Raw genomic sequence first — 144,179 nt, forward strand, 5'->3', positions numbered from 1 at the left:
AAGAAACACATGAAGAAGCCAACCGATTGGCTTTCTTGAACAATCAGTTAAAAGAAAAGAACAGTTGGCTTGAAAACAGAGTAAAAACACTGGAAGAGGAATTAGAAAATTCAAAAATAGATTTTGGAAATCTTGAAATCATTTACAAAAACTCCTCGTGCAAGTGTGATACTCTAGTTTGTGAAAATTGCGAAAATCTTGAAAAGAAGGTCCACTATCTTGTTAAAACTGTGGATAAACTTTCTAAAGGCCAATCCAACTTTGAGAGTGTTCTAGCATCTCAAAACTGTGTTTTTGGAAAAACTGGATTGGGTTTTAATCCACAAAACAAACAAGATAGATTTTCAAAATCATTTTCGAAAATGCCAGAAAAACAATCGATTGGACCATCGAAACAACCGATTGTTACATGCTTCTATTGCATGAAAAGAGGCCATTCTGTGAGGTTCTGTAAAATCAGAAAATATGTTGTTCCTAAAGGTCTTATGAAGTGGATTCCTAAGGGTAATAAAGCTTTAATTGATGAGTGTAAACCAAATGGACCCACATTCATAAGGGGACCAAATCTTTGTACTTGAAAATCCTTTTTGTAGGAAATCTTGGAGGAGAGCAAGCAATTGTGGTACTTGGATAGTGGATGCTCCAAGCACATGACAGGGGACAAATCAAAGTTCCTGAGTATCTCCTTTAAGCAAGAGGGTCATGTCACCTATGGAGACAACAACAAAGGAAGGATTCTTGGGAGAGGATCCATAGGAGACAAAGACATCTTGGTAATCCATGATGTGCTTTATGTTGAAGGCCTAAAGCATAATCTGTTGAGCATTAGCCAACTATGTGACAAGGGATATCAAGTGATGTTCAAGTCAAACACATGTGAAATCTGTCTACCCATCACCAAAAAGGTAATGTTGGTAGGTAAGAGAGTTAATAATGTGTATCTTCTAGATATCTCTTCACCATGTTCAATTGGATGTCTTCTATCCAAGCAAGATGAATCTTGGCTTTGACATAGAAGAATTGCTCATATTTCACATGAATCATTTGAACAAGCTAATTTCAAAGGATCTTGTGATTGGGCTGCCAAAACTCAAGTTTGAGAGGGATCACATTTGTAAAGCATGTCAAAAAGGGAAACAAGTGAAAAGTTCTTTCAAAATTAAAAATGTTGTTTCATCTTTGAAACCTCTTGAACTTCTTCACATGGATCTCTTTGGACCCTCAAGAACTATGAGTCTTGGTGGAAATTATTATGCTCTTGTTATTGTTGATGACTATTCTAGGTACACTTGGACTCTTTTCTTGGAATCAAAGAGTGATGCCTTTTCTGCATTCAAAAAGCTAGCAAGAAGGTTGCAAAATACAAAGAACAACAACATAGGTTCTATTAGAAGTGATCATGGAGGAGAATTTCAGAATGAGAAGTTCAGCAAATTCTATGAGAAGATGGGAATTCTGCACAACTTCTTTGCTCCAAGAACACCACAACAGAATGGAGTGGTAAAGAGGAAGAACAGGTCTCTTGAAGAGCTAGCAAGGACAATGCTTAGTGAATCATCACTTCCTAAGTACTTTTGGGCAGATGCAGTGAGCACCTCATGTTATGTGATGAATAGGGTGCTTATAAGGCCTATTTTGAAGAAAACTCCATATGAACTCTTCAATGGAAGGAAGCCTAACATCAGTCATCTCAAAGTCTTTGGCTGCAGCTGTTTTGTTCTCAACAATGGAAAGGAAAACTTGGGAAAGTTTGACGAGAAAGCGGACCTTGGTATCTTCATAGGGTATTCACTCACAAGTCATGCATATAAAGTCTACAATAAGAGGTTGATGACTGTAGAAGAATCAGTTCACGTTGTCTTTGATGAGGTAGATTGTAGAATCAATCAAATCCCAAAGACCAGTGCTGAAGAAGATGAACAGAGCATCAGTTTGGAGAAGCTGGAAATCTGTGCAGAAAAACAACCGATTGATTCGCAGAAACAACCGATTGAAATTCTGTAACAGAGTGAGCTGCCCAAGGAGTGAAGGATTCTTAGAGATCTGTCAGTGGATAACATCATAGGGCAGGTAAAGGAAGGTGTCTCCACACGTAGCTCCATCTCAAACTTCTGCAGGCACACAACTTTTGTCTCTCAAATTGAACCTAAGTCAATTGAGGAAGCTCTCAAGGATGAGAAGTGGGTTGAAGCTATGCATGAAGAGTTGAATCAGTTTGCAAGGAATGAGGTATGGTTTCTTGTTCCTAAAACTAATGAAATGAATATTATTGGTTCGAAATGGGTTTTCAGAAACAAGCTAGATGAGGATGGTGTGATCACAAGGAACAAAGCAAGGCTAGTTGCCAAAGGCTACAATCAAGAAGAGGGCATAGATTATGGTGAAACCTTTGCTCCTGTTGCTAGATTGGAGGCTGTGAGGCTGCTGCTGGCTTTTGCGTGTATGAGTGGTTTCAAACTCTTCCAAATGGATGTCAAGAGTGCCTTCTTGAATGGCTACATCAATGAGGAAGTCTATGTAGATCAACCACCGGGCTTTGAAGATCATAAGTATCCCAACCATGTCTTCAAGTTGAAGAAAGCTTTGTATGGACTGAAGCAAGCTCCAAGACAGTGGTATGAGAGGCTTAGCAACTTCCTGCTATCTCATGGATATGAAAGGGGAATGGTAGACAAGACTCTCTTCATCAAGAAGTCAAATGCAGAAATAATTCTTGTGCAAATCTATGTTGATGATATCATCTTTGGTGCTACACAAGATAGTTTGTGTGAAGAATTTGTGGCTGCAATGAAAGGTGAGTTTGAAATGTCTATGATGGGAGAACTGTCTTTCTTTCTTGGATTGTAGGTTAAGCAAACAAAGGATGGGATCTTCTTAAGTCAATCAAAGTATTGCAAGGAGATTCTCAAGAAATTTAAAATGGAGAGTTGCAAAGAAGCAAACACTCCAATGCCATCAAGCTGTTACATGGATGCGGATGCTGCTGGAAAGGGTGTAGATCAAACAAAACACAGAGGATTGATTGGATCTTTGCTTTATCTAACAGCTAGTAGGCCGGACATCATGTTTGCGGTGTGTCTATGTGCAAGATATCAAACAAATCCTAAAGAGTCACACTTCAAAGTTGCAAAAAGAATTCTGAAATATCTTAAAGGAACATCATTTGTTGGATTATGGTATCCTTCTCACTCTCCAATTCATTTAATTGGTTATTCAGATTCTGACTTTGCAAGTTGCAAGCTAGATAGAAAGAGCACAAGTGGCACTTGCCACCTTCTTGGCTGAAGCCTAATCTCATGGCATAGCAAGAAGCAAGCATGTGTTGCTCTCTCTACTGCTGAGGCTGAATACATTGCTGCTGGAAGCTGTTGTGCACAAATTATGTGGCTCAAACAACAACTTGCAGACTTTGGATTTCAAATCAGCAAGGTTCCTTTGATGTGTGATAACACAAGTGCCATCAATCTTACCAAAAATCAGATTCAGCACTCAAGGACCAAACATATTGAGATAAGGCATCATTTCATCAGGGATCATGTAAACAATGGGAATTGTGAAGTGAAGTTTGTGGAGACCAAACTGCAGTTAGCTGACATCTTCATAAAACCTTTACCAAAAGAGAGGTTTTTCTTCTTAAGAAATGAGTTAGGTATCCTTGATCTTAATAATCTCTCCTAAATATGTTTTGATACATGCTAAAGTCTATTTGTGCAGACAAATAGGGGGAGAATTAATTGGTTCTTGTATATATTTATCTGATATTGTATAATCTGTTAAAATCTCTGATATAAGTGTTTTCTGCTGCTGCTGATAAAAACAACCGATTGTTTCGTGTAAACAACCGTTTGTTTATCATGTTTTATGCTTTGAATATATAAAAATCTAACTTGCTGCTGTAAGAAGCATTGGATAGTATAAATGCTATTTTTGCAGGTACTGCTTCCGATTCAATCAGATCAAACACAAGCACCAGGGATTTATCTTCATCAAATAGGGGGAGATTGTTGAACCAAGTGGTGTTCAAGCTTTGAAGAATCCAAACCCTTTGAAGGATGTTGAAGCCTTGACTGTGCTTGCTGTTGCTGTGCTGGTTTAGTTTAAATCTGGGGTAGTTTGAGTGTTGTAATCCACCTCTTGATCGAATCTAAAGCATAGGCATTCTCAATCTTTGTGAAAGTAAAATGTTTTTCAAACTAAGTTAAAACAACCGATTGTTTTGTCGAAACAACCGATTGTTTATACTTAGATGTTTTGAGAAAAGATTGAAAACTATTTTTCAAATGGTTGAGCTGTTAAAACCAAAACAACCGATTGATTCGAGGAAACAACCGATTGTTTGTTTTGGGACCATAACAGAAAAACTATTTTATCTTTGATTGAGCTTTAAATGATTTAACTGCTTACGCTCCAGTCATTAAATGTTTTGACCAATCATTAAATGCAATTTAAGAGTTTGTTAAGATTTGATAACAAACAACATCTTTGAATAAATTCAGAAAAACAGATTTGAGTAACAATCTTTTACAAGATTTTTGAATAGAGTTTTTGAGTTTTTCAAAGAGCTGAGATTGCTAATAGTTTGTGATTGATCAAAGTGTGTGGAATAAGATTCTGCTTGTATTGATTTTAGATTATCTTCTGTAACAAGTAAAATCCTTGTACTCTGTGAAACAAGTTTCGTTTCTGTGTTTGCTCTGATTGGTTGTGTGTTCTTGAGGGGATCAAGATCAACAATCTTAGTGTTGGTGTGTTGGCCAAGAAGAGTGTGTGTCTTGAGGTGTTCAAGGTCACTTTCTTGGTTGTGGTGTAAGTGATCAAGGTGTGATTGCTTAGTGGATTTCCTCAGGGTTTCTGAGAAGATTGGATGTAACTCTGGATTTGGAGTGAACCAGTATAAACTTCTGTGTGCATTCTCTCTATCCCTAACTCTTTAAATTCAGTTTTGATATTTGTTAACTGGTATAAACAACCGATTGTTTCGGTAAAACAATCGATTGTTTTTACTAGTGTTGTGTCTTTTGCTTTATGTTTTGAAAAACTGATTTCTTAATCAAGGTTTTCTTGAAGTAATTTCATTCAAGGCTGAAAAGTATTCGAAAACTCTGTTTAAAGCGTCAAATGATTACAACAAAGTTATTGCAAAGTGAGATTCGTGGAATTCGAGGAAGAGTTAATTTAAGAAGATGCATAAAGAACTAGTACGTCACTAAGTGAAAAACATAATTTACATTATGGAGAACAAGATTAAAGAAACATCAGATAAATCATATCAACGTTCCCATAAGAGAAAGAAATTGAGAAAACATGTGACACGGAAAATTTCATACTCAACATCCAATGCAATTACGGTGAAATCATATGCGACAAAGATAAGATTCAAGTCATAACCTTTAAAGGGTCAACAAATCACATCAGAAGATCATAAAGGAAACAATTCAAATTGTTTCAAATGAAAGACGCGAAGAATATTATCAAAGCAGAAGTTGCCATATATAGCGTTTGATGAGACAAAGATGATGGACAAGTCGCGAAATTAAAAGATACCCTTGGATCACATCATTAATTGTAACGTTCATAAATGGACAAGAAGGGAAACAAATCAAATCACATTCAATGTCCAAGATGTGGAGGAATTAATGAACAATACATCCGACAAGAAAATTGAAATTGGTGACATCACCCCACATCCAAATATTCTAACATAGGGTTCTATTGAAAATTAAACTAGCTTTCCTTACTTGACTTTGAATAGATGTGCTCACAAAGAGCTCAAATCCTACAAAATCCAATGATAGCTTAACCTGCATCACAGAGTCCTAATCAATGATCTAACTAAACAACTAGGACTCTGAACTATCAAGGACTAATCTTGAAGCTAGAAACACTACATGCAAAACATATGCCTAAAAAAAACCTAAAAAGTGTAAAACTAAATCAAAGGAAAATGAGCAAAATTGAACTTACTCTAACTAAAATTATGATAAAGCAATTTGCTGCCAAGAGTCTAATGGCAGACTGCAATCGTCAATCTGATAACAAATGGGTTCAAAAAGTTAGAGAGAGGGTAGAGGAAGGAAAAAAAGAAAGTTTAAAGAGATGGTGATTCTATTAAAATGAAACCTAAATAACTAATTTTTCTATTTATATACCCTTTCCACTTTAATAATAAAATATTTAGGTGACATTTTAGAACCACTTCTATTCTAAAGCTATTTTCGAGGTCCTTACATAATCTAAATATATAATATAATCAAATATCTTTATATATATATATATATGTGTGTGTGTGTTTTTTTAGTAAAATGCAATTTCAAACATGTTTTAGATGATGTTGATTTTACTTGAGAAACATGTATGATATTGGAACAATGAAGATTGGAATTTATGAAAGAAATGTCAAAATAAACAATTAACCAAAATACAATGATTTCAAAGTAAGAAACAAAATGAGGAAGAAGAAATTGAAGCTATATGAGTATAAAGATGCAAAACATTAAATGGAATGAAGATGCAAAACATTAAATGAAGATGAGTATAAAGATGCAAAACATTAAATGAAGATTCTTCTTTCAATTCACATTATCAAGGGCCCTCAAAGTTCATTTATTCACTTTTCTTTCTTCATAAATCGTCTCCCATCACCGAAAACAAATGAAAACAATCTTCATCTTTTAATTCATTTCAATAGTACATTTATGAAAGCAAACACAACATAAAACAAACTCATTTCAACTAAACTCACAAATATAATTTATTTGAATTTGATCATGTAGATTCAAAGATTATATATATATATATATATATGTGTATTTATGTATATGTATATGTATAAAGGCCATGTGGGGGTGGGGGCAGAAGGAAGTAAGATAGCTAGGGTTGAGTGGTCTAAAGAGTGTCAATATAAATAAAGAAGGGGATTATGTATTAAAGATATAAAACACTTCAATGAGGCTCTAATTGGAAAATGAAAATAACATTTTATTACACATGATACATGGAGACAAATCCTAATATCTAAATATGGTGATTGGAGAAAAATAAATACACCACATAGGCCAAGAGAAGAATAAAATTGGTGGTTAGATATAAAGAAAGTGTGTGGGACTGGCTATAGACAAAACTGGTTTAAAAATAATATAAGTTGGATCTTAGGAAATGGTGAGAAAATCAGGTTCTGAATGTCATGTAGCTCATTTGGAAGATGGAATAACAATAATTGGGTATGGGAGTTCAAGTGAAGGAAATATTGGTTTGAATAAAAAAAGTCCATGGTAGAAGCTTTCAATTTAGACTTAAGAAAATTTATAACAAATAAAAATAGGCTAGATATTTGCAGTGGAAATGGGGAAATTCATAAACTTATTTAGTTAGGTTTGCGTATGACCTCTTGCATAACAGTAATGTAGGTTATTAGGAGAATTTCTTAAGTGGAATATGAAAACATATGTTGTTCCAAATGCTAAAACTCTAGTGTGGAAGATAGGCCTGAATAGAATTCATACTAAGTTGAATCTACAAAATAAGGAAATGGTTATGGGTACAAATATTTCCCCCCTTTGCTAGCAATAGGTAGAGACTACCCAACACTTGTTTTTTGAATGCAAAATTACTTTTCAGTTTGAAATTTATGTTTCAGGTGGATTGGAATTTCAAATATGATGCATAAATATTTTTGGGATTTTTTTATCAATTTAATTGTCAAAGTTTAAGTAATAAGCATAATTTAGTTTGGAAGACTATATGGACAACTGTGATGTCCGAAATTTGGGAAAACAAAAATAGAGTCGTGTTTAAAAATACAATGTGATGGAGAAGAATCACAAATGAAAGGGTGAGTATGAATCACAAATCTGAATAAAAAAGAAAAACTAATTTTAGTTATCCAATATGGTGCTTAAGTCCAATATCATATTTACAAATGACCTTAAACGTGCTCCCTGTCGAGGACTCAAAATTCATCTGGTATTTTTTCATATGTAATTAGAATTGCAAGCAAGTACAAAATATGTTTTATATCATAAACGTGAAGTTGATATAGAGGTAGGTTTTCACTATAGGCAGTGACATATATTAAAGTAAATGAAGATGATGAATATTCCTTACAGTAAAACATATACTCTACTAGCCATTTTTTTTCTCTTGGACAGAAAATCAACTACAAGATTGTGTTAATCATAAAAGTTCAACAAGTACAAAGGGATCCATGTCAACTGAAATTATCTAAGATAAATACGAGGGTGTAGGTTGATGGGATGAGAAAAACAGGCATAATGGTTCTTAGCAATGCACTCTGGGTTGAAAGTCTTTTTTGGGCTTAGCAACAATACAACATGGGGCAGTGCTCATGTTTGAAGATAAAGTTATCCAATATTTTATTCCCTGTCATCTATCATTATGTAATTATGCTCATATTGAGTGTAGAATGTTATATTTTAGTTGAGTCTCTTTGGAGGATTTTTGACCATCATGGAACTATTTTTTTTGCTTTTTACCAAAATGGGGTCCGTTTTAAAAAAATTACAAATTTGGGGCAAGTCGTGCCAATTTGGCACGAATTCATATGCATAACTTGTCCCAATTTGACACGATTCTGCCATGTCATACTAAAGTCGTGCCAACTTGGCACGACTTCTGCCATGTCAAACTGAAATCGTGCCAACTTGGCATGACTTCTGCCACGTCATATTTTTATTTTATTTTTTTAAATTTTATTGTTTATATATTGGGTAGTAAGTTATGTAATGCTAAAAATTAATTTAATATCTTGATCATCACCCTCCACGAAGACCTCAACGACAAATATGAAGACCACATTGTGGCACGTCTTCCCATAAATAATTTACTTCTAGTTCAACTTTATATTTTTATTTTATATCTTGTAATGAATCTTACTAATTTGTTTAGTTCTAATTAATCTTTTCTCATCATTTAGTGTTATGTAAAATCATTCCTTCTCTAGCTATTTATTTTGCAAATTCAAAACAATAATTCTCTATTTATTTTTCAAATACAATAAATTTTCATTTATCTATTTATTTCCAAATTCAATAACAATTTTCTTCATTTTTTAATTAATCAAATAATCAAGTTATTGTATTACATTACCGTCAAACATGATCCATACACGATTATCCAATTTTTTGTTCCTTAAAACTAACACTTTTAGAAAATTATGCATCAAATTAATTTTTAACATTACATAACTTACTACCCAATATATAAACAATAAAATTAAAAAAAATAAAAAATAATGAGGTGGCAGAATATGACATGGCAGAGTCGTGTCAAATTGGGACGAGTTGTGCATATGAAGTCGTATCAAATTGGCACGACTTGTCCAAATTTGTAATTTTTTTTAAAACGGATCATATTTTGGTAAAAAACAAAAAAAAATAACCCCATGATGGTCAAAAAACCCTCTTTGGGAGAACAATATAGCCGATCTATGGTGACATGTGGTTAAGTTTTTTGTGAAGTTATCCTTTTGTAGAGGTTGGTTGGTCTTTTGCATATTACAATACATTCCCTCTTTATGTAGAAGTTTATGTATATGGGTTGAAATACCCATGTATCTTTTTATTTATATATTCCTTTTGCTGATTAAACAAAATTTCAGAAGAATGATCCTATAATCTTATACATTACTTTCTTAAAAATAATATTGTGAATTATATCACTAGTTCACACTTCTAGTTTGAATCTTGTAAGAGAGAATAACCATATAATCTTATATGTTACTTTCTTAAAAATAATCTTGTGAATCATATTAATATTAATAGTTCAAACTTCTAGTTTGAATCCAGTTTATATAAGAGAGATTAAGTTATTTTAGGAGCAACTCTTAATGATAATTATTTTCCATCTTTGTTTTTTTTTTTCATAATCTAAAGAGTAACTTACTTTTAATTGTTAGATTAAAAAAAAATGAAAATTCTTAAAAAGTAATATATAACATCAAGTTAAATTATATAGTAGGGCAAAAGAAAATTAAGTGTAGCATTGAAAACAAAACTCATCTTGATTAGTTTTGTAAAGAAAAGTTAAAAGTTAAAAGGTAAAGTTGTTTGTGCAACATATTTCAATTTGTTGGAATAAAATTTGTTGGACACATGTGGGTTCTTATGTCAATATGGAGATGAATTGTAGATATTATGATTATGCCACAAACTAGGCGTTGAAATGGTGTAGTACGGATCCTCAAGCAATGACATAAAATATTTTTACATAAGATTTTCAGATTAGATACTTCATCAATCAAGCAAGTAACAACCCTTCCTCCACTCAAAATTATTCTTTACTTTTTTTTTCCCTCCACAAAGAAAGAGAAATTTATTCTATTGAAATTCACATATATTTAAAACATGATTTGTTTAACTTTGAAGGGATCAGAAATATGAAAAAGACAAAGATAAAAAATAATAATAAAAATTATTTAACAAGATATTCTTTGATGTCATGTATTCATGGTTAGATTTTTGCATTAAACTTTTGGCTGGAGTTTCTTTTATTAGTAAGAGGTATAGGGTAAACACAATTGAAAAGTTTTGTGGTTAATGAGCATGTGAAAGAGATGTAACACCATACTTTTGTGGCTTGACAATGAGTTATAGAATAGGTTACGGAAGTCACTAAGTTTAACTTGTAATCACAAAATTTTCTATTAGGTGCCAAACAAGCCCTTAATGCTAGAGGACCTAGACTGTTATTTAATAGTCATTGGGTATAACCACAGTGCTAATTACGCTAAGTTACCCAATAATGACACCTTTGATGATGGGAGCATAATAATTATAAAAAAAATAAGAGGAAACAAAATTATAAAGTATGGTTAATGCTAATAGTACCATTAAAGCAAGATAATGTAGGGAAGGAAGAAAAAGAAGGATAAAGCACTTTCATTGGTCCCATTCCATGTCTCCTCACTAGCCCCCTGTGATGTGATCCTCCAAAACAAAATTTGTCATTTTCTTCCACTTCTATTCTATTGTCTTCTCCATTCAAAAAACAAAACCTTCCCTTTCTTCCTTCTTCCTTCATCCTTGCTTCAGAAAAACAAATACTAAATGAATTGCAATCACCACTGACTCAGATATGTCAACCAAAGGAAAAGACATAGCAGAAGGATCATCAAGATCTTCTGCTTCTGCTGCTTCTGATCAGCATCAGCATCAGCATCAACAACAACAGCAACAGCAGCAGCACCCTCTGAGTAGATATGAATCTCAGAAGAGGAGGGATTGGAACACTTTTGGGCAGTACTTGAGGAACCAGAGGCCTCCTGTGGCACTTTCACAGTGCAATTCAAACCAAGTGCTGGATTTCCTAAGGTACTTGGACCAGTTTGGGAAAACTAAGGTGCATGCTCAAGGTTGTCTCTTCTTTGGTCAAGTGGAGCCACCTGGTCCTTGCACTTGCCCTCTTAAACAAGCTTGGGGGAGCCTTGATGCTCTCATTGGAAGGCTGAGAGCTGCATATGAAGAAAATGGAGGCTTGCCTGAGACTAATCCATTTGCTAGTGGTGCCATAAGAGTTTATCTTCGTGAGGTTCGAGACTCTCAAGCTAAGGCAAGAGGGATCCCTTATAAGAAGAAAAAGAAGAAGAGGAATCTCATCAAGGCCAACGGGGACAGCTCAAACTTACCTTTGCACCAGTAAAATTTTGAGTCTCTCTTTTTGGTTTGGCTTCTTCTTCAGCGTAATAATAAGAATGGTAAATTATTTTTTCCTCACTTACTGTTATAGATTTGCTGCTATTTTCAGAAGTTGACACGGAAAAGACTTGCTGCTGTTTGAATCATTGACATTATTATGTGCATAATAAAAGCATATAATTCAACAATTAACAAGATCATTAATTTCTACAATAACTTCTTTGGGTCAGTGTTCACAGTTGGTTGAATTTTCTAAACCAAGATTGCTACAAAAGGCAATCGCATCAAACACATAAGGGGTCCATTGAAGGTGTTATAGGGTCAATTTTTATCTCACCTTATGTTTCATTCATATAGCAAACCCTAGTTCACTGGCTTTTCTAAACCCTAAATACCATATATAATTTTGATAAATGACATAATAACAGTGCTCAATGACTTTACCTTCATTTTTATTTTGTTTTCACACTGTATTGATTTAATGAGCATTTAATAGGGAGTATGGAGTACTCTCCCATCCATTCTCAATTTGTCCTTTCTCACATGCAAGATGACGATGTTATTGTGGATTTTGAATTTCATAACATTTCTATGCTGCTTATTATATAAATGTACATGTTTTGCTTTTCCACACAATCTTACTTCTTTTGGATTCCCACTATCTTCCACAAATGGGATAACTCCTTTGATAATATAACATAAGAGTTAAGCAATATTTATGGCTAAGAGATAGGGATTCTTGTTAACAGTATTTATTTTTTGAAAAAAAGAGGATTCAATTCAAAAATCTTATGAGATTGAAATAGATGTTGTTTGGATTCTTGTCTGCAACTGCTGGTATTGTGCTTTTTTATACATTATACATTAGTGTACCAGAACTGCGGATCTCTAGTGTATATAAAGCTTTGTCTTATGCTAATAGTTTTGATTTTTCTCTTCTTATTCGTATTAAACATCTATATGGAAGTCCTTTTTCTTTGGTGGTTGCAATATTTTTTTTATCAACAAATAAAAAATTAATAAATAGAAATATTTTTTTATAAAAACCCTCATATTAAACTCATATAAAGCTACATGAAGTACTTCACAAAATTTCTATCTAAAATTCAATAGGATTGAAAGAAACAAATACTCAAAACTAGATACACAAGATTCATAACTCATAACTGTGTACCAGACATAACAATCATTGTAATTTGGTGCTGCAATATGTATATCTGACCTCCGTACATGAATTACACTGTACTCTTCCCCACTACCAAACACTGTGCATGAAAAGGCATCATCATGACCATACAATATCTTGAATTCTTGTCTTTTTTTTTGTTTATAAATCCTAGCTTAATATAACTAGGACCAATTGTAACTACAATTTAACAGTGCCTTGGATGTTTGATCTTATAGAGGGTTTGAAGGCATATATTATACATATTATTAGTATATATTTACTTGAATTGTTGGCATTACAAGCTTTAAATGCATTTGATTTTTTATGTTCTTCTTGGATTGTTTCAGGTCTGCCAATGATTTCAAAGTCCTGAGTCTGTTACTGAGCCTTGTATATGTGTTAAAACCTTAGCTGAAGTCCTTCAATTGGAGATATATAATTCACAATATCATTGTCCTTGGGTCAAAGTTAAACCTTTCTCTGTGTGTTTTGTTATTTGAATGAGAATTTAGACTGAAGTTCATGAAGAGTTAATATTGGGTAAGTCCTATTGTATTCACCCTTATGCCTCAGTGATACATCAAGCATAGTGGGGTGAAAATAGCTTCGAATTATCTTCCAAGCAGTGTGTATGATGGATGGTATGTTCAGCTTTCATTGAAATACTTTTGCTTTGCTTCTGATATTCCAGTGTATGATTATTATGCTTTACACTCATGGTATGAATGGTTTTGATCAATAATTACTTTTCTTGATCATATATACGTGACAACTATATATATACATTACGCCTTGCTAGTACCATAGCACATGCATAATACATAATTTCATCATGCAGATCATAGTACATACATATTTATGCAAAGAGTGTGTATAAGTTTCTGTATATATATATGTGCATTCATTGATGAATTAGTGAGATAGATCTCAGATAAGTTAGAACTTCCAAGTGACTGAATTGGGCTAAAGAAGAAAATCTGATGTTGGACTGAAAACTTTTCCATAATCAGTGCAAGATTAACCCCACAAATAAGAAAGATGATGACCCACATAAGTGCATAATGCAAGTGAGTTAACACAAAAATCATCGGATACCTCTGCTGTCTCTTCAATAAAATTTAAACCAATATATTGCACCTGATTCCTATTGTTCATGATTAAATCAACAGACCCATCTTTCAAATACTGACAAAAGGGACAAGGATTTGATACTAAACCTCGTCCTTTCAAGAATTGAGCTATATTGGCTACTTTTTTTCTTTTGTGGGGAGGGTGTTTTGGATCATTTGATCAGAAGCTGTCACTTCTGTCTAAAACCTGTGACTCCTCTAGTTTCACCTCATGTCTCCAAACAAATTCATCACAATTTTTGCCATAGAAGGAAACAATCAATCAATTACATGCTTTTAGGAGAAGTTATAGGATGAAGCCTTTGACTTTTAGGAGAAAATATGTCCACTGAGGATCATTCTGAGCTCTTAAGGATGGACTGATATTATTAAGCAATATGGGGACACATGTCTCCACTTAATTTCAAATTCTTTTATGATTATCATAGTGTTGATATTCAAGTTTCATTGTCTTTATATCCAAAGCTTTTTTCTGATGTGAATTAAGAAGTTGTTATCTTATGAAGCTTTTTTCATATTAGTCTTTTTTCTTCTTTTCTCTCTATACTTAGCTTCACTATAGCATTACTTATTACGTTTCTGAATTTGTCTCTTAACATTTCATGAAGAAATGATGTGATATAAGTAAAAAAAAGACAAGAAAAAAATGAAATAGGTGTAGATGGAGTGTCTATTTAGGATTGTCCAAAAATTACTACCCTTCCTTTCTCCTTCTATCTCTCAAGTTCACTTCAAAATGAAATAAACATATATATTTTTCTCATTCTTATTCCTACTGCTTGAAATTTCTGGGTCAGTCACTGTGGTTTAAGAATAGGAACTTACAAGGTGTTTGTGAATGATAACAGCACAAAAACTATTAAAAAAAAATAATTATCAAATTATATATAACTATTATATGATATTGTACATAATTATATGTAATTAATTTAATAATGATAGAATTTCATGATCCGTTGATCTATCTAATTAGTTTATAATTTAAAAAGAAAAAATATTTATATCTTATATATTTAAGTACACATAGAGAATAAATAAATCTTATTTTTTCTTACCATATTCTTATATACAATTTTCTTATAAAAACATTGAATTATTTATTGTATTGAAAACCAATATATAGATCACCATTACATGGGTATTCTTTGAGAAAAATAAATATAAATGTGTCTACAGTTTAATTATTTTTCAGTGGTTCCAAAATTTTGGATTAGAATAAAGAAAATAATTCTATATAGGGCAGGTGTCTGATTGAATGAATTAGTTCTTATATAAAACTGATTGGCATGTTGAATTATTGCATTGAAATCAGAGGTTGCACTGTATGGTTTGTGATAAGTTTATTGGTTATTTATTGGCATTTGTGTGATTTCTCAGGCAATAAGAGCCAAAATCAATTATAGATAACTTTATGATTTTTTTTTTCTAAATGGTGTAATTATATTTGATATTTTTTAAAATCGATAAAATAAAATTTAGAATTGACAAGTATTGCAGGTAGAGTACGACTTAAGTACAATTTTGATATAACTGATATCGTACTGGTCAAATATAAATTTAATTTAATATAAAAATTAAAATCGTACATGGATACGACTTATTTAATTTTAAAATAATTTTTTGTTTCATTATACCATTTTGTGGTTAAGTTAGATTTTCTTTTTCCTTTTTATTTTATAGTAATTAGATTTTGTAGGTGAAATTTGTTAGTAAGTTAAAGTGCGTTATACATTCCATTAATTGTTAACCTATATATGGGAACTGTGAGATTGTGGTAATGTAATTGCTACAAATTTATTTGTGGTTCTATAAACATAACAATATTATTATTACAATATGTAGTGAAATCACTAAATTTAAGTCTTGTATAAAAATTAAAACCTTTTTCATGAGAAGTATTTTGATTTAGACACGTAGGAAATACTTACACATGTTTTTGTAGGTTTACTAATGCAAGAAGATGATTAATTACGATAACTAATTTTTGATGATTAAATCATTCTAATTTTTTGGAAAGTTGGAAATTTAATAATGTCCAAAAATAAGTAACAACAAGAAAAGGAATACAAATATCATCGGTCAAACTCACATTCCAAAATTTAAAAAAAATGCATCGATTTCGATTTGTGGGATGCAAAAAATAATAACTTTTTAAAGTTTTGGAGTTTACGAAAATTTGACAAATTTTGAAATATCATTGAAATGAAATAAACATGCGATGATAAGTATATAATTAAAATAAATAATTATAACTTTGCGAATGATATATAAAGTACTATACCCATTTTAGAGTTCTTAATTTGACATTAATTGTTTAATGTCAACAATTAATTTTAAAACTTAAATAAGGAATGTATTATTGTGGAAATATTTAAAATAAATGTTGGAAAAGAAAGAGGCAAAGGTAAAACCTTCTTTGTAATAATTTTTAATATGAAAGGTGTAATTAAATTCAAATTTAAAACTGAAAGTATAAAGTGATATTTAAATTTGTCATGTTGTTGGAAATTTATAGAATTTGTTAAGTTAATTTGTTTAATTTTGTTATATAATAATGAGTACAATTTGTTGATATAAACATTTAAATTTGTCTCTTATAATTTTAGTATAATCGTAGTTTGTATTTTGTATGAAAATATTTTGAAACATCTACCACATTATTAATTTATTAATTTTTGTAGTTAATATTATTGTATATTATCATTAAAAAAATAAATTCGTTTTATAGTTTATATTTATTTTTTTACTTTATTATTATCATAAATATAGAGTCAACACATATTTTTGTTATATTTCTAAGTTTATGTTATTAGTCTTTTTTTTAATGGCTGAATTTATGTTAATATAATATATAAAATAACATTTTCATTAAAAATAAATTAATCCTTACAAGAATAGCATATTACCTTTACGAATTTTTTTTATATTTAAAACAATCGAAGATTTAAAACCTGTTCTTTCCCCACGGTTTGTACTCAGCCTAGTTATTGTTAGTTTTAAAAGCGAACAACAAGACTTGCTCAATTAACAACCCACTTGACCCTTCTAGAATTATCTCAGCTTCACTCCCCTGTTGGTTAGAGGACCCATCCATCGAAAGGACCCACTATAAGTCATTAGGATCAGATTGGGAACCTTCATATGACAGCTCTACCATGAAATCAGCATACACCAGGCCCTTATCAGTCTTCGGGGTTCGTACAGCACATCGAACTCAGACAACTCAACTGCCCAACGAACCATCCAACTTGCTATGTCAAGCTTCTGAAGGACCTTGTGGATGGGCAGATCATTCATCACAATCATAGTAAAGCTCTAAAAGTAGTGGCGGAGCCGCCGAGCTATGAATACCACCACTAAAGCGGCCTTCTCAATGGCTTGGTACCGCGTTTCTAGTCCCTACAATAACCTTGCTCACAAAGTAAACCGGCTTCTGGACCTTATCTTGATCTTGCACAATGACCGAGCTGATTGCCCGATCTGTGATCACAAAATAAAGACGAATGGGGGTACCTGGAAGCGACTTACAAAGGACAGGAGGACTGGCCAAGTACTTCTTCAACCTGATGAAGGCTTCTTTACACTCACGAGTCCAAACAAACTGGTTATTCTTCTTCAAGCACTGAAAATATGGATACCCCTTATCTCCACTAGCTAACAAGAATCGAGACAGGGCAGCCATACGTCCCATTAACCATTGAACCTCCTTTACGCTGACATGGCTCCTTGTAAGGATCTAGAAAATAACCTTAGAGTAGAAGTGATATATTTTAAATGATACCTGAATATTTTATTATTAAAAATGAAAATGACATATAAATAGAAAATTCAGTTATTCAGGTTTCATTTTAAAAGAACCACCATCTCTCTAAAAGTTTCCCTTTTCCTTTCTCTCCCTTCTCTCTATGATTCTGATCTCCTCGCTTATCAGTTTGGCGATCGGAGTCTGCCATTGGACTCCTGGCAACGAAGACTACAAGACTGCCCGATCAGAATCTCTTAAAGAGTAAGTTCAATTTTGTTCCTCTTTTTCCTTTTCTCTCCCTTCTCTCTAAGATTCCGATCTCCTTGCTTATCAGTTTGGCGATCGGAGTTTGCCATTGGACTCTTGGCAGTGAATCCTATAAGATTGCCCAATCAGAATCTCTGATAGAGTAAGTTCAATTTTTACCCTTCTCCGAGTCAAATTTCGAACTTGTAGGTCTATCTTAATCTAAGTGAATGCATGTGCCTCTTTTAGTTTTAGGATTAGTCTTTAGTAGATCAGAGTCTTAGAGATATAGTTAGATTTTTTATCAGGACTCTGTGGTGCAGGTTAAGCTACTTTTGAAGATTTTGGTAGGTTTGGAACTCTTCGTGAGCATATGCTCAAGTAAAGGTAAGGGAAGCTAGTTTAAAATCTTCAATAGAACCCTAGGTTAGAAGATTTGAATATGAGTGTGACGGGGTCACCAATTCCAGATTTTGTTGCAAGATTTCTTGTTCTGAGTAGATTGTAGTTTGATTGAAATTGAAAGTGTTGTGATTGAGAATTGGTTGTTTGATTTAAATGGTTTCAGAATTAGAAATCATATATATGTATAAATGGACATAATAACTCAATGATTCAATGAGAGTGATTGTATCATGCTGAACAGGAACTGTCAATGTAATGTGTAGATTTATAATTTATGAATTGAATGAGATATTGATTTATAATCTAATAGGTATATTAAGTTATGCAGAATTTTTCTGCATATTTCGCTCAAGCTAGCAAGTGCTAGCTCAAGCTAAAAATTCTGGGTGCTCTCTGGAGGATTTTAGCCCAAGCTAAAAAATTCTGGGTGCTCTCTGGAGGATTTTAGCCCAAGCTAAAAATTCTGGGTGCTCTCTGGAGGATTTTAGCTCAAGCTAAAATTCTGGGTGCTCTTTGGAGGATTTTAGCTCAAGCTAAAATTTTGGGTGCTCTCTGGTGGATTTTAGCTCAAGTTAGCGAATTCTAGCTCAAGCTAAAGTAAAATAAAAATAAAAATAAAAAATAAAATAAAATAAAAATATTAAACAAATTTTTATTTGCTTTTAAAAGATTTATTTATTTATTTCTATATAGTTTTTCTTATAAAGTATGTAAACTTATATTTCATGTATAGTTAATTGAAAATCTCTTTAATTAGACATATATATGATTAGTCAATGAATTGTTGTGTATTTTGGAAATTCTAAACATTGGTATGATTTGATTGTTTGATGGTGGATATTATGAGGTTCAAAACATGAATTCTAATCGAGACATAGTATTTTCAGGAAAGAAAATACCGTGTTAAGATTGTTTAGGATGTGCATTGACTAGGGATTCGTCTAGAAGGAGATATCCTGACTCTCCTGAGATAATGGAATCATATAGATGAAGTTATTCAGGTGGTGAGAGTCGAAGGAGGTTGATATGAATGGGTAAGTTGTTTGAAAGATAATTAACTTGACCTGTTATATGAATTAACCTTGTCATACTAGGAGAGAGATGATATTGAGATTAATTATGCGCATAGTTGTGTGGATTTCACAGTGATGTAGTATGACAGGTGCAGATCTCTGAGTCTAAGTCAACACACGAGTCTTCCGGAAGTAGAGTCAAGTGTCTATGTGTTATGAGTCAGTAGAAGTCTAACATGTGAAAAGATGAATTATGAAATTTTAATAGACACTTGATGATTTGAGAAATTGTATGGGACTTAATGAATTATGTTGATTAATTTGACATGAAATTATATAGAAATTTTTACATAGCTAGCTTACCCTGTTATTTGTTTGTGTTTGTTTGTTTATCTGTGATGATCGTGTTTTACACGGGAGCAGATGAGATTGCAGGTAATAGAGCTCCTCAGTGAGCAACTGGAGTAATGGATAGATTTACCTTTGAATGCTTTGTTCCTTTTGTTTTTTTTTTAAACTTTTGATGTATATATTAACTCCCTATGAAGAGGGATATCTTTTTAAGATACAAATATGATAACCTAATATATGTTTACATGTTAATTAGATATTGCATGCATAATATATTAACAAATATGGGGAAAAAAATAGGGATGTTACACTCCTCATCCCTATGATTGCAACACATTTGTCAGGGTTCGCCACTATACCCCTTTCAGTGAGCAAAAACCCAAGGAACTTCCCTACTTCTACCCCAAACACACACTTCTCTAGGTCCAACTTCAAATTGTACTTAGCTATTGTCGTGAATAGCTCGTCTAAATTAGCAATGTGCTGATTTTTCTCTTCTGATGTGATGACCATGTCGTCTAAATATGCCTGCACGTTTTTCCCAATCATTGGGGCAAGAATCCTATCCATCAACCTCTGGTAAGTGGTGTCAGCATTCTTGAGGCCAAAGGGCATGACCTTATAACAGTAGCTGGCAAACTCGGCCATGAAGGCAGTCTTGCTCTCGTCTCTAGGGTGCATACGGATTTGGTTGTACCCCGAGAACGCCTTCAGGAAGCTCAATTCGACAACCCGAGGCACTGTCCACCAAGGAATCTATACTTGGAAGCGGGTAAGAATCCTTGGGACAGGCCTTGTTCAGGTTGGTAAAGTCAACGCACATCCTCCACTTCCCGTTAGCCTTCTGCACCAACACCACATTTGCCAACCACTCAGGGTATTGGATTTCCTTTATGTGGCCAGCATTCAAAAGCTTCTAAGTTTCTTCTCTGGTGATTAGGCATCTTTCTTCATTGAACTTCCTCCGCTTCTGGACTACCGACCTAACCTTCTCATCCATGGTAAGCCTATGACATAAAAAATCTGGGTCTATCCCGGCCATGTCTGCGGATGACCAAGCGAAAGCATCCATGTGCTTTGATATCACCTCAGCTATCTTCTCCTGCAACTCTTGACATATTGATGTGCCAAGCTTGAACTTCTTCCCTCCTATTTCTTTTTCATGAACCTCACCATTAGATCTAGGTCGTCTCTCACTGGCAATTCCAACTTCCACAATCTCTTTTGGCTCTCCCGCCTGAACAGTGATTGAGTATGTTCCCCTTTTGCTCTTCAAGCTACTTTCGTAGCATTTCCTCGCCTTCTTCTGATCAGGCTTGATGGTGATCACTCCTCCATCAAGAGAAGGAAACTTCATCTTCATGTGCCTCGTTGAGACCACCGCACCCAACTTGTTCAAAGAAGGTCTCCTCAAAAGCAAATTATAAGATGAAGAGGCATTAACTACAATGTACCTGACGTTCATCGTCCGAGCTGAGGTGCCATCAGAAAAATTCATCCTCAGCTCGATGTATCATCGCACTTCCACCTGATCTTTCGTCGTACGACCTTAGCTAGTCGGGAGATAACTACAAACTGTTGAATGTTGACCAAAACATCACATTAGTTGAGCTCCCCTGGTTAATGAGAACTCGGTGTACCTTCCTTCCCACGGTGACATCAAATATCACCACTGGATCATCCTTATGAGGAACCATGTTCTCCAGGTCAGAGCTTGTAAAACAGAGAGCGGGCTCTGGTGGATGGTCGGGTCTCCTCACCTCCACGGTCATCACTGCTCTCGTGTATCACTTACGCTTGGAAGTAGAGCTCCCTCCTCCATAAAATCCTCCTGGGATGGTGTTCAGCTTTCCATGGACTGGTATCTCATGTGCTTGGTCCCTAGGAGCAACCTCTCCCTGTCGTTCTTCCTGGTGCGCCTCAAGTTATTCTTTCAAGAATCCATCCTTCACCAAGCTCGCAAGTTGGTGACCTAGAGCTATATATCGCTCAATGTCGTGCTCAAATCCCTTGTGGAATTCGCACCAGACCTTTTTTTGTGGCCCTAGATTCCTATCAGTCTTCTGAGAGAACCTCAGAATTTCCACGATTCCTGGCATGCCCAACAATTTCTTGTAGGATACTTGGAACTTGGGTCGAATCCAAAACTCCTCTTTGGCCTTCACCTTGGGCACGTTCCTCCTGGCCGCATATGGTAAGTACCTTGAATTCATTCTCTTCCCAGTCAAGATCTCGTTAACCCTCAGAGGTTAGGCTTGGCTGCTCTCCTTAGGTTTTGGCTGCCTTGAGAACGAGTTGTCGTGCTTCGTGGCCATGACCTCCTTCGCATTGATGTGAGAAACAACCCGCTGTCACACCTCGGAGAACGTCTTCGTCAGATTCTGATTAGCGAATCACTAAATGGTCCTGCCACAATCCCTTGCTCGAAAGTGGTAACCATCACAACCTCTTCATGGGTCTGGAGCCTTACCGTAAGCGCCCAGAATCTGTTCAAGTAGTTCTTCAAAGACACCCTTCCCTCTGCCTCACGTTGAAAAGGTCATACAATACTAAAGGCTTCACCTGGTTGATGCAGAACTGTTCTGTAAAAAGTTTGGTGAATTGATCAAATGAAGTGATGTGGCCATGGGAAGCCCACTGAACCATTATAGGGTTGTACCTGCGAATGTGCTCATAAGCATCTTGCACTGAACAACATTCGTTCCTTCGAAAACAACCATATGGGCATTGAATGCCATGAAATGGTTTTCAGGATCTTCCACGCCTGTGAAAATAATCTTGGGCTTGATGTAGTTCTGTGGCACAAGCTCATCCATTATCGCTTGCAAAAATGGCTTTGAACGACTCCTCAAGGGCAAACTCGACCCTCGTCGGTCACATTGTTGTAGACTCTTGCGTAAGTCCTCAATGGTCTTATGCAATTCCTCATTTGCTGCTCGAGAAGCCTCTATGTCTACCATCAGTTGATCCTGCAGAAGCACTTGCTCAGCTCGGGCCTCTGCTCGCAGCTTCTCCTGCTTGGCTTTAGCTTCTTGCTAAATTCGTTCCTGCTCCTACTGCTCATTGGCTTCCTGGAAAGCCCTCATGGTCTCCATGAGTTGCTGTAAAGTGGGGGCATCTCCTCCAGATCCCAATGGTCCTTGTCAAGTGTTCCTCATCACGTTGCAAAGCTTCAAACACAAATGTGGGTGGGATCAGGTTTTATCGAGCCCCACGGTGGGTGCCAAATGTTCTTGCCGATTGACTTTCTTGCCGATTGACTCTAGTGAGAAGCTCCACTTCTGATCTGTCTCCTTTGGAATTTGTTCTACGTCCTCTTGTTGCACTGGAACGTAGCTCTGTTGAAACAGAGGGGGCTCTACCTATTTATCACACTCCGACAATCAAGTCAGTGAGAGTTTACTAAAATCAAATAAGTATTCAGTCTCAGTGTAAAAAACAAGTACATTTACCAGAGGACTCAAGCCCCTTTTATAACTACTCTTATAACAACTTTCTCTCATGAGAATCTTATCTCTACTGAAAGCATAAAATAATAATAGAAAAATTACCTGCTAACGGGGCACCACTTCAGGTGCTAACAGTAGGAAAATATTTTGTTTACGTGGACACCCTTACTCACGGTGCTTCTCTTATTTAACAACTTTAGTTTTTCAACCAACAATTGTATGCATATATTTATGTATCTTAACAACCACGCACACTTATCTGTTAGGTTAAAAACATATTTTGCTAATAACCTTATTTTAATATATAACAAAAATATTATTTTAATTAGTATCTAGCGGGTTTACCAATATAACTGGACCAAACTCATGACCCACCATTTGATTCCAACAATCGAGCTGACATACTCACGTCCGTGCATCGATGTCCGAGCATCCGAGCACTTTGTCTAGTACAAAACCCTTTATCACTCTTGTTGATTTAAATCCTTTTGTGAAAAATATTTCAATTTTAATCAACAATAATTAATTATTGATTAAAAAATATTAAAAGAAACTAGAAGTGAAATCTCTTAATTAAAAACATGTTTCCTAAATTTATTAAAACTTCAGAAAATTTTAAGAAAACATATAGGAAAAGGTTTACTCCAAAGATAGTTCTCAACTCATTCTCTTTAACCTAAACACTCCTTAATCAAAGAGAAGAGTCTAGTTTTCATACATATCCTCGTTTTAAATTATTATAACATGATAAATTTATTTAGTATTTTATTATGAAATTTATATAAGTATAAGTTCTTCATTTTATTTGCTATGGAAGAGAATAAATGTGTGTTATTTTATTAAATTATTAATAACATGATTATTTCTTTGACAGCTATTTCAAGTTGGATATATTTAATTTCAATGCTATTTCTTTCTCATGCATGATTTTGCAATTCTTCCACTTGTTATAGACATCATAGTCAACCTTCTAGATGAAACTCGTGTTCTCAAGGTTTCTTTTGTTTACTACGAGGAGGGAATAAGGAGAAAAGGCTTACTAATTTACTAGTCTAGTTTGGTTATGTTTTTTTGCATTAGTTATTTCAACAAACTCATGTGCTTTCTTATGCTTTTCATAGGTATGTTCACTACATTATTCTTCGTGTTATACTTTATCCCTTGTAAACTCATACCAGAAGAAGAAATAAAACCAATAGAAAAAAAAGAACAACATAAACTTACCAGAGCACATAGGAAGCTACAGTGGAGAGGAAGAACATGTTTGCAGAGTTAAATTAAACATCTACTTTTAAGGTAAATACCAACTTTCGCACTTTAGATTGTGTTTTCTTACGTTTTAATAGATTTAGTACTTACTCTATGTTTTAATGTTATTTTAACATTTATCTCAATTTTTTATATATATCATGTATGTTAAGTGCAATCAATTTGGGGACACCTAACCCACCAGTGCCCAGTGTATTTTCAGGCCTAAATAATCCATCCCAACCCTTAAAAGGCCACATACACACATTTTTTTCAAAATAATAAAAAACAATTTCACAATATTTTTTTTTTAAATAATAAGTTAATAAAATATTTTTTAATTCTCATAAACTAAAATAAAAGAAAAATAGGTTGTCATTTGTGCTATAAAATAGCATTATATAATTTATATGTAGTCCAGTATGTTTTAATATTATTTTAATATTAATCTTACTTTTCAGATACTTCTAGATTGTGTTTTCTTATTTTTGACTATATTTTTTAATACTATTTTATTTTTTATTTCACTTAATAGATACTTCTAGATTATTATTTTTTTTTTAAATTCGAATGTGTGATACTATTATAATATTTACACTAACAAGAAAATGATTTAATAATAATTAATTTAAAAAAAAATAATTTCTATTGTAACTAATTTATATGCTATTTTATAAACTAAAAATGGTTACACACAAAAAAAATATCTATTATTGATAAAAAAAATTATAATATAATTAGATACCGTATTTTTAGTAGTTAATAATAAAAATAAAATAAAAAATTAGAGATTTTTTTTTTATCTCTTGTTAAGACGTAATTCGAAACATTTTTTTAAATCACTTTTAATTTATTTAGAGACTAACTTTTGGTCTATAAAAATAATAAAATTAGAAACTAATTTTTTAGTTTCTAATCATCATATAATTAGATACTTAAATTTGTTATTTGAATTTATATATTAATTTTGAAGTAATTAAATTTTATAAAATTAATTTTTAATTTATAATTTATAAAATATTTTAAATTAATATCAACAAATTTACTAATTTATTAATTTTAGTACAATATTAAAATAATTAATATCAAATTAAAAATTACATTTAAAATAGTATTTAAATCTTTTTATTTGATTTAAACATAAAATTAAATTCAAAATATTATTTAAATTAAAAGTTTTATTAATTAATTTAAATAGATATGCACAAATACTTTCCTAACATACTTTTCAAAAACTTATTTAATTTTCTTAAATCTGAGCAAATAGTCTCTAGGAGTTGAATTTCTAAGTTTATCTCTCTTTAACCTTTTCTACTTATCTATCTTGGCAACGGCCAATGCACTCTGCGACGACAACGCACTCCGTAACAATGACGTTTCTCTGCTCCGAAGGAGACCAACCTCTTTAAGCTTATCATCGTAAGTTTTGATTTGTGCTCGATTCTCTCCCTTTACCTTTTATTTTTGTGTTTGCTCATTTAAGCTCCGTGCAACTGTATTCACTATGTATCTTCCCCATCTTAAAACTTTAGATTATGTTCTCATGTTGTATTGCCTCATTTACAATTTTTAGGAATCTACGAGAACTTTAAACCTTTTTCAAATGTCTCTGTGATTTCTAATTTCGATATGTATACTCCATTTTTTGTTTGTTTGTAAGTTTCGTTGAAGTTTTTTCATGTTTAGAAAAAAATTAGTTGTAAGTACGCACTTGTAATATATATTTTTAGCTTAGTCATAATTTGTTTTTTGTTCTGCTCAATTAGGGGTTTCTTAAATTTTTTTATTGAAGTTTTTGTTGTAAAATTTGAAAGAATGCAAAATCATCGTCCTCTGGAATTGAACAAAGATGATTATGACAGAGTTTGTCGGATTCCCCAAAAGAAGGTTCCATAACTTGACATTATGTTTTGTTAGAAAATTTATTTTGGTTTATTCTAATTTTGTTGGTCCTTGGTAACTTTTATAGGTACAAACTTCAGAGATCTACTTGGAGTACTTGTTAAGATCAATAAAGTTTAATGGGATCCATCGGTTGAAAGAATGAAGCTAGACTCTCGGAAGCCTTTGGTACTAGGCTATTGTCTTCTTTTTTGTAGGAACTTTTACATTGTTTCTTTGTTGAATACCTATCTCTAATTCATATTTATTTTATGTTCATGCATAGGTTCCGGATTATGCAATGACATTCGTCCGTGGGACCTCTTCTAAGTAAGTATATGCAAATAAGGTGATTGATTCTATTACGCTTTTAGTTGTTTGTATCAGAATTCCTAATATAACTTGCTGGCAAACACACATCCCATTTGGTTGTTTGTGGTGGGACGATATTGTGTTAACAGTGGTTCCAAGGGTTGAGCCTCACAATCAGGTTATTACTTTCATTCTGTACATTATTTGACTTGATTTGGTAAACAAATGCAGAAAAAATTCTTTTGATTAATTATATTTCATTTGAAGTAATAATCAAAATCATGGTTCCATCTTAGCTATTTGGAATGGTTATGTGAATAGTAGTTTTTTCAATTCTTTTGTATGCATTGTTGAATTTGAATGTTACTTTATTGTCAGGTCATTCTTCACCCAACACAAAATTGAGTACTAACTATCAGAAAGAATGCAAGATTACAAGGATTTCCCGATTGTTATAAACTTTGTGGATCTATTAAAGAGAGGTAGGATTTAGCAAAGTTCAAAAACCCCTTTGATATATTCCTGATTTAGCCATATATTAGTCCATTGAGTATTCTTTCTCTTTCATTACCATAAGTTATAACTAACTTGGTTGCAATATTATTATGGTTCTACAGGTACACACAAGTTGGAAATGTTATTGTTGTTCTTGTAGCTCTTGCAATGGGATACACGTTTGGTTTGTCCTGTCAGGGATTGTCTGATGATAAACCTTTGGCAACCCTTCCCTTTATGTATCCAAGTTATCTTGCCCGTTCATCTTTTGTCAAAACTGAGGATGATGAAGACAAATCAAATTGAGATTGTTTCTTTTCTCCAATGTAAGTGCGAGTGTACACTAGAAGATCCAGAGGAAAGTTGTATCACTTTGTATGTACACTTATAATTATATATTCAAAATCAAAATGTTTTTAAATTAATGAAACTTGACATCATTTAATCAACATTGTTATTATCTACCTTACTTCCAGTGAGCACCTTTTGCATAAATCTTTTTTCATTCTTTCATTCCTTTATCCATTGTTGTGTGTTTTGTTACCTAATGATTTGTAACAATCCTTCCATTCTAGCTTCCAAGATAGTCATTGATTTGTTCCCCAGATAGCCCAAAAGCTTGTAGACAGTTTAATGGATAGAGAGGAACACTCGCGCTTCCTAGGTCTTTCTCTTACTTTTTTCAACAGCCCTGGGAGTTGCAAGTAGGCACAAAAAATATAAATTCAAACAAGATATAAATAGACTAAACTTTCTAGTACATATAACTCATGGACATTAATAGAAGTTGAAAGTAGATTTCAAACAACTGCAACAATAAAATAATTTCAACTTGGGTTTATGTGATTATCTTCTAGTTTCTACCACAATCTTAGTTTACATTCATATTTCATAAAAAAAATTGTAAAATTTGAAAAAAAGGCTCACTTCTAACCATATTTGGATTCTGAACATATATAATTGCTTTGAGTTGACAAATTCTATAAATTTATTTTAAAATTAGTGAACTTAAGTCTACAAATAAATATAAAATATGAAAGATTAAGTAGGTAAATAAAATAATATTTTATAATAAATTATATTATTTAGTTACCAATATAGTGATCATTTTTTGGTATTTATATATTTGGTCACTAAATGAGTTTTTACATATTTTGGTCACTAAATTGGTTTCAATGAAATTGGTTGTTAAATTGGTTTATATATAATTGGTCACTAAATTAGTTTCTATATATTTGGTCACTAAATTGATTTTTATTTAATGGTAACTAAATTGATTCCTAAATTAGAATCTAAATTGGTATCTAAAATTAGTGACCATGATTTTAGTCATTTATTACTATTAGATTCTAAATTAGTTTATAATTAAGTTAGTAACTAATTTTATCATTTTAGAGCAAAATTTTAGTTTCTAAAAGCAATTTTTCTTGTAGTGTTTTCACACTTTATAGATAATTTTAGATTGTATTTTTCACTTTTAAAATAAGTAGATGCATTATCTTGTACGTTTTTTATGCAACATTAACCATTTTTTAGTGATTCTTTTGTTTTTTATTTAAATCATTTTAAAATATATTTTTGTATTTTTTATTTTTTTTATATAAAATTATTTAAGTTTATGTTTATGTTATTTTTAATATAAAATTATTTAAGTAGTTGTTTTACTTTATTGTATAAGATTATTTAAGTATATGTTTATATAATTTTTTTTTATTTTTTTATATAGAATTGTTCTTGTATTTGTTATTATATTTTTTTTTTCTTTTTTTTTTCTACAAAAGTGATTTTTTTAAGGATTTTGTTTATTTTGTTATTTTAGGAGAAAAAAAATCAATTGTTGTTTGTTTGACTTTGTTGGTAGAAACAATGAGTCAGACCAGCGAAAGAAAGAAATAGATATTACATGAAATTATTGTGAAAGCATTCCTTTTTATAAATTTCTAGTCAATTATAAGTATGTTACTTGTTGGAGTCGTGTTGTAAGAATGAAACATCATCTGGTTGGAACAATGAAAATTCCATTTGCATGTACATATGTTCTTGACAATATCAAAAACTTGTTTATGAAGTTATTAGAAGATAAAAACAAATTAAAGAAGCAAATCCTCATGATTGTTTTGAAGAAGTGGAGATCCAATATAGTAATAAACAAAGAATTATAAAGTAAAAAATCATTAAGAGTGGTCATGGATTGAATTTTGTAAAATTTAATCCAAATCGAATCCAAATCCAAATATTTGGATCAAATTTAAAATCCAAATCCATATTTTTTTATAAAAACAATTTGAATTTTTGTAAATCCAAATCCAAATATTTGGATTGAATTTTAAATACAAAACCATATTTTAATAAAAAAAGAAATTGAATTGGATTTTAAAATTAAATCTATTTAAAAAAATTAACATAATAATATATAAAAAAGTTTAATATTATATAAATATTAAGAAAATATAATAATATTATAATTTAATAATACTAAACATTAACATTACAAATAATCATTATTCAAAGAAAAAGTAATTGTATACCATTACAAACTATACATAAAATTTGTGATTTTTTTAATATTCTTACTAAAGTAATGAGTGTAAAAAATCAATCATTGAATTTATATCTTACTGTATAGAATATTCTCTAAATATAAATATATTTTTTCATAAAATTTCTTGGTGATATTATTGTTTGCATGACATGTCCTTCCCACGTATATATAATTGAAGACAACTAAAAATCTGTACAGTATTTTAGTGAAGGAAATAAAAAATTTGTTTGTGAAAAAAAAGAAATAGTACAAATAAAAAAAAGTAAAAAAATCCAAACAAAATTTTTAAATTTTAATATATGATTTTGTGACAGTTAAGTTTTTTTTATAGAACGAGTTTTAGTTTTAACAAAAGAAAATAAAAATAATAGAAATAAATTATTCTAAGAATTAAAAAAGAGGATAATAAAGTAAAAAAAGAAAAAGGAAGAAGAATGGAGAAATATATGAAGGTGAAAAGAAGTGAGAAGTTGTAAGAGTTAGTGTATGATATTCATGAAATCATCTTGCTTGTTAACAAAATTATATTTAAATAAATGGATGTTTAATGGATTGGATTAGTCCAAAAATGAAAGAGTTGTCTCAATTGGATTTTTGTCCACCCCTAAAAATCATGAATGAAATGTTTAAAAACATATAACTGGTGATTCTAGACATTTTAACGCATATATAGTAATGTTTTACCATTTAATTTAGTAAGAAGTTTCTTATTTGTTCAAATGTTATAATTTATTGTTGAATATGGAAAGAATTTAAAGCTTCTTATTTGTTCAAATGTTATAATTTGTCAACTCCCAGTATTTTATAATATCATTACAAATGTCAAAAAGGTCACAACTTTCATTTATAAGCACACATGAGTCCTAAACTTGTATAGAAAGTATTCCAAAAAAGAAAATAATTAGCTCTACCAGCAGTCACAAGATTTGTAACTGCTTTTATTATCCTACCATGCATAGCATAATAGAAAAATATTATTTGAAATATATTTGTTTCACAAAAATTGACCAACAGTAATCATGCTAGTAAAAATGAAGGTAAACAAGTGGTGAAAATTGTTTTATGTGATGATAGATTATGGAAATCCATTTAATATTGTTTCAGGTGTGTAATTCCACTTAAAAAAGTATTAAGACTTGTAGATGGAGACCCAAAACTTATTATATCACATATTTATGAAACTATGGATATAGATAAAAAAACAAATAACTACAAATTTCAAGAATCTAAAACTCTTGATACAACAAAACTTGAAAAATAATTTATACTAGCTAGATTTTGCAATTACACAAGCCTCTTCATGTTTTTTATTCCTACCTCCTAAATAAGTAACTATTATTAATATTATACCTTTATCATTATTGAAAATTAACAACGAGGGGAAGAGACTTTGTTCTTTGTATCAAATGTAAACAATTTTCTTCTTTAAACAAGAAATATATTATCATAAGAAGATAAAACGAGTGACAAGATAATATTATAATATAATATAATATTTACTTATAATCAATTCACTAAATATATAATAGTACATAATGTCTACTTTTTTATAAAAAAAAGTCTTTCCCAAAAGAAGATCTTCTGAATTATTCAAAAAAGATAAAAACAAAAAACAAAACAAATTCTCTGTACAAGTGAAAACATCATTTGTCACCAACTTGTTCTTTTTAGCATCAGATTCTAATCCTTGTCAGCATCTGTCTTTCGGTGTTATGTTCCTCTATCCTCAACCTAATCCATCAATCATAATTTCCATTTACTTTGCTTACAATCTTAATTCATAACCATTTTATTTTTTAAATATACTTAGCTTTTTTCTTTTCATCAATGTTCTTTATGCATTCACACTCATAATTCAACTCTCATGACCTTAGTGTTATCTAATTTTTTCTCCTTTATTTGTTTCTCAAACAGATTGGACCCACATATATTTCATCATGCCCACATCATTTTCTATTTATTCTATTCCATTTTGTCACTCTCTCATCTCTATCTTCTTGTGTGCATCCATTATTGATGATCAAGGTTTCTCTATAAACTAAAAGATCACAGAAGAACCTCTTCTGAAGTAACTCTGAACTAGCATGTCCAATAATGATAATGGCAGCAACAACAACCCTTATGTTCATATGTCTCCTATTCAGACCAACCGTGAGTGGTTAATGTTCCAAGATATTGTGTTCTGTCAGTAAGTCCCTTTCTGTTTGATTAATGACAGTTTAGGTTTTCAGGTCCAAACCCAATGGATACAGTATGTGATGCACTAAACCACTGCAGCAGGAAGGTTGGAGATGCAACTAAAAGAGCTGAGATTTTGGCAGATAATCTCTGGAATCATAGTGAGCTTACTTCAACTGTCACTTTTATTGTTTTTTTCTTTTCTCCATTGATAATCTGATTATTTGAGGACAGACACTAAATTTGTTTAAGATAGATACAATTCTGGTATATCTAATAGTCCAACACATTGTTCTTTCTCTTTTATAGTTAAGATTAAAAGTAATTTTAAACATCTCAAATTGAAACCTTGATGCTCTCAACAAAACTAGGTTCTAAAGATTTTGAAGACAATAAGTTATCTTAATAAAGACTCTTTTTCAACAATTTTATGAATTATGAGAGTCAATAATTTTAGAGGTTGTAAAAAAGTATTACACTCTGTCAAACATTGTAATTGAAAAATTGTTGATTTTGATTTGGAACAATGTTAATTATTAGGTTGTTCCATTCTCTCTGCTGAGATGATACAGATTCCATGTAGGACAAACTTTGACCATCTTAACCCCAAATGTAATACTGTTATAACTTTGACAAATGAAAGGAACTAATTTGCAATCATCTTTTCATATAAAGAACAACACCTGATTTTTTTAAGGTGAGACTGAAACGAAAATTAATGTCAAGTAATAAATAGACAAATTTTCTTGCATTGGAAGCCAAATTCTCAAACTTCCTTGCCAATCATGCAAGAATTAAAGTTCTTGCATTTCTATCTATCTATAACTTGTACATCTATAGACTTAATTTCTAAAGTATTTTATACTCAAGTTTCTTACAAATCTATAGACATAAATTCTAATGTATTATATATTATATATATATACTGCAGTCAGAATTGGTTCTAGTCTTGCTGATGCAGCAGTGGCTAGAATTGTTCAGGGAACAAAGGTGCTTACACTAGGAGGGTCTGATGCATTATTTCAACAATCATTTGGAGTTTTCCCAGGAGAGAAGCTAATAAAGTCCTTTGCATGCTACTTATCAACATCCACTGGACCTGTAATTGGGACTCTTCATATATCAAATTTAAGATTAGCCTTTTGCAGTGACTATCCACTGTGTCATTATCCATTCTCCCAGCAACAAAACCAGACTCTGCATTACAAGGTACTTTGACTAGTTTCCTTGCAACAAGTAGTTGTTTGAAATTTACTATATATGCTGGCCTAATTGGTTGCTAGTAAAATCTTCTAACACAAGAAACTCAGGACAAACTGATGAGTTAAATTTTAGTGTTGTCTCAAGACTCACTCTCAATTCTCTTACTACTTTCAACATGAATTTACTTATTAATAGTAGTTTTTGTTAAATAAAGTCTTAGCAGTAGTAATATGAGTGCATCAATGACATCACAGATTCACAAGCAAGCACATACGTAAATTTCAACAATGCATTCTGATAAATCAATACACTTTGCTGAAACCTTGTTGATTTTTATGTTCTGGTGGTGTATAAAGTCTGTTAAGTTTTAAAAATGTGTAACCATAGTACTCTCATTCACACATTTTTCATATCATCTTCCAAATACACTAAAAAGTTAACCCCTCCCCTGCTTTTTGGGAGATATACTCAACTATTTCAGATCCCTTGATCAAGGATGAAAATTGAAAACCCTTTTGAATTTCTGAACTGCAACATTAGGTAAGTTTCTTGTTATAATCAAATACTGATATTTTAGAAGGGTCTTATGAATAGGTTGTGGTGCAAGTGGATCAGTTAAGCACAGTTAGTCCTTCCTCAAACAGATTTAACCCTGCAGAAAAATACATCGAGCTTGTGACAGTGGATGGTTATGAATTTTACTTGATGGGGTTTATAGCATATGACAAAGCTCTCAAGACTATAAGAGAGGTTTTACAGCAATATCACAACCATTCCAGAGAAGCTTGAATGATCAAGAAGCGTGAAATATTTTCCACATATGTGATAGAGACACCTTAGAATTGAGGTTAGAACATTTATAAAACAACTATGTACCAATATCACTATGCTACCTGCAATTATATGTAACATTTTTAGACATTATGGAATCAAACAAAACCCATCAACAAAACAAACTAAAAAAAAGTAAATGATATTTGTCTATAAGGAAATCAATACTAAGAAAGGATGAAAAGATTATCTGTGGTGCATGCACGACACGGTGTCGGACGTAGCTATATGGGCCAGATACGGCCTTCTTCCAGGACACGTCGGAGGAGACGCGGTCCACTCCTTGGACACGTAGGAGGGACACGGTTCACTCTGTACAAACCCTTATTTCACATAAAATCTTAACTAAAATCTCAAATAAAACTCTTATTTCACACAAGATCTTAATTAAAATCTCAAATAAAACTCTTATTTCACATAAAATCTTAACTAAAATCTCAAATAAAATCATAAAATTTTAAACAAATAATTTAAATAAAAATATATATATAAAAATCTTAAGAAAATCCAGAAATAAAAAATGAAATAGTTTATAAATAGCCGTGTCCCTTGTCCTATAATTTTCAATTTAGTCGTATTTCCGTGTCCGTATCGTATCCGTACCCGTATCCGTGTCTGGGCTTCATAGGAGATCACCATCTTTTAAGAAACCTCGTTTCTTTTAAGAAAGTCATACAATTCAACCATCTACTCAAGTCTCTCGATCCACAAATTTAACCACTTTTTCAATTAGCCATTTCAATAGCATTCAGTTAACAAAACTCAACTTCAAAAGTTGTGTATCTACCAAGAGAAATAGAGAAACAAGCTATCATAACAACTTTATAATCACAAAAAAAATCGCCAAAAGGTGCTCTCTAGGAATCATCATTCATTGTTGTTCCATCTTTATCCTATCCACACTCAAGAGTTTCCCAAATAACTTGTGCTACGATATTTGCCTTCTTCAGATGATAATCAATTGAAAAAGCTTTGATAATGCTAAATTTCCTAATTGAAAAATTCATACGACTAGTACAACGGTTACCAATTATATTACCACAAGTATAAACGATATTTTTAATTCTATCATAAGATTTTTCAAGTTTTCTCAAAACATACCAAATTATGAGTATACCATATTTCTAAGGTAGTAAGTAAAATAGTTTCAACCAAGACAACCAAGACAACTCTAGCTTGATAAGTCCAATGATTTTGTCAAATAAAAAAGATAGAATCAATTGAAGAATATTCAATAGTAATTTGTGTAGCAGTATAAGATGGATATTCATATAGATGAATCCTGGTGTGTTTGAGCACTTGTAAGGAACATGTTATATATAGATTGTGTAATATATTACGTAAAGATGTAAGTAGGCTCATATGTTGAAAATACATTTAATATTCCTCTCAAATTGGCACATATAAATAATATGTATCAAGTTTGTTATAAATATAATTTTTATAAGACTTTATAATAATTAAATAAAAATATATGTCATTTGATCATTGATATTAACAAACTTACTAGTAATATCTCCATTTCCAAGAACTTATAGAAGTTGAGTTACCTTGGGAGAACCTTCTCGTATTTCTCCTTTTATTTTGTCTTCCTACTTAGGTGGTTTCATACACCACTTTGTTCATTGATATTAACAAAATAAGTGGTAATATCTCCATATCCAAAAGCTTATAAGAGTTGAGTTATCTTGGAAGAAGCTTCTCGTATTTTACCTTCTTTTAAGTTGTCTTTCTACTTTGGTAGTTTCATACACCAATTGTTTCAAGGAGTAGTAGTCTTGTAGCTCTACATCTTAAATTTCTCCATGAAAACCATTTATGAATCTAGCCATGGTGGCCTCCATGCTCTCTACTATTTCTACCTTGATCTTGGTGGTTTCCAAATAGTTCTCTACGCTCATTTCCCCTTTGACAAGTCTTTGAAGATTTAAGTACAATTTTTTTTTCTATAAAAAGAAGGCATAAATTTATCTCTATACACATTTGAAGTTCGTGACATGTAGTAATGACTAGCCTTGTGCCATTAAGCACTTTTTCTTTTTTATTTATTCCACCACACCAAAGCATAATTTTCAAATTCAAGAGTAACGAGTTTAACTTTAGTAATGTTCTTAAAATATATGCATTCAAAATTTGCTCTACTTTGGTTCCCACTCAAAATATAGTCCAAGATCACTCTCCTAAAAACGTTGAGAATTACATGACTTTTACAGTTTGTCTCTTAATACAAGTCATGCCCTCCACTCATTGGTTTATGCATTTAATAAGATTCATCGCTATCTTTATAAGGAGTTCTTCTTTTATGTTGTCTCCCTTCATATCTTTGTAAGGTGGTTTGTGTTAGGTTTAGTTGTTTTAAGAGCTCTTTCACCTTCGTATACAGTTTATCTTGTCTAGAATAAATAAGAGGAGAATTATCTTGGCTAAACATGTTCTTACACAAGATGTTAGCACAACACAAACACTTTATAAGAGAAAGGTTAGTAGAAAATTAAAAAAAAAAAAAACAAATGGTCTTGGCTTATAGAAACAAACTAATTACTATCTCTCATAAATCCTCTTAGCCAAAGTGATTAAAATTTGTAGGGATCATTCAATTTTTTAAAGCTAATTCAACATGTCAAAGAATCAGTAATCTAAGTAATTAATTCAAGTGAAAGACAAAATGTTTTCCTAAATGCACGTCTAAGAATATTGTGACAACTTCAAGGAAAAAGTAAGAGAACTTAAGAAGGACAAACTAAAAATGGTAAAATAAGAATAATTATAGCAGAAGAGTAACAAAATGTAAGACAAATACTAAGAAGTGAGACAAAAGGAAAAGTACCAAAGAATTAAGAAGATTACTCAACTAAGAAATGGTAAAAATTCTAATCAAAATCACTTAAGAAAAGAAAATAAAGACAATTAGTGAACATTACCAAATGAAAAATTTATGACAAATTTAGAGACCAATCTGTTGGACTTGAAGAGTACACCAAGCCTCACGTAAAGGTGTTTTGATGATGATAATGATTGAAGATGTTTAGAAAATTTTAGATTTCATTATATGTTATTGAGTATTTCACACAATATATTCACAAGGTTATAGTCAGCACACAACCATATTAAAATGAGTTAAAAAAACTAAGTTTTCAAAAGTGAAAAATTGTTTTAAAAGGTTTTATGACCATGTTAATCAATTACATTTTTAAATAATTGATTAAATTGTTCTTTAATGAGGTTCATAATAGAATAATAAAATATCTTTTTTAATCGAGTAAACTAGAAAGTTCGAAAACCAAGTCTCAAGATTTTAATTGATTAACATATTTCATAATCGATTAAGTATCTTTTCTGCATTTATTTCAAAGAGAAAATAATCGATTAACACATTCCATAATCCACTAAAACAAAAAGCGTTGTAACTATTTTTCAAAATCTAACTAAGAATAATTGATTAACACCTTAAATAACCGATTAAATGTGTCAGTATCAATTTTAAATCAACATTTTCTGAATTCTATAAATAAAGCTTATGACTTAATCTTTTCAATCAATTATGACTACAATCAAAAGAAACTTAAATCAATATTTTCTAAGCAACTTTCATTCTCTTAACTATACAAGATTTCAAATACAAGATTGTCTTATGTTGAGATTTAAACCTTGTTGATTGCTTCTACTATTACAAGTTAATAAATTATTTTTGTGTTTTTTTTTGTGTACCAGTGTACATCCTCTTGATTGTCAAGAGTCAATTAGGATTATATCCTTTTGAGTGTGTTCAAAAGTTGATTAGTTTGTTTGCTAGTTATCTTAAGGTTTGTAATAACTTGTGAGAGCTTTGTACAAACTCTTTGAAGATAGTGGAACCAACTATTCTAAGGTTTAATATTTGAGACTAAATGTAGGATTTTGTTTATTTTTACCAATATAAACTATCTTGTGCAATCTTTCTTTTCTTATCTTCTTAATTGTTTTGTGAAACCTATCCCTCTTGAAAAATCAAACATTTACATAAGGTGTTGCTACCAATAAACCTTCACTTTTTTGTGTGGTGAAAACTATCCCCTTTGGAAGATAAAAATGCAAATATTCTTTAAATTAGTTGATATAGGCATTTGGAAAAAAGAAGAAGAAGAAAGAAGTATAAAGGGTTTTAAGAAAAAGGCATAAATTGCATTTGAAGATAATGAATTTTCTTTAAGTGAATCTAGTAGTAATGGAAAAGAATTGAAGAAGCAAACTTATGTTTGCCGTCTGGTCGAATTTCTAAGGAAAATAGTGTAAGTGGTTCTAACCTTTATGAAAATATAAGTAGAGATCAACTTCTTGATGCTTTCAATGAAATGCATGAAGAAGTCAAGAGACTGTCTTTTTCAAACAATAAAATTAATGGAGAGAATAGATGGATGTAAAATAGAGTCAAACAATTAGAAAAGGAGAATACATATTTTAAAACTGATTTAGAAGGTTTAAAAATGATTTGTAAATCCTCCCTTAATTGTGAAACGTGTTTGAAAGAGAAATTTTCTGACTGTGAATCTTGCAACAATTTGGTCATGGCTTTATTTCCAACTAGAGAAAATAAAGATTTCAAAAAATTTAGAAAACCATCAAACACATCTTAAGTAAGTTGTTTGTATTGTATGAAAAGTCATCATATGGAATAGAAATGTCATTTCATAAAAGTTGAAGTAGATAAGGGAAAATATACATTAATTCCCAAAGGTAGAAGGTTTGACACTAACTATAGAGGACCCAAATTTGTTTTAGAGACCTAATTAGAAATTGGTATGTTATTGTGAAAATAGAGAAAAAAACACAAGAAGAGATGGTTGAATTGTGTTTTTAATCAAAAAAAATTTGCAAATATCGTCTTATTGAAAATACTCAAACAATGGTTTAGTTCATCAAGTAATTAGATTGCTACTCTTTTGTATGATAGATCTTATCAAACGAAACTCACCAACTTAACTAAATCACTTGACTTATTTTAAAGTTTGTTTTATCAAATCATTAAACAACATTTCTTGCATCTATAAAAGATGAAGTATAAAACCTTAGTAAAAAACCCTCAAATAAAGGTAATTTTAAAATAAATGTATTCATAATAAATTATCCTTTCTTTGTAAGTGTGGACGATAATAACATATAATGTAAAGAGAATAAGAAAGAAAGAAATGCACACAATAATTTATATTAAGTATTCTTTTCCAAGCCACTCTTGACTCAACGAGTATTCTTTTGGATTGCAACCATTCATGATGACCCCGTCAAGAAGTATTCCTTCCCAAGTCACTCCTCACTCAACGAGTATTCTTTACCAAGTCACTTCTAGCTTAACCAATTATTCTTTAGGCACCTAGCCACTCTTGGCTACTCTCTTAAGTATTCTTTACCAAGTCAATCGTACCTTAATGGATATTGTTTTCCAATTAGCCACTTCTGGCTAAGGTAGGAAGGTTGAGGCTTTTAATGATAAACGCAACATTAGGGCTGACTACTAAGGAAGATTGTGTCTTTCGACGGGTTCAAGGTTTAAGTTTTCTCTCCTAGTTCAAATCATTGTCTTTGCTTTCATATTCAGTATCTCACTCGTCTCCAAGTGGTCTACTCGTGAAATGATTATCTTTTAACTCTTGAACTAAATGAATAAGAGATTGATTAGAACTAAGTGAACTAACCAAGAACTCCAATTAAAGAAAAGAACTGAATTCTCGACAAGTGTTCAAAAAAAATTCCTCAACAAAAACCAAAACTTAAAAAGATTAGACCTTCTAACACAAACTCTTATAGAGAATTTAAGAACAAAATTGTATTGAAACAAAACCTCAAAATTCATTGCTAAATCACAAGACAATAAAGGTGTGTGTCTGTGTGTAATTTTGTTATCATTACATGAAAATAAAATAATTTTATTTGATTCTTTTATAATTAATCTAGATATCATTATATAAAAAAAATAATTTTATTTTTATATTATAATTGTTTTACATATATGAAAACAAAATAATTTTATATTATTCTATTATAATTATTTAAGTTGTGTGGAAACAAAATATTTATTGATTTTATTGTAATTGTTATGATTGTTTCAACAGTTATATATTATGAATGTTTTTTGAATTGTTTTCTTAAATAGATTCAAACCAAGAATGCTTTGAAAGATTGAAATTCAAAATCTTTATTATAAATATCTATCATAAAAAATGAAGATATGTTATTAGAAATATGAAAAATCCAAGCTTACCTTTTTCGATCCTTAAAGGTCATATTCAAGAAGCTATATGAAAGGCTGAAGTTGAAGATAAAAATACAAGGAAAGACAAGTAATACAAGCAATACAAGAAAGCTTGTTGCAAATACAAGTGCTAAAATGTTATCAAGCTTTTGAGTATCTAATGTGTTTTGGGTCGAGTGTTAAACCTTGTAATTTTTCACTTTATGAAGTTATATTCTTGTGAGCTTTGTATGTGTTCTCTTAGAGATTGTTTTTTATTTTTTTAGAGTTCTTAATCTTAAGGGGAGATTAAAAACGTGTAACCTATAGAGGTTTGTTAACTTGTTCTAGTGAAGTGATTTGATTAATATAACCTCTTATGCAGTTGCTTAAGGGACAACTGGACATAGCATTGTGTTTGGAGTGAACAAAATATGCTTGCTAGAGAATCTTTTAAATTTTCTATTAGATAGTCCAAGCGAGAGTCATTCAAGTACAAGAAAGTCTAAACTTTCTTAGTCATAGCTTAGATCTAATCCAAAGCGAAAAAGGTTTCTTCAAAAGTAGAAAAGGTTCAAATCACTTGAGTTTCACTTGGAATGGATTCAAAAGCCAAAAAAATTATTAATGCTTAAGAAAGATGATTTCGTTTGAGTCAGGCTTGAAGGAAAGCCAAGAAGAATACTTCAAGGTTAAGAAACCTAAGATTTCACTAAGTCTAGCATGGTCTTTGAGCCAAATAGGTTTCTTTAAGGTGAAGAAAACCAATTCACTAACAGATTGACTTTGAGCGAATGAAAACTATGAAGGAATTCCTTACTAAAATATATAAAGAGAAAAGTCCTAGTTCATAATTAACATGTTCAAATGTAGGTGGATTCAAGGCAGAAGAGAATAACCTGAGTTGGCAAGCAACACTCAAGACTCCATGTACTTTGTTGCAAGTTGCTCATACATGAGTTTTTGTGTAAGTTTTATCATGAGTAGCTAAATTTATCTTGTTGAGATTTGAGAAAAATGTAATATGTCTTAAGTTGTTATTTATGAACGCTTGTTTGAATTCAATTCATATGATTTGATTGAATGTTTAATACTTGATATGTGAGAAATCACCATTCATGCATTTAGAATTTGAATGATGTTGGGAAACACATTCCTTTTCAAAACTTTTTCAAATCAACAATGTATGTCAATGTCTAGAACGGAATTGAGTATTTGACTTGAATTGTTCTATCTTAATGTAAAAATGGACTAATTGTAAGTCAAGAAATTGATTATGATAGTTTGATGTTCTAGAGAACCATAAGATATTAACTTGGTTTTGCCATAAAAAAAAATAAACTTAAAAGAACAAACCATCTTTAACTAAAGACAAAAGAGATTTATATTTCTTATATCTATTATATATCTTACATGGACCAAAAAAATCATCATATTCTTACTTCACTTTAAACGATATTTCTACCTTGATTATCTCTGGTCCATATATATACGACAAACCTTTTATCAACTATATTACAATTGATTTGGTCTTCTTGCCGAGATAAACCTTTTCAATTGTCATTTTTGTTTCCTCAAAAGGTAAAAACCGATTATACACCCTTAACCTCACTATTCACAAACAGTCTGATCAAACTCCTTGCACATGAGCCTCAACTTGTTCATCACAGAGCCTCTAGGATACAGCTTTATCACTTGATTTACTGACACCATCCTTTCCATTATCTTCAACTTTATCCTTAGGTTCCACCTGCATCATGTAACACTTTCGAGCTTCAACCATTTCTATTCACTAGTTTATTGACAATTTGTAGACTTGATGGTAGACAGTAGTTTTTTCATGAACTCTCATATGATGCAGATTTAAATTCTTAACATGCATACTCAAATGACAGCATGCACTCCACTATCCAATTTATGTTCATCCTGATCCCTTTTCCTTGGAAGAACATTGCACATAAAACAGAACAGTCAAAAGAGAGTTTACAAACAATGTGTTGATCCCTTTTCTTTTTTCCCTTGAAAAGACAAAAGCTCATACTTAAAATTAACTAACATTATCAGTACTCTGATCAACCCCTTGTGTTGGCTCCTCAACTCGAACATCACCATGCTCCAAAGTCACAGCTTTATCATCTGATTCGTAGCCCTGTGAACCATCTTTTCCATCACCATCATTAACAGCATTATTCAAATTAGGCTCACCCTGCAATGTTGCAACTCCACACCAACCCAATTAAAAAGTCATGAATTTGAGAATTCTCTCATGTTGGTAAATAACATGACAGTGTGAAGTTAACAGAGAAGATACAAAAAGGAAAATTAATTAAACCCACAAATAATGCCATGTCATGATATAATTGTTTTGTTGCTCTCTCTCATTAGGACAAAACAAACAAAAAGGGATCCTAATTCAACAAAATCATATAATTGTTTCACTTTAGTTATCCTTATAACAAAGGTCTGCATTAAATCTCAACATAAGTTATCAAATCAACAGTAAAACACCTTAATAAGTACATCTAAGCTTTGTCAAAAAAAACACTCCAAATTCACCTCAAACTTCACAAAAACTCTATTCATAGAACATCATCAAAAACACCCCAAATTCATCTCAAATCTTGATTAAAACTCTATACGTTTAGTCCTAAATAAAACACCCCAAATTCACTACAAAATCTTGACTAAAACACTGATAGGTCTTGGGAGAACACAACATCAATGAAGAAAACACCTTCAAAACTGCTTCTATGTTTTGCCCTAAACAAAATCTTGACCAAACTATTACCTCTGCCTCAGCAGGCGTCATCATCTCCAGCCCAAGAGGCTTCCCTTTCATCACAATTGTAGGAAGCCGATCAGCATCCCAACCCAAAACCTTACACAGGGCCATACCAAAGCCCCTGTGCACCCTTCTCTTCAACGTCCTCAAAATCGACATGGAATGCTGAAGAAGCGCAAGACATTCCTTAAACCTCTTCCCTTGATTCTTCTTCCCAATTGCCCCACACACCAAGCAGCAAAACTCTCCACTTTCGAAACACCTCTGGTAGTAGCCTCTGAGTTCATCGTCCTCCAAGAACAATCCCACAAAGAACTCCTGAATCTCTTCCCATTCCCCATCGTCATCGTCATCACCATCATCATCACCGTCACCATCACCATCACCATCATCACCATCACCACGGTTAGAAAGAAACTCCTTCAGAGCTTTGCACGCTTTCTTCTGCATTTGCACTGCCGCAAGCCTCTCCTTTTCTTGCCGAGACACAGCAGAGGGAGGGGCAGGATCGATCTTTTGCTTGGCCCAACCGACGGATGGAACCGGGTCGTGTTGAACAGGACACGGCCATTCCAGGTCGGGTCGTGCGGAGTTCTCCCTATCACGACGCTTTTGCTTCTTCTTCTTCTTCTTCTTGAAGGAGGTGGATGGGACCCGGAGGGATGATATGGTGCGGCCAGGTGCAAGATAGTGACGACGGAGAACGTGGCACGTGTGTTGGGGTTGGGGAAGGTGAGTGGTGGTGGTGGTGGCGGTGGTGGTGGTTTGTGGAGGACCTTGGTGCCAGAGAGAGTGGAGGTAGATCACTTCGTCTCTTAGCCTCTCTACGTCGTAATAAGGATTCATCGTGTTCTTTTGGTTTGGAACTATTTGCGGATTCAGAATTTTTGAAAGAAAAATGTTGGTTGAACAATCGCTTATCTCATTGCTACAAGCTCCAGTGTGTCCAGGTGGAAGAAAACAAATATTAAATTATTGTTGTTGCGGGACCCACAATTTTTTTTGAAAAGGTTTAATATTTGGTTTAAATTTTCATTAGGGTTACGAAACTCTCCCTCTTTCAATTTCTTTTTCTTTTGGTGGCTGAACTCTCCCTCTTTCAATTTCTTCTTCATTTGGTCTCGTGGTTCACCAGTGCACCGTTCCCTCTTTGAATTTCTTCTTCGCAAAGGTCTCGTGGTTCTCCAGTGCACCGTTCCCTCTTGCAGTTTGTTGTTGTATTGGTTTCCTGTGTCGTGGTTCCATGGTCTTGTTCTTCATCGTCGTCGTCGGCTAGTGTTTGCTCGGTTGACGCCCTCCATCTCTTTTCACGGTGGTTAGGTGATAAAGGTAATATATTTTTTATTCAATGGATTATGAAGTGAAACATTGTTGTTGTGTGATTTTGATGATGTTGTGTGATTTTGATGTTGTTGTAGAGCCTATTTTGATTCAATTTTAGTTTGAGTTTCGTGTTGAAGGAAGTTTGAAGCTTTTCTTCCTTGAATGTTGAACTGTTGGTATTGTTGTTATTATTAGACACATTGATATAAAATTGATAATTTTTTTCACAGTGATTGATGTGATTCCACTAGCACAATTAGAATGATTCTTGACATTCTTAGGAATCATCTTGAGTTGGTTAAGAGATAAGCACTTTATCATAAAAATGGATCAAGGTTCTATGAACAAGAACTCACCAAAACTAGTGCCAAAACACAAACTCATATAGAAGATCCAATTATTGTCAAATTGAACCGAACAAAAAGGCACAAAAGCTAAGCAAACTGAATTTGAATGCTGGAAATTAAATTGAACCGAACAAAAAGCTGGAAAATGAAGAAGAAAGATGAAGAACAGCAAAGCATAATGAAAGAACCGAAGCAACACAAAATAAGCTGAAACTGTCGAACCAAAAATCAACAAGGAAACAAGCTAATACAAGGAAATAACAAAAGAAGAAAGGAAGGAGAAGAGAGTGCTCATGAAGATGGAAGAATGGTTGGATGATCACGCCACTAGAAGGATGGTTGCTCCTAGATGAGTGTGCTGCCACCACTTGAGGGCACCATGGATCCTTCAAGATGAGACTAGAGAAGAAGGCTCAAAAGCTCTCCAATGATCACTCAAAATTTGAGTATAGTTTCTTTTCTCTAAAATTCAAATCTGAAATTTACAAAGGAAGCACCTCTATTTATAGCCTAAGGTGCTGAAAATGCAAGCTAAACAATTTCAAATTTCCCCCCTAAAACAATCTAGAACCGGCGCCTATTTACAAGGCATGAGGAAGGTGTGACCTCTTCCTTCACTTTGGCACCTCCTATTCTACTCCTACACCTATCTACTAATACACCCCCCTTCCTAAAGCTCCTAACTAAAGCCTAAAAGATGCTATAACAAAAGAGGTTTCTAATGTTTCCCTCTAAGCACCTTCAACCAAAGAAATTACAAAAAGAGAAAATAAATGTCCCCTAGCTCCTAAAGCTTTGAACATGCTTCTTGTAAGCCTTTGAGGTGGGCTTTGACCTCCATGGGCGTCCTCCATTTGTGCCTCTACCTCTTCTTGATCTTGTTGATTGGCCTCCATGTCCTCTTGAGCTTGATCTCCATCATACTCCCCGAGTTGGAGAGAATTCGACCACGAATTCTGGAGACCTACAGAAAAAGGAGTTAGATCGCTGACATTAAAAGTATGACTACCTAAGAATGTATCAGGCATATCTAACTCATAAGCATTGTCATTAATCCTCTTGAGGATTTGGAAAGGTCCATCCCCTCGAGGCATTAGTTTGGACTTCCTTTGAGTAGGAAAGCGATCCTTCCTCAAGTGAAGCCAAACCCAATCGCCCTCATCAAACAACAATGCTTTTCTCCTCTTATTGGCAAGTTCAGCATACTTGCCAACCTTCTTCTCAATTCTCTTCTTGATGTCTTTATGCAAAGTTTAGCCTTTTCATCCCCATCTTTGCACAAGACATCTTCAAGAAGGGGAATAGGAAGAAGATAAAGAGGTGTTAGGGGATTAAACCCATAGACCACCTCAAAAGGAGAATGTGAGGTGGTAGAATTTACTACACGATTATATGCAAACTCAACATGGGGTAGTAAATTCTCCCACACTCTAGGATTCCCCGAAATAAAACATCTCAATAGTTGTCCCAAAGTTCTATTCACCACCTCGGTTTGACCATCAGTTTGTGGGTGGCAAGTGGTAGAAAATAAAAGCTTAGTCCCAAGCTTGCCCCACAAGGTCTTCCAAAAGTGACTCAAGAACTTGGGATCTCTATCGGACACTATAGACCTAGGAATCCCATGTAGGCGAACCACTTCTTGGAAGAAGAGGTTTGCAATGTGGCATGCATCATCCACTTTGTGGCAAGGAATAAAGTGAGCCATCTTTGAAAAACGATCCACTACCACAAAAATGGAGTCCTTTCCCTTTGATGTCTTGGGTAAGCCTAAGATGAAATCCATAGATATATCTACCCAAGGCATTGAAGGGATAGGAAGAGGAGTATATAGACCATGGGGATGCATTTTAGACTTAGCTTTGCGGCAAGCTATGCATTTATCACACAAACTATGAACATGTTTATGCATATGAGGCCAAAAGAAATGTTCATGCAACACATCCAAAGTTTTAGCAACCCCAAAATGTCCCATTAAACCCCCCTCATGAGCTTCTCTAACAAAAGATAATCTAATAGAGCATTGAGGAACACAAAGACGTTTTCCTTTAAAAAGAAAGCCATCTTGAATAAAAAAGTCTTTGTGTCCTCCCTTAAGACACTCTTGATAGATGAGAGAAAAATCAAGGTCATCATGATAAAGTTCCTTAATGTGATCAAAACCAAGATATTGAGAGGTTAAAAGATTTAGCAAAGTGTATCTTCTAGAAAGAGCATCCGCCACAATATTTTCTTTGCCTTGCTTGTGTTTGATCACATAAGGAAATTGCTCAATGAATTCCACCCACTTAGCATGCCTCTTGTTAAGTTTGTTTTGGCTTTTCAAATATTTAAGAGATTCATGATCACTATGTATCACAAACTCTTTGGGAAAAAGATAGTGTTGCCAAGTAAACAAAGCCCTAACAAGTGCATATAATTCCTTATCATAGGTGGAATAATTGAGATGACTTCCCTTCAATTTCTCACTAAAATAGGCTATGGGGTGGCCCTCTTGAAGGAGAACAGCCCCAATACCTATGCTTGAAGCATCACACTCAATCTCAAATGTCTTAGTGAAATTAGGAAGGGCCAAGATGGGAGCATTAGTCAATTTTTCTTTCAAAGTGTCAAAAGCATTTTGTTGTGCTTCTCCCCAATGAAAGACCACATCCTTTTTCACTATGTCATTGAGTGGTGCGGCAATGGTACCAAAGTTTGGGACAAATCTTCTATAGAAAGAAGCAAGTCCATGAAAACTTCGGACCTCATTTAAAGATTTCGGTGTAGGCCAATTTTGAATGGCCACCACCTTTGTTTTGTCCACATGGACCCCTTTACAACTCACAACAAACCCTAGGAATTCTATATGATCAAGAGCAAACATACATTTAGCAAGGTTAGCATACAAATGTTCCTTCCTAAGGGTTTCTAAAACTTGCCTAACATGCAATCTATGGTCATTCAAAGATAAGCTATAAATGAGAATGTCATCAAAGTAAACAACAACAAACTTACCAATGAAAGGTCTAAGAACATGATGCATGAGGCGCATGAAAGTACTTGGTGCATTAGTTAGACCAAAAGGCATAACTAACCACTCATATAAACCAAAGTTGGTCTTAAAAGCCGTCTTCCATTCATCACCCGGTTTGATACGGATTTGATTGTAGCCGCTTTTAAGATCAATCTTTGAAAAGATTTTTGAACCATGTAATTCATCCAACAAATCATCTAGTCCAGGGATGGGATGCCTATACTTAATGGTAATGTTATTGATGGCCCTACAATCCGAACACATTCGCCATGTGCCATCCTTTTTTGGCACTAAGATGATAGGCATAGCACAAGGACTCATGCTATCTTGCACCCACCCTTTCTCAATCAAAGCCTCAACTTGTTGGCGAATTTCCTTGGTTTCACTTGGATTGGTCGTATATGCTGGACGGTTTGGTAAAGAAGAGCCCGGTATCAAATCAATTTGGTGCTCAATCCCTCTCAAAGGTGGAAGTCCATTTGGAGGATCTTGAAACACATCTTGGAACTCTTCTACCAAATTTTCCACGCAATGAGGACTATCAACAAGTGATTCTACTCTAAGAGTTCTAGGGATGGCTAAGAAAAGAGGATGATGAGCCACTATTTCCCTTTCAATGTCACGCCTAGACACAAGGAGTGTAGGCTTAGAACTCTTATCTTTTTTTATCTTTTTTATCTTTTTCACTCTCCCTCTTTTTCTTCATGATAACTTGGTCCTCATGGACTTCTCTTGGAGAGAGAGATTTTAAAGTAACCTTGAGACCATGGAATTCAAAAGATAGTTTGTTGGTAAAGCCATCATGTAAAACTTTTCTATCAAATTGTCAAGGCCTTCCCAAAAGAACATAAGTGGCTTCCATGGGCACAACATCACATAATACCTCATCTTTGTATTTTCCAATGGAGAAATGGATGAGGACTTGTTTATTGACAATTATTTCTCCTACTTCACTAAGCCATTGTAATTTGTAGGGCTTTGTATGAGAGATAGTAGGCAATCCAAGCTTATCTACTACTCTTGTAATAGCCACATTTGCATAATTACCCCCATCCATTATCAAGGAACAAATGTTGTTTTGAATAAGACATCTTGTATGGAAAATATTTTCCCTTTGACTTTCATCAAAAGGTTGTGAAACTTGTCCAAGAAGTCTTCTCACAACTAACAAGTCCCCTTCAAGTGGACATTCGCTCTCTTCCTCACTAGATGCATGAGAATGCAATGAATGCTTAGGAGAATCCGAATCATGCTCACTAACTACAATGCCCTCATGCATGTACATACTTCGTTTGGAAGGACAATTTGCAGCTATATGACCATAACCCATACATTTAAAGCATTTAGTATTGGATGTTCTAGTGGGAGACTTAGGTCTAGAAGTAGATGGCTTAGTTTCCTTGGGTTTGAAAGAAGAATCTTTGGAAGGATGTTTAGAAAAGGAATTTTTGTTTCTCCAAGACTTGGAGTAGTATCCATCATTGGAAGCATTTTTGAAAGAGTTTTTCTTAGCAAGTTGGGCTTCCACCTTCATTGCAAGATGAACTAAAGAGCCCAATGATGAATACTCTTGTAACTCAACAATGTCTTGAATATCCTTCCTAAGACCACTCACAAACCTAGCAATCATAGCTTCCTCACTTTCTTCTAATTCAATTTTAAGCACAAGCGTCTCAAGCTCCTTATAATATTCATCCACATTTAGCGTGCCTTGTTGAAACCGTTGGAGTCTCAACATGAGGTCTTTCCTAAAATGTGGGGGCACAAACCTAGCGCGCATATGATCCTTTAAAGAGTTCCAAGAGTCCACGGGAGGACCCTTGTGATAGATAATGCCCTTTACAATTCCATGCCACCATTTCATGGCATAATCACTAAACTCTAGGGTGGCTAGCTTAAGCTTATGCTCATCTTGGATCTCATGGATTTCAAATATTTGTTCACACTTAGCCTCCCAATCTAAATATACATTAGGACCACTAGAGCCATTAAAACAAGGAAGCTTGACCGAAGGAAGCCTAGACTTTGCATCATGATAGAAGCCATTGCCGTAGTGAGTTCTTTCCCCTTGGTGATGATGTCTTTGTCCATGGACTTGGGGTGGAGTTCTCCTTCTCCTATGCTCATCTTCACGGCCAAAATCATTGGAAGAAGCTCTTGTTGAAGGTCTATGATGCTCATCATGAATTGAAGGAGATGGTCTAGCTTGTTGCACCTCCATCTTTTGCAATTTCTCCTCCAAGCGTCTAATGGTTCTTTGAGCTTCATGTAATTCACCAAGGATTGAAGCTTTGGAAGGAGAATTCTGCTTGTATGATGCATCACTTGAAAATCCAGCCATTTTGGAAATAAAAAACAGCAAACACACAAAAACAGCAAACAAGTTAAGAAACAAAAATTAGCAAAAACAGTGAGTGTTTGAAGCAAAAATGCCGAAGTGAATTGAGGCAGAAAAATAGGTCACTCTCAAAGAAATAATGTCCTTGCACCAATCTGATCTTAGGCCTTAGGATCCTCAAATGAAAGATGTCAAAGCAAGCACACCAATCTCAAAGGCAACCACCACAAAACCAATGAAACAATAAAGACAAACAAGAAAAGGTATAAGCAAGGAAAGGTAATTGCAAAAGGAAAACTATATGTAAGACAAACTCAAAGAGTAAAGAATGAAAGACAATCAAGAAAATAAAGAACTCAATGAGAAAGTAGGCACACAAGAGAAAACTTAAGGAAAAGCACTAGAGTAGATGAAGAAAACAAAAATTTAGCTACTGGAAATTTTATTTTATTTTTTTTAATGCAAACTGTGCTTGATATTCACTGATTTAACTGGAATGATGTAGAGCGAACTGGATTATGAAATTTAAACCACAGAAACTTCAAGATGTTAACTCAATAATGGCACTGGAATCAATTAAAAAAAGTAAGCCAATTAATTGAGATAAATTTTTTAAAATCGCTGCCAGATTACGGTATTCTTTTCGGCAGAATTGTACACTTTTTTTATTTTATTTATCATTTTTTGTGTACTTTTAATTTTTGAATGATTCTTTTTTCTACTATTTTCTAACACTTTGAATATCACAAATCCAGAATTTCAGAATTTTCCAGTGAGTAAATCAATTGCAATAAGGAAAAACAGTAAGCACTTTTTTTCAGAAACAGAGGAATCCTAATAGGAATAAAAAACAGAATTATGAACTAGCAAAGACATAATGGAAAATGATGTATTGGAACTTGTATAGGTCTAGAATACAAGTATGAACTCAATTCTAAAAAGAAAAATGCACAAAGAATCAATATCAATTCAGAAAAATATATGACAATAAAGCAAGAAACAATAAAAAACAATAAAAGTACTACTAGAAGTAATGACAATTATGGAATAACATGACTAAGACAAAACTTGACATGATTCAAAAAGGAAAATACTCAAACATATGATAGGCAAAAGAATTAAAACAGCAAGTAAACTCAAAATAAGCCTAAAACAGAAACTTAAATTGCAAGAAATTAAAAGAGCTCTTGAAAATAAAGTGCTACACAACTCAACAATTAAACAAGAACACACCTAAACTCATGATACCACATGATGTGATTCCACTAGCACAATTAGAATGATTCTTGACATTCTTAGGAATCATCTTGAGTTGGTTAAGAGCTAGGCACTTTTTCATAGAAATGGATCAAGGTTCTATGAACAAGAACTCACCAAAACTAGTGCCAAAACACAAACTCATATAGAAGATCCAATTATTGTCAAATTGAACCGAACAAAAAGGCACAAAAGCTAAGCAAACTGAATTTGAATGCTGGAAATTAAATTGAACCGAACAAAAAGCTGGAAAATGAAGAAGAAAGATGAAGAACAGCAAAGCATAATGAAAGAACCGAAGCAACACAAAATAAGCTGAAACTGCCGAACCAAAAATCAACAAGGAAACAAGCTAAGACAAGGAAATAACAAAAGAAGAAAGGAAGGAGAAGAGAGTGCTCATGAAGATGGAAGAATGGTTGGATGATCACGCCACTAGAAGGATGGTTGCTCCTAGATGAGTGTGCTGCCACCACTTGAGGACACCATGGATCCTTCAATATGAGACTAGAGAAGAAGGCTCAAAAGCTCTCCAATGATCACTCAAAATTTGAGTATAGTTTCTTTTCTCTAAAATTCAAATCTGAAATTTACAAAGGAAGCACCTCTATTTATAGCCTAAGGTGCTGAAAATGCAAGCTAAACAATTTCAAATTTCCCCCCTAAAACAATCTAGAATCGGCGCCTATTTACAAGGCATGAGGAAGGTGTGACCTCTTCCTTCACTTTGGCACCTCCTATTCTACTCCTACACCTATCTACTAATACACCCCCCTTCCTAAAGCTCCTAACTAAAGCCTAAAAGATGCTATAACAAAAGAGGTTTCTAATGTTTCCCTCTAAGCACCTTCAACCAAAGAAATTACAAAAAGAGAAAATAAATGTCCCCTAGCTCCTAAAGCTTTGAACATGCTTCTTGTAAGCCTTTGAGGTGGGCTTTGACCTCCATGGGTGTCCTCCATTTGTGCCTCTACCTCTTCTTGATCTTGTTGATTGACCTCCATGTCCTCTTTTGCTTGATCTCCATCAGTGACGAAGTTAGAGCATATAAATTGTATGGTATAATCGTTGAACAAACATGTTTGGTAATTGTTGGTTTAGGGTTTAGTAGGAATATGTGGTTGGGGTGGGCATGAAGTGGGCAGAAAGTGCGTTAGATAAGATTTTTAGAGTCCATAAGCTTATTGAGTGTGATTGTATAAGTTGGAAGACCATGAACATTTGGCATGTGCTCTATTTCCTGCATCTATTGCCTGTTAAGCTTTGAGGCTGTTGTTAGTATAGGATAATTGTTTGAAACACTTTGCAGGCACGGCCAATGTCCAATGTAAGAATATAATTCCAAAAGCCCAAATTAAAACAGCTTCGTACAACTACATTAATTGAAAATAGAACACGATAGGGTAACCTCATCATAAAAACTACACGCAAATTACTTATTACCCCAACTCTGTGTTGTGCACAAATATGTATTAGGTCTTTCATGCTGTTGACAACCTCCGAAATTTGTCAAGCATTGTAGCATGTAATATATTGGTTGAGAAAATACAAAGCATAGCAAATCAAAGGTTTTCTTTATAGTACTCAACATTTGACATACACTTTCAGGTAGAATTTAATACCATACCTGCAAACATCTCACATATGTTTCAGAAAAACCCAAGTCATTAAGCGATTGCAACTCCAAAATCTGTGGAAGCTAGCGCCATGCTGTCAATACCCTGATGCAAAATAAACATTACATTAAGCTTTGAAGCTTGAGTCCAGTGTCATTGTAATTGTTTGTTACCTAGATGTGACATAGACTGTTCTAAGCAACAAATACTTTTTAACCAATCACTGTTATAAAATGCTCAAAAACAAAGTGTGGTTGACAAAAGGGAATGAGAATCTGAATTTGTAATCTATATTTAAGAAATTACCATGAGATGATCTTAATTTTGTATAGCATGATTGTAAAAATATGAATGTGTGACTTTGCATATCTATATGTATAAAACATGTTATTTCTGTGAAGCAGGACAGCAGAATGCAACCAAACATGACTATGGGGTAAAATGTCATATTACAATAAGATCTTTTTGTTTCCAATTTTACGGTTAATGATTTCCAACAATACTTTTTTTCCTGTGATTTTGGCCCTGGTTATATATAGTTGGATATCCATTCAATAAACCTAATAAATATGAAGAAACATAGTTTGCACCATATCCTTTCTATTGAGCTGTTGTTATTCATCTATATACCGAAATCACAGTATCCAGCATGAGTGTAGGGCAGTGTCCAGTGATCACAAATTCACTCAATTTAGAGGTTTGTTGTATGTGGTGACCCTAGTAGGAATATGTGGTGACCACATTAGACTTCCTGCACAGTCCCTTTGCAAACTTATTCTGGAAATGTGAAGTGCATGTTGGTGTTGGTTTGGGTGGGCATGATGTTGGCAGAAAATGCGTTAGATCTTATTTTAGAGTCCATGAGTGTAAGGCAGTGTCGAATGATCACAAATTCACTCAACTTAGGGCATTGTTGTATGTGATGACCTTAGTAAGAATATGTGGTGACCACATTATAGTTCATGCACAGTCCCTGCGCAAACTTATTATGTAAATGTGAAGAGCATGTTAGTGTTGGTTGAGTTGGGCATGATGTGGGCAGAAAGTGTGTTATATCAGGTTTTGAGAGTCCATGAGTGTAGGGCAGTGTCCAGTGATCATAAATTCACTCAACTTAGAGGATTGCAGTATGTGGTGACCCCAGTACGAACATGTGGTGACCCGCATTAGACTTCTTGTACACACCCAGTGAAAACTTAATTCGTGGGAATCTGTTTTTAGGTGATGTTCTTTGCAACGGGGTTGTTCATGGTTGATCAACTTCAAAAGAATGGAAGGGTCTAACGTTTTTCATTTAACCCTTTTTTTGCTGTGAGTGGATTGTGGAATTTAAGTTTTTGTTTTCATATGTATACTTTCTATTAATAACACTACATTTTTTGTTGCATAAAGGATCGTGTTATTGAAGAAATGAAAACAACTTTGGAAAAGAAAGAGTGGGACACGAAGGATTACTGTTCGTTTGCAAAAGATTTGATTCCATTTGAATCACTATCATATTGCAATTTTGTAAGTTTGTATTATATAATTTTCTATAATGATTTTGGAGCATAATTTTTTATGTGTTTAATTAAGTTACATTATTCACTTTTAGGTATTCATCCCAACGGTGCACAATGATCATTGGTGGGTCTACGCGTTTAATTTTCATAGTAGGGAATTGCATGTCTTGGACCCCCTCGGCCATAGAAGGGGAAAATGCAACAAAATTGATAAAGCCATGGTAAAGAGTAAAAGATGATGTTTAGTAAAGAATGAAGCGATGAATTTGGTATTTGATTTCTGATTTCTTGTATTGTACGGTGCAGGCTGTGCAAGTTGACCATGTGTACAAAATTCTTGACAAGTTCAGTGGAGTGAATAGTCCCCCCATCAAAGTAGTCAATAAAAAATTTCCTATACAGCCAAACGGGTTAGTATTGAAATGAAAACTTTTGTTATTTTTATGCATATTCATATGTAAATATTTTTATGTGCTTTCTTGTATGTAGTTATGATTGTGGAGTATTGGTTTTGAAATATATTGAGCCGTGGAATGGTATGATTGACTATGACGGGAAGACGATGCATGAATACAACAACATATGTATTTGTTCCCTTCACTAGTAGAGTACAAGTTATAAGTTTTATTCTGCACTGAAAATTGATTTTCAAAATTAATTTCAGGACGAGCTTCAAGCATTCCGTCAGGAAATGATTTGTAATTGGGTCCTTGATGCACGTAATGCAAAACGAGAAAATTTGTTGAGGGAGTTCAACTTTCGTGGAACTTCAGAATGATGGTGGTTGAGAGTGCGTTGCATGTGAATCTGCATGTTCTGCAATTGTGTAGTTATTCATTACATGTTTTAGTGTATCCTAGGAGCATTCATAACTGTAGAAACATAATGGATTACATACACTTCCATTGAGTTGAACAATGTGTGAACTTTTTAATGCTAAGAATTGAAGACGAATATTGTTGTACCATATGATGCAACAAACCTTCTAATTACACTTAAAATTAGTTTCCATCATTTGTAATTATGATGACAAGTTTTTCCAGAAATGATTTTATTTGTATTCAAACCCAAAGGATCCATTAGCAGGTGTCACATACTGTGCAAGGTTAATTTAACGGTCGTTCGTGGTTAAGTATGACTTCGTTCTTAGTTCGTTGGACTCAATCAAAAAAAAGTTATAAATATTTACATTTGTCCATTTTGCTACACTAAAATAAGTTTAAAGTTAACAATATTAAGTTAAAGTTCAAAATTTGGCAACCTTTTTACCAAGTCTTTGGGTAAATCATAAACAACTACGATCAAAGCGAGGAAGACAAAATTTCATGATACTATGCTTAAGCAACATTCCATCCAAAAATTTTCGTGCAAGCTCAAATGGACCCCCCTTCAGCACTGGCCTATTTTCGCTCAATCCAAAAAAATTTCGTGTAAGCTAAAATGGACCCCTTCATCACTGAACTATTTTCGCTCAATCCAAAAAATTTCGTGCAAGCTAAAATGGACCCCTTTAGCACTGTCCTATTTTCGCTCAATCCAAATTATTTTTGCGCAAGCTAAAATGGACCCCTTAACCACTGCTCGTTTTCGCTCAATCCAAAAATTTTCGTGCAAGCTAAAATGGACTCCTTCAGCATTGGACTATTTTCGCTTAAACCAAAAAATTTCGTGCAAGCTAAAATGGACCCCTTCAGCACTGCCCCGTTTTCGCTCAATCCAAAAATTTTCGTGCAAGCTAAAATGGGCCCCTTCAGCACTGACCTATTTTCGCTCAATCCAAAATATTTCGTGTAAGCTAAAATGGACCCCTTCAGCACTGGACTATTTTCACTCAATCCAAAAAAAATTGTGTAAGCTAAAATGGTCCCCTTCAGCACTGCCCTATTTTCGCTCAATCCAGATTATTTTCGCGCAAGCTAAAATGGACCCCTTTAGCACTGCCCCGTTTTGGCTCAATCCAAAAAAATTTCGTGCAAACTAAAATGAACCCCTTCAGCACTGCCCTATTTTCGATCAATCCAAATTATTTTCGTGCAAGCTAAAATGGACCCCTTCAGCACTGCCCCGTTTTCGCTCAATCCAAAAATTTTCGTACAAGCTAAAATGGCTTTCTACCTTAATATAACCATAAACAACATTGTTAAGGTATGTGGCTTTCATTATAACTATAGTACAAACAATTGTGCCTTTTGTTACAATATTCATGCCTATAGGTTTTAAAATTTAACACATGTACACCATCTGATTCATGCCTATAGGCTTTCAAATTTGACATATGTCCACCATCTGATGAGGAAGTTCGTTGTTCTCATCCAGTAATACGCGATCCACCGACTCTAGGTACAGTTTCAAAAATTGTCTATACTTAAAAAAAATGTCCTATATCCAATATTCTAATTCACATTTCAATATCCAAAATATATTCAGATGCAAAGCAATTGGAGTTATTGAATAAGATGAAGGAAGATAGAATCCGACGTTCAAGGATGGTTTAAACTTCCACATCTTACAAACATGGCTACATGCACAATGAAGACTATTATTGTATAGTTGAGGATACAAAATTGTATTTATAATTTATAAGCACATGTTTGAACAATGCTTATTACATGTGTTAAGTGAATTTTTTGGTTACTCGTCCTTCTTAGCTTCTATGAACTTAGTTTATGTGTGTTAACACTGCCATACATTCAAATTTAAAAAATATGTTCACTTCAATCACATAAATGGAAGACAATTAAAATTAAATAAAACTTCAAAAAGTCCAACCAAATTAGAGTTACTAAAATTACAACGCAGTTGCTAAATACATGTCTTAAATTCTCTAACCACATTACACCCAATGAAATAAACATGTATCATTTCTAACAACTACTTCGTAATAAACATACTTAAGTACTAAACTCGTCATGTACGATCCCTTTCAATTATGACTAACAAAATCATTTTTTCCCCTTCCATACCTAGTCAATGGTGATTTCATCACAACCGACTTCACACGTTTCCTTGCTCTATGCTTCACTCGGGTGAATATGTTACTTTTTTCTTCTCCCCCATCTTGGTCTTCGGGTACGTCTTGCTCTTGGGGTACATCTTGGTCTTCGAGTACGTCTTGTTGTTCAGGTACATGTTGCTCTTCGGGTAAGCCTTGCTCATCGGGCAGACCTTGCTCTTCTGGTAAGCCTTGCCGTTCAAGTATGCCTTGCTCATCGAGTTCGTCTTTATCATCAATGCAAGACATCTGCAGATGTTCGTCATCATCTACAGAAGGACTATCACGCACAAAAGATTTTGCACGTGCACTTACAAATTCTTGTAACTCTTTCAACTCCTTCTCCAAATTGCTGATGACAACTTGTTGTTCCTTTGCTTGGCGAAGCATATCAACTACTTTCACCTTCATTTTACCATAGTCCTTTTTTTTTTTACATGTCACTTGTAAATCCACGTCGAACTATCTCAAATGCTTGTACAAAGAATTCTTTTTGCAACTCTTCATTGGACGCAGATAAGTCCACAATAACCTGTTCAGGCAGACAACAAATACCAACATAAATAAATAAATAAATAAATAAAACTAAGTATTGTACATTAAATAAAAAAATTTAATGTACTCTACACACCACATTCTGTTGCAGTCCAGATGCAATTTCAATGTCACCCAGCCTAACATCCATCCAATGTGTGATACAAGGATATCTATTTCCAATCCTCGGCATTTGTCGCTTATAAAAGAACAAATGTTCAAGAGCCCATATCTACACAATTAATGTCAAATTAATGCCAGTAACCACAATTTGTATGGGAAGTCAAAACACATACGAAGTAAATATTTTAAATTACCTGCATCAAGTACACACAACCACGAACATGGATATATGTAGCATTAGTTTTCCTCCTTATACACATTGAAGTTGAACACAAACTCTGAACCAAAAAGTCATAAACTAAACCTCCCCAATTAAACCTACCCAATTCGCCTAGATCATCCACAACCCTAAACAACCCACCAGAAACTAAACCCATTCTACTTGGAAATAAAAACTCTGACATTCGTAACAAGATATACAGCCTGCAAAAGTCATGTATGGAACATTCGTTGCGACGTTTAACAATTTCATCATAAATCATTTTGATAGATACATGACTACTTTTGAAAAAAACTCATACTCTTACAATTGTTTTTTGTAAGTCAAATTTGTCTCCCACAACTCTAAGACCTATACCTAAACAAACATCTAACAAAGTAAATGAGACAGCTCTAGAGCTGACTACAAAACCATGACTTCTCTCCACCCACCTAGTACATAACTCCCTTAAAAGGCAGCGACTCAATTTCAGGTTCCCATCCAACACAATTAGCCAACCAAAGGGGGTTGACTGAATAATAAACTTTTCTTTATCACTTAAGGTTTTGTTCAAACTTCCCAAAAATTTAGGCCTGCAATAATGCCTAAAGACCTGCATTTATAAAAGTGTGTACACTTTACTAAGAATGTGAAGTCATCATATGCCCAACAAAATTAAGCATATTTGAAATCAAACTTTATCATCCACAAAAGATTTTGCATGACTACTTTCTTCACTTGTCATTATATCCTACAAAACATAAAAAAAAGCAACATTGAATACGTTATTCAAAACCAAACAATAATCAAAGAACATCAATTTTTAAAAAATCAAATAATCCATAGTTAATGTATTCTGTAAATGTGCTTTTGCAATAAACTGACTTTGGGTCAACACAAGGAACATATGAAGGGCAAAAACCTTACATTATTCCCCACCCCACACTAACTAATAACACAAAAAACCTAACATTTTAAGATGAAATTACCCTGCCTCTGTCATAGAACTATAATGTGGGTCACCACATATTCCCTCTAGGGTCACCACATTCTACAACTGTCTAAGTTGAGTGAATTTTGTGGTTAGTTTGCACTTTCCTACACTCATGGGTTCTAAAGAACCCATTTAACCCACTTTCTCTCCACCTCATGGCCCACCCTTCACCAACACGGACACTCACTTCCCATATCTAGGAAAAATTTTCACTGGGGTTGTGCACAAAGTGTAATGTGGGTCACCACATATTCCCTATAGGGTCACCATTTGATGATATTCTTAGTTGAGTGAATTTTGTGCCCACTTCATAGTGCTCTAAACTCATGGCCTCTAAATACCTCAATTAAACCACTTTGTCCCCAGCTCATACCCCATTACAACCAACACGAACACTCACTTCCCATTTCCAGAAAAAGTTTCCCTGGGTATGTGCAGGAACTAAAGTGTGGATCACCACATATTCCCTATAGGGTCACCATTTCATTATATTCTCTTAGTTAAGTGAATTTTGTGCCCACTTCACACTACTCTACACTCATGGCCTCTAAACACTTCAATTAAACTACTTTGTCCCCAGCTCATGCCCCACTATAACCAACATGAACACTCACTTCCCATTTTCAGAAAAAGTTTCCCCACATCATGCTCATCCCAACAAACATGAACACTCACTTCATATTTCCATAACAAGTTTCACTGGGTTTGTGCAGGAAGTAAGAGGTGGGTCACCACATATTCCCTGAAGGGTCACCACATACTGTCAGTCTCTAACTTTACTAAATTTTGGGGTTAATTCACAGGGTCCTACTCTCACACCCTCTAAACCCTAAACCCTAAACCTTAAACCCTCTAAATAACTCATTTAATCCACTTTCTCCCCACCTCGTGTCCCTCCCTAACCAACACGAACACAATTGAGATTTCAAGAAAAAGTTCCCCTGTTAGGTTTGTGCAGGAACTGTAATGTGGATCACCACATACTGCAACCGTCTAAGTTGACTTGATTTCTGCTCACTTGCCACTGCCTTACACTCATGCCCTCTAAAGTCTTGATCTAACACACTTTCTCCCCACATCATGCCCATCCCAACAAACATGAACATTCACTTCATATTTCCATAACAAGTTTCACTGGGTTTGTGCAGGAAGTAAGAAGTGGGTCACCACATATTCCCTAAAGGGTCACCACATACTATCAGTCTCTAACTTTACTAAATTTTGGGATTAATTCACAGGGTCCTACTCTCAGAGCCTCTAAATAACTCATTTAATCCACTTTCTCCCCACCTCCTGTCACTCCCTAACCAACACGAACACAATTCACATTTCAAGAAAAACTTCCCTTGTTAAGTCTGTGCAGGAAGTCTCATGTGGGTCACCACATACTCCTACTAGGGTCACCACACACTACAACCCTCTAAATTCAGTGAACATTGTGGTTACTTGACACTATCATACTTTGATGGCCTATATAAAAAACTGATTTAACCCACTTTCTCCCCACCTAGTGTCCCTCCCCAACCAACATCAACACTAACACTACCACAAACACTAACACTCTCTTTTTAACTTTCTTATCCACGTCAACATTACAAAATTTCCTTAAAAATTTTGGTACATCATCAACCTAACATTCTAAACAAACACTCTGCACTAATTATATACCAACACACATATTTCCAACAACAATATTTTCCACAAAACATCAAGTCATACTCCACAAAAATGGGTCTCGATTTTTGGACAACTCTAAATGAGTTGCTCCACCAATCCCTTTTCTTTGTGTACCCTAACATGCTACTATGAAATCAAACTACAATAATAGTGAAATACAGACCCACAAAGACCCACAAAGTAAACCCAACATCAAATGCAAATATACATTTATCTTAACAGTCTGTGTGAAAAATCAGCTTTGGCTCATACAAGCATCACCACAGGACAAATAACAAGAATGGCCCAACAACAAAAATCACACAACATCAAGGTTTCACTTAATAAACAAATGAAAAAAATAAATGTATTACCTTTGAAAACAGGATGTCCAAGAGGAGAACGCCACCCAACCACCATGAAAATAGGATGTCCAAGACGACACCGCCACCCAACCACCGTCAAAGGAGGATGTCGAAGACGACACCACCGCCAAACCACCCTGAAAATAGATGCACCTACGATGACCATGAACGTCGTTGCACATAAAGGTTGCAGAGAACTCCAAACAAATACCTTGCAAAGAAGGCGATGTTGGTGGAGAAGACGATGTGGTGGAGAAGACGAGTTCGTGGAGAAGAAACCTAATTCAACCTTTCTAAAAACCTAATTTCACATTCTACTGCACCCTAAACACTCAATTTCAGATTTTGCCTGAACCCCACAATTCAAATAAAATAATATTTTCTTGTGCCACGTTGGCAGTTGTATGGTGGAGCAACAAATTTAGGGTTGTCCAAAAATCGGGACTCTTTTTGAATTTTTTTTTTCTTGAGAAACTTGGTGATGATGATGGTGTTTATGATGCCACAGTGTTTCAGTTCTTCTAGACATGATGATGATGTCACTTCCTATTACGTGGCAATGTTACAAAATTGTTTCTTAATAACTCTTATTTTTTATCGGAAAATTCAAAATGTTCATTAACTTAAATTTTTCCGTTTTATTTAATTGAACTACCTAAGGGACTTTGACTTATGGGTTCCTAATTTTATTTTTTCACGTTAGTTTTTAAATATTTTTTCTATTGGGTAAATTAATTATTTATGTTTTAGTCAATTTGTTGTTACATATATTCAAATCTACTATTTCTATTATTTTCATGTAAACCACTTAAAATTTTCTTTATTTTCTGCATCTACAATATCATTTATGAAGAAAAAAAAAGTCAAATATTATAAAAAGAGTTAAATTATGTATTAATTTTTTTCAAAATAATCCATAGAAGTAATGCTTTAAAATAAAATTTTAAATCAAGTTAAAAACACTTAATTATAAGAGAAAGTGATCAAAATATAACTACAAGAAAGTTAGCATAGATAAATATGATGTTTAGATTCACTCTTTTACATTGTTGATAAACTTTGAAGTGTGTTATCAATTAGGTTAGATTGCAATCTTTTTTACTTAAAGAACTTTTTTATTTCTGTATTGTTGTTAGATTAATTTTTAGCAAAGGTTATTTCTTCTTCCAAATGTTACTTTTATTTATTGAGATCTTGGAAGATAGTGTCATTGCAAATTACTCGTTGTGACTCTTGAGATGTTCTTGTTAGGAAAAATATGATCATGTTTTGTTGGTAAGATGGTAGTCTTTGTTTAACAACAAATCATGTAAGGTACAAGTGTTTCGTTTGTTAAACAATATAGTATTGTGTACTTTTGTTTTTACATATGATAAAAATTGATATGATCAAACGATACACGCATAATCTTAATTTAATGTGGTACTACGTGCATATTTGTATGTTTTTTTATATTGTGGGAAATGTTTGTTCGTTTAGAAAAACATATTGAGTTTAAGAGGGGGTGAATTGAACTTTTAAAACATTTTTTAGAACTTAAGAAGAATGAGATTGAATCAGTTATAGAATTAATTGATTAAAGTGAATTTGATACAAAATTTAATAGATTAAAAAACTCAGTTGCAACAAGAACAATTTACATTCAAACTTAGAAATAAAGAAATAGGAAAAGAAGATTACACAATAATTTTTATACTGGTTCACTATTAAACAAGAATTACATCCAGACACTCAGCTAAACAAGTCAAGCTTAACACTGTAACAATTGTTTACAAGAGCAAGATATACCAAGAACACATTTCTTGAACCCTACAAGAGTGTTCTTTAATCCCTGTAACACTCTCTTACAGAACCACAACAAACCTATATAGTCAAGATCAAACACCACAAAGTAAAACTAAACAAAAGAACAATATCACATGATTATAGAAAGATCATACTGAATCTAAAAAACTCAAGTGAAAATCCTCTTAACCGAAAAATATTGATATAAAAAACACATAAAAAATGCTCCAAGAAAACACTATTTTGACTTAGAAGAATAACTCTCTCAAATGCAATGTGTTTTTAATTCGTAGACTTCAAAAAAAACGTGTTTATAAAGATCTATAAAAGAAAGATATAGAATTTATCTTGTTAGTTTTAATGTATTGAAACTTTAGTTTTAATTTGTTGATTTCACTTTCTAGTAAAAATAATGAATTAAATCATTATTTCAATAGGTTAAAATAGATTGATAAAGACCCTTCTAAAGACTTGGGGAAATTTCAATCTATTAAAAACTTGTTTTAACACATTAAATATCATTCCATAACTACTTATAGATTTAAGTAATATTAATTGATTAAATCAATAATGTAATTGATTAAAATATCCACTACAGTCTTTAAGGACTTCATATAAAAACATTTTGTTAAGACTCAAAATGATTCAATGAGTCTTAGAAGATCTCATGATAAAAGACTCCAAGCATGTTTTGATGATAACATAAATCTATAATGATACAATGTAGAAGTTACTGACACACGTTAAACGATGTAATCAATACATATACTAGACAATTAACTCAACAAAAAGTGAAAGATAATGTTACACAAAGTATCAGACAATGTCAAACACTACTGTAACAAGCGTTAACAAGATGAACAAGTACTAGCTGGAAACACCAAACAATGGCTCCTACTCTTGGCCATCAATACTAACGTTAGACGTTGTCTACAAAAGAATTCAATGGACCAAGATAATAAGTGTTACATCTGATAGATGATGAAAACATCATTAATAAGTCAGACGATGATCAAGTCATACATATGACAAATAATGATCAAGCATACATATGAGAAACGATGATGCACGATTTGACAAGAAAGTTTCCAAACTTGATATTTATATTTTATATGTATTCAAATGATTTTTATATGTTTTCCATACTCTTTTTGATATTATTGAAAAAAAATTAAATCAAAATGAATAGCTGAAACTGAGAATAGAATGTGTTTACAAAAATGATACCCAGACAACTATTTTCATGAATATATTGTGCTTAAATGTTTCAGAAAGAAATATATATTTTCCCAAGTGATTACAAATTGATTTCGGGTACACCTATTGATTAATTTGAAGTCTTGATGAGAAAGATTTCGAAAAACAAAGTATGAGATTAATAAAGATTTTTTTTGAAATATATTCCACAAGAATATAAAACCAGATTAAATCCAATTATGATCTAACTTTTTAATATATGAAAATAGAAAGACTTGATAATTAAAAAATATTGTAAGATATTATTTCTAGCAACACCATGCTTTAATATTGAGATTATATTGATTGTTGAGTTTAGCAAAAGGTTTCTATATGTGCTTTAGAAACATCAAGACACACACAAATCAATATCGAAAGTTTCCATACTCAGCATCTGACTAAAGAAATCAAGAAGACTGATGAACGAGAATTGTGCAAATTAGGTATTAAAGAGTCATCCATTCATTGCTTAGAGAAAGCATGTGCAACAAATTAATTCCAAGAGTAACCATATGACAAAGAAGTATTCATAACTCCTATTAGGACACTCCTAATTTAGCATATGATACAATGAAGATTTAGTACCACGTTCTTATTCAGTTGGTTAAGGAAACCTTTCAAAAGAACAAGTACCTGATGAAGAGGTGGAGAACGTGATTCAAGCCTCGTCAGATATATCTTCAACATTCGCACAACCACAAGTATAAAAAGAAATCCAAAGGGTAAAGACGTGAAAATATCCACAAAGCTAAAGTTCCTTTATCAAACTGCATTTAAGGAAACACAACATGATGGCGATATAATCGAAGGATTAAAGGATTACATTCACATCAAAAGTTAAAAAGATCAAATTGTTCACACACTCAAAGAAATTTTTATTAATAATAGAAACTACTTTAGATACTAATAATTTTTTAAATCTCTAAAATAGTATCTAATCTAATCAATATAGTGACTAATTATTTTTTGTTTCTAAAATTGATTTCTATTTAATAATTTTCTTGTAGTGATTAAATTGACTAATCAATAGATTAAAAATTGATTAATAAATAAAACAATTGATCATGTATATTGGTAAAGTCATGCAATAGTGTTTAATCAATTGATTCGATAAATTAATCAATTAAAAAATGTTTTGAAAAGAAACCAATTTAAATTGATTGTTTAACACATTAACCAACTAAATAGAAACTTTACTAAATCTGAGAGTGTAATATGATACTTGAATAGTCCAAAATTCCCTATCCAGTTCTTAAGAAATTAAATCTATCTCTTGCTAAAGGTTTTGTAAACAGATAAGCTAATTGATTCACTGTTTTTATGAAATTAATTTCAAAATCTACCTTAGTGATATGATCCCTAACGAAATGATGTCTTATTTCAATTGTTTAGCTCATGATTTAAGGATGGAATTTTTAGTAAGATTTATAACACTAGTATTATCACACATAAAAGGTACCTTGCCTCGTAGAAGACCATAGTTTTGCAATTGTTGTTTTAACCACAGAACTTGAGCACAACAGTTCCCTACAACAATGTACTTTACTACTTTACTTCAATTATTGAAAGTGCTACACAAGCCTGCTTTTTGGTATGCCAAGGTACCAAGCTCGATCCAAGAAGATGAAAAGTACCACTTGTACTTTTCCTATCTAACTTGCATCCTGCAAAATTATATTAAAAAAAACCTACTAAACTTAAAATAACACAACTAGGATACCAAATCCAACATTGATTGTTCCCTCCAACTATTTAAGAATTATTTTTGCAACATTGTAATGAGATTACTTGGGATTTGATTAATGGAGATGGATAGGACTTAACTAATGATACGATAATGTCGAGTTTCAGGAAAGTCAACCAGTACAGGATATCGATTGAGCTTCCTTGCTCGATTAGGAGTTTTCATACTTGGCAATTGGCAATAAGCGACAATGACAGTTACTAGGTCATCATGATCGGGGTCGTTGATGCAAAACTTGTAGTTTGTAAATGTAATTGTAGGCAGTGATCGGGGAGGTAAGGAGCTAACTGAGTTAATACTCCGAACATGCTTTTTTTTGTGACGATTTCAAGCTTTCTCCCTAGCGAATCCCTCTACAATGGTGTTAATGGTCCCTTAAACTTCATTGGGATTCTATTGAGGTTATTCCCTCTGCTCTTATTCAAGTTGAGGAGGGGTAGCTACCTCTACTTGAGAATGTCCTCGACCTCGATCTTGATATCTTCCTCTGAAGTTGATCTACCTCGCCATCCCCTACGTCCTCGATCACAACCGGGTTGACCATTTTGAACAAAATGCCCCAATTCCCAAACCATATAAGCTCATCGATTAGGTCGCGCACTTTGTGGCATTCTTTTGTAGTGTACCATTGATTCTAATGGTAGTTGCACCTTTTGGTTGGATTAGCAAAGGTATAAGATGTCATCAATTAGGGAACTCGGACTAGCTCAAGATTGAAGGCTTCCTGTAACATTGTATCTCGTTTAGCATTAAGAGGCGTGTATGTTTTAAATTTGTTGATACACCTTTTCTTAAAGGTTTGAGTATGAGAGGGTGGAGCACTAGTTGGAGCTTTAACTCACTTTTTCGCCTCTGAGCTTTATTCAACACTAATGTATCTAGTTGTCCATGCTCAGAGAATGTCCATATTGACCGGAGGACATATAAAGAGTTAGGAAAGAACCTGGTCAGAGTCCTAACTTCATTGAATGCATGGACATGACAAGATGCAACTCGTAGATACTCATGGATTCCTTGGCAAATCAAGTCATATATATTCGTGTGGCTTGACATCTCCCTGAATAACACTTTTAAGAGAAGTTGAGTCTATGACAATGGGTATGTCGTCTGCAAACCGAGTAGTTAACCTGACCCATAAGGTTTCAAAGGAACCAATTAAGTGTCGAGGTAACGAATAATACCAGTCGAGAGTTAGTCCTTTCAAGGTGGTTAGAACAATTGACAATGTATCCAAATATCTCTTGAAAATAGATTAGCCTGGGTGAGGTAAGCCTTGACATGTGTGACCCTGAGGAACAATTATACTTCTCAAAGTTCGACCACCTCAATGTTTCTTGTAATTAGGCTTGCACGAACTTAGAGATGAAAGAATGGAATGAGGCTAACGATTTCATTTCCTTATCCTCAGGGGGAGGCGATAGTGCTTTAAAGGGTAATTGTTATGGGCATGGTTGAGCTTATAGGGTTTGTGACCAACTTGTCGGATGAACTGCCTCAACCATCCTTGTTAGGTCTTCAAGACTAGCTATAATTTGACATTTGTTGAATGTTCGCATCTGATCTTTCTCACATAGTGTGCAACGCTTTGCAGACATCATCAATTGGTTTGGGAGGAATTGGAGGGTGAGATTCAACTTCTTATTTTGTATGTTGCTATATATGTTGCTCGGATTGGTGGGTCGCCTAATCCTGCTAGAGTATGGCTATTTGTTGATGGAGGGTTAATATCTCATTGTGATGTTGTTTTTGTAAGGTTTACATCTCATCTTGATGTTGTTTCGTAATTACTCCATGTCCTGATCAAATTTGTGTTGCATTCTAGTGATTACATGTTGTAGACTATTCCATTGCTTTGGAGGACAATGTCTATGTGTGCCTTAAGTGCTTCTAGGGTAGAGGAATCCATCTTAGAGTATGTTGACGTAACTATTTGACTTCTGGTGAGTATCATAAGATTTTTGGTTTTAGCGGAACTCCCACAATGGGTGACAAATGTTCTTAACAAAGATGATTTGGAGTCCAAGGTGGATGTTCAAGCTGAATGATCTCTTCGTTGAGGAATTGTTGAGTTTTGATAATAAAGATCGAGTAGTGATCCACCTGAAAAAAAATTCTCCGCCATTCATAACTTAGAAATATGATAGTAATTTAGTAAATAAGAAAGTAATAAGTAAGTATTCCATGAAAAATGAAGTTATATTCATATATTTTTGGATATAATGAAATATTCAATTAGGTAACAATTAAATAATCAATTGTCATATGGTATCTAAAATTAATTTTTAATGTTGTTCGAGTTGTTCATGTATATAGATATATACCTATTATCTCAAATTGGTAGTACAATTATAAATATTATATTTAAATAAATTTATAAATTAATATAAATATTAAGTTTTTAACTTATTAAAATAAAATATATTTTATAATTATAGAGAAGATTTTTTTATAATTGCTCTCTTTTTTTATGTATACATTTTGTTTCGAATTATAGTCTGATTAGTATAATTTATTTTATTATTTTATCCTTTACATTTTATAATTGTTTTTTTAATTCTATTAATTATTTACAAATAAAATGTTACCTATCATAAAATTATTAAAATTATTTATTTTATAATTATTTTTGTTCTGGTACGTTAATATAGTTTCACATTGTTCAGGAGTGGAGGTTAATGACAGTTTATATACTCCCTCCCCTCCAACCCACCGAAGTGTCTTTTAAGAACAAATCTGTGACGGAACACTTATCTCCAAACTAGTCAATACCTCAAATGCAATGATTGATCTTAGCGATGTTATCTCTCCGACTTAAGGTCAGAACAATTTTTATGAACATATTCTTTAAATAAATTTAATAAATTATTTATTTTAATAATTACTATAAATTTTTGTTTGTTCGTAATAAGGTAGACGCACGCAATATAGAGGTGAAGCTATGCTAGTTTATAATAGAAATGATATTTCGAATATGTTTATCCTAATTTAGATGTTACTTCTAATTCGGAAAAGAATTATTTCCGTTCCTCTTTGCGACATTCTTCAATTATTAAGCTTTTGAGAAAATAAAAATGAAAATTAAGCTACTTAACACAAACACTGATACAAACACTGATACAGAAAGGTCTATAATCTCTAAAATGTAGGACATGGGACACAAATCTATATATTATATAATTATAAATTATATAAATTGACAATAAATATTTATGTTCACAAATATGATTCAAATTATTTTTTTGGAGGAGAAAAGTGTTTTTCATGACTGGTTCAAAATGATTTCTTTATTGTTTTTATAATTATAATAAAAATTTATACAATAAGTTTGAGATTTTAGAGAATTAATGTATTTTTTCTTTTTGAGATTGTGTTATACAATAAGTTTGAGATTTTATAAAATTAATGTATTTTTTCTTTTTCAATTAGAACCGTACTAGAATTATCAGAAATTCAATAAATACTTATCCGTGTCATACGAGTGTAGTATCCCATATGAGTATCATCACTATCACGTCATTTAAGAGGATTGTTTTAGTATAAATTAAGAGGATTTTTTTTTAATTGGGTATTAATTACCCTAATTGCAAACAATAACGTGAACCTAATGTGGCGCGAAACTTGTTACCCTTTGCTGTTCATGTTTTCTCCCAATTTCTCACTCAAACTCTGCTCCGTCAGCGTCGTAACTGCAATGGAACCATTCCATGCTGCGATTCCCTAATTTCTTCTTCGCCGTCAACGTCGGTCGCCCTAACCTCCCTCCACTTCTTCTAACCGTTTCAGCCGTCGCGTCTCCGTTGAGGAACAGAAACCCGCCGCCGCTCCAGATGGCGCCGCGCGATTGGATGATGGCGGAGTACGCCAAATCGAACCGGTCGTCGTGCAGGGCGTGCTCCAAAGCCATTGAAGCCAAGACCCTGAGGTTGGCTTTGGTCTCCAAGGGCAGTGGTCCATTCGACGCCGTCAAATGGCACCACCTCAATTGCTTCCCTCTCTCCTCTCATTCTCCTCCCTCTCCTCAGGCAATAAAAGGCTTTTCCTCCTTGGAGGTTTCCCATCTCTTCTCTCGCTTTTCCACTTTCAAACACTGCCCTCTACTTTCCTTTTCTTTGTTTAGTAATTAAGTTACATAAACACCTTTTAGGAGTCCCATGATGAGTACAATGAACTACTTCACGAGATACTCTTCCACTTAATGGATTTGGATTTTTGGGTTGCACTCTCCTCTTGTATATAAGGCCTAATAATTGTTGTTTTCATTGAGATTTTGTTGACAACAAAACTGATTAAGGGGGAAACAGTATACACATAGGTAAGTGAAGCCGTCAAAGAAACAAAGACTATAACTGGGTGAGTGTGGAGTTCCTTCTTTAAAAGGGAGTAACAATGTTAGGAGTCCTACATTGAGTATAATGTACTACTTGATGTAGTACTCTCCCAAGTAATATACTAATCTTTTGGGTTATACTCTTTTCTGTAGTTAAATCGTAACAACACCCCTCACATTTCATGACAATGAACAAACTTCTTGTATTTTTTAATCCTAACCTAACTCTTTTTTATTAGAATTTGCAAATTTAAGTTTGTTAAAGCAAATGCAATTCAATTCTTGCATGTCCAAAACTTAGGGTGCAAATGTACTTTTGAGAATAACCAAACACACTTTTGGGAATAAACCAAACATGTCTTGAGATTGAGGTTACTTTTCAAAATGAGTTCGTATTATCCCGAACTGAAAACCAAACATAGTCTTGATTGTTTGAAAATGTTACACTATACTAATTTCCTTAATTTTTGAAAACTATTACCCCATTTCTCTTGTAAGAGAAGATGCCGAGTTTGTGTAATCCTGTGAAACTTTAGTGACGTTATTGTAGTTTACTCTTTTTCTTTAAATAATAAGAAAAGAATGAAGATTGTTATGATAAATGTTAATTCCACATATTGGAGGGATAAGTTTCCTTTTTAATAGTAGTTGTATTGGGTCCTAGCATGATTATTACTACGAGAGATGTGGGTGATCTCATAAAAAATGTTAATTATACATTTTCAAATATGTATTGTTTTTGTAAGAAAAATGAGAAAGGCTCTACTGAAGAGACACCCTTTGTTATTGGCTATTAAAAGACACCCTTTGTTATTGGTTATTAAAAGACACCCTTTGTTATTGGCTATTAAAAGACATCCTTTGTTAAAGGCTATTAAAAGACACCCTTTGTTGGGGTTGATGATTTTTATCTTTTGAAGAAATTTTGACATTTTAGATTAGGGAAATAGATGGTAGTATAACCAGTGGACTTGTAATCTGTTTAATGTTTTCACTGCATGTTGTAGCTTTGGCGGAGTTTTTCATGACTTCCTTTTTTAAAAGTTATGCTTATTTGTTTCTCTTATTTTATCTATGCAGAGTAGTGACCAAGAAGCTCTGAAAAAATTATTTTCTGAAAATGGAAAGTCTGAAGAGAAGGTGATAACTCAATTTGATTGAAGTGTTTCTCTTTTAATTTTGAATTTTGGTTCTGTATTGTTTTAACTAGTCTGTAGTAGTAGTAGTTTTATGAATAAAAAAAATCTTCTGAATTTGACCTAATTTAATTACACTCTCTGGTTGTGTTTTTGCTTTTTTAATAGGTTCATAAAGCAACAGAAGATATAGAAAATGAACTTCAAGAGACTGAGGAACATGATTCAAAGAGAACAAAGGTAAGCACACACATCATGAAAAAATTGTGGAGTATAAAATGCTAAATGTTAGATAAAAATAGTGGAGGGTGGTTTTCATACTTCCTGTTAAGAAGGATTTCAAAATTTAGCCTAACATATGTATCTTTGTGTCTTTTTTGTGCCATTCTCGATCTCTTGATCTTGGATAAACATACTATAACAAATATTAGAATTGAGGATTTGATGAAGAAATATGTTGCAGATTTCTTTTTTGTAATTATACAAAAATGAGTGTTTCTTGATATTCTTAATTGTGCCTGTCAAGAATGTATGCAGTTGAACTTAAAAGCATTCAGTGTATATTTAGGTTATTTTACGGGATTTATTTATGGTTCTCCATGAAGGAAAAATGAACCGGTGACCCAAGTTGTTAGATGTATATTATTAGTTTAATTAGTTTAATGGATAGCTGGGATGTGGAACTTGTAGCTTGAAAGAATGGCTTAATTTACTGATATATTGTCAGAATTGTTTAACTTAGTTGAATAGGTTAACTTGTTAGAATAGGTTACTTATGCATTGTATTACCTATTTGACCTATGTGTAGGTTGATCGTTACTTTTCTGCTTAACTTTGATGTAAGAGTTCCTATAAATGAATGAAGTAGTTAAGAGATGAAATAATCTCTCTTAAGAACTTTTTCCATGTGTTTTAACTTGTCTACAGTAGTAGTAGTAGTATTATGAATAAAAAGAAGTAAGAATTCTCCTAAAACACTTTTCTGTGTCTAGTCTATCTTAAAAGCAATTAATTGGGATTTTATAAGTGCTGAAAAGATCTGGGGTTTACAAGTTTTTGGAATTGTTGCTGGCATGTTTGATGTGATTGTCTTCACTACTGTCATTTAGGAAAGAGCACAAACTCATGGTGCAAGAGAAGCTTATAGGGTTTCTTCTAGATTCTGTAGAATAACTAATCAAGGACTAATTTGTAACGTTAAAGCATTCTTAATAAATATTTAAATATTAAAATAATAATGTTACCTGCTACATCTGGTTAATACAAGTATCTCACCTGTGATCATAAATTCACTGGGATCACTGCCTTATGATCCTGTTTTCCAATTTCTATTTTCTCCTTCAAATGCCTTATCTCTGCTAAGATCGTATTGTTAATTCTCTTTGTTCTTAATGTTTATTGCTTGCAGTTGTGGACACCTGATGTTAAAGCTGTTGTGAGCATTAAATTTTCAGTTTCCGATGTCAACAGCAAATACAAGGTTAGATTGTACCCTTTTCTGTCTTTTTTTTCGTGATGGCTCTAATATTGGATTATCAGTGTTATGCTTACAGTTTTCTTTACTATTTATATCTATTTTAATGTCTTTTTCTCATCTTGTGATTGATCAAATTATTTTCTGATTCAGGATGCTACCCTTTTACCAAAATGGAAGGCATTCCAAACAGTCATATTTCTGGAACGGGTGGGATTAGAAATTCATTCAGAACATACACACAAATCCATTCTGATATGCTTAGTTTACATGTTTCCTATGTTCAATGTATGATAATTTACAGGATGATGGTCTGCGTGATTCAAGTAAAATTGCTGCATTTGATTTTGATGGATGTCTTGCAAAAACTGACGTGAAGAGGTATTTTTTCATATGAAGTCATGACGTCGTGATTAATAATGCTGTTGGCTTTTGTGGTTCTATGGATTTGATATATTTTACCAGAACTATTCTTTCAAAATGATATTATTGTTGTTGTTGTGGTTGTTGATGTTGTCACTTGACATACATAATGTGTTTCTGATTATTAAGAAATTTATCCTTTTCTTTTAGAGTGGGTGCAAATGAATGGACCCTCATGCATCCGTCAATTCCTGATAAACTTCAAAGCCTATACAATGATGGCTACAAATTGGTGTGTCCCCTATTTTGGTGAAGACAGTTGATATTTACTGTCAATATCTGCGGACTTTAGAGCTTCTCTATGAAACCTTACATGTTGCATGCTCTTTTGTTTTTGTTTACTGTAGGTAATTTTCACCAATGAATCCAATATTGAACGTTGGAAGAATAAGAGGCAAGTGGCTGTGGACTCAAAAGTTGGACGTCTGAATAATTTTATTGAGAAAGTGAAGGTTCCAGTTCAGGTGAGTTTTTGGCACGACAGATGTATCATGTATCTGCTGGTATCAACAATTCAATTATGAATTATTTGTTCTGCTTGATGCCTCACAATGCAACTGCCATACTCTTCTTCATTTACAGTGTTTTCTTTTCTAGACTTAGGATTACTTGATTGAGAATGTTCTTACTAGTGAAACAAAAGCGAGTTGATGTTAAAATTACAGTGTTTTCCATATGAGGACTTAGGATTGCGTGATTGAGATTGATTTTACCAGTGAAATAGAAGCGAGGTGATTTTAAAATTAGAGATGCTATCTTTTGCATAATAGGTAAATATTGTTTTTCTTTTTCCACCTGGTAGGAATAGGCAATCAGGTTTATTATAGTATGAATGTATTTTTCTGAAAAATAAGAAGCAGCACACTGAGCACAAAAAAATGTAACCTTTTAGTTTTAAAAATACTCTAAAGTAGAGGACAAAACACAGGTCAAGGGAATAAACCGGTGAATATTTTCATGCACTAATCCTGGTGAGAAAATTATGTCAGCAAAGCAAAAGAGAAAAAGACCAATAACCTCCGTCACTTCATTTCCCCTGCGCTAGTGCATTTGCAACAATGCACAGCATAAGGGGTATTACAATAAATTGTGCGTTGTTTTATCTTTACTTCTACTTATCTAAACATAATGGCATATATACAGTTGTGTAGTCCTGTGTGCATGGGTATTAAACAAATAATGACACAACAATTATTCATACTTGATTGTGCTACTTTTGTGTTTTGTCTCCCTCACTATACATCAAAAGCATCCTTAAAGTTTACAGTTCTTCAAACTTTGAAATATTCAATCTGTCTTGTGACATCTTTTCTTATCTTTAAACAGTAAAATATCTTTATCATTGGAAACAGAGAAATTTCTCTTAAATTGTATTGTTTAGTGGAATTTGAAAATTATTTTTTGAGTATTCTATCATCATATTTTAATTTTTCAGGTTAAATAGTAATCAGATTTGATGATTTTATCAACTCTTACACCAGTATTACGATCCTCTTTTGGGAAATTTTATTCTAACTTAGTTGGTTTCGTGTTATTTAAAGTGAAACATTTGTACTATGTAAATCATACTTTCTGTCAGTACCAATATCTTCCTAGTGACCTTGTTTTTCGTTTCTTCCTCCAACAGTCAAGTAAAGAAAATTCTACTTCCACTTTTAAGGTGATATACTTTTAAATTAAAGTGGTTATCCATAAAGAAGTTAAACTGGTATCTTTGACATTTTTACTGCCTTTTACTGTTTGCCATTCAAGAGATTTCTTTATCAATCATTTTAAATAAGTCCCAATCATGTTCATGCTGAATGCAGTCTTTCTGTTAGTAATTTGCATTTCCTTTTGTCCCGATTCGGGAACAAACATATTCAGTACTAGTTCTATTCATAGTCAGAGATATTAAAATTGAAATTTGAACCTTTTGCATCTTTGCATTACTACTGCACAATGACTTTTTTGACCTATGAAAATTTAAGTCAAAGGTCTCACTGTCATTGGGTGGTCGTGGTTGGGCGGTTGCAAATTGCAGGTTTCATTTCTTATTTAACAGGAGTAATTATGGCATGTAACTCTTTTAAGCTAGGTGTATCCATAAACCTTGTACAAGTTATCATTGGATCAGAACAAATAGATACACATCATTTATAGTCCAGATCATGTAAGGTGCATGATGTATTTTGGAGTTCTTCTATGTAACACATAATCAAGGGGTAAAATAAAGACTTTGTAGCCCATTCGTTTTCAATAATATTTAGGCAATGCACAACAAGCCGATTCAGTATTTGTATTTTATCTGTACAGGTTTTTATAGCTTGTGGGGTTGGTCTTAAATCAGGAGCAGTCAAAACGAATGATGATGCTTTTCGCAAACCCAAACCAGGGATGTGGCATCTTATGGAGCAACACTTCAACTCTGGCATTGTCATTGATATGGATCAGTTAGTTTTTCTTCCATTCAATAGTTCAATTGATGCTATGCTTTTTTTTATTCCTTTTGTTTCGAATATTACCATATTTTATCCATGAAGTGATGAAAATCTTAAAGATGGATTTTCAATGTTGTAGATCCTTTTATGTTGGTGATGCAGCCGGGAGACGATCAGATCACAGTGATGCAGATATTAAATTTGCAGAGGTAGTCCAACTATCTTAGCCAACAAAGTCAACTATCTCACTTTTTTATTTGCCCGACGCTTAAGCACCCTTTTTCTTGACTGATTCATGCACCATTTAGAAAATGATCGGTTTTTATGAGTAAATCTTATGTGAGCGCATTTCTCTCAATGAATAGTTTTAAAATTTATGGGTGGTTACTGCATCCAATTGTGAATATTATTTATTACCTTAAGCATCATGTCCACTCTGAATAGTATTTTACGTCTGAGTTTGTACTTACTCCTTATTTTACTGTTTGATTTAGAAATTGCTTTTCAAACTTTGCATGTTCTTTGTCTAATCTATTTATTCATTTTCACTGATTTCAGGCCATTGGTTTAAAATTTTATCTCCCCGAAGAGTACTTCGCTTGAGTATCTAATTTTGTCATTGGTTCATCTGAAGGTTAAGGTATTGTAGACTTAAGGTCCTTTTTGTATGAAAGTTACATTACCAACTGGAAGTGTGTGCAATAGAAAGGATGTAAATGGATTTTTGCCAATCCTAGACCCTGAAGCTTTAAGGATCATGGACTAATTTGTGGGCAATCGCATCTTTTTGTTGCTTCAATTTCACTATTTTATGATTGAGTACCTTTATTCATTTTAAAATAGATATAACTTTATTTTGGGGGATAAAAAGAAGTATAAGAAGAATTAAAGTAAACAAGGATAGGGTAAATTATTGTGATTCAATCCGTGTATTGTAATCCTTTTATGTTTTAATATGAATGTGAATCTTAATTCGTCAAAATCAAAGTTTTTTTTTTATTGGAATGATATTCAAAAGTAAACATGTTCAAATCATAGTAGTTAGTATCTTACGATTCACGATATGTATCTTACGAAACGATACGGTTTCACTCTCCAACGATACGAATCGTGTGAAGAATCTTTTTCGTCCCTGAATCTTAGTTGTATCATGCGATTCGCACAAAGAATCGCTGAATCCCGAAACGAAACGATTCCGTATTGTGTGAATCAGTGTAGATTTTAAAAAATGAGTAAATAAAAAAAGATAGACATAATTTGTTTAATAACATGTATGCACTATAGAGGTTGTTTTGGTGAAATTGTGTGATATATATATATATATACATATCTTATATATTTAAGTATATATTAAATGTTTTAATGTTTATGAATCTTATGATTCACGATACGAAACGATTTACGATTCATAATATCAGCTCTCCAATATACTACTTGTATCTCGATTCTACTACCATGGTTCAAATACCTAAAGTGTATGTTTAATTTTTGACTTTCTTCCCACTTCATAACCTTTCTTCCACCCATCGTGCATGTTGCAAACGAACCAATGCTTCTCCATTCTACAGTTTTTTGTGACTCAGCGGTACTCAGGTACTCTTTATTGGTCTTTGGTAAATAAAATATAGCATTTTATCATTGTAAGCAAATGGCTTACTGCAGTATAATATGTATTTTTTCCTAGTTCTCTTTTGTTCTTGTAACTCTACAAGTTTCGGATTGCAAGGGCAGTCTATGTAGATTCGTGAGAGGTGTGTAAACTCGAATCTAAATTCAACTAGTAGACTTGTAAGTCTATTTTATATAAAAATTCAAAAAAATATATATACCAATTCCAAAATATTAAAATAAATTAGTTATTATAATTAAATAATTAAAATAACACAAATGTTATAGTGATGTAGAGTACCAACACTGCCTTCACATCTTAATTTGTTGAACACATGCAAACAATAAAAAAAAAATATTTCAACTACACCAGACTCCAAATAAAAAAAAAGAAAACACCAAATAAAATTAACATAATCTTAAAATCTCAATGGCTTTTTTAATTACAAATTCGAGCTAATCCTAAATATATATTTTTTAAAATTTTAGATTCAACCCATTCCAATTGCAAAACCTACCTAAAAATGAAAGTAGAGTAGAACGTGACGGCAAGGCAGGGCGAGGCTAGGTGACAACAAGGTGAGGTGACTCTCGAGTTTTACCGATTCTATTGAATTTGTTTGATTTTGCTAAAAAACGAATATACACAAGTTAACTTGTGACCCATCAATAGATTCTTGAACGCATGCAGATTTACGGGTTAACCCTAGATTTTGATAAGCATGTATCAATGTACTCTTTATATGTTGGAATATCTCTTTCCTATTATGTTGAAGTTCTTTTATGGGAACTTGACCAATGAGTGAAGGTATCTTGAAATATACTTTATGCTGAAGTTAGATGATATATAAATGAGGTAATAAATGTATAATTAATGAATAATGTATGTATGAAGATATTTATACTACTTTGATGAGATTTGTTTATTTGTGTGACTGTTTAAAATATGACCTTAATTAGTGTTTCATTGCTTGATTACTTATCTAAATGTGCACTTAACATAAAAGTTGTTATATGTAAGTGAGTGAAATCATCTTAGGTGATTGTGCATCACTAACTCTTAAGCTTGACAAGAGTTGAGTGATAAAGTGTTTTAGAAAATAAAAATTTATGTACACTGGTGTGGAAAGACAGGAATACAATAACATTTTGAATTTTTTGAAAAACTTGTGTATGGTAAAAGTGGTTAGACAAAGTTTTAATTTGAAAGACATGTTGTCAAGGAGTTTTATAAGAAAATCGTTTGATGAAGATGCATATGCAATTTTAAGCTAACATACGCATTATAAAAAAGTTGTATAACATGATTTAGAAAAAAATTCTCTTAGTTACAAATCAATAATATCTAATAGAAAGAGATTAAGGTAAAGAGAGATTTACATTTGTTGTCTTTATACTAGATTTTTTAAAATTCAAACTATGTCTAATTCTTGATCAACACAGTCAAGTTCTACTACCAAACTATAACTACAATGTACAAGACAAGTATTATTTGGGCTTGGTCACTTTTGGATAATAAATGAGTATTATTTAGACTGTAGTCATTCCTGTCTAAGACGAAGTATTATTTAGAATGTAGTCACTTTTGACTAAGATCGAGTATTGCTTGGAATGCAAGATTGAGTTTTGTTTATAATACAACCACTCTCGGCTAAGACCATAGGTTATAAAGAAAATGATATAAAAGATCACAAGTTCACTCTCTAAAAGAGGGGTAACGTCACGAATACAAAATCAAGAATACTCATTTAGGTTGCTAGTGAACACAACATTGATCTTTTTATTGTTAGGGAACAAGAATTTTAAGGATTTCAAGCATATTAAAACATTATGGTTGTTAACCTTTCTTCTACAAGAGATTTTTTTATATTTAGAATTTTTAGAGAAAGTGCTTGAGAATCCTTTTCTAGCCATTGTGAGAGATAGAGAAGTTCTTCCTCTCCAAGTTGTGTTTGTTCATGTACAAACATAGAGATGCATTAAGTGTTCTTCATGAAGCATTACTTACATATCTATTCTTCAAACAACATTCTGATAAGTGACATAACTTATCAAACCTAGGTGATATATCTTTTTCCCCAAACTGGAGTAAAGTATAGGACCTTACAAGGTTGATGGTCTTCACAAAGCTAACATTTCACCTTTTCTAAAATGTTGTTGATGTGGAGAAACTTTAGCGTGTTTTTCAAGAGGTCTTTAATGTAGACATATCTTTGTGAGATCCTCTTGTAAGAAAGAAGAAACAAACATTCTTTGCATACATAGAATAAATGTTTATAATATTGACATCTATCATGAAATGTTTCAGACTATGTATCTTAATCATCTTCCCAAACATTGGTTTATTAAACGAAGATATGTGTGCAAGGTGCGCTATATCTATTTGAAACACTTGCATATGTCAAGATCTGATGATGTTCTATAAAGTCTTGTTTTATACTTTGTTACAAAGCACTTAATCAAAATCAAATGAGATTTGTTTCACTTTACTCTAACAATCTCCTCCCTTTTTTCATGGTGCTTAAAATAATACAATTTAAACATGCATATTTTGAAAAAGAATAAAGTTTCACAATAATAAACATGTTAGCACAAGTTTGATGGGAATTAAAAGTCTTTTGTATGATTACAAATTAGATTGAATAAAGAATCAAAGAATGAATAAAATTCGACTTTATAATTTAGTTTGTTACACTTTATTGGAGTGAAAAGAATGAATAGGAAACAAAATAAAAAGAAAAAATCTTATTTCTTCATCTTCATCTTCAAAGCTCGACTCACTCTTTAACAAACATCGTCTTTTGAGCTCTAACTTCTCTATCTAAGCTCCCCCTTAGCTTGATACTTCTTTCATTTCCTTTTTAGTTTTATCTCCTTATATTTTTCTTTCCCATATAACTACTTTTAAGCTTTATCCCCTTAAGCTTTATCTTCCTTTTATCCTCATTCTTCATTCCTCCAACTTCTTTAAAATTACCTTAGTCCAACAGAGGATCACTTGTTCTACTTTTCCACCAAAGTAGTGCATAGATGCGACTCTCTTAGGTTTGACACAAATGACACAATAAGTGCGTCGAACGACTATTAAATGATAGTCTCACTTGTAGAGACTCAATAGAAATATTAGTACTACACAAACGATCACATCGTCTAATCAATTAGCATATGTAAAATCTACCATATTTAGATAATCTTTAATGAAACTGAAAAATAAATATGTTTGGTTTGTTAGTGTTCAATTTGATTTTTTTGTCAAATTTATAACACCAATATTATCACACATTAGAGGTACCTTGTTTCAGTCAGAGAATTTGCGCACAATAACTCCCAACAATAATATATTTAGTTTCAACTATTGAAAAAGCAACACATAATTGCTTCTTATTGTGCTAAAAGACCAAAATACCTTCAAGATTGTCACAAGTACCACTTTACTTTTCTTGTCAAGCTTACAACTTACAAAGTCAAACCAACTAAAGTTAAAGGAACATCACCTAGATACCACAATCCAACATTGATATTTCCTTTTAGGAATTCTGTAATTCTTTTTGCAGCACTGTTGTGTGACTCTTGAAGTTGGATTGATATCTTACACACATGAAAACACTAAACATGATATGAGGTCTATTGGTTGTCAGGTATAGCATTGACCCAATCAACCCTTTGAATTTAGTTGTGTCAACAACTATCCTTCTTTCATCAAAGTCTAAATAGCAGTTTCTAGACATAGTTGTAGCAACTTCTTTGCAATATCCATTTTAAACTTTTTCAACAAGTTTGTGTAGTACTTAGCACAAATTCATATGCTTGAGTTGAATTCATAAAAATTAAGTCAACTCGTCCATCACGAGCATCTCAAATTCTCCCTACATATTTGATACAAATTCTTCACACAAGCAACCATTGGTTGCACTGAACATTATGTCATTTACATAAACTTGTACAAGAACAAGTTATCATCCTAAGAACTTGCGAAATTTATTCATTTTTAGTAGACAACCATTAGTAATTGCCCTTGTTGACATCTCTACCATCTTTCCATTTTTTTCTCCAAAGAACACATCTTGCTAATGGGGACAAATTTAAAATTATTTTCTCGGCAAATGAACTAAGTCAACTATAGTATATATTAGAGTTGTCGTATCCATAAGGAATTAAAGTTTACCAAAGCAGTAATAACTTTCAAAATAAAGATAAAAGTTGGTTTCATATTTTTGTAAATAAATACACCAATCTTAATATAATATTTAGTGAAAGCGAAACTTTGACAAATGAATGAAGTAGAAGGATGGCAATATGACACAAGTGTTAGGACTAAAAGAACTTTGTGAATCTTTTTTTATTATTGTTACTTAGAAATGGTATGTTTGTTCAAGTTCATTGTTTCATATGGCCAAACTAATTCAATTCCTTGCACGGGGTTATCTAGAACCATAAACTATCATAATAAATTTCTTGCATCATAATAACTTATTGTTGCATTAAGATGGAATAGTTCAAGCCATATGCTCAACTCCATTCCTGACAATTGACATATATGGTTGATTTGATAGGATTTAGATACATTAAATTGCCTTTCGGTCTCATTCATGGTCCAAAGGAATCAACAATCGTTCCTCACCATTAAGCATTAAGCATACTATCAAACTAATAGAACTTGAAACTCAAATAAAAACATCATCCATAAACAAAAATAACTTTAGAAATATCACATTGCTTTTCAATCCCAACAGGATAAGTTTAGCAACTCATAACTTACAATGAGGCACAAGAATGAGAATTTAAGAACAACAAACATGGATTCCTGGATGTTGTTGGTCAACTTAGGATTTTTATCCTCTCCTTCAGAGTTTATATTTGTTTCAGCCTTGAGGCTTGGTCTTATGACCTTAATTGACTCTATGATTCAACCTCTTCTAAGCCTAGGTACTTTGAACCCTTGATATGAGCTTTGAGCCTTTTATTCTCTTTAACCCTTGATGCTTTAGAATGAGGCACAAAGGCCCTCTATTTATATATTTTAGTGAAGGGTTTTAGTAGATTCCACTTCTGTTTTGTGCAAGCCGATCTCAGTATATTGGCTTTCTTCATGTTGAAGATTTTTTTTTTGGCTTCAAGCTCTTTTTTGGGCTTCCTTAGACTTAGATGTCCAGAGATTAGGTAGGGATTCACTTCAAGTTGAGTCCAGTGCAATCCTTTCTTCCTTGAAGTCTTCTTGGGCTTAAGATTGGCTTTAAGCCAAGCCTAAGCGAATCTCAAACCTCGCTCTTTTGGTTCAAGTTGGCTCCAAACCTTCCCTAACCGAAGATGAACTTTCTTTATGGTGAATTACTCTTTTTGCTCTACCCATTTGAATTGTTTATAATTTTCACCAATGTTCATAATTCTTGAAGGACCAAATAAATCCATGTGAAGCAGCTCAAGAGGTCTTGATGTTGAAAGAATTTTTAACTTGTTTTCCCTTGATCCTTTTCAAACTTGATTTGTGGTAGACCATCAACAAGATTTTTGAAATTACCTTATTTAAATGATGCATGTGAATATGAGTTATCCTTCTATGCCATAACCAAGATTCCTCATGTTTGGTTAAAAGAAAACCAATATTAAATGCAAAATCAAATATATTAAGCAAATAAACACTGTTAAACCTTTTACCAACCTACTTAACATTATGTGAATTTGGCATGCATATCACAGAACAATTTGATTTAAATGTAACGTGATAACCCTTGTCACACAATTGGCTTATGCTTAGAAGATTGTCTTTTAGCCCTTCCACATACAACACTTCTTTGAAAAAAACATGTTCTAATGATTTATTGTGCCTCTGCCAAGGATTCTCCCTCGGTTATTGTCACCATATGTAACATAGTCTTTATGCTTGAGGTGTAAATCCACAAATTTATTCTTGTCCCCAATAATGTGCTTTGAGCAACCATTGTGAAAATACCAGAGATGTTTTCTGACTATCAAAGATTCTTGCAAAACAATTTAAGGAACAAGTTTTGGTCCCTTATTAATTTGGGTCCAGTACTATTAATTAAACTTTTAAGCATTAACTTTACAAGACCCTTTGGTAAATCATATTTTCTAACTCTACAAGATCTAATAGTACATCCTCTTTTTAAACAATAAAAATAGTTTACTACAGGTTTAGACAATGGTTCTTCTTTTCCAAAAAAGCTTATGAAAGATTTGTTTATGGTGTTTGGATTATAGCCCAAACCAACTTTCCCAAAAAACAGTTCTGATATCCAAGAACTGCTTCCAGATTTGACTGCCCACTTGAAAACTTGTCCATGGTTTTTATAAGATATTAGACCTTCTTTTAGAGGGAGTCATAGTTTTCGCAACCTTTTCTGTCAGCACATTTACAAGAAGAGTTTTTATAAATGATTTTTAGATTTTCAAAATTAATTTTAAAGTTGTTTAACTTTTCTTCTAAAGACTTGACTTTATTTTCTAACCAGTTGTTTAAACCTTTAAACCGATTGTTTAACAAAGCCAACTTGTTAGCTTCCTCATGTGTTTCCTTAAAAGCATCAAGCAATTAACTATAATTTTCAAAGTTTTTATAGGAGTTAGAGCTTACACTACTTGTGTCAAAATCATCCTTCACCATCAAACGCAGATTTTCCTCTTCCTCATCCCTTGATGTTGAGTTAGAGGAAGAGTCATCATTGTTTAGCCATGCAATGTATCTTCTTCTTGCTTTCCCTTTTTTTCTCCTTTTATCTTTCAAAAGCTTTTTCTTTGTTTACAACATTTGGACATTCAATTTTGATATGTCCTTGCTTCCCATAGCCAAAACAAGTGTAATTAGAAGAATTAAAATCAGTTGATTTCTTTGGATTATACTTGTTTGATGATTGTGATTTGTCCTTGTTATTCTTTTTCAAGAACTTACCAAAATTTCTTGTGAGCGGGTTGAGTGTCTCAGTATCACTGCAGTCACTAGATTCCAGATTTGTTTGTTGGACAACTAATTTGAAGGCAATCCCTTTGACTTGTTTTCTCCAGTTTCTTCCTCATTCACCCTGTTCATTTCTTGCTCATGTTCTCTGAGTTTTCCAAACAAGGAGGTAGTGGTCAAGGTGGTTAGATCCTTTGAGTGAGAGATGGCAATGACCTTTGGTTGCCATGACCTGTCCAAGTATTTGAGAATCTTGGTGTTCAACTCCTTTTTATCAAAGATTTTGCCAAGACCTATGAGGTGATTTACTATGTGAGTAAATATTTTATGCACATATGCTATTGTTTCCCCTTTTAGCATTTTGAACAACTTGTATTCTTGAATCAAGACATGCTTCTTTGCTCTCTTTACGTCAATTGTTCCTTCATGGGTTACCTCCAGGATGTCCCACATTTCCTTTGTTGAAGAACATTGAGAAACTCTATAAAACTCATCAGAACTTAATGCAAAGGTTATAATGTTTCCAGCTATGCAGTCATATTGAACTTTCTTTCCTTCAGTCTCAGTCCACTGTGACCAAGGTTTTTCAACAAACATTTTACCAATTTCATGTTTCAGTATAAAGGGCCCATTTATAATAACATCCCAGATCCCTCTATCAATTGATGCAACAAAAAATTTCAGTATGACTTTCTAGAACTGGTAGTTTACTCCATAAAGCATTGGCAGTTTTTTTATGGAAACCCCACAACCAAAAGGAAGTTTTTCAGCCATTTAAAAATACAGTTTAGGATCGAATCTTGAATAACACATAAGAACTTAACTCTGATGCCAATTGTTAGAATTTTTGGCCAAAACAAGAAGGGGTTAATTATTTTCAAAAGATTTTCGCAAAAGATGGAGTCAAATTGAAAACTTAATAAAATCAACAGATTGATTTCTCCATTCAATCACATATAAAAGAACAACAAGCATATACACAAACTATAAACCAATTTTTATGTTTATTTAACTCATTGAACTAAAGGTAGAAAACTGGAAAACAACAGATAAAGCAATTATGAGAGAGAAAGATTTGCACAAATGATTTATACTGGTCCACTCTTACATAAGGAACTACATCCAGTTTTTAGCAAAATCATTGAGAATTCACTAAACCAAACACAAAGTTTTCAAAAGATACAACCAAGAGTATTGATCTTGAACCCTACAAGAACGCACACTCTTAACCACTCAACATAAATTCTGAAACCCTTTCTGAATCTGCTACGACAGAATACAAAGAAAGAATAAAGATTTGAGAACACTTGGATTTTTACAGATGAAGCAGAGAAAAAAATGCAAACCTATAAAACCTTCTTTACAATACAAGAATGAATACAAAGAAAGAATAAAGGTTTGAGAACACCTGAATTTTTACAGATGAAGTAGAGAAAATAATGCAAACCTATAAAACCTTCTTTACAACACAAGAATGATCGAAGAAGCAAAAAATAATCTCCAAGAGTGATTTCAAAAATGAAGTTTTTCTCTCTTACGAAATTCTTAGGTTTTAAATGATCATATATCTCCATATATATGATATTAATGTTTGCAAATACGGTTTGACCATTTAATGAGAATAAATGTATCAAATGAAATCTTTTTAGTTAAAGTAACAGAAATATGTTAAAAACATTTAATTGAATTTTTTAAATAACTAATTGTTTTCTTTTAACAAAAGAAATCAACAGATTTAAATCGGTTCTTTTATCGAAATATCTTGTTGATTTGACTAAACAGAAAAGACAAAATAGAAATAAAGAAGTTTTCAAATCTTTAAAAAATTTAAGTATTTTCAACCTGTTAATACAATAAATCAATTTGTTAAAAATACTTACTATAGTCAGAAGACTTTAATAGAATTAATTTTAACAAATTTAAATCTTGAATCAACTGATTAAAAAATATAGCAGATTTAGAAATAAAACTTTTTTCAAGGAGATAGCTTTTGAAATGACTTGGACCATAATGTATTGCAAAGAGATACATCAAAATCTACCTAGACACATACAACTTCAAATCTTCATGACAAATTGGATTCATCAAAGCAAGATCTTCTTGGTCAACACTATTAATCGAACAAGAAAGATTTTTTATGATCTCAATATCTACTCTCTCAATGGGAGGGAGCAAATACTCGACCTTAGACTTAAAATTATCCACCCCTTGCCAATCTAAAGGAAATCTATGGGTGAAATTTGGATAAAAGAAAAGGCGTTTCTATTTTTCGTATGACACACATTTCAGTTTGAAGAATTTATTTTTAAAGTTCTTAAAAGAAGAATAGTAAACTGTAAAAAGAGGACTATATTGGACTCGATTTAGAAAAACCTAACCAACCTTTGCACCATGTTTTAGTTGGTAAAAATACATAAAAGCATTTATAGTGAGACGTATTTGAAGGTAGGTTCAAAGTACCTAGAAAGCCTTGAAGAAGGCCCTATTATTGGGATGTAACTAACTCAGTGCCACATTCATGGCGATCAACATACGATACTCAAAAGGTGAGAAGGGAAACATAATATTAAGTTCTATGAGAAAGTACTTGTTGACATAGGTGAAGTCCCCAACATCAGGCTGGAGCTTCATGAATACTCGGTCACCCTTAGTGAAAGGTTTGGCCGCAATGAACTCAACCATTCTTGTCATAACATACACTAAAGGAGGATATAAACTCCTCCACCTTATCCCTATAAGTAAACTCAAAGGCATAAGAAGTGACTTCCCCAAGTATCCAAGAGAACTCCGAAGGTTCAATTGAATCTAGAAAGGGGTTTAATGGAGTCGAATTGTACAATCCAGTATGCATTCTCCGGATCCGATGATACATACCGGATTGTACAATTCAGTATGTATATCCAAATCAAGTTATGCATACCGGATTGTCCAATCCGACATGCTATTAAAAAAATGAAAACTAGACTGTATAATAAATGCAAAAGAGGAAAAATAAAATATGCAAAAATGGTGTGATGATTCACAAAACAAAAAAAATTAAACTTACCTTTACAACAATGGAAGTCCTTCTATCCGCTTCAACCACTCATTTCTCAAACAATTGCAATGACAAAAGTTTTGGAAACCAATGAAGGTGTTGTCACTTTGAAGAAATAAAGGGGGTATGCCGACTACAAGTGTACTGGTCGAAAGTGCTCGGATCCTCAGCTCAAGCACTTGAGTGTAGTAGCTCAGTTAGACAGGCCATGTGATAAATATCCAACTCGACCTGGGGCAAGTATGTGCCCAATGACGTGTCACGAGGTTGGCCTAGATATTTGGTAATCCATATGGAAAAGATAATTAAAAGTAAAATCATACGGAAATAACTGAATTAATTGAAGTGTATATATATTTTAAATACAAATAAAATTCGTTAGGAATGATGTGACATTGTACCTGAAAAATAAAGGTACACATTAACATAATGTTTTTACTGTTGAAATTATATTTTTGTTGTTGAAATAATATTCTTGTTGATGAAAATCGTTGAAGGAATGTCTGTAAAAGGGGTTTAAGACCTCAAGTAAAGGTAAACTTTCTGAACCTTACATTGATATCAATTTATAGTTTAAATGCCCTCACTGACTTGATCGTTGGGTGTGATCAATAGGTGGAACCCCTTCATCACAAGACGTTTTCATCTCGGTTCAACAACCAAGTAAAGTCGCTTGAACCTGGAGCTCACTTCCTAGTCTGACTAAGACCAGCAAACGAGAACAACAAGAATAAAAAAAATGAAAGGATGTGGTATGAGGTTAGGAGAAAATTAAGATATTTAAATTTTTAAGAAAGAGAAAAAAAAATTCATATTATTTTATTATTGAGGTGAAGGTAGAATTTGCCAAATAATATGAGAGCGTGAATTTTCCCAAAATCGATAAAACCAAAAGATATACGAAGTCTCACCTTCTTAGAGAACCCGACCCGAATAATTGTTTGAGCTTTACGTAAGTTGTGCCTTGTATAACTGAGTCTGTTAAAATCCATTATTCGTTTGGGTTTGTGTAGAAGAAACAATTCGTGGGCGAGAAGAAGAATCTCAGAAGCGATGGCGAAGCGATCGTACAAGACGGAGTTGGGGTGCATAGCATGCGATGAACTGGGCGAGCTCGGAGCGGGAAAACCTCACTGGCTGGTCGAAACCCCTCACGTCCTCTGCGCCATCGACAACCACTCCATCCTCCTCGCCAACCGCTCCACCATCCTCCTCCTCTCCTGGTCCTCCAACTCCGCCGTCGCCCCTCCCCTCAAGATCCGACCTGACCTCTCCCCCATCGACGCCGAGTCAATCACCGCCCTCGAGTGGCTCGCCTTCCGAGACCACCGCGTCATCGTCGCCGGCACCTCCTCCGGCTACCTCCTGCTCTATTCCCTGCGGGGAGATTTGATTCATCGCCAGGTAATGTTTTTGCTGCCATTTCGGCGTCTTGTTCACTGTGTGATGATTTTTAGGGAGAATTTTTCTATTTGAGAACTGGAAGACGTCTGTGTGTTGTTCAGTTGGAACGATGTGATTGTTTGAATACAACGAGGCGTGATGAATTGCAGTTGTAATCGTTGAGATTTATGTCGTAGTTTGTTATGCATGTGTTTGTAATTTGCACGAATCTCAATAATTGATTTTCTTATCAATGGATATTTTTTGAGATCCATATTGATTAGTAATATGATATCACTAAATTAAAGCATACAAGTAGAGGTAATTTCCACCTCACACCCCGTGTCTGTCCTATGCTCAAATTAAAGTAATAGAGTTATGTCCTAAGCACAAATACTAGGATCAAATCAGAGTTTAACGTAGTTATTGGTACTGGGTCTAGTGGGTCACTTTATCGGACCATCCACAAATGTCAAAGTCTTGAAAATTTCACGTTTGAGATGTGCAGTAGTAGTGTGTTGTAGATTCACATTGACTACTCATGTGGTCGAATTGAAGTATGTAGTGAGGATAATCCTCACCTTATAAGTTGGCTTTTACAAATTAGTTTTGTGGGATTGATTTAGGTCTTAAGCTAGAGTTATATATCCTTTATTCTTTGAAGTTTCCCATGCTTCAGAGCCTCCCTCTAAAGTGAGGAGGTTCACTTTAGAGGAGTGCACTCACAATGGTTGATTACAAAATCGGTGGTTGTGAGTTGTGATGGAATCAAGTTTATATATGATAAATTTGTAGTTAATTACAATATCAACCGTTTCTACTTTCTAATTAATGTACTTTATTCTCTAAAGTACATTTCCTAACCTCAACGGAGTCAAATCCTTAGTTCAGACAGAGGACCAAATTTGGCTTCTCTAAAGTGAAGAGATGCATTTCACGAGATAAAGTGTAAGGACAACCATTTATTAGAAAATTAGTGCTTTAAGTGTGATAAAATCATACACGTGTATGTATGACAAACTCTAAAGTTATTTACAATTTTGACTGTTAATTTTTCAATAACTAATGTGCTGGTTACTCTGCCTTACTAGGACGCCGGATCAGTCTGCCTTCATCCATCCTCCTCTGTATAGAAGTAAAAAGTATTTTAATAATGGTATTTTAAGAATGACTTGTTAACCATTTATGACAGGAGTTGGTGAGTCACAAGTGAGTGAAGAGAGAAATAGTTGCTCTAAGATAGAGAAAAAATTTATACTTTTGTGTGTTTCAGAAATTCTGTTTTTTACCTTCTATCATTTTCCATTTCTGTTCTTTACCTTCTAGCATTTTCCAAAATATTTACCGCTTGAAACATAAGAGTTTCATTGACCAATAACGTATGGGAAAAATACCAAAAAAAACTGTTTAAAATAGAAATTTGTGGTACAAATTTAAGATTTTGCAAATAGGTAAGGTATAAAAAACAGGTAATATGAAAGTCTGCATGCATATTTGTCCCCTTTTTGGCATTATGTTAATCATAGGTTTTATATCAATTTTCTTCCCTGTAGATGATTTATCCTGGACGAGTTTTAAAGTTAAGAGTTCGTGGAACAAAGAAAGATTTGATTCAAGATACCTCTTCAGAAGAGTTTTGTCTCATTATGCCAGGTGTAATTGCCCGTTTTGATGGTTCTGATGTTCAGGTAAACACTGGTTGGTTTCTGTATCTTGCCTATTACAACTTCCCTGAAATATAGTCTGTTGGAAAAGTTTTGTTTCTTCCTTTCTGGGTATTGGAATAGTCCATTTTATTTGGATGTCAATATTGCTGTCTGAATTTTTGGATTGTGGTAGCTGATTATGGGTCTAATTGTAGGCTTTGCTATTTTGAAATGCAGAATATGCTGCAGCAATGGTTTGAAGAAGCACACTCTCGATTTTGGGACCAAAAACCAAAGAGCCAAGATTCAGAGGACTTTGGAAATACTGATGTAAAAATACCTTATCAGTTGTGGAATATTGGTAAGAATGGTACCTGTTCTGATGCAGCAATTACTGGCATAATGCCACCTCCACTTATGGAACAACAGGTAAATTCTCTTAACTGATTGCTTTTTGTCTGCCATGGTAATGGTGATCATTTGAATTTATTTTCATGAAATCCAGACAATAGAGGTACACAAGAGTGATTGGAGGAAACTATCATCAAATCATTTAGTATCTCTTAGCATCATGTAAGATTAGTGAAACCGCATTTTTTGTGTCTTTTATTTGTGGTATACATGTTCAGGTGTTGGTAGGGTTTTAGAAATTTCTTTTTCCCTCTGGCAATATCTCTCACTCATAGTATCACTTTTGGCAATATCGTGATTATCTTTCATTTCTTTTTATCGTGTGACAGCATGATTGTGGTTTTGTTTGAACCGTAGATAATGGGAGCTTTCTGAAATTATTTCTTGTATTTGAATTCAGCTGCTTTTATTGTTGGGCAGTCATCAAGTCAACGTTATTATTGTGCAGTGGCTGTAGGAGAGGATGCTGTGATTTCAGCATACAGGTACTTGGTGGATTATTTGGTATAATTTTATGCTACTTCTATAACAATATGTACTCTGATTTGATTTGCTCTATGAAATCCTTTTTGTAGTCATAGTAATAAGTATTATATTGACCCTGTTATTTTTTTATCCTTTGGGAAGACTTTCTGAGAGCAAAGGCAGGTCTTTAGTGGGAGCAATCCTGTCTAAAGTTGTACCAGCGACATTCTCCACATTAAGTTCTTTTTCGAAGTTGATATGGCGGACTGAACCGTCCTCTCCAAAGAATCCTCCAAGGAAATCAGATCAGAAGCCTCAGCCTTTTGCCCGAGGTAGGAGTAACACCCATTTTAGTGCTTGTCTTCTGTGATTAAAAAACAGGCTCCTGCAAATTATTATCTGTATAATAGAGAGGATGGTGAGTCCTTGTAAAAGGAAAAAAAAATTATGTATTATCATGCTAAAATGGGTTGTTTCAGACAGTAGAAAAGTGGTGCAATGATTTTATAACTATAACTTGAAGAAAGGGACTCCCACTAGGAAATTTAGACTTTAAGAACGTTACACTACTAGTGAGTTTGAGACAAAAGCAAAAGGATGCACCCTCTCTAGTGGCTTCTTCTGCTGAAAACCTCATGAGTGGATAGGTTACATTTTATTATCTTAACATGGAAAGGAATGCTTCTGGAATGGGTTCATATCTCATTGCCTTCATATTGCATACCTCTTTTCAGCCTTTTATATTTCATTTTTATGTCATGTTCTTCTGTAGTTATTGTCTTTTTTTGGGAGCGGGTTGTAGGCAGGGGAGTGTGTTCTACAATTAGAAACTTAAATGAATGTTAAGTAAATTTCTGCAGAAATAACCATTTTATTTTAGATCACGTCTCGTTTCTCTTTTGGCATCTTATTGCTGCTGCTTTGGTGGAGTAGATGTTCTGCAATGCTAAGAAGCTTGTTATAAATGTCTTAAAAATTAATAAATGGTTAGAAACTTATATGATTGTTACAAGAAAGTTCTGCAGAATAACCAATTTACAGCACACCTCTCTTTTCCATTTCGGTATATTATCAACATTGGTGTGGAATTGATGTATTGCAATATTGAGAAGCTCGTTATAAGTGTCATAAAAAATTAATGAATACTTAGCTAAATTCCTTTGCACATTCTGTTAGAAACAGATATAGCTGAACCTACTGGACCCTATCAAAGAGAAAATGTAGAGCTAATATTCTCCATTATTGTGGCACCATTTCTAAATTCAAATCCTATTATCTGACTTTTTCCTTCATGGTTTAATGCAGCTTCATCTCTGACAAGTTTAATAGATCACCCTAGGAAAGGTGAGAAGCTTACCTTATCACCCAGTGGTACATTAGCTGCTATAACAGATTCACTTGGTCGCATATTGCTGCTTGATACTCAAGCACTTGTGGTGGTGCGCTTATGGAAGGTTTGCTCTTGAACTTTTTTACCCTTACCACCTCACTGTTCCCAAAAGAAATACCGAAATGAAAATTAGTATTTTTGCAGGGATATAGGGATGCCAGCTGTCTATTCATGGAGATGTTGGTGAACAAAGATATTGGATCATCAAGCTCTTCTTACTCTGAACCATCAAAGAGTGATTATTCCTTGTGTTTAGCTATTCATGCACCTAGAAAAGGAATAATTGAGGTTAGTTTTTTACCTTGCATTATAAGTGGACTATATATTTTCATCTCTTTTATAAAAACTATTGGAAGGGTAAGTGTTTGCTGCAATTGTGCCATTAAAAATCATATTGCTATAACATAACAGTTTCTTCTCTTGTTTACTGTCAGTGTAACACTGACCCCCTTCATTCCGTTGTTGTGCATAAATTACTGAACAAGTTTTCTGTAATACCTATTGTAATAACAATTTTTTAAACAAATTTAATAATTCTGTTGTTTAGTTAATTCTGGTTTTGTGTTAAAACCAGAATTATATATAGGTCTTGTTGTATGTTCTTGGAGAATAATGAAAAGGTTCTCTAGCTTTCTGTATCCTCTACAATCTTCTTTTGAAGTTGTGAGTGAATGTGGGTGTGGTGTTCGGTTGTAAGTGATTTCAGAGTGTAGAGTGAGTTAGGGTATGTGTTCTCTGCCGTGAAGAGAAGCACTGTGAGGGAAAGAGAGCATCATACCTTTTTAAATTTTAACATTTTCCTACTGAACATTACCTGTAGTGTTATTTACTTGATGGAAATTTAATTCGTTTTCTTGATTGATAATATCGTGCAGATCTGGCAAATGAGAACTGGGCCACGTCTTAGAACGATTTCATGCGCAAAAGGTAGCAAAATGTTACAACCTAGCTACAGGTTTGGAGCATCAATGTCTTCGCCTTATGTCCCTCTAGAAGTTTTCTTGTTCAATGGGGACTCAGGTCAGATATCAATCTTAAATCGAACCTTGGATTCTTGACAAGCTTATGTTAAATTTTTTTTTCTTTCTCAGCCAAATCGAAAATTACATTTGTAAAAAACAAAACAAAGAAAGACAGCCTGGTGTTATAAAGCCCCTGTTATGTGTGTTATCTTAGGAATGGTTGATCCTCTCTGTATGGGTCTATAGTAGGCAACTTTACCTTGCATTTAAATTGATTATTTTATCTTGGAGAGCCTGCATTTCCGGAAGCTTCCTCTGGTGAAAGTCTTGCAAGACAATTGGTCAAGAAGGAGGAATGAAACATTTTTAATTTTAGAATGGATGATATGGGATGCAGAATTACAGTATATATATATGTATGTAGAATATCTTGTGAGCTAGATTATGATTACACACTAAAAGCTGTGTAGACCTAAATTGAGGTGTAGAGATCCGGCAAAAAATTTCTTGAATTATAATCTAAGGTAAAAAAAAAAAACATATTTTGGATTGTTTGATTTGATTGTTTGTTTGGAATGATTTCAAACAAGGGTCTAAGTTTCTGCGCTTCATATATTATGGGAGGAGATGGTCCAACAAATCTGTGGGGTTGGAGGAAAAAACTTTCGAAATGAGGAAAGTTGCATGCATTCTTATTCTTATTTCCCCTCATTCGTTTTCCCATCATTTTTGTCTCATAAGCAATTATAAGACCAAATTATCCCATAAGGTGAAATTTGTTTTTCAAACCAAACATTAAACTTCAAACTTCAATTTCTGATTAGTTTACCTTAATTAACTCTTCCAACGTTGTTCCGTCTTCACCACGTGCTTCCCATTATGATGCGTTGTGCAGTGGACATGAACCAGAGTGTAAAATTTTCATGTTTGTGCCATTGGTGTGTAAAAAATGCAAATGTGGGACGTTCAATTATGATTTCTGATAAGAAAATAAAACATTGAGACGTTGCTAGTAACATATTAGACCATTTAATTCATTGAAAACGCCCTTTTTTTATTTCTTGTCTTCTATTTGGACTTATTTTAAAAAATAATATTGTTAAGTATAAACGAGCTCTAAAACCTAACCAAATATATTTTCCATTATTATTTTCTTTTTCCATCGAAAAGTAAAATAATAATGAAATAAACAATTCAGAAAGCAACTGATATCAAACTGTGGCAACGGTATTTTGGTTACGCTAATTGTGCAAACAAGTGTAAGCCTCACGAGTTGTGATTTTGTCTTTTATGCTTATAATAGCTATTTTTACAAGGGTATACAATGTAATACATATTTTTAGGTGACACAAATTAGTGCAATGTATTTCAAAGAATTAAGTAATATCTGTATAGGGATTAAAATGGTAAAGATATATGCAATCTTAAAAGCAATTCGGAGATAGATGTAATTTGCTTTAACATAAAAGTTGATACTTAATATCTACGAGACTGTGTTTCTAAAATTTTGAAGTGTAAGTATATAGATCAACATGTGCATTATTAATGAGATTTTTGGTAAATTCCATACTAATTTGACTACACGCTATAGGAGAGAAAATTAATTTGTTTCATTTTTTTTATTTGAATTCCATACAAGACGTTTGAGTGAAAAATGTTATCACTTCAACATCTATTTTAGTTTCTCAAGTGATAGTCCAATGTATCCACACTAATGATCCTCACTTGAACAATATTTGAGTAAAAACTTTATGTTGAGGCCAGATATGTAGAAACAACAAATCTACAAAATTTAAGGAACAAATTGCAATCTAGAATTTGGTGTTTGATAAACTCAAAACAAATTTAGAAGATCTCGATACACTCATCTAATGTACAAGTTGCATGTTGTTGCTTATATAACTCAATTTCACTATCCCAAACCAAAATTCATATTTCATTTTTACTATCCCAAACCAAAATTCATATTCCAAACCAATGAAAGCATCATCACATCCAATTCAACTCAAACATTTCCCATCATAATTTTCAACTATTCAATTAATAACCCTCTATCATTAATAATTAAATTTGAATACCTTCTCTTACCTAATAGGAACGGAAAACATCAAACGTCTAAGAATCAAAAGAAACTCTACCAAAACAATCAAAATACTCATAAGAAGATGTATTTTTTTGAGAGAATAACATTTTTCAACTCATAGAGTCAATGAAACTGTGAGATATTAAAGAGGGGTTGAATTGATTTTAAAAACTTTTTCTTAAAAAATTCCTTTCTTTAAACTTTTTTCAATCTGAAAATTAGAATGCAATCAGTTTGAGAATCTTATTGAAACAAGAGATTGAAAATCAATGAAAGGGAGAGAGATATAGAAAGATAAAGAACACATGAGGATTTATACTAGTTTAGATTCAATCAATCCTACATCCAATTAATAGTTTTCTCCCTTGAAAAATTGGTTTCACTATCAACAGAATATTTGTACAATGCAAGATAATAATTATAAATAGAAAAATAAAATCTTTAGGTACAATTGACTCCCGAAGAGGGGGCCTTAATGGAGTCTGAACTCAATTCGTTAATCGAAAACACCAATTCATCACAAATTAAAATAGGCAAGTGATAGAAAGAAGTATGCACAAAGTTTTATACTGGTTCACCTTCAAACACTAGGGCTACATCCAGTCCCCTTAAGTAACTCACTTAAGAGCCTTTATTAACACAAGTATTATAAACTTCTCTAGGTGCAAGTATTATGCGCATCTCCAGGTGCAAGTATTATACACATCTTCAAATGCAAGTATTATACACCTCTTCAAATGCAAGTATTATACACCTCTTCAAATGCAAGTATTATACACCTCTTCAAATGCAAGTATTATACACCTCTCCAGGTAACGAGCATTAGACATGTCTCCAGGTAATAAGTATTAAACACCTTTTTAGGAAACCAGTCTTAATCTCCCCATGAGATCAAAACCTCTAAATAAGTGAGAAACATTTGAGCAATAGTGAAAGCTCACAAGGTTATTTCCACAGAGTGAATAATTTACAATATAAGACTCACTTCCCAAACAATAAGTGCTCTAAACAACAAATATAGAAATTCTCTAAGAAAGACTATACATACTAAGAATAAGAATGCACTATGTAACCTTTGTATCTTGTCTCTTGCAATTGTGTGTTGTCTTGTTCATCTTCAAGATCTATATATAGTCTTCAGAATGTGACAATTGAAGCTTTGATTTTTTTTCTTTGTTCACATGATCGTTTGATATTTGCTTTGATTGATTCTTCTACGTCTTGAACTTTGAGTGTAGTTTTAATTGTTTCTTCTTTTGTCCCGAATGTGAGCATTAATACTTCAATATTGTGATCTCAAATATCTTTAATATTATCCTTCATAATTGTGTATTTATCATTGTCTTCTTCTCATCAGAGGCTAAATAAGGCAAATTCTACTTTGATTAGATTTTGTGCGTCTTTGAGTATGTGAAACAATTTGAATTTTTTCCTTTCTATCTCTGATGTGAACATCAAACCATTATAGCTTTGTTACTATCAATTCAATCTATCACATTGTCTCCTTTAATGTAGTAGACGCTGAGTCATGAAATGTTTCCTTTGAAGTAATCTTTGTGTCATCTTCATTTGATATTTGCGTCAATGCACTCTTGAGTTCTTTTTATACTTGTGATTCTTATATATATATATATATATATATATATATATGAGAAGCTTGAATCATGTTGTTCACTTCTTCATATTGAATTTATTCTATCCTTGTATTAGACATTGAATTAGGAATGTTCTGATATAAGCTCTGAATACGTCATTGACGCATGATTGCTTTTGGAATAAATACATTGTGTGTGCTTCTTCTAAGGAAAGACTAAATGACACTTTAATGCTTGATTGCACCAATTTCGTTCATCAGCTGTATGGATTCCTTAATTAGGCGTTGAGTATGGAAATTCTGGATATTGACTTCTATGTGTCTTTATGTTCCTAAAGTACATTTAGAAACTCTTTGTGAATATCATAAATTAATATAATCGTTAAATTAAAGCATGGGCATCGCTGAAAGTAATATCTTCTAATATCTCTGAATTATCAAGACTTTCTAGATTAACTTAAATTAAACATTTATGTGTAGACATATTTAGTTTGATTTATATATGGTTAATACATTATCAATCATATACTCTACTTTTTGAAATTTTTTCTATACAGATACGGAATAAGATCAATAAAGCATAACCGTATTCAAAACTAAATTATAATTATTAAGGTATTTTTTCCTTCAAGCATTTAAAGCACATGATATTTCTTTATTATCTAGACCTTCTTATTTCATAATTTCTATTTTGAATGCATTTTCAAAAACTTTCTAAATATATATAAGTTTTAATCATTGATAGTAATCAAACTTAAATAGCATTAAATATATCAAAGCATATTTTCAAAATCCATTGAATGTTAAAGTCAATCATCATTTAAACACATGAAAATCACTGAAAAAATATCTTATATATTTTTTTGAATTATCTAATCCTTCTATTTCATGATTTTAATAGTAAATGCACTTTCAAATTCAAATAATTTCTAAGTTAACACAAGATTTAAACGTTGAAGAATACTTAGGTTTTAACTTGGATTTAATTCCTTACAATATTTTTCAAAAAACCTTTTAATTCAATGAATATGCGTGCTCTGTTTTTTTGAAAACTTTTGAGTTAAAAGATTTTTTATTCAATAAATTTCTTTATCAAAATAATAAACTTGTTTTGATTAAATCTTTGATTTATATAAACTAATCATATTAAAACAAGTTTAGAAAACATTCAGGAATAATTATAGAATGTAAATAATGATGTACCGGTCCGGTACCAGACGAACCAATCTCGGCCTTGGCGACCGACAGACCATATCAAATAACATCTCAAGGCATAATAAATGATAGTTACAAGAGCACTTAATGAGTCATATTCATGTCCCTAATTATGTGGGAAATATCTCTGACAAATAAGCTAAATACTGACCGAAAGATGGTACAAATATTCTTCAACTTATCACAACAAGGTCCCATAACTAACACTATAAATAAACCATTTGCAGAGGTGTAAGGTACGCTTTAATCAATTTACAGATATACACTCTTTACATATAGTACTTAATTGTGTTGAACCAAGTGGTGTTCAAGCTTTGAAGAATCTAAACCCTTTGTAGGATGATGAAGCCTTGACTGTGCTTGCTGTTGTTGTGCTGTTATAGTCTAGTTCTGGGGTAGTTTGAGTGAAAGTAAAATGTTTTCAAACTAAGTTAAAACAACCGATTGTTTTGTCGAAACAACCGATTGTTTATACTTAGATGTTTTAAGAAAAGATTTGAAAACTGTTTTTCAAATGGTTAAGCTGTTATAACCAAAACAACCAATTGATTCGAGGAAACAACCGATTGATTCGAGAAAACTGTTTTATCTTTGACTGAGCTTTTAATGATTTAACTGCTTACGCTCCAGTCATTAAATGCTTTGACCAATCTTTTAATGCAATTTAAGAGTTTGTTAAGATTTGATAATAACCTATATCTTTGAATAAATTCAGAAAAACAGAATTGAGAATAAATCTTTGACAAGTTTATGCTAAGAGTTTTTGAGTTTTTCAAAGAGCTGAGATTACTGAAAGTTTATGATTGATAAAAGTTGTGGAATAAGATTCTGCTTGTATTGATTTCAGATTATCTTCTGCAATAAGTGTAATCCTTGTACTCTGTGAATCAAGTTTTGTTTCTGTGTTTGTTGAGATTGGTTGTGTGTTCTTGAGGGGATCAAGATCAGCAATCAGTGTTGGTGTGTTGGCCAAGAAGAGTGTGTGTCTTGAGGTGTTCAAGGTCATTTTCTTGGTTGTGGTGTAAGTGATCAAGGTTGTGATTGCTTAGTGGATTTCCTCAGGGTTTCTGAGAAGACTGGATGTAGCTCTGGGTTTGGAGTGAACCAGTATAAACATCTGTGTGCAATCTTTCTATCCTTAACTCTTTAAATTTAGTTTTGTTTGTTGTTTACTGGTATAAACAACCGATTGTTTATGTGAAACAACCGATTGTTTTTTTTTATACTGCTGTTTTTAATTGCTGTTTTGGCAAACTGAATTTCTTATCAATTGTTTCTTGTAATAATTTCATTCTTGTTTTAAAAGTTTGCGAAAATCCTCTTTAAACAATTCACCCCCCCTCTAGTTTAAAGCCATCTATTCTAACAATTGGTATCAGAGCTTGGTTCTTGAAAGTTATTCAAGTTGATCCTAAAACTGTTTTTAAAATGGCTGATAGACTACCTTTTGGGGAAGGTGCTTCAATTAACAGACCATCTCTGTTTTGTGGTTTGAACTACCAATTTTGGAAAGTGAGAATGAAAATATTTATGGAATCACTTGATAAAGGAATTTGGGATGCAATTGAAAATGGTCCTTTTGTCCCAAAGTTTGAAAAGATGGATCTGTCATTGAGAAGCCATGGTCTCAATGGACTGATGCAGAAAGCAAAAAGGCCAAATTCGATTGCATTGCCAAAAATATTATAACCTCTGCTTTAAATTCTGAGGAGTTTTTCAAGGTCTCTCAATGCAAATCATCAAAAGAAATGTGGGACACCTTGGAAGTCACTCATGAAGGAACAAATGAGGTGAAGAGAGCTAGGAAGCATGCTCTAATCCAAAAGTATGAGATGTTCAGAATGCTTAAAGGAGAAACAATTGTTGAGGTGCAGAAAAGATTCACGCACATCATCAATCATCTCATGAGTCTTGACAAGACCTTTGATAAAGAAGAGTTGAACATCAAGATCTTGAAATGTCTTGATAGAGCATGGCAACCCAAGGTAACTGCTATTTCCGAATCTAAAGATCTAACATCATTAAGTGTTGCTTCTTTGTTTGGAAAGCTTAGGGAACATGAGTTAGAGATGAATAGACTCAATGTTCAAGAGAGTGAAGACAAGCACACAAGGAGCATAGCCTTAAAAGCTTCCAAGCACAAAGGAAAACAAGAATCCAGTGATGAAAGTGATGAGGAAAACCTTAGCTTGCTGTCAAGAAAGTTCAGCAAATTCCTAAAGAGAAACCGCAACAAAGACAACAACAAAGAAAGGTATGGAAACAAGAAATCCAATGATTTTAATTCCAATAACTATACTTGTTTTGGTTGTGGTGAGCAAGGTCATATAAAGGCAGACTGTCCAAATAAAAGCAAGGAGAAAAAGTCTAGCTACAAGGAAAAGAAAGGCAAGACAAAAAGAGCCTACATAGCTTGGGATGAAAATGAGGTGTCATCATCAAGTTCTTCATCAAGTGAAGATGAGAAAGCAAACATCTGTTTGGTTGTTAAAGATGATGATGAATCTTGCAGCTCAAGTGAGGTAAGTTCATGTGCTTCCTTGAATGAACAACATTACAGTGAATTACTTGAAGCTTTTCAAGAAACTCATGATGAAGCTAATCGATTGGTTCGTTCAAACAACCGATTGAAAGATCTTAACAGCTGGCTAGAAAAGAGAGTGAAATCACTTGAAGATGAGATTGAAAAATCTAAAAATGATTTAAAAAATCTGGAAAACCATTTCAAAAATGCTTCTTGCAAGTGTGACACTCTCATTTGCGAAAATTGTGAAAATCTTGAGAAAAAGGTTCACTACCTTGTTGAAACTGTGGACAAGCTTTCAAAGGGAAAATCTAACTTTGAGAATGTCTTGGCATCTCAAAGCTGTGTTTTTGGAAAGGCTGGTTTGGGTTTCAATCCACAGAACCAACAAGATAAGTTTTCAAATTTTTTTTTAAGAAAGCCAGTGAAACAACCGATTGTTAAATCGAAACAACAGGTTGTTACATGCTTTTATTGCATGAAAAAGGGCCATTCAGTTAGATTCTGCAATATAAGAAAATTCTCTGTTTCTAGAGGCTACATGAAATGGATTCCGAAAGGATGTGAGGTTCCAAGTGAGAAAAAGAAATCTATTGGACCCACATTTGTGAAGGGACCAAATCTTGTTGCTTGAATTCATGTTTTTGCAGAAATTCTAAAGAAGTGTGAAGGACTAAGTCATGTGATCAAGTTCTTGGAAGAAAAAGACAATCATTGAAGCTGGATCAATGTTATGCATCTGTCCAAAAGAACTCAACAGTGAAAAGAGGCTTCTTGATCATAAAGCACATGGCTCATTGAAGAATTAACATAAGGATAAGACTTTCCTTTACTTGTTCTAAATTTGTGTTTTATAAGTCCTTCTCATGGATAAAAATCTTTTTAATATGCTTAGTGTCATCTGCTTTGAACTTTTTCTGCTCATAGTTAAAATTCAAAATCAGTTTAACTGCTGCAGAAAAACAACCGATTGTTTCTTCGAAACAACCGATTGTTTTGGGTCTAACAGCACTATGAAGAAATCTTTTTAATTGCTTTTTTGAATTTTTATCCGTTGCAGATCAATTCAAAGAGAGAATCTTGGTCAAAGAATTTGTGTTGAAAGCTGATCACGTTCAGAGAGAAGTTACAACATTCATAAAGGAAAATATTCCAAAATCTTGGAAATTCAAGAGCCTTACTAACTAGTCAAAGATCACATGTGAAGACCATGTGATTCTCAACTTTTTCTGACGTTTTCTGTGCAGAGCAGAGTCAAGTCCTCTCTCTCTGAAAATCAGGTACCCACTAAATAAAATCGAATGCTAATTGATTCTTTTTCTGCTATAAAATCTGGTGCAGCTGATCTCTTCCACAACAACAACCAATTGCAACATCTCTTGCAAAAATCTGTGAAGTGAGCTCTTCTCTGTTTTCTTCTCTGCCATCATGGAATCAACTCCTCCCACCTCAAAGAGAGTCAAAACCAGGGCTGTAAGGTCTGGAGGAAGGCTAGAAGGCTGGTTTTCTGGAGACAATGATCTTATTGAGAGGTATAGGTATGAAACAAGTATCAAAAAGATAAACAACCCCAAGGTTGTATGCTTTGATTGGCTGAAAAGTCAATAGATTGACAATGTAAGAAGGCTGCTCAAGGATCAATCTCTCAGAAAGTTCCTGAAGATGAAGGGCAACATTTATCCAGATTTGGTAAGGGTGTTCTACACAAATTTAAAGTTTGAGGGAAACAATCTAGTTTCTCATGTGAAAGGCGTAGAAATGGAGATAACTCATGAAGTATGAACTGCTGTTGCTGGTCTCAAGTTCTTTGGCCTTAGAATCAACAAAGGAAATCTTGGAGTAGTGGAGGATTTTAACAAAATCCAATACTACAAAAGTTGCTTGAAGAATCAACATGCTCAAGTGAGAACATGCTCGGTTGGAGGTCTAAAGCTTGATGAAAGATTGCTTGCTCTCATTGTGACTTGGATTCTAACTTCAAGGGGGAGTAATCATTCTGTTCTTACTGAGGAAGATCTGGTATATATTTTCTGCATCATGAAGAAGATCAAAATCAATTGGGTCCACATCACCAAAGAGCACATGCAAAAGGCTATGAGGTTAAGTGACTATCACTATCCATATGTTGTTTTAGTATCTAAATTTCTACTCTATTTTGAAGTGAACCTTGAAGATGAAACTTCTGAGTTGGTCAAGTCAACTCAAGAGTTGAACCATGGATCACTCAGCAAGATGGGTTTTACCAAAGTAGGTGGACAATGGATTAGTAAGGATGGTGACCTTGGTGCCTCATCTAGTGGTGCTGCTGATCTTGAACAAGATGAACCTGCTGATATGGATGTTCAACATGAAGATCCACCTGAAGATTATCAAGATGCTGGACCAAGTGCTGGTGTTGGATATCAAGAAGAAAGGATGCAAACCATGTCTCCTTTTGAAAGACTAATGATGAATAGGCTTGATAGCTTTGCTGAAAATCAAAGAAACCTCCATGATCTTTGTGTTAGTAATTTCCAGAGGATTGACAACAGGTTTGACAACATGGATGCACGCTTCATGACTCTAGATGAACAGATTGAAGTTGTCCATAACCAAATCTTTGATCTTCAGTTTGCTGATGATGATGAATGAAGAAAAACAACCGGTTGAATTATCAGAACAACCGATTGTTTTTTGTGGTTATATCTGGTGTTTTAAATTTTCTTTCCTTCTGCTGTTACTGCTTTAATTCTGATGTAATTAAAACAATATCTTGTTTTATCTCTTCTCTTTCTCTATTTTTGAAGACAAATAGGGGGAGATATATATGTTGTGTTTAAATTTCTGTTTTGTTAAAACAGTTTGGATGAGTAATTTTTGTTTCTGATATTTAGCTCTGATCTTTAAATCTTATATCTGTGCTAACTAAATATTAGAAGTTCTATGCCTTGTTCAAAACTGTATCTTGCAGGAACTGCTTCAGATTCAATCAGGTACAACACAAGCATCAGGGATTTGTCTTCATCAAATAGAGGGAGATTGTTGAACCAAGTGGTGCTCAAGCTTTGAAGTATCCAAACCCTTTGATGGATGATGAAGTCTTGGCTGTGCTTGTTGTTGTTGTGCTGCTATAGTCTAGTTCTGGGGTAGTTTGAGTGTTGTAATCCACCCCTTGATCGAATCTAAAGCATAGGCATTCTCAATCTTTGTGAAAGTAAAATGTTTTCAAACTAAGTTAAAACAACCGATTGTTTTGTCGAAACAACCGATTGTTTATACTTAGATGTTTTGAGAAAAGATTTGAAAACTGTTGTTCAAATGGTTAAGCTGTTAAAACCAAAACAACTGATTGATTCGAGGAAACAACCGATTGTTTGTTTTGGGACCATAACAGAAAAACTGTTTTATCTTTGACTGAGCTTTAAATGATTTAACTGCTTACGCTCCAGTCATTAAATGTTTTGACCAATCTTTTAATGCAATTTAAGAGTTTGTTAAGATTTGATAACAAACTATATCTTTGAATAAATTCAGAAAAACAGAATTGAGAATAAATCTTTGACAAGTTTTTGCTAAGAGTTTTTGAGTTTTTCAAAGAGCTGAGATTGCTGAAAGTTTGTGATTGATCAAAGTTGTGGAATAGGATTATGCTTGTATTGATTTCAAATTATCTTTTGTAACAAGTGTAATCCTTGTACTTTGTGAATCAAGTTTTGTTTCTGTGTTTGCTGAGATTGGTTGTGTGTTCTTGAGGGGATCAAGATCAGCAATCTTAGTGTTGGTGTGTTGGCCAAGAAGAGTGTGTGTCTTGAGGTGTTCAAGGTCACTTTCTTGGTTGTGGTGTAAGTGATCAAGGTTGTGATTACTTAGTGGATTTCCTCAGGGTTTCTGAGAAGACTGGATGTAGCTCTGGGTTTGGAGTGAACCAGTATAAACATTTGTGTGCAATCTTTCTATCTTTAACTCTTTAAATTCAGTTTTGTTTGTTGTTTACTGGTATAAACAACCGATTATTTCTGTGAAACAACCAATTGTTTTTTTTTATACTGTTGTTTTGGCAAACTGAATTTCTTATCAATTGTTTCTTGTAATAATTTCATTCTTGTTTTAAAAGTTTGCGAAAATCCTCTTTAAACAATTCACCCCCCTCTAGTTTAAAGTCATCTATTCTAACAAATTGATCGTCGGAGTACCCTTCTCAAGTCAACCCCGACTGAGCACTAGCATTTGAAGAAGGAGACTGGAAGGAAGAAGCAAGGAGATCACTGGCACGTCAGCAATTGTACAACTAGTCCCATCTACTATCTAGACCCTCTTTTTCCTATACAGGTACAAATGAGTTTGGAAACTTCTTTGTTATTTGATCATCTGTCACATTCAAACTACATCATCATCCGTTAAGAGTATCGCTTGATAGTGTGGTTCATTGAGTTATTACATAAACAACATTTACTATCTTAATGAGACCTTTGTATAGTTTTTTCTCAGGTTCAGGTTCACCACCGTATGTTGTTTCTAGATTTTAGTTATTCGTCTGACACTCTTTGTGAATGCCTATTCAACCATATTATGTGTTTAGCTTGCATGATCGTCTAATAGATACAATCACCCAGAACTTCTAATGAATTTTCAAACTTAGTAGTTTGTTAGATATCTTAACAGATCTTATAGTTTTTTTTAATCTTCAAAACATATAGATTCCCATATCATGAGATCGTCTAAAGGGTGTAGGAACGTCTAGCATTAACTAGAACGTCTATTGACTTAACAAAATCAACTCTTGACCCACTCAAGAGGAGAGGATATCCAGCCTCAATCCACTCTTCAACACCCAAAATGATATATGTTTTATCAACTCTGGTTGCAAATCAACAACAAAACAACACTAATCAAAATCAGAAGCAAAAGTAATAAAAAGAGTTCACTAATCACATTAGAAGCAAGCAGTAAGACTTTAGAATTCATCACAACCTTTTGATCTTAGAAACCTTCATAACCATTTCAAAAGATTGTGTTATTAGCTCATAAAAAAACTCCTTGTAATTCACTTGTTTTAATTGCAAAAAGAATGTTTTAAAGATGTATAATTACTCTTTATTTATAGTCCTTAAAAAAAGTGTTGATATATTTAATAGATTAAAACAAATCCCTAGTCAATTATTTTAACATATTTTTTAAAATAGTTGCAACATCTCTATGGAATAATAGATTATTATGGAATAATAGATTATTATGTGTTAATTGATTAAACATGCTCCTCATTAATTGTTTAAAATCAATTTAATCGAGTATAAAAAAACTTAATCAATTATTATTAAGAGAGTTTAAAAAACACTTAAAATGTTATTTGGATTAATTGGTTACTATACAAAATAATCAATTATTTTGTTTTAGAATCCTTGAAGAACAATTTAATCAACTACAATTAATCTTAATATTGAAAAACCTTTTAAGCTTGATTTTATTTTTAGAAAAACATTTTATATTTTTAAGATAGGTTTTGTGTTGAACTAAAAAGTCCTAGTCAATAGCTCGTGTGAATAACACAAACAGAAACAAGGAAAGCTAGACTCTAAGACTTAAGTATTCATCATCAACATCTTCAAACATCATGAAAAACATCTCTATCTTGTTAAGTATTCATCATCAACTTAAGTCTTTGAAGACCTTATTCAAGATCAACAATCTCTCATTTTTGTATGATGTCACATACTTCAAAGAAGATTCTGAACTTTAATTCTTCATGTTGGATGATCCAATGTAAACACCTTCATGTTGGATGATGCAATGTAGACATAAGAATTTTTTTGATCTCTTCACACTGGTACAAATACCATAATATGTTGTTCCCCCTTGCTATAAAACTTTCCCTTTCTTAATGCCCCTCTGCATTTTTCGTGTCCCTTCTTACTATGATAGGGAGTTGATGTACCAACTTCAAAGACTCCAACAAAAAGACAAAATCGTAGAGGAATATAAGCAAATAATGGAGTTACTTTTAATGAGGACAAGGATAAGAGAAGAACCAAGAATAACCGTGGCATTCTAGAGTGGCCTCGATTATGAAATCCAGGATAGGGTTGAACTTCTACCTTATATTGATTTAAATGATCTAGTTCAATTTTGTGTTAGGGTAGAATAACAACTTAAAATAATCTCTAATGGTAGGAAGAATTTCCCTGATACATCCTATTCCAAGAGAGAGCTTAAGAGGGAGGATTACTCCTCCACATCTAAAGGTGAGAGGCCACATAATAAAGAGAATGACAAGAAAAGGAAAAGGGAAAGAGAAAAAGAAAAATATAATTATAAAGAACATTCTAAAGAAACTAGAATTAGAAATGTTCAGTGTTTCAAGTGTCTTGAAAGAGGCCACTACTCTTTTTTAGTGTCCTCACAAAAGAAATATGGTTTTAAAAGATAAAGACATAGGAAGCCAAGATAATTCATCTTCTTCACCTAGTGAAGAAGAAGTTGTAGTTTTTGAAGAGGAAATACTTCTGTGTGAGGGAGAATTATTGTTGGTAAGAATGCTTCTCGAAATCAACCCGTTGAATTAACAATGGAAGAACCTATTCCACACATGGTACAAGATTTAAAAATATATGTTCTCTGATTATGGGTAGTGATTCCTTTTGCAACTATTGTCGTTCTAGGTTGGTGGAAAAATTATAATTAACTACTAAACCCCATTCAAAAGGTTATAAACTTGAGTGAATAAATAATGATGGGTGTATAGTAAACTTGAGTGAATTAACTGTTGTCGTTCTAGGTTGGTGGAAAAATTAGAATTAACTACTAAACCCCATATGAAAGGTTATAAACTTGAGTGAATAAATAATGATGGGTGTATAGTAGTTAAAGAACAAGTAAGTGTACCCATTTCCATAGAAAATTATAATGAAAATGTTTTATGTGATATTATTCCTTGGAAGTTGGGCACATTAGACTTGGTATGCCATGACAATATGATCACAAATGTATACATGATGGTGCCACCAACAAAATATCCTTCCCTCATTAGGGAAATAAAATAATTCTAATTTCTCTCACACCTAAGAAAATGAGAGAGAATGAAATAAAAGTAAAATTAAAAATAGAAAAATAGAAGAAAAAAATAAGGAAGAAAAGTCTAGAGTTGAAAGCAGTAAAAAATATGCATTCTCTTGCACTCTTCTTTTGAGAAAGGTGATAACTTAACTTTGTAAAATTTTCAAAATGAACACTTTGTGCGGAGTTTCCTGAGTTGAGCAATTTCAAAAAGTGAACAAAAATATTTTCAAAAGAATGCCTAACATTTTCTTCTAAAAGATCTTGCAAAAATAAAGGATCATATTCTTTTAATATTTTCTTTTGAAACATTATTTTGATATTGTTTGTTGGTTTGTACAAATGGATCCATTATCCTGGAGAAAATTCTGCAAAATAAATAAATAAATGTCGCAATCCCTGAATATCTCTTAGATCTGAGGTCAAATTCTTTTCAAGAGGGAGGCTATGACGATGAAGTATGCAACCACCATATCTTGGACTAAGAAGACGGAACTTTATTGGACACATGTGAAGAGTCTTCCTTCTTTTTAGCCTTGTAAATAATTGTATAGAGTAGTGTAGAAATTCATTTTGGGCCACCACATAAATAAGGGTAAATAACCTAACCTTATACAGAAGAAAGTGTATCTAGGTTCTAGAAACCCTAACTTAAAAACCAAATTAGGGTTAGGGTTATGGCTAGAAGCTTGGGTTCCAATCTAGGGTTAAGGTATGAAGCTTCTTTTGGAATCTTCTATTTGGTGCACTAGGGTTAGGGTAAAATTTAGCTTCTCTTGCAAGCTTTCTTCTCCTATAAACAAGAGTGTCTTGTACATGCAAATTAGCTTTGAATTAAGTAAGGAAACTTTGCCAAATTTGCAGCCTACTTGTTCTTAGTTCCTCTCTATGTTAACACTTCTTCTAGTGTTTAAACCTATGCATTTCTAGGAGTTGGCTCAACTTCTCTTAGACTTAAATTTTTCACGACATTTCACTTCAAACCTTCATCCAATCTTCACTTCTCCATTGCTTCCGCATCCATAATCCAGCTCGATCAACAAAGAATCCACCAAAAGAATCAAAGAGCTTAATCGAATTGTATGAAGTCTAATCAAAGTGATTAAGCAATTGGATGTAACTCTTGTGATAGAGTGAGCCAATAGAAATTTTAATATATATATATATATCCTTCTAATAATTTTACGTATTATATTACATAATATACTTGTCATATATCTTGTATCTTAAAATATCTTTACATAATCTTTAAATCTGCACTAAAATTGGTTAATTGCATTCTTATCAATCAATTAAAAAAATTATTCATCTTTTAAAGGTTAGTAAATTTCAATTCATCCTAACTTTTGAACTCAACCCCCAAAAACTAATAGAAATTACTATTATCCATTTGTTATCTTAACACTTCCAAAGTCGTACTACAGGAAGTATTATTTACATTATAGTTCTCGATATTTCTAGATAAAATATAAGTTGAACTACCATTAAATATTGATCTAGAATTATTTTCTAACTCTACTATTATATTTTGCCAAGGTGACATTCTCTAAAAATATCTTTAACTCAACATCTTTCCTAGATTCGATGTAGGGCTAATAGTTATCGACATCGAAATAGTTAAGAATGTTGGTATTACACTTAATATGGTAGTTTTTTGTTCCATTATTTTTTTTTCTAGATTATTATTGTTATTATTATTATTATTATATTATTATTATTATTATTATTATTATTATTTTAAAAATGTATTTAATTTCAAAATATTTAGCATCTTATTTACAGTGCTTACATAAAATTTTAAAAATAAAACTTCCAAAACGCTCTGATTTGGCATTTTGCATTAGACTTGTCTTCCTAGTCTTTTCAATTTCCATACTTTATATCTTATCATGTAATATTTTTTTTTTGTAGTGTACGTTATTCTTGATAAAAGCAAAGGAAACAATGTTTTTGTCTCGGTATACTTGACGTGAGCATTATGTTATGATAATTTTCTTTTTTGCAGTTGTTTCTTTAACTTGTACACATATTTCGTTAATATATAAGTTTAAATTTTCTCTAAGAAAAAGAAAACACTATAATAGAAATAAAATAAAATAAATAACAATTTATTTTTTATAAATAAAAGATACATTGTATATTACATTACTTTAAAACATATTATCGTAAAATAAAAATAAAAAATTATATTAAATACATAATTGTTTATGTTAAACGTTTTTCCGTTGATTATTCTTCATATTATTTACGAAATGTGGAATGAGCTTCGAGATGTACAAACTTTTCTTGGGATTTGCAAAACTAGAAGCCTCTCGATAAACCCTAAACCCATACCATTGCTTCGGTTTGGTCTCTTCTTTATTATGACAATTTCGAATTTTGTTGTACCTATGTTTGACATGTATATTTATTTCAAACGCTTTTTTTTAAAGAACTTTTAAAATAAATAAAGAAATTTTTTAAGTTAATTCATATTACATAAAGTAAAATTAAATATTTAGAAAAAGTATGGAAAAGACTTTCTGCAAATTAACTTATCACATAAATTAATTTTTAATTTATAAAAATATTTATTTTATTTTTTCTTTATATCTTTTCCACCTATAAATTCTTTTAGAAAATTTTATCCAAATAAGTCCATAATATTGCATCTTCTTCGCCTCGCAAGCTCCTTGTATGTAAACTATACTTTTTCCTAGATAAAAGGTTATCATTATTATACTAATATGATTGAAAGGTGAAACTGAGAAGTCATACCGAGAATTATATATATAAAAAAGAATAAAATAAATAAATATATATATATATAATTACTGTAGCAAGACCTAAATTAATAAAAATCCAACTGAATGGGTGTGTGTAAACTAATAAAGTGGTGCAGAAAGAAAGATCCAAATAAGATATAAGCTCAATAAGAAAACTCTATAAATAGAGAATCAAGACAAAGAGGTAAGTAAGAGTGAATTTTATCTGATGAACATTAAACTATTTCTGACTTTGGCATTGGAGCGTCTTGCAGGTACACACACTCATCCGTGTGGAGAAGAAGCCGAGAGCCCTACCCAGAGAGAAGCCAAGAGCCTAATCTGGAGAGAAGCCGAAAGTCCAACCTAAAGAGAAACCCAAAGTTCAAAACCGGAAGATTAGTGGAAGAAGTTGGTCTTGTCAACTTATTTGACTTTTCTCGATCTTTGTTGTAAGAACAATTATAACCAACGAAAAATTGAGGACGAGTTTTCGTCAATAATTTCTTTATAACTGATAATTTTTATTTACTAATAATTTTTTGATATTATTGATAAATTTTGATTGTTAATAAAATTTATTTCTCTAATATAATGAGTAAAGAATCATCATAAAATAGAGGGGTAAGATCTTATTACCTTCCAATTCAACCAGAGATTGAATTACATTCAATTAAATTTCAAACGTGTTAAACTTAACTCAACCTAATTACATAATAAATGTGTAATAAAAATATTATTTATCTAATAATTTTAATATATGAAGAAATAATTTTGCAAATAATCATTAAATGAACATTATTTTATGAAGATTATGATTAAATATTTTTGTCTCAGATTTATTATTAGAGGAAGCATTTCACTCTTATACCTTCTGTTTGGAACACATTCACTTAGTTATAAATTAGATTTATGATTACTGTTTTAATATATTATTATTCTTTTAAGAATTTTGTTTATATTTACGATTTAAGTAGGGTTTAGTACCTTTTAAATATTAAGAAAAAAAATGGTTTTAAAATTTGTTTGAAACTTTTAAAGAGGTGAAAACTAATTTATTTTGATTACTTAACCCAATAATTTAATTCAACCCAATTATAATTATATTAGATGGGATTAAAGTTGCAAAATAGAAACTCATAGTTAAAATAGGCATTTAGCAACATTCTTCAAGTGTCACTTTATTATTTTTTTTAAATCGCCTAAAACTTTAGCGACCAAAATAAGAAGATCATAAATCGTGATCCAAATAGTTATATTAGTAGTAAATTAATGACCGAAACATGATTAAATGAATTGTTTGTGGAATTAGTTTATATAATGATTAAAATAAAAATAAAAACGAAAGTTGCAAAATTTCCATCTCTAAAATACTGTATAAAGTATAATAAAAGTGGTGTTATTTGTGACTAAAATAGTCTTAAAAAAAATTAAATGTTTAATAAGATCCGTGGAGAGGAAAATTTAATGTTCCCAACTCGGGTGAATGTCTATAAATTTGTGATAAAGGAGTAACAAAGTATGTTTAAGATATGAATGATGTAAATATTACATTAGTTTTGTGGGCATGTTCTGAAACAAAATAAAAAATTATTGGAAGGAAACCGTAGAAAAGGATTAATCTTGATATTTATATTTTGTATTTCATACAAGTGATGGGGTTTGCTATGTAGAAAATTTATAAATACAACATAATTATCTTTATTTTTTAATTTTTTTCCCATTGTTATAAAGATGTAGACATCTTAGTATTTTTATATTTTATTGTAATTCATTTACAGAAAAAAAAATTGTTAATATGTATTAGCAAATTGTTTACTACGTATAGTGTTGAAGAAAGCAAACATTTAATTATAGTGGAGATGATGTATCCCTCCTTCCCAAACTCATTTCACACTTTCATATCGTTATCTTTTTAGAATTATTTTCTCTCTAATTTTCTTCTTTTATATTTCTTCTTTTTCACGGATACCTCATAGTAATTAAGGAACCATATCATTTCTATCCGATCAGATTTTTAAATAGAGTAAGTTTCTATTTACTCTAAAGATTCTTTATTTTATTTTTTTCTTTATGAATGTGTCATCAATTTTAATGGAGTAAGTTGAGAAAAATGATAATCTCAACTTGGTTAAATTCATACTAAAATTTTGTTATGTTTGGATACTTTGCTTTATGCTCTAGATTTTGAATAGTTTTCTTTCTTGGATTCATAATTTTTTTGAAAGAAAAGAATTGTAGCTAAGAGAAGTTATTTATGTTCTTGATAGAACCTTTGGATAAATGATCTAGATGTTAAAGTGATTTGGTGACCATATTTGATTTCTATGTAGGGATGATGTTTTGTTTGGAAACTATTTGAATGTTTGAAGTTGAATGTTATTTGAGTTTCGGTTAATAGATTATTGTTGTAGAATTTTTTTAATTGAACACTCTCGACAAGAAGTTGATTTAGTGGTTAGATTATACATGTGTAAAGTATATAGTTTATCAAACTGAGTTGTGAATATGATTAGTCTCCTAGAGTTTTACCTTATATTGAATTTGAATTATTAAGATTGAATTAAAATAAGAGAATGATGATGTTTGAGCAAATTTTAGATTGTACTGATAATTTTGGATGTGTTTGAGAGTTATATTTGTAAATTGGTTTCAGGTAGAACTAAAACAAATTTTTGTTGTATGGGGTTGATTTTATGATATTTTTCGCTCAAGCGAAAATATAATAGAAATTCAAGTCTTGCTCTCAGTCATACTTTTGCTCAAACGAAGGATTTTTCACTCAAGCTAAAATAGAGTCAAAAATCAATCTTTCTTTTGACTCTATTTTCACTCAAGCAAAAATAACACTGCAACTCAATCATTAATTCGAGCCAAATTTTTTTCCTCAAGTTATTTTTTTTTTCTTTTCAGTCTCTTTAATGGATTGAATATGATTGCTTTTATAAATGCAAAATGAATATTAGTTTGTATACTTATTGAGTTGTGGTCTTATGTAAATGAGTTATATTGCATGATAATATTCACTAAGAATGATGAAATTTGCATGAATTTGAAGTCACACATCTAGGATAATGTGTGAAGCATTGTTTGAGTTGTGTATTATGTATTGATACATATGTTGTAACATATATCTCCTTGTTTCACTGATGCTCTAAGTCACATATACCAAGATATAAAGAAGTGAGAAACTGAGGGGGAGTTCTTACATGTTGTGACATGTGTTGGAACTAAGATTATAGTGAACTTATTGTGATCCATTATTTTTAGGTTTGCTTATAAATCTAAGTACTAATTTAGATCAAATGTTAGTCTCTAGGGGAAGACACATAATACTGTCAAAAGGTATAAATTGATATGACATTTGTTGAATATCCTTAATGTATAGATTTATGTGTGATCAATAGAGCTTTTGTATATTACTTTTTTTTTATTGAAATTGGATTGTTTATGAATTTCTATTAAAATTGTTCCTCTTATATACATTTTTTTACATTAAAAATTCATTTCAATAACTCACTTGTGTGTTGTTTGTGTGGTGATATATTATAAATGTAATATATACATGAGTAAATATAGGAATAGGTCCAGGAACACTTTATTTTAATTTTTTAGTTTTAAGTCATATTTTAAAATCTATATTTTGTATGTACTCTCTCTCTCTTTAGAAATATTATAATATGAGAGTTGTTAATGATTTTAAATGATAATGAATTTACTGTGTTTCTTCTGTATATATATGTATTTGTTTGTTTTTTAATATTATAATAAAAAATAAAAGTATTCATCATTTTTGGAAAATTAAATTCACAATATAAAAAATTAAAAAAATATATTAATAAAATATTATACAATAAAAACACAAAATCAATTCAAACAGAATTATAAAAATTAAATTGATTTAGATAAAAAAAATATATTTAAACTATATCAAACACAACTACATATAAATTTAAATTTGATTTAATGTATATTTAACTATAAAAAAAACCCAACCATGTCTCAAAAACTTTTACTCCCATCTATATTTATTACAAGGAAAAACTTTGAAAAAAAAAACTTGGTATTTATTATTTTCAATAAATTTAATTTTTTATTTTCCTTATAAGTCTTATTTCATATATGATTATTTATGTTGCTACACTGAATGATGGAAAGAGAATTTAAAAAATATTAATTAATAGTTACATTTTTATGCTTTTACGATAATTCTTCAAGATATTTTTACTAAAATTAATGAAATCATAAATTCATTTTTATTATAATTTTAAGTGAATTATCTATTATATTTTTTAATGTATATTTATGTGTTGTTACTTGTTCCTCTAACGACAGCCTTTGACCCTCCTATCTCTGTTTGAGAATCGTATTTCCTTGATCAAAGAATCTTTCACATGCAAAGACAAAGAGCGTCTTGACGACCGTTTGCACTCCGACGCTCAAGTTAGTATAAGGGCAATAAAACACCAAGTGTATAAAGTAGTTTTAGTATTAGAAACTGTGTACCTTAGCACCCTTTATATAGGTTGAAACTAGGGTTTACCTTTGTGTTGTTACCCTTGTCTAGGGTTCCTTGGGGAATGTCCTTGCGCCACTATTTACATAATCTTAGCATATCTGGCACATAGAACTTCCCTTAACTGGAGTGCAACGACTAACAGAGTACCAACTTGTGCACCTAGTCTCTGGCGCCATCTGTTTCTGCGAGTGCCCAAAGTATTCACGTGCCATGCATGCAACTTTCCTTGGAAACCCCTAACCCTAATGGGCCTCAGCGCCTCCAAGGATTATTCTCTCGTGTCGCGCCTATGTGCGCTATACACACCACATGCATGGATCCTTCGTGACTTAGGCTTTTCCCTTATATGATGTTTTAACTGATAACTTAGTATAATTCTAGGGTCAACCTTACGTGGCCCACTATAATGTTCAGACCGCCGACGTCTGATCTCTCCCTCTGTTGGTGAGGTCTGATGTCGGTCTCCAGCGTTGGGGTTTATGGGGCCGATTGTTCGAATACTGACCAATCCCCTAATAGGTGCGTCTGGACCCCCCTTACGTGACCCACTTCCACTATCAGGCACCGGTGTGCGATGTCTAAGGTCTGTCTTTGAAATCGATGACCAAGGACTGGTCGGGACATTATATATTTTTATTATAACTAATTTTTTCTCTTCGTATTAATTAAATTAAGAAGATAATAGAAAAAATTTGTTATCTTAAAATTTAAAAATGTACGGGGAAGTGAATCATTTTTATTAAAAACCTGAAATTAGAAAGAACTGATGGGATATTCTCTTTTATTATTTGACTCTGTATCTTTGAATGTCACGAATCAATAAATTTTTATTCTGCTGGTTCAAATTTACAATCTTAAATGAAGTACAATCAATAAAGAGTGTTGGGTAATTAATTGATTTTTTATTATTAAGAGTAAAAAAATAGAATTAGCAGTAAAAAATATTTAAAAAATCATTAAACTTTCTTAGTGATTTTATCAAAGTATCTTATAATAAGGATGAATGGAGTAATACTTTTTCTTTTATACACACAGATAGATTTCATTATTAAGAGTAAACAAATAGAATTAGAAGTAAAAATATTTAAAAAACCTTTAAACTTTCTTGGTGATTTTATCAAAGTATCTTATAATAAGGATGAATGGAGTAATACTTTTTCTTTTATATATATATATATATATATATATATATATATATATATTACATTTTGTTTTGATTTTTTTTTATTTAATAATAATTTATTAATATATAAATCCAATTACAAGTTTACTATACATATATTATTAATATTGCATTTACAAAAACGATATTTAGCAAAACTTTTCTTGATAATACTTCTATAATATTAATGTTTCCTCAATTTTATATCTGGTGTTGCTACTAAAAAATTACTTTTTTTTACTTACTATTAATATGAAAAAATTTAATTTTGTTAAGAGATTAAAATGGGTATAAATTTTTAAAGTGATTGTTAAAAAAAAAAATACATATAACCTTCCGTAAAACAAAACATGCAACTGTCCCATCTTTTTTATATTCTCTCCTTACTTAACTTTTCTTCCTCTATACCTCATATATTTTAAAATATGATAGCATCTCATAGTAAAAGGATCATAGTAGCTCAGTAATAAAAAATCAATCCTATTCGATTAAAATTTTAATTTTAAATTATAAAATTTCTTATTTTTTTACATTATGATTTTGTCATTAATTTTGGTGGAATTAGTTGAATTTTTTTTTCTTTAGGTCTCCAGATATTTTATATAGCATTATTGATTAAACTGTGAGGTTGCTTTGAAGATAAACATTCCACGTAAAAAAACTAGATTTATTTTTTTAATAGTACTCTAAACTAGAATACCTAGATGCAAAGGTGACGTGGTTACAAGTTTTAAATTTCTTTGCAAGGTTTGTGTTTGTTAAGTGAAATAGATGTTATTTGATAAATGGTTTGAAGTTTTAAATAATTTGAAAAATGATTGATTGCTTAGTTTGATTGTAAGACGTATTTTCGAAGTTTAAGTCTTTGGATTTGTTTGTCAAATTGCGATTTAAATAAGATATACTTGTTATAGACATCAAGATATTATAAATTTATGCTAACTTTCACTTTAGGAGTCCTCTCTGTCGCAAATTTGTTTAAATGCTAGCTCTATGAGCTCAGTGCCAGTCCCGTACCCTCAAGCGAATTGAGAGCAATTTTTGGGATACTCTTTGTCTAAAATTCTATTTGCACCACCTTTCTACGCTTAAGCATCAACTTTATGCTGTCAATACTAGCCCCTACGCTCAAGCAGAATGAGATGCAATTTTTGGGGGTGCTTTGTGCCTCAAACCCCCCCTCAGCACCAATTTTGTACGCTCATGTGCCACCAGCCCCCGACACTCAAATGGAATGAGGTGTGGTTTTTATGGTACTCTTTGCCTCAAATTCGCTTATCACTAGCATTTTGCACTTAAGCACCAACTTTATGTGCTCAATGTCAACCCCCTATACTCAAACAAAATGAGGTCGTGCTTAAGTGCTAGCTCTATGTGGTCAACGCCAACACCCTATGCTCAAGTGCATCTCCTTGATCTTAAGCCCCAACTCCATGTGTTCAGTGTCGGCTCCTTAAGCTCGAGCCATTTTCCCAACATTAGTCATTTTTGCTAAGTTACATCTTGTTTCTTTTTTTATAGGTCATGAAATTTAATGGAATCTTCTAAAAATCTATCATTTTTTAAATTGTAAATTATTTTAGTTTTCCAAGACTAATATTTAATTTAATTCATGCTACTTATGTGTTTAAAACAAGTAAATCAAGCAACTTTCAAAATGTAAAGTGAATACTAGTCTCTTGTAGGGGCTACTTAGTACGAGTCTTTCAAAAGACATCAGTCAATATTCTCCTTATTGAATATACTAGATTGTAAGGGTGGTCATGGAGTGGATTTTCAAAAATCCAATCCAAATCCAAATATTTGGATCAGATTTAAAATCTAAATCCATATTTTTTGTAAAAACAATTTGGATTTTTATAAATCCAAATCCAAATATTTGGATTGGATCTGAAATCTAAATCCATATTTTTTTTATAAATTTATATAATATCAAAAAATTATTAATGTAATGTAATTTAATTTTTTTATGATAAAGATTAATTATTAATTTTTTTAACGTTAAGCTTATGTTTTCAATTAGTTATTAATTTTAATATTTTATAGTAGCTTAACATTTTTACATTTACGCATTTATTATTTATTTAATATATATTTAAATATGTAAGTTTGATTTTAGGAGTAATTTTTATCCTGATTTTATTTTCAGTTATATCTATTCAGATAAAATATAAATTAAATAAATTAAATAATTTTAATATGTTTAATTTAAATTTTTCGTATTATGCATATTTTAATTTTGATAAAAAAATTTAATATAAAATTACTCCGTTATTTTTATTAAGATAAAACATTCTCTATTTTTTATTTTTTTTTATAAAAATTATTTAATTTTTAAAATATTAAAATAAATTGTATAAAAGAGATTATTTTTCACTGATGTCGATTCAGTAGAGAAAATTTATTTTTCAAAATTCTAAAATGAATACCCTCTTGATGAAAAAAATTATTTTTCAAACTAAATTTATATTTTCTAAAAAAACTAACAATATTAATATAAAAATATGTAAAAAAATTAATATCATATAAATATTAAAAATATATAATTTAATAATACTAAAAATTAAAATTACAGATAATCAATATTCAGTGATACAGAAAAAGTAATTATATACCATTACAAACTATACATAAAATTGGTGATTTTTTTTATGTTATTGTTAAAATAATGAGTGTAAAAAATCAACCATTGAATTTATATTTTACTTAGAATATTCTTTAAATGTAAATATATTTTGAGATAAAATTGTTTGGTATATTACTGTTTGCATATGGTCCCTCTCAAGTGTATATACATGAAGACAACTGAAAATCTATACAGTAAGTGAAGAAAAAAAAATTGTTTGTGAAAAGAAAAGTAAAAAATCAGATTTATAATTCAAATCCATATTTTTTATAAAAATAATTTGAAAATTCAAATCCAAATTAGATTTTATATCAAATCCATATTTTTATAAAAAAAATAAGGTAAATTGTATTTTAAATCAAAATCCATGTACTTTTTAAAAATTAACATAATATTAATATATTAATATAATAACATGTAAAAGAGTTGAATATTATAAATATTAAGAAAATATAATAAAATTATAATTTAATAATACTAAAAAATTTAAACATAACATAATATATATATTCTTAACATTAAAATACACCTACCTATAATACTTGAAATTTGAAAATATTATATTAATTTATTATGTATAAAATATTGGAGCAAATAAAATTATAAAAAAAAATGTACAAGACTTGGTTGTTTCATGTGTGTGAAAGAGAGCAAATAAAATTACAAAAAATTAATAAGAGGTTGGAGAGAGTGGTGCAGAGAGAGAGGGAACAAAAAATGAGAAAAAGTATAAAAAAGTGGTTTGGGTAGAGGCACGGGAGTGAGAGTCTCCTTTAAAAAATTTGGATTAGAAATTTGAATTTTCCAATTTCTAAAATCCATATAAACAAAATGGATATCTGATTTGAAAATATAATAAAAATGTGGATCAAATTAAAAACTGGATTTAGATAAACGGATTTTTAATGGATTAGAGCAATGTAAATGTGGAGCAGTTTGAAAAAACCATATTTTTTTTCCCAACCCTACTAGATTGTATAGATCCATGTATGGTTTATATTTTATGTATTGTTGACATTTGAATGAGATTGAATATTTATAATCTATAGACTGAAAATGTTATATATATATATATATATATTTCTTATATTTAAAATTTATTTCAGTAGCTTACGCGTCCCTTATTTATTTTGTATACCACAATAATGATATTACGTACATGAATAAATACAAATGCAGGTGCAGACATGTAAGAGCATCTAGAACCACAAACTTTATTGAACTCCTTCTGAATATCTTGTATATACCCAAAGTTTTATGTATATATAAATAGTAATTTAAAATACGTGCATAGACCATATCTTGAATTCACACCATAATAATAATTAGAGAGAATCAAACTCACTTCCTATAGTAGTTATTTCGATATATGACTGATTAAAATAAAATTAAACTATTCACACTATCTTTGCATAAACTATTGATTTTTTTTTAATTTCTAAGTTATATTATTTACATGATATTTTTTAGAATTTAAGTTTTGAAGAATGCATTCTAGAATTCAATAGTTATAAAATCAACTATCATAATTATAATTATAATTATAATAAAATTAAATATAAATTTTACAAATTTTAAAACTAAGTATAGTTATTCATGTTGTTGGCAATTAATTATAGTTATTCATGTTGTTGGCAATTAATTGTTGTTACAGTACTTTATTTTCTGAAGTTCACACCAACCAAATTAAGAGATTAAAACGTGTCACGCACGCATTCATCCCTATCCTATCTCAATATACCTACCCATACAGTATCAAATTTTTGTTCCTTCCATCTCCAATCAGGATCGTGTATACCCTATTTACTACTCCAAATATTAATTTAATAATTTTCTATAAAAAACAAAATTATTAAAAAGGAAATATAGTACTATTAAATATTTAATATTAAAATGATACTCATCTTTATTCATATCTTAAATTTAAAAAATTAAATATTATCTATATTCGTACCCTATTTAATTAATGAATGAATTCAGATACTATTCACATTCCCAAACCAAATCCTTTTTTTTTATATTATATCACCTATCATATTTTGTCACTTATAAATTTATTGTATCACAAATAAAAGTTCACATTACATTGATGGATAATACGCACTACTACGTTACTTCCATTTTATTTCGTTTCTCAATAATAAAAAATGCTATACTATTTAGGTTTTATATATTAATATATGATTTTCTAATACATTTTATATTTCATATTAGTTACTTTTTTTTTTACCTTTTTCATTCCACAAAAATTAGGTAAGAATATAATGAAAAAACAATACTTGACTAACATGGTGAAATAACAATATAAATATGCATTTTCCTAAAATGCAAAACAATTTAGAAGGAAAGTCTCCTTTTTAACTTGTTTGTTTTGTTTCATATGCAGGGAACAACTCTCGAACTAGAATCATCTTAGCAATTATCACTCCATAGAGCAAACATGAACAATTATTTCCTCCTCTTCGTTTTTCTCATCTTCTCCCATTTTCTCTCCATTTCTGCTTCTAGTCTCTACAAAATCAAGCAACACGCCCTTGATTTTCCCTCTGAATTCACATCTTCCGACGACCCTCCACCACCGACGGAGTACTTTGAAGTCACAAGACCCATTGAACTCCCCAAAACAAAACCTTTCTCTCACCACATTCTCCAGCACGACTTTGGCTTCACCTATGGCAAACCCCCAGTTCTGGCCAACTACACCCCTCCCTCTCACTGCCCCTTCAAAACTTTCTCCAAAATCGTGCTTGAGTGGAAGGCCACTTGCCGAGGAAGACAATTTGATCGCATTTTCGGTGTGTGGCTTGGTGGGGTTGAGCTTCTCAGAAGCTGCACTGCAGAGCCAAGAGCCACTGGCATTGTTTGGAGTGTCCACAAGGACATCACAAGGTACCATTCTTTGTTGTTGAATCCCCAAAACCAAACCTTTGCTGTGTTTCTGGGAAACGTGGTGGATAAAACCTACACTGGGGTTTACCATGTTGATGTCACCATTCACTTTTACCCTTTTGTGAGAAAGAGTTTTGGTGATGGGTCTGACTCAAAGGCCGGAGCTTTGGCGTTTGGGGGTGGTGTTCCTGCTGATTTGGTCCTGCCCATTTCGAGAAACCCCCCACTGAATGATGGGTTGTGGTTTGTTATTGACAATTCCACTGCTGAGGGTTTGAAGGAGTTTAGGGTGCCCCAGAATGCCTATAGGGCTGTGTTGGAGGTGTATGTTTCGTTTCATGAGAGGGATGAGTTTTGGTACGGTAACCCTCCTGAGGAATATCTTATCGCCAACAACCTCAGCGATGTGCCTGGGAGTGGTCCTTTTAGGGAGGTTGTGGTTTCTCTTGATGGGAAGGTTGTGGGTGCAGTTTGGCCTTTTACTGTGATCTACACTGGAGGGGTTAATCCCCTCTTGTGGAGGCCTATTACTGGAATTGGCTCATTTGATCTTCCCTCCTATGATATTGAGATCACGCCACTTTTGGGGAGCTTGTTGGATGGGAAGAGCCATTCGGTGGGGTTCACCGTGACGAACGCTTTGAATCTTTGGTTTGTGGACGCAAATTTGCATATTTGGTTGGATTGGAAGAGCAGTAAGACAGAAGGAGGAGTTTTGGATCTTGTTGTCAAGCCTCTGGCTGAGTCTCTGGTCACTGACTTTGAAGGTTTGAATGGAAAATTTTGGACTAGTGCAAGGAGGTCCATTTTTTCTAGTGGTTGGATAAGATCCTCCTATGGGAATGTTACCACCAGTTTTGTCCAAGACTTTGTTTACAACAATTCAATGGTGATGGCGAAAGATGGGAATAAGCAAATTGTGAAGCAACTGATTCTTTTCAATGACAGTGTTCATGCTAACCTTCCATCACCCTTTGTTCAGGACACACACAGAAACTTTTCCCTATACTTGAACACAGATGAGGTAGATCAGGATAATGATACTTCTTTATCCGTTTCAAATGTTACTTTGGGATTTAACGTGGACAAGTCTAGGAGCTCGGCTTATGGATTTTCAAAGAGGTCTGTCGAAAATGTGCAGGATGGTCAGGGTACTATGGTTATCCAAGGGAATTTGGTTGTTAGGGGAGTGGGAGAAACACACCAAGATTACACTTATACAAGTGATGATGGACATTGTTATTCTAGGAAAGTTGGCAGCTCAAATTTCACTATTCTCTATGACAAAATCAGACATTCATGTAACAAAAGAAGTCACTCTCATCTTGGTCCTAATCCTTTCAAAAAGTTGTTTTATATCTAGGGTCCTTTCTGTTAAGAACAGAGAAGGTTACCCTCCCCTGCTTGGTCCAAAAAAGTCCTTCCTTTCCATAAAAGTTTGCCTTTAAAGCTCCAATTGCAGGGATTTTTCTGTGCTGCCGTGTCAGTTTATCTATTTGCAACCAAGATTGGTCTGTTTTACTCTTTTTTACAACAAATGTGTATTATGCAATAATAAAATTGTGATTCTCTTCCTCAGTTCAACCCAACATGGTTATTTTTCTGTGCTAGTTTGCATAATCTAGAAAGTTTCTGCTTGAATAGTTCTTCATTCAACATGCTTACATATTTAGTATTCTTGAATTAATACAAAAGTATGCCACCTTTGCTCCCCATAACAAGCTTGTTTGGTTCACATCTGAGAGATACCTGGGAAGGATTATAGCATATCCTGATAGCATTGTTGGGTGTCATTATTTTACTAGATTAAGGAGTCACATGCTTCACTTCTAATTTTGTTAAATACTATTTTAAGACTTCCTATGTCTACAAGTACAGAGAAAATAGAAATTTGCTTGTTTTTCTGATCAAGAAGTAAACTTCTGAATTGTCAGTGATAATATATTAATTTTATGCTGCTTTTACAAAACCAAATGAAATGAAGTTCATTTGCTCACAGTTGGTAATGTGTTAGAAGCTACGCAAAGAACAAAAGAGTATCAAATGTTAAAGAAACTAAATAACATACAAGTGCAAAATAATGTTACTCCCAGAGAAGTATAGTTAAAGGGTTGGTTTCCAGAAGGTTAAGCTTTCAGACTTTAGCAGAAAGAAAATCAAATTATGCATACATCACAAGCAATAACTGTTGGGGTTTCTCTCTCAAGAATTGTTGGGGTCCTTGAGAAAGAGTGAGGAAGAGGAAGAGAGAAAAGAAAAGAGGAAAAAGAGAAAAAGAACTTAGTTTAAGGAAGAAGTGTGCAAAAAATACAAAAAGAAAAGGCAGCATGGGACTTACAGATAAAGCGTGCAAAGATATTTTAATATTTTAAGTAAGACTATTCTGCGTATAGGGAATAATAAAAGAAATATTATTTTTTATAATAAAAAAATTAGTTATTAAATAAAATATCTTAAGAAATGTTTCGATTTCGAATAAAATAAAAACAGAGATTTTTCTAAAATAATAAGTCAACTTCATAAAAGAAATTAATTATTATTAAAATCCCATATTAATAGCATGATTAAAAAATAATTTAAAACATTTTTTAATCAACTAATTCTTATTTTCACTTTATTTTCTTAATATTTTCACTTATTGTTTTTGTTCTTTGTCAAAACATAGCTTCAAACAGAAGATGTTATATGAGAAGTAGAGAATGAATATAAATAAATAAATAAAGAAGCATTTTTCATCTCCATGTGAGCAAGACTAAACATAAACTAGAATTTTGTCTGATGTAAATATTTATATTCATAAGCATGGGCATAAGAGTATTTTCGACATAGAAATAGGTGTTTTAATATAGTTTAAAATTTTAAATTTAAATCTTATAAGAAATTTTCATTAAAAGTAGTGTAAAGAAACTTCGATTAAAATTGGTAAAAACTGTGAAAGTCTTAAATTTTAAAATTTGAATTGTATGTAAGAATCTGGAACTTAAGAATAAAAGAATGTAATTATATAACTAAATTAATTTTAAAATGTTCAAAAATAAAAATTACATATTAATATTTTATAAGACTTTACTATTAAAAACAAAACTTGTAAAAAGGAAAAGTCATCAAAAGAATGTAGAATAATAAGATTGACTTAAAAGCAAAATAACACCCTATGAAAAGATCATATGATATACTGGAGATGTTAAGAAATCTAGTTATGTCCATGTTTTAGAAACATATATAAAACAAATGTTTAGTAGTCATAGTAGTAGTGTCAATTAATAATAGTAGAGTGACTAAGTAGCAAATACACTGAAACAAACATTAATTAATACTAATTAATACGACATGAACATGGATATAAAAATACGTATAATATCTAAAGGATAAAGGGACACATATCAATATATTATATAATTATGAATTATATAAATTGATAATAAAGATTTATGTGCATAAGTATGTTCCGATTATTTTTTGGAGCAGAAAAATGTTTTTCATGACTAATTCAAAAGGATTTGTTTCTTATTTTTATAATTATAATAAAAATTTATACAATAAGTTTGAATTTTTAAAAAATTAATGTATTTTTATTTTTTAAAATTGTGTTAGAACCATATTAGAATTGTCAGAAATTCAACAAATACTTTTTAAATTAGACACTTAACGGCGGATACGTGTCTTACAAGTATCATACAAGTGTCGATGTCCGATATGAGTATCCAATACCGACACGCTATTTAAGATGAGTGTCTGAGCTTCATATAATGAAACCCACTAATATTATAGAGATTAATATAAATAATTTAAAATAAATAAAGCTTATTTCATATGATTAAAAATTATATTCAATAGAAATTCTATTAGTAACATGGTATAGAAAATTACTTAAATAAGGAGATAGGAAAAGTGGATCACACATTTCAATGTGAACATCTTATATATTATATGAAAGAAAACTTTATTCACTCTATAAAAGTTATTAGCTATTATTCTGCATAATTTATTGTTTTGTCTTCATAAATTTTAAAATTATTATATATATTTTTTATTTATTGTTACTTAAAATATATTTTTATTTTCCATTTTGTAATGAATGAAGACAAAATATGTCAAGCTGATACAATTAATAACCGCAACAAAGTATAAAAAATGTTTATTGATACAGTGGCTGAGTTTTACATTTGATTAACTAATTATCGTAAAAATATACTATATACATAAATATAAATATTCAATGACTTAAAATTTAAATTTCATTTCAAATTTGAAATAATAGTAATTATGATAATTGCTATACAATATATTCCTCTAATGAGAAAATTGTTACATTAAAAACGAAAAGGATAATTATGTTTACATTAATTTATATATATAATATTTAATATAAAAAAATTGGTATATTAAAATTATTTCAAAAATTGGATAAAAATAATATAATATTAAAAAATATAAATAAATATATTTTTAGAAAAGGTAAAGTAAACTTTTGTAATTTAGTAAGTATTTAATCGAAGAAAATAATTTATTAAATACGAAATAAAAAAGTAAATAATACATTGAAAACTCAAAACTAAGCTTATAATTATTGTATTTTATATTCCATAACTTAATTGAATACTTTAAATCTACAAAGTATAAATATATTTGGTATAACATAATATATTCTAAACATAATTACTTATAGAGAGAAGGTTCGATGTTATTTACTAATTCAAGTTAATCTATAACCATTTAATAAGGATTGATTTTCTAACGTGTTTTTTTTAATATTCTTTTACCTCTTTTTACCTTTTGCATTCTTCTTTTGATTAAACAATTTTTCAATTTCGATACTCTTAATCACGATAAAAGTTAAAAATGTTTTTATTATATAATTATGACAATTAATAAATAAATTATTATTTTATGCATACTTTATAACTATTTTTTTCAACCCATATTTACTATTTTTGGTATCCTCATATTTTCTGAATTAAGTTTTTAGTTTTCATGATTTACGGGAAACTACTTAGGAGTAGTTGCAATAAAAAGTTGAAAAGCATTTGTGTTGAATGCGAAATGTTGTTCCCATGAAAATCACCATACACACTATCCCATCAAGTTTTCTAATCCTCAAGACTTTGAGAAATGGCAAAAGTCCAAGGGAGCTAAATGTTGGCAAGATTCACATTCCTCCAACACTAAGGACACCATATTCCACAATGAGTTTTCTAGGAACCAATTTGGAAATAGTTTCCCACCATACCAATAGATTAACAACTCCTTTAAGTTTTTGGAAGGTTGCGAATTCTTAATTATGTCATCTTTTTTTTTAATCAATAGAATTTCAATTCCAATCCCATCGCAAATACAACGTCACAAGGTGTGTTTTATTCTTCAAATTTGCTTATAATGCATCCAGGGAATTCTCAACATTCTGCAGGTCCTCAATTGATAGACTTCCACCAAGGTTGAGCTTACCTAGCTATTGAATACCAAAGTCCCTGCTATAGCCAACATGAAAAGGATCAATTACTACTTTAAGATTTTTCAATTTTCCCAAAGGTGGTGACACCTTTCTCACATCAGCCTGTATAAATTCAAGGCGACACAAATTGGTGAGTAAATACAAATTTAAGGGAAACTCCTTCAAATGTCAACAGTAGTTCAACTTCAGTATTTGCAAGTGGGAGAGTGAACATATCTTTTCAGTTAGTCTTCTTATTGCAGTATGCGAGAGGTCTAAGGAATGAAGATACTTAAGATTGCCAATAGAGTCAGATAACTCTCAAAGGTAATAACAATGAAACATAGATAAGATACGTATGAACTTAAACTTGGATAACAATTCATGTATTGACATTTTGATACCCAACCTCCAAAAATCACTTAGGCTCCTAGCTTTTGGCATAAATGTATGTAACTTTTTTGTATTACACAAAGTTCCAAACCCATCAAAACATGTGTGGTAACCAAGTTCAAATGAAAAATGACGAGTTACCTTTTGTATCTTTTCTCGTTGATCAACTTCACACCTAAAGTATATTCCTCCATCAACATATTTTGTCAAATCATTTAGAAGGTCATGCATGACAACTACATACTTCATTTTCATCTGATTGTTGGATAAAAGACCTTGATAGTAGATCATTGAAGTATTGTTGGCAAACTTCATATGGATTCCTACATTGTCGACGATAGTGGGCAAAATTTTCAGTCATCCACAACTGAATCAAATCCTTCTTTTCAAACTCATAATCCTTGGGGAATAGGGCACAATAAGTAAAACATACCTTCATATGGGAAGGAAGGTGGATATAGCTCAATGCTAAAGCGCTAAAGCGGGAATAATATTACAACTCTATTTTCTTTGGAACACGGTTTGCCATTCTGAAACAGATGATTTGTTATATAACTGACTTCCCATTGTTTTTAAGGAGAGAGGTAGTCCTTTACATTTTTTAACAATCTTCATGCCAATCTCCTTGCACTCTTGATTTGGTGAAGTATTATCATCTCAGAATGTGTGTTTAGCAAACAACTTCCAACAGTCATCTTGTAATTTCTTTAGGGAATGTTCCTCTGACCACATGGTAGACACAACTTCCTTACTGTGTGTAGTCACAAGAATCCTACTCCCTTGGACTCCGAAAACAAGGGGCTTCTGCACTTCTTCCCGTTTAAATTGGGTTTCGTTCCAAACATCGTCCAAAATAAGAAGAAACTTTTTCCTATCAATTTTTCTTTCAATCTTTTGTGAGCCATCTATGTATCTCTTCTGTCATTAGTAGCTGTAGTAACATGCTCAATAATTGCTCTTGATACCTTGAAAACATCAAATTCATCTGAAACACAAATCCAAGCTTTGACATCTAATTTAGTCTTATCCATCCTTGGGTCATTGAATACATGTTGGGCAAGAGTGGTCTTACCCACCCCTCCTATTCCCACAATAGAAAGTATAGATAGGTTGTTGTGAGTGTCATATGTGAGCCAGTTAAAGACAAATTGTTTGTCATCTTCTCAGCCATAGATATCACTTTTCGTTTGGCAAATATGTTGATGATAATTTACTACCGAATCTGACCCCAACATCATCAACCTTTTTCAAACCTAGAACGTGGTTGTTGGTTGTAAGATGTTCTAAGTCTTCAATGACTTGTTCCATCCTTGATTCATTTTCATTTTCTGTAAAGAAATTGACAAAAGAAGATTTGAGGGAATCTAATACCTTTTTAGCAACACTCTGAGACTGAGGTTCCACTTGGCTTTTGGAGAGTGCATTATCTATTTCATCCAAGAGATCCTCATGTAGTTTAAGTAAAACCGACGAGAAATTGATTAAGATAGTTGCCTGTGAACCTGATGAAGCAATTTGTAAAGATGAATCTTGTGACTCGTCCGGTCTGTTTATACACTCCTTCCTCCCTTAACCTACCAAAGCACATTTTAAGGACAAAATCATAATGGAGCTCTGAGCTCCAAAGCAGACAATACCTTGGATGTGGTGATTGACCCTAGCGATGCTATCTCAATGGACTTGAGGTCGGAACATTGACACTGTCTGCGTAAACAAAAATGTGTCCAAAGCACCTCAAATAGGGGGAATCCGTTCCTCGTATACTTGAATTAGAAGACTTGTTTTGGTACAACAATATAGTCCCACAACGTTCAAGTGTTGAGGCTAGAGGCAGTTTGTATACTTCATCCTCCCCTAACCCACCAAGGCACATTTTATGGACAAAACGTTTTCAGAGCACCGCACTCCAAAGCAGACAATACCTTAAATGCAGTGATTGACCCTAGAGATGCTATAACGAACCTGAGGTCCAAACATGGGCACCGTCTGTGGGAATGAAAAGGTTCTATAGTCCCTCAACTAGGGGGAATCCACTCCCCTTAGACCTCAATTGGGGGTCTTATTCTAGTATGCCCAATATAGCCCCACGTCGCTCAAGAGTTGATGCCAAGGGAAATTTAAATACTCCTTCCCCCCTCAACCCATCGAGGCACCTTTTAAGGACAAAACCATAATAGAGCTTCGAGCTCCAAAGTGGACAATACCTCGGATGCGGTGATTGACCCTAGCAATACTATAATGGACTTGAGGTCGAAACATTGTTGCCGTTTGTGAAAATGAAAATGTTCCTTAGCCCCTCAACTAGAAAGAATCCACTTCTCTTAGACCTCAACTGGGGCTTGTTCCGGTATACTCATTATAGTCCCTCAACTAGGGGGAATCCACTTCCCTTAGACCTCGACTAGGGGCTTGGTCCAGTACACCCAATATAGTTCCACATCGCTCAGGAGTTGACGTCAATGGCAGTTTAAATACTCTTTCCTCCCTCAACCCACCGAGACGCCTTTTATGGACAAAACCGTGACGGAGCTTCAAGCTCCAAAGTTGACAATACCTCAAATGCGGTGATTGATCCTAGCGATGCTATCTCAATGGACTTGAGGTGGGAAAATTGGGATTGTTTATGGAACGAAAAGATTCCTTAGCCCCTCAACTAGGGGGAACCCACCCCTCTTATATCTCGAATGGGGGACTTGTTCCGGTACACCCAATATAGTCTCACATTGCTCAAGAGTTGAGGTCAAGAGCAATTTATATACTTCTTCCTCCCTCAACCCACTAAAGAGCCTTTTAAGAACAAAATCGTGGCAGAGTTAGTTTAATATACATATATATATATTATATATATACATATATATATATATGTGTGTGTGTGTGTTATGTTCGTTGTATAAGTATTTAACTATTGTCATGTTATGAATATGTAGCCATTTAGAAGAAATTTCTAATAAGTCAAACCATTTATTTTTTAATTTGAAAAAGTAAGTGATAACAAAATATGCATGTCCCACTAATTTAGGAGATACCATATATCATAATTGTTTCTTACCTAATTTTGAATGAGGGTTCAGATGATGTATTACCTATGAGGCATAAATTGGCAACTTCCTTTAACTCATCAATATTTTCCCATGTTGATATAAAAATCTTCTTAGCGTCTTTCATGAAGAAACATTGTTGTTTAGAAATTTTTTTTTTCAAGACATTCTAATATGAAGTTATTGGTTCTTGAACTCGTAACAAGTGACTTGGGTCTTTTTATCCTTTATATCCCTAGCTTGTTAAGGTGGACCTCTTTTTTCATTAAAGGTCACCCTTCTTTCTCCACATTAGGTGGATGTTGTTGTGCACCTAGTGTTAAAACGAGTCCAAAGAACAAAGAAAGAAATAGTGTAGTGTAATAATGATTGTGAACCACACCAATTGAAGATGCATAACAAAAAACATACAAAGTTTCTTAAGCATAGATGTATTTTTATGATAAGAAGCAAGTCTCAATCTTAATGTCAAGCCTAGGACATTCATGTTTTGATAATACCAAATAGTAACATGTTCAGGTGTGTTTAACAATTTACTTAAGTATGAAATCATATAGTAGAGGAAGACTATGAAATATAGAAAAAAAAATATGTAAATAGGATTAGACAGGAATGTAATGAAGGACAAAATGAACTATAAGAAGCAATAAAAACCCAAACAAGAAGCACATCACAAGAAAAGAACAAAAGGAAGAAATAAAGAAGTTTCAAGAGAAATTTACAAGAAGGAGGCTTAAAGAAGTTGGATAAAAAATAAAGAAGAGATATAGTTTGTAAATTTTAGAGATTATAAAATATTTTTAGAGCACAAAAAAATTCTATAGTACCCTATAATGACAAGAATGGATGGTTAGAGACATGAAGAGGTGATAACACATTCTTAGATCAAAGTTTAACAAACCTTTATTTCGATTTTGATTATGTGCTTAAACAATAAAGTATTAAGACATAATATTTTTAAGCATCAGATCATGTCAGACGCAAGTATTCATTTTAGTCTAACAAGAAGCAATTTGTGTGGCTAAACAGACGCCGACACTATTTGTAGTATGCTTCCTTTGATAGATGCATGCATTTTGTGTATGTTTTTCATCTGATAAGTTTTTTCATGGACAAACATAAGCGAATATACTTTGTTTGACAAACGCAAGCCTTGAGCATTTCATGGTACACATAAATTATAAATGCTTATTTTATGCTTGACACTTTGTTTGGATCCGGGTGAGTATTGTTCACTCGGATGGAAAGATGAATGCTCTCCCTATTTGGATCCCCTAATTAACATGTAACAATGGCATGGAAAGGCAAAAAAAGTTGGTTTTTGCATCCTCGCATACACACGATGATTTGCAAAGAAAGACTAAACATTAGTCAACTTTTACCATCTTACCTTTTACTTTTTAAAATCCGCGTGCCATGGAATAGTGAGATTCCTACCCATGCAACAACAAAGATTCTTGCCATGCAGCAGAGATTATTGAGCATTTGGCTGTGTGCAGTTGTGGTTGATGAGTTAATACACCATAATAAATACTGAAAAGGAGGGAGGGGAGGGGAGTTGTGAATGCTTTGAGTTGAGGGAGGAGGTGAGTTGTGAATGATGTGAGGGAGTTTGTTGTTGTTGAAGTGGTGCTTGGTGGTGCGCGATGGTCGTCCATGTGGTGTTAGGCTGTCAGTGGTGCTCGGTGTGGTGGTCGACGATGGGTGGTTTGCTTCCTCTGTGGAGGTTTCGTCTTCTTCCGCCGTGTCTCAGGTAAGAACCATGCCTTCAAATAAAACACAATCGATTATCACAAAATGGAAATCGATTCTCATCTCCTTTTTCACGGAAAATCGATGCCGCCTCAACCCAAAATCGATTTTACACGTAGGGATAATCGATTATCCTACACACAAAATCGATTATCCCTTTGTTTCTTTGGTGGAAATCGATTTTCTACCTAGCAGAATCGGTGTTGGCTACTTTTTTATTTGCACATATTCATGGCTTTCGAGTTTAATTTATGTATATATGTTAGGTTTCATTTATGTATATGTATTGTGTTTTAGTTTTCATACTCCATTTTAGGTTATAGCTTCATTAATTTTTCTATATATGTTTGATTTCTTTGGTTAAGATGAATGAATCATCTATGAATGAATAATCTGGTGCTGGTGCTGTAGTTTGGATTTTTTTGGTTATAGCTTCGTTAATTTATCTATATGATGAATGAATAATTTAATAATTTAGATAAATGTTATGTGGTGGGGTAGGTTGTCATTGTGGTGAGGTACTTGCTGTTTGGTGGTGTTTCGGTGTTGTTTTGGTTTCCTTTGGCCCTTTGTAATATCTTCAAGTAAGTTTTCTATCACAAGTAATGTTGTGGTTGAATATTTTAGAAAACAAATAAACATGAGAGTATCTCGTTCTAGTACAGAAGTTAAATTTTGAGTCATTGCTCAAGGTGCGTGTGAAGGATCTGATAACAAGTTAAACATCAGTGTTCTCCATAATCTAGACCAAAATAATAAAACCAAACACATGAAATTGACAAATACTTCATTAAAAATAATCTTGACAGAGACACGATGGTTACAACTCATGTTCCCGTAGGATTTTAGATAGCAACATTTTCACTAAAATGTTTCCCCAAAGCAAATTATAGGATCTTGTAAGCAAGTTAGGAATGACTAATATTCATTTTCTAACTTGAGAGAGGGAGCTTTAAAATATTTTAATATCTCCATAGTAAGAAAAAATATTTTCATAATCTTCCTATTTATTTCAGTATATTTTCTTGTAAGGTTTTGATTATTATAAATAGAGATGATAGTAGAGATCATGAGCTATTTTATTTCAGTATATTTGAATGTAATTGGAGTGATTGACACCAATAAAATAATTCTTTATTTTTCAAGTGCAGCCACGTTTGGAAACAGATATCCATATATCCATGTAACAAAAATCAAATGTAGATTTTTATTTAGCAGTTACCATGAGGTTTTTTTTTTTTTTGTCACTGTTAACACATTGAATAAACAACAATGTCATGTACAATAAGAAACACAAATTTGGCAACACTATCTGGGAACAACCTGGGGCTCTAAAGGAGAAGATCCGCCACCTTGCTCAGGCACATCTACGATGATACTTTCTGCTACCTTTTCCTCCTCCTCTTCTTTAAAGCCTTCCTTAAATCTATCATAATTGGTCGGTTCAATACTTTTGAATGGTCGCTCACCCAAAATTCGATGCAAGTCCTCCTGGTGAAGTACTTCTTTTTCAAGCAACAACTCAGCAATTTGAGCAACTTGTTCCTTGTGTTCCTCGATTAGTTGTACCGTTCGTTCGTATGCTTTGTTCACCCACTCTCGCACTTCGCTATCGATGATTGCAGCAGTTTTACTGCTGTATGGTTTGGACATCTCAAATGAGTCCTCTCTTGGAGGGAACGAAAGGAGACCCACTTTCTCGCTGAAACCATAAACTGCTACTTGGGCATATGTCATCTTGGTAACTTTTTCCAAATCATTTTGTGCTCCTGTTGATATTTTCCCTACAAGAACCTGCAGTGACAAGGGAGGGAAACATCATTTGCATGTCTTTGATATTTGGAAAGCGTCAAGCATCAGATCAGGAGAAACCATTAAACAACGTAAGAAAAACAGTAATAAGATTTACAAGATATAAATAATACACTGAAGGACATAAAATTCTTTCAAGATAGAAAGAAATAGCCATGCAGCATAAAACATAAAACATAGAAGAGAAATAGAAGAGAGAAAGAATGTTAAGAAAAATGACAAAAACAACCTGCTCAGCAGCCCGACCACCAAGTGTCATGCAAGTCATATCAAAAAGCTGTTCCTTTGTCATGAGAAGGTTTTCGCTTGGAACATATTGTGCAAATCCAAGAGCTGCTGAGCCACGTGGAACGATGGTTACTTTTAACAAGGGCTCAGCGTGTTCCAAGAACCAACCTGCAACAGCATGGCCTGATTCATGGTAAGCAACAGTACGCCTTTCCACCTTGCTTATTACCTAGTTAGGAAACAGGTATTAGAGAAACACTGAGCAATAACGGAAAAGGCAAAGAGAGTTTAACATTTTCAGCATCTTGAAGTTTTAACTCAACACAAAACCTAAGATAAAATATTTCTGCAGATTAGAAACAGTGACAAAAGGACTCTGAGAACATCAGTCAGGCCTTTCAAACATAAAAATGAAAGGGCATTAGATTCAGCATACATTATTGTTCAAATTCATTAAATCCAACTTTGGCAGGATAAGTTTTATGCCACATATCTTAATTCAGGAGATAAGAAAAGCTTTTCTACACCCTACAGTGGGGAGGAAATCAGAGTATCTTCACTACGGATTAAGAGCACCGTAACTAAATTTAATTCACCTTTTTTGTTTCAGGTTCTAGAAATATCATTTCAATCATTAGCACATTCATTAGATAAACAAATAAAATATATAGGATTATATATGTAATTAAATAATTATATATAAAAAAGAATAGTATTTTACAAGACTAAACATCCCAAACTTTTTTCTCCTCTTTCCATGTCCTCCTATTATGTGTATATCCACAGTAACTTAAAAGGAAAGACAAATATTTACACTCTAGTTGAAATTTAACAATATTTGGTCATTCATAGCTGTCCTTCCCGGACTGCAAAGCGGCCAACCCTAAAAGTGAGATAGTGGGATGACCAATATTCTAAAATTTTATGAATTTTTTAATATATATATATATATATTATTTTAGATTTTTACAGGTATACAGTTTGTATTATATAGCAATATACATATTATGTTTTCTGTAATATCTATATTATTCTGTATTTATTATATACTGTGTACATATTTAGTATTATTACTATATTAGTTAAAATTTTATTGTTTAGCTTATTATATTATATAGTCTGTTTAATTTAGTTTTTAATACATATTTTATGCTTAATTCATAATTCTTATTAATACATGTTACACTCAAATTGAGGACCAAGGCCCAACAGATGAGAAATGATAATATCATGAAACCCTAAGGACTGACTACTCCATTTCGCAACAAAACAAATTTGTTGTGCATCACCACTGCACTCCGCCTGGCTCTGTTGCAATAGCAGCCCTGCTGACCACTATTGATAACATAGGGATCATTAATGTATTAAATTAAAGTTATAACATTCTGCTTCCTACAATATGCAAGACTTTTAATTCTATAAACTAAAACATCCAGCTCCACCCTTCCACTCACAAGCCTACCTAAAAAGTATATAAAAACTTATAAAGACATACCTTGTTCTTCTTTTCCAAACCACCAATGATCCTATCGATGGCTGACTCAAAATGGTCCATTGTGACTTGTGTCACCTCACGTCTTGCAGCAATCAGAGCCGCTTCATTGCAGACATTTGCAATGTCTGCTCCAGCAAATCCGGGAGTAAGGGCTGCAAGCCTTTGAGAATAATATGAAGGTTCCTGATCAAGTTTGATCTTCTTCAAGTAGATCTGAAATATCTGATCACGACCTTTAATATCAGGTTTGTCAATTGCTATTTGGCGGTCAAATCGCCCAGGCCTAAGAAGAGCTTTATCTAAGATATCAGGCCTATTCGTTCCTGCCAACACAACAACTCCAGAAGTGGTTCCAAAACCATCCATCTCCACCAACAATTGATTCAATGTACTTTCACGCTCATCATTTGCACCAGAAAAACCACCACGGCCCCTTGCTCGGCCAATTGCATCAATCTCATCAATAAATATTATACTAGGAGCACACTGCCTTGCTTCGAGAAACAAATTTCTCACCCTTGATGGTCCAACACCAACAAACATTTCCATGAAATCAGAACCAGATATAGAAAGAAATGGCACCCCAGACTCCCCTGCAGTTGCTTTTGCTAAAAGTGTTTTTCCTGTACCTGGAGGACCCACCAACAGAGCACCTTTTGGAATTTTTGCACCAAGATCTTCATATTTCTTTGGGTTCTTGAGGAAGTGGACGAACTCCATAATTTCAAGTTTTGCCTCATCACAGCCAGCAACATCTTTAAAATAGATCTAAACAAAAATAAAACAAAAAAGGATAAATATTGTTTCTTAAATGAACTTATTGCCAAGTCACTTACCAGCACTGGACATGCTATTAAAACAAATACAAAAACATCAGTCCTATCATTGACAGAAGAAACAGAAATCTCCCAACCTTATTTTTAGTATTTTTGTCTACTTTTGTAACATGGGCTTTTCCTATGTTGAATATTCCACGAGCACCCTTACCACCACCACCTCCACCAACACCAAGTCCACCTTGCATTCTCCTTCCCATATACAAGAGAGATCCCAACAATAACAGTGTTGGAGCAAATCTCATCAGTTCCTGGTACCAAACCATCTCAGCAGAATATGTTACAGGCACAAAATTATGAGAGTCAATGCCAAGAGCTTCTTGCGCTTCCTGTAGCTTCTCCTCAAAAGACTCAACACTTCCAATATTAAAATAATATTTATACTCGCCTCCATATTCCTTTGCAGGCAGGGTCCCTTGGACTACTTCACTATCTGTTTTGTTGTGAGGAGAGTTACTTACATATACTTTGGCAACCGATTTGTTTGAGACAACAATATGGTCTACTAATCCCGGTTCCAAAAGCTTATTTTTAAATTCCTGAAAGCTAATCTGCAAAGAATCAAATTTTGGTCAATGTCAGAAGGATGATAACAATGAAATTAAAGAAACCACAGCCAATAGGCACATGGTTGGATTCACATCCTAATAATAATCCAAACCAAAGACACCCTCTGAGCTAGTGACATCTAGAAAAATATCAGCATTGTTAAAATACCAATCTAGTTAAAGACTTGGAACTAGATGCTAGAATGCAATGGGATATGAAAGCCTATCCTAATTGAGTTCTTTTAGAGAGCTACAGCCTAAGCAGTCAACTGCAGCAGCAAAAAGCTCATCTCACAGATATAAACACACATTTGCATTCATGAAAGGTAACTTTGGAAGAAGAAAAATTATAATTACTACCATGAATTGAATTTAATCAATTAATATTAAAGTACTTAAAAAAAGAGGGGGGCATTCAAGAAGAGAAGAAATTGTAGAGTGATGCCTAAGAAAGAACCAGATGACGGTCTCAGCAAACGCAGAATTATAATACACAATACAGAACTCAAATACTATATCTCAATCTCTCCTATATTTCCATTTTCCCCCTTTACCAATAAAATCAAGATAATTATGGAGTCAAATGGTACAAAGTTCACTTCTCATGCATTTGAAACCATTGCATTCATCTTCATCATATAGAATGCAGATAATATTCATGTATTGAGTTCTTGACCCAACTTTACCCTCACAAGCAAATCAAAACAACAACTGGTCGTGCTAATACAAAGAAGTTGTGATTACCTCCTGCTGTTCACGAGGACTACTAGAAAAGGTTGTAAGAAATAGCCCCATCACCAATAATGGGGTAATTATATTCTGAACTTGCTTCATGAAAGCTTCCTGAAAACTTCCATGATCATCTGTGTTTGCATTTGAGTTGTCTGAAGTGAAATAGAGAGTCCAGGCATTAAAAGTTGTTAGTGGTACCCTTTCGATAAACTGGAATACAGTTACATGATTAATTCGTGGTCAAAAACATACAGATCCCCAAGTAAATCAATGCAGCCACTGAGAGATAGAGAGCATATTTTGGGATTGGAACTCAAGTTTCAAAACGCAAAATGGCCCATACACAGTAAAGTTGTAACTAAAGTTTGAAGTTGACAGAAAACAGAACCTTGGTTATGGACAATAAAATTGAATCCTACTTGATTCTCCATCTTTCCATCATAAAAAAAAGTACATGCATTAAAGACCAACACTAAAAAATCTACACTGGCAATAGATAAACAAATCAACTCGTCAAGTTCCAAAAAGACAGATAACCACACATAAACCTATAGCAAGGAAAAGCTAAAAACAACCTCCCTCGAGAATTTACAACCCAAAACACACAAAAACTACTTAATCAACTCTCATGCACAAAACTAGTTCAACATATAAATTACAAGAAATACACCCTCCACTTTACTCATTACACCAGTTATCACAGTTATCTTCCTAATTGAGAAGATAACAGGGTGTATACAAGAGATTCCATGTTTACCTTTAGAATCGAATTTTTTGTCATTTTCCTTCGGAACTTCCTTCTTTTCTTTGGGATAAAACTTTTCATAATCTGCCAAACAAAATAAAGAACTGAGTTCAATTCTTAAAACTAATTGAAACAGCTTCAATCTTATGTTAAACACACGTCATGCCCAATAAAACTCACTCTTTTTCTTTGGGGCTTCACTGGAAAAGAATCGGCGAAGCTTAGGGTTTGCAGCAACAGATTTGAAATCAAGCAAATTGGAAAAGATGCTGTGATTGGAAGCTCTGGCAGAAGAAACATAGCTCCTAACAAACCCTAATACCGATTCCGCTCCATCAGAACACCCATTCGTCCGGGGTATTCCTGTAAGCGTTCCCAATCTCCCATTACCGTGTAACAAATTCTGTCACCCCAATTAAAAGCAGCATACAAATTAGCCCCTTTATGACTGTTAGCAAAAAAAATCAATTGAATTAAAGGGAAAGTGAAAGCATACTCTAGATGAGCGCGAAAGAGAGCGCGCAATCTTTGAAAAATTCATGCTCTTGGAGATAAATGATTTCTTGGTCGAACTAAACAATTTCTAGAATGAAAAAAAAAATGTGAATCGAAAATATCAGAAGCTCAGAATACGGAAACAGAGTAATCTATGTCGCAAATTAGACTAGGTAAAATTTGATGTAGTGGTCGTTTTTTGTCCAACAAAACAAAAATGAAAAAACAAAACATTCACTTACATTGCAAATGGATCAGGACAGTTTAAAGCAGCAGCAGCGTTTGGATCAATAGATTCGCCTTCTCCTTATAACACAGTTTTGAAATATTGAGGTCTTCAAAAGTACACGTTCGCTTAATGTTTTCTCAACAAATGTTCTTGGCAAACACGGTATAGAACATATGCCCACAGATTTATGTAGCATAAGTTGAAAGTGTTTGTTTTTATATTATAAACTCTAATTTTGTTTTCTAAGCCCACGTATACTACAGCAAATAATTATAAAATTAAAATGATGAAATTATTTTATCTTAATTTTAATTTTTTTAAATGATTATTTTAAATTGTGATATTTGAGATAGGTTGACACCACAAATAATAACAAACATTTGTCATCACATGAAAAAAGTATTATTAAAAAAAAAATACAAAAGTATGGGATACTCAACAAAAACTCATATGTTAACAAAAACGATACATAGGTAGAATATACCTATTAATAAAGAATTCCCGACTAGATGGAAGTCTTACTTTTTTTTTTTAATTTCCAATATCTCTTTTATTGCTCATTTTGTTATATGATGTTTGTTATATGATGTTTCTGTTTTTCTTTTCATTTTGTTATGTTGTTATTATTTTTCGTTTCCAAAAAAAATTCGCTTATGTTTTTTTATTATCTTAAAACTCTTTCAAATATTATTATTAAATTATTGAATATATATAATTTCAATTTAAACTTTAGATTTTGAATCTTTATTTATATTATCAATTTGAAACTATAGTTTCGAAATAAATATTTGTAAGATTATTTATCATTCTAATAAAACTTAAATTGAAAATTATTTCAAATTTTAATTTTGAAAATATAGTATCAATAAAGATTATGTGTGAAAATTGAATTTTTTAATTTCAATGATTTTTATATTTTTAAAAGTCATACTTTTTAAATTTCTTTCTATAACATTATAGTACTTATTTTATTTACCTTCAAAATATTTTGTATGTGACTCTAGCTTCTTTTTCCACGGTGTCGCAAGTTGGTATGCTAGATAGTATTATTTCTTGATGACATGACCATGAGTTCAGTGAAATTCACACCACTTATGTCATTAGAATTGAAGTTTTTTGCTTACTTACGTGTCTCCAAGGATATTCTTGGAGTGACCAATAGGGGAGGACAATCACAGATCCCACGCCTTTGGGTGATATAAAGGGCATACTACTTGTCCATGGTACACTCTTTATAAGTTTCCTTGACTGTTTTGGGGACTTGTGAAGTTTCTCCTTTGCCTTTTTCGCCTCATCACCTTCTCGACTTTAATATGAGATGAAAATTAACCTCGAATTTTACTCATACATTCATATTTGTTTTGGATCAATGATTCACTTAAAGGATTGTCTTGAAGACCCTTGATAAAGACTACCTTAAGGACTACATCAACAAATTGTGATGTCCCAAAAAGCTATTGAGGTAGTCTTTAAGGAGTTCATTTTCTTCCTATTTGACTTAAAAAGAATGTCTTTTTTTAGAGGCTTTGTTGTATTTGCTGAAAATTGTTTAATAAACATGTGCACAAATTTTAAGAAGGAAATGATGGAGTAGTCTGGAATGTCACCGAATCATTGTAAAGTGATGCCCAAAAAAGCCCATACGAACAATTTTCATTGAACTTCATCTGGCCCAACTGAAATTCACATTTAGACTCAGAAGGATCTCAGATGGTTCTCGGGGTCAATGAATCTTGAGAAAAAAAGGTATTTTTGGAGCCATGTAGTGTGGCAACACAAGTTCATTGATGGTCTTTTGGGGGAAAAGTTAAGTACTGTGTTACACGAGGATTGAATCGTGTTAGAACAAAAATACAACATTCTAAATATATTTTGATTATGTGTTAAAACAAAAGAAGACTAGTGCTTAGAATACATGAAGCAAAACATGTCTAATGCTTGAAATACATGAAGCAATTGCGTTTGTTAGATGTTGATTAGATCACAAATGCATATGTTTCTTCTAAAGAATGATAAGATCATAAATGCATATGTTTCATCTGACAGACGATAAACCTAAGTTCCACTTCATCTACTAAGTTACTTGAAGATCACTCAAATGATAAGTACAGACCAAGACTTTAAGCTGACATGCATGAAGAATATTCCAATGCTTAAGTTTGAAGAAACGGAGAATGTCTTCTACTTTTGTTCCTGGATGATCTGCACCAAGCAAAAAATTTCAAAAATACCTTGGGATATGAACTAAAGTTGAAATGATTGTCAATTTCTCTACACAGTTAGTTCAGCTCTGGCTCAACTACCTATCTTGTACGGTGTGCAATTTTAACCAATGTTTGGTGTAAAAGGATCTACTACCAAGGAAGACAAGTATTGTCAATTATAAGAGAGGTGGTGGAGACAAGTATTTAATGCTCAATGTCATGCATTTAATGCTTATCAACTTAAGAGCTCATCAGAGACGATGATGAAAGAAGAAAAAAGACAACAAAGGAGTTCAAAGCTACTTAACAGCCAAAAAAGAGAATTCAACTATTACTTTTCTAAAGCTTATAAGAAGATATGTTTCAAAGATATGAAAAAATGAGCCATAATTTGCAAGTGTTGAAACTTTTTTGAATTTCTATGTGCCCTTAAGCTTTGTAAGAACAATGTTCATGTTCATTCTTGCATACTAGTTGTGAAAACTCAAACCTTGTATATGTCAAAAGACGATACCCTCTCTAGTGAGTAAAAACTAGTGATCTATTGATCACTTAGACTGTGTAATAATGTTGAGACAAGATTGGTTAGTGCATGAATACTAATTTTTGCCCCAAAAGTGGCTAGTGCCAAGAATACTCAATGTTAATCAGGAGTGACTTGATCAAAGAGTACTCATTTGTACATTGAAGTCATATACTACTTAGTGAAACTTGACTGGTTGGTCAAGAACTGGACGTAGTTTGTGAGATCGAACAAACTAGTATAAAAATGTTGAGTATCTTTTTCTTTCCTTAATTGTTTATATTGCATGTTATTTTACTATTTAACTAACTAAATAATCAATGAAAAATTAAAACTAATTGTTCAAAGATTTCTCAAATCTTTTATCTATACATATCTGACAACACTTCAACAGACGATATTAGCGAAAAAGTGCAAAATATTCAAAACAAAATTCAACCCTCCCTTCTTGTGTTTTCTTATTTTTCACAAATCAGAATCATTCTTTCTCTAACAGGTCATTTGTCGTCATACTATTTTTTGTAATTCTTCGTTGGCTTTTTGCAATTCCTCATGTGCTCTCATGGCCTCTTCCATCTGCTGGCGAGAATCTTTGATTTCTTGCCTTAGAGTTTCTCTCTCTAACTGGGCCTCCTTTGATCATTGCCTGGTTTCATCATTTTCTTGTCACGTAGTTTGGAGATTTATTTTTACGGTGGGAGTGCCATTATCTTCCTCCGGCTGAACCATTGTCATTGGTTCCTCATTATATAGCTTGTGGAGGTAATATAAGTTTTACTTTCCTCGCGGGCGCCAATGATCTAGTTCAAAGCAGTTTAAGTGGCCTCGAACTAGTATCAACTTGCGAGTTTGTGTGCCCCCCTTAGGTAAAGATCCTTTTGTATTTATAAGGAGGTCTTCTTGAGAGTTCTTAGGAAGGGCCCTTTGGTACCAGAAAACAACCTCTTTGTGTGATGCGAAAAAATCGGGTACAAGATGCTCAATTGTTCTGTTTAGTCCTGTTACTTTAGATAGTAAAACAACTTCCCATAATTCTTGTTGAATTTGTTTCCTGAGCGTGCATACTTCGGCTAAAGGGTGATTAGGCCTTGGTCGTATCAAGGCTTGGGGAATGAAGTTATGATTCTTCCTCCATTTTAATTTTGTCATCATATGGTCGTCCGAACATAATCTGAATCCGATTGTCAGCATATGGACGTCTAAACATAATATGAATTGGATTGTTGGTTTATTAATGTGAAAACATAATATGAATTGGGATGGATGCACTGTTGTTTGGTTTTTGGAGTCAACCCTATTTGGTACAATTAGAATACTAAGATAAAAATATGAAAGTTGAAGAAATATAAGGATTGTTTCATGCTTTTTTTTTTACAAAATCCCTAATAAAAATGTTATAGTGACACTTTTTTAACACACAACTTAATGAGAAGTAAATAAAATTTAGTCTAACTTATTATGAGGGTCAATCAATTAGGTCCTCACCTCATCTTATAAGTAGCATTCAACAATTTTTTTTCACCCCTATACCTTTGTAAATTAAAAAAATCTCAGTTTGTCATTTTTTTATTAATGGTAATAAAGGTTTTTCTAGGCATAATTGCTACATTTGAGATTTGCAGTCTTTGTTTTTCACATAAAAGGTGTTGAGAGATAGATTTTGGCATATCATTTAGTTGAATTGAAGATGATTAAAATGTGAAGATTGAAGGTGGTTACTGGTTTAAGTTTTCTTTCTAAATTGTGCAGTCTAAAAGCTTATTAGATTATGTAATCTAAAAGTCCTTGTAATTATGTAATCTACAAGAGAAAGTGATTTCTTACAATTTGTATTATCTAAAACTTCAAAATAGTATTTTGAATTACATAATCAAGAACA

At 32.5% G+C, this 144,179-nt stretch overlaps 8 protein-coding genes, 1 long non-coding RNA gene and 1 pseudogene across 12 annotated transcripts; 7 read left to right on the plus strand and 3 right to left on the minus strand.

The window, feature by feature from the left end:
- Window positions 1-10,821: 10,821 nt before the first annotated feature.
- On the plus strand, window positions 10,822-13,502 carry LOC137830268 (protein LIGHT-DEPENDENT SHORT HYPOCOTYLS 7). Its single transcript, XM_068637477.2, has 2 exons — window positions 10,822-11,710; window positions 13,167-13,502. The coding sequence occupies exon 1, from the start codon at window positions 11,092-11,094 to the stop codon at window positions 11,653-11,655; it is 564 nt and encodes a 187-aa protein (XP_068493578.1). The 5' UTR covers window positions 10,822-11,091; the 3' UTR covers window positions 11,656-11,710; window positions 13,167-13,502.
- Window positions 13,503-26,221: 12,719 nt separating this feature from the next.
- LOC137808731 (putative DNA (cytosine-5)-methyltransferase CMT1) lies at window positions 26,222-27,400 on the plus strand (annotated as a pseudogene).
- Window positions 27,401-31,472: 4,072 nt separating this feature from the next.
- On the plus strand, window positions 31,473-33,938 carry LOC137821321 (GEM-like protein 1). The gene is made up of 4 exons (XM_068625858.2): window positions 31,473-31,787; window positions 31,868-31,975; window positions 32,746-33,023; window positions 33,612-33,938. Exons 1-4 carry the CDS (start codon window positions 31,721-31,723, stop codon window positions 33,804-33,806), a joined length of 648 nt encoding a protein of 215 aa, XP_068481959.1. The 5' UTR covers window positions 31,473-31,720; the 3' UTR covers window positions 33,807-33,938.
- Window positions 33,939-41,413: 7,475 nt separating this feature from the next.
- LOC137821318 (uncharacterized) lies at window positions 41,414-43,771 on the minus strand. Its single transcript, XM_068625842.1, has 3 exons — window positions 42,842-43,771; window positions 42,110-42,259; window positions 41,414-41,803 (listed from the first exon to the last, which is right to left on the minus strand). Exons 1-3 carry the CDS (start codon window positions 43,679-43,681, stop codon window positions 41,729-41,731), a joined length of 1,065 nt encoding a protein of 354 aa, XP_068481943.1. The 5' UTR covers window positions 43,682-43,771; the 3' UTR covers window positions 41,414-41,728.
- A 315-nt stretch (window positions 43,772-44,086) lies between these two features.
- On the plus strand, window positions 44,087-54,635 carry LOC137821332 (uncharacterized). The gene is made up of 4 exons (XR_016517724.1): window positions 44,087-44,164; window positions 54,122-54,238; window positions 54,324-54,452; window positions 54,538-54,635. It is a non-coding gene; the product is annotated as an uncharacterized LOC137821332 (long non-coding RNA).
- Window positions 54,636-69,422: 14,787 nt separating this feature from the next.
- On the plus strand, window positions 69,423-76,438 carry LOC137827547 (phosphoesterase). Of its 2 annotated transcripts, none has more exons than XM_068633736.1 (11): window positions 69,423-69,908; window positions 71,267-71,326; window positions 71,491-71,562; window positions 72,731-72,802; window positions 72,950-73,006; window positions 73,101-73,177; window positions 73,370-73,451; window positions 73,567-73,683; window positions 75,515-75,651; window positions 75,779-75,848; window positions 76,198-76,438. In XM_068633736.1, the coding sequence occupies exons 1-11, from the start codon at window positions 69,564-69,566 to the stop codon at window positions 76,240-76,242; spliced, it is 1,134 nt and encodes a 377-aa protein (XP_068489837.1). In that variant the 5' UTR covers window positions 69,423-69,563; the 3' UTR covers window positions 76,243-76,438. The 2 variants fall into 2 exon arrangements, with proteins under 2 accessions (XP_068489837.1, XP_090153520.1); XM_090297394.1 differs by lacking the exon at window positions 69,423-69,908 and adding an exon at window positions 71,063-71,139.
- Window positions 76,439-84,229: 7,791 nt separating this feature from the next.
- Window positions 84,230-84,757, minus strand: LOC137808720 (uncharacterized). The gene has a single exon (XM_068609986.1). It carries the CDS (start codon window positions 84,755-84,757, stop codon window positions 84,230-84,232), a length of 528 nt encoding a protein of 175 aa, XP_068466087.1.
- A 3,292-nt stretch (window positions 84,758-88,049) lies between these two features.
- LOC137826755 (Rab3 GTPase-activating protein non-catalytic subunit) lies at window positions 88,050-94,004 on the plus strand. Of its 3 annotated transcripts, none has more exons than XM_068632895.2 (8): window positions 88,050-88,601; window positions 90,134-90,268; window positions 90,464-90,655; window positions 91,058-91,122; window positions 91,265-91,434; window positions 92,408-92,556; window positions 92,637-92,780; window positions 93,368-94,004. In XM_068632895.2, exons 1-8 carry the CDS (start codon window positions 88,251-88,253, stop codon window positions 93,548-93,550), a joined length of 1,389 nt encoding a protein of 462 aa, XP_068488996.1. In that variant the 5' UTR covers window positions 88,050-88,250; the 3' UTR covers window positions 93,551-94,004. The 3 variants fall into 3 exon arrangements, 2 of the variants coding, with proteins under 2 accessions (XP_068488996.1, XP_090153709.1); XR_016517632.1 differs by having other exon boundaries at window positions 88,082-88,601; window positions 91,038-91,122; XM_090297583.1 differs by lacking the exons at window positions 91,058-91,122; window positions 91,265-91,434; window positions 92,408-92,556; window positions 92,637-92,780; window positions 93,368-94,004 and adding an exon at window positions 90,732-90,931 and having other exon boundaries at window positions 88,120-88,601.
- A 27,276-nt stretch (window positions 94,005-121,280) lies between these two features.
- Window positions 121,281-123,423, plus strand: LOC137824757 (Peptide-N4-(N-acetyl-beta-glucosaminyl)asparagine amidase A protein). The gene has a single exon (XM_068630434.1). It carries the CDS (start codon window positions 121,391-121,393, stop codon window positions 123,200-123,202), a length of 1,812 nt encoding a protein of 603 aa, XP_068486535.1. The 5' UTR covers window positions 121,281-121,390; the 3' UTR covers window positions 123,203-123,423.
- Window positions 123,424-133,637: 10,214 nt separating this feature from the next.
- On the minus strand, window positions 133,638-139,784 carry LOC137812094 (ATP-dependent zinc metalloprotease FTSH 10, mitochondrial). Its single transcript, XM_068614026.2, has 9 exons — window positions 139,587-139,784; window positions 139,346-139,432; window positions 139,030-139,252; window positions 138,862-138,933; window positions 138,117-138,256; window positions 136,902-137,375; window positions 135,989-136,756; window positions 134,495-134,722; window positions 133,638-134,247 (listed from the first exon to the last, which is right to left on the minus strand). The coding sequence occupies exons 2-9, from the start codon at window positions 139,388-139,390 to the stop codon at window positions 133,762-133,764; spliced, it is 2,436 nt and encodes an 811-aa protein (XP_068470127.1). The 5' UTR covers window positions 139,391-139,432; window positions 139,587-139,784; the 3' UTR covers window positions 133,638-133,761.
- Window positions 139,785-144,179: the final 4,395 nt, after the last annotated feature.

Source organism: Phaseolus vulgaris, chromosome 11 (genome assembly GCF_051622355.1).
Source record: "Phaseolus vulgaris cultivar YP4 chromosome 11, ASM5162235v1, whole genome shotgun sequence".
Classification (NCBI taxonomy): domain Eukaryota; kingdom Viridiplantae; phylum Streptophyta; class Magnoliopsida; order Fabales; family Fabaceae; genus Phaseolus; species Phaseolus vulgaris.

What these genes read in the sequence shown, in the direction of transcription:
- LOC137830268 (XM_068637477.2), top strand. Translation starts at nt 11,092, where the DNA reads ATGTCAACCAAAGGAAAAGACATAGCAGAAGGATCATCAAGATCTTCT.
- LOC137827547 (XM_068633736.1), top strand. Translation starts at nt 69,564, where the DNA reads ATGCTGCGATTCCCTAATTTCTTCTTCGCCGTCAACGTCGGTCGCCCT. An exon ending in AAGGCTTTTCCTCCTTGGAG is followed by an intron (nt 69,909 to 71,266) that starts GTTTCCCATCTC and finishes TTATCTATGCAG; the next exon opens with AGTAGTGACCAAGAAGCTCT. An exon ending in ATGGAAAGTCTGAAGAGAAG is followed by an intron (nt 71,327 to 71,490) that starts GTGATAACTCAA and finishes CTTTTTTAATAG; the next exon opens with GTTCATAAAGCAACAGAAGA.
- LOC137812094 (XM_068614026.2), bottom strand. Translation starts at nt 139,390, where the DNA reads ATGAATTTTTCAAAGATTGCGCGCTCTCTTTCGCGCTCATCTAGA. An exon ending in GTCCTCGTGAACAGCAGGAG is followed by an intron (nt 137,376 to 138,116) that starts GTAATCACAACT and finishes GATTCTTTGCAG; the next exon opens with ATTAGCTTTCAGGAATTTAA. An exon ending in ACAAAAATACTAAAAATAAG is followed by an intron (nt 136,757 to 136,901) that starts GTTGGGAGATTT and finishes ATTTTTGTTTAG; the next exon opens with ATCTATTTTAAAGATGTTGC.
- LOC137821318 (XM_068625842.1), bottom strand. Translation starts at nt 43,681, where the DNA reads ATGAATCCTTATTACGACGTAGAGAGGCTAAGAGACGAAGTGATCTAC. An exon ending in TGACGCCTGCTGAGGCAGAG is followed by an intron (nt 42,260 to 42,841) that starts GTAATAGTTTGG and finishes GCAACATTGCAG; the next exon opens with GGTGAGCCTAATTTGAATAA. An exon ending in TTGATCAGAGTACTGATAAT is followed by an intron (nt 41,804 to 42,109) that starts GTTAGTTAATTT and finishes TACATGATGCAG; the next exon opens with GTGGAACCTAAGGATAAAGT.
- LOC137824757 (XM_068630434.1), top strand. Translation starts at nt 121,391, where the DNA reads ATGAACAATTATTTCCTCCTCTTCGTTTTTCTCATCTTCTCCCATTTT.
- LOC137808720 (XM_068609986.1), bottom strand. Translation starts at nt 84,757, where the DNA reads ATGTTTGTTGAAAAACCTTGGTCACAGTGGACTGAGACTGAAGGAAAG.
- LOC137826755 (XM_068632895.2), top strand. Translation starts at nt 88,251, where the DNA reads ATGGCGAAGCGATCGTACAAGACGGAGTTGGGGTGCATAGCATGCGAT. An exon ending in GAGATTTGATTCATCGCCAG is followed by an intron (nt 88,602 to 90,133) that starts GTAATGTTTTTG and finishes TCTTCCCTGTAG; the next exon opens with ATGATTTATCCTGGACGAGT. An exon ending in CTCCACTTATGGAACAACAG is followed by an intron (nt 90,656 to 91,057) that starts GTAAATTCTCTT and finishes ATTGTTGGGCAG; the next exon opens with TCATCAAGTCAACGTTATTA.
- LOC137821321 (XM_068625858.2), top strand. Translation starts at nt 31,721, where the DNA reads ATGTCCAATAATGATAATGGCAGCAACAACAACCCTTATGTTCATATG. An exon ending in GTCTCCTATTCAGACCAACC is followed by an intron (nt 31,788 to 31,867) that starts GTGAGTGGTTAA and finishes TTAGGTTTTCAG; the next exon opens with GTCCAAACCCAATGGATACA. An exon ending in AGATAATCTCTGGAATCATA is followed by an intron (nt 31,976 to 32,745) that starts GTGAGCTTACTT and finishes TATATACTGCAG; the next exon opens with TCAGAATTGGTTCTAGTCTT.